This window comes from Maniola hyperantus, chromosome 10 (assembly GCF_902806685.2).
Source record: "Maniola hyperantus chromosome 10, iAphHyp1.2, whole genome shotgun sequence".
Taxonomy (NCBI): domain Eukaryota; kingdom Metazoa; phylum Arthropoda; class Insecta; order Lepidoptera; family Nymphalidae; genus Maniola; species Maniola hyperantus.
This window is the reverse complement of record NC_048545.1, coordinates 8,710,807-8,847,060: the sequence shown is the minus strand read 5'-3', so window position 1 is coordinate 8,847,060 and position 136,254 is coordinate 8,710,807. Positions and strand designations below refer to the sequence as shown.

Below are 136,254 nucleotides of genomic sequence, written 5' to 3'. Positions count from 1 at the left end.
AGTCTTTGAGAACATATTTTTATATAAGCTGATTTAAAGTGCCCATGTTCATTTGCCCGGCAAATAAAGATCAGACAAAATGCTGGCATATTGACTTGACGTTTTTCCACATTTTAAGTAAGAAACAAAGAGGATTAGGAGGATGAGGAGTTAACAAAGAGGATACCCTCTTTGTTACTAACCTAAACTTTTTACCCGTCTATGTACCCATATCCTTAAATACTTATGTTTCTTTGTGGTGCCCTAGAGAGAAAACGCGTCGATTTTAATGATTCTTACAACATCACAACATCTTGAACTTTTGAGTTTTAGTCCACTGCTGGACATTGGTCAAATTCGATAATTATTATTGATGCAAAACTAAAACAATTAAATGAAAGCTAACACCTAAACTTTTTTAACCATACCTTAAAAGTTTGACAAACGATAACAAATTACGAGTTAACAGGGTTTAAACACTGCGTTGGAACGAACGTTTCGACCGCTAGTGACTGGCAGGTTGATTTACTAAAGGGACAGCTAGCATTCTAGTAAACGTTTTTCTTGTTTGAACTTCACATTTTTTATGTGAATAACATTCTAGCAACAGATTTTTGTTTGAAAATTGTTTAGTGTTTGTTTAAAGGACACTACAAGTTAAACACCCGCTTTTAATACAGCTTTATTAAGTACGTTAAATATTAACATTATAATTTATAGTAACTTAATTTCTCTAATATAAACTATTTTCAAAATAACAATACCTACTTTTAGCTAAGGTGGCAGATAGTGAAAAATAGTCGAAAAGATAAAATACATGTAATATACGGTATACACCTACCTTCTGTTGCTAGAAGAGTGAACGAAGAGTGCCAAGTCCAAGTCCGCGACAGGTTGCGATGGCAATCGGGGTATGAGGCGGGGGGCCGCCCCACACACCCGCATGTTACCCACATTATCCCGCACCAGGTTAGCACGGGTGCTGTGCGGGTGTATGGGGCGTTCCCTCCCCGATTGCCATCTCAACCTGTTGCGTAATATACCTACTACGTAGGTAAATGGCCCAACTTTGAAAATTGTGTCTCTCTTATACTTTTGTTCCATCTAAGGAAGGTCATACACGGAGTTGAGACCAACTCAAGTGTAACAACATTTCACTAGAGGTTGGCATATTACACAATATCTTGAATTTCCCTAGAGATATGAAAGTTTTCTCTCGATGGGTTTCCTTCACTGGAGGACGCGTGATGAATTGTACCCACATTACGTCAAAAGCAGATACAGATATGTCATAGATACTTATTGCTAGACCTAGAGACCGGTAGGGAACTAGGTAAGTACCTATACAAGTTTTTAAAGCTCTTGGACCTTTGGACCTGTCAATAATATCGTTATCTGTATCAAATAAGATACTCTTGATAGAGAAAGAGCCAGCGCGTGTCAGACCTTCCTTATTTTATAAAACCTGAAAGTTTCTCTGCGCATTGTCCCCAACACTGGGAGGAACGTTTGTTTGGATCATGGTGGCTTTGGGAAAAAACAGGTAATAAAGGTAAAAAAAAGCTTACGTCAAAGTATAAAGCCTATTTTTTTTATATTTTCTTCGGAGTAGTATTAGAAATCACGTCATGAATTGCCAGACACTTAGTGTCGTGGGAACCCCCGCCTGACACCCTTAAACGTTTATGATTTATTAAAATTTAAAGGTGTCTGGCAGAGAGTTGCCACCATAACGCTCCGCTATCGACGGATCACAAGGGACCGACAACGCCTCGTTGATCCGCCAGCGGATGTCCGCCGCAGCAGGCCTACCACTGGGACACTACGGGCCCCCAAACACCGGTAGAGGCATGCCGGAACCACAGCACGCCAACCAACCCGAGGAGGTGTGAGTGACGGACCGTACATCTAAAGCCTTAGTTTAATACCAAACACAATATCATGTCAGAGAAGACTTGGTGAAATATAAGCAGGTACACGTATAAATAACATTTTAATATTTGAATATGTGTTGCTGAAAACGTAATAATATAAAATTTATGTGGCACTTTAGCTCGTATAAAGCCATTGCCTATGAATAAAAGGCACCGAAGAAACATAAAATATACTCAATAACAGTCACACTGGCTACGCTTAACTAAAATATGTATTAGAAATATAACAAAGAGGCGTGCACTGAAGAGCTTTCCTTGTTCAACTAGCTTGTTTCACTTAAGTCGTAAAACTGAGTAAATTATCGAATTCGATTAGATAGTATGTAATAGTATGTAGTACCTAGAACACTTTTTGTACATAGTTGGCAGGTGAAAAAGTATTAAGAAAATTGCATGCCGGTGGAAAAACTTCTACAGTTTTTCTGAAGTGACTATAAGGATTCCAGAGAAATTAACTGTACTGAGTTATAAATAAATAAATTATTATTTATTTATTTTAGTTCTTTCTTAAAAATATATACTACACAATAGTAACTAAAGTACCACAACGAAATGGCGGCCTATTTACACTTGACCCTTGTGTAGGTTACCGCACGCTACTATCAATGTGAATAGCCGGTGCCACATGTGGCAAACGGCTTCTACGGCTAATAAAAACGGCATAAAAAGAAATGTATTTGGTACGTTAAAGGTACACAAACAAGTATACAAATAAATAATAATGAAGGCTGCTCAATTATCCACATAAAATGTGGAAATACATAAAGGTCCAAAGATTTTCTTTTGTAGCTATAAAAATGTTTTTAGCTTTTAGGTTGATAAAATATATCATAAATCATTTACATTTGAGCTAACCTGATATTTTTAAATTCATACAATACAAATGTAGAAATTATTCAAATGGTTTTCGGATTGTTTTAGCCTTACGGATATTATGATCTACAACTTTAATCTGGTTTCATTTTGCGTTGGCCACCAGTTTTTTTCAGTGCTATTTGTATTTAGTCACCATAGACAACTTCATAAAGGCACAATAGTTGAACAAAATGGTGTTCATATCTCCCCGGGACGGTATCTACATTAATATCAAACTGTCACTGTTACAACTTCTCCTATACAAATATATCATTGGAACAACTCAATAGCAAAGTTTGTTATAAGGTACTGCATTGCATGCATTACTTGTGTTGTTTGCATATGTATAATTTGCAAACTGCGACACTTTTTATAGAATAAATAACGTACTTATTCGAAAGTTTGGAGCATATTTTTTTAGTACGAAAGTTAGTATGTTAATGTTATTGATGCAAATAGGTACCTATATAATAAACACTATAGGTTTGTCATATTATGGTTAGTAGGTAATTAGTTGCTGAGACTAGGTATTCGGGCACAGTTACAGCAGTACCTATACCTACTTAATTTAGGTACTGGAAAACCTGACTATTATCATGGTTTTGATTCGCGAAAGCTTCACCGCAATTAATTCAGTAATTTCTAACAAACAAACAAAATATCAGACGAACAATTTTATGACCGTCAAAAATATATAAAAAATATATAAATAAATTAAAATTGTGTAATCACGATTTTCATTCATTTGGTTCTACTAAATCTTTTTTCTGCCCAAAAAACTTCACTTCTGATTGTTAGCGGGCCATAAAAATTAAAGAAAGGGAAATTTTCTAAGTAACCAATGTATTTAAATTGAGATGTATTACCTTTTTTGCCACTAAAAAGTCGAATTGGGCCCAACGGATTGATTGATGACCGCCCGACGGGTCATTAGGTTCTGGACCCGTTTTTCGAGCAAAGACAATTTGTAACGACCATTTCAACCGTTGTCTAATGACTGGCAGTTTTATTTTACAAATGAATAGTCGGCATTCTGAATCGTTTACTGATTATATAATAAAATAGAAAAATACGCTTTTCACAGTGATGCGTGACTTTCTATTTATGTTTATTTTGAGTTACTAATACAAAAATATATATTGTAGGGCAGCCTAAACAATCACATGGTCTGGACATAAAAATGCCTTTCATATACAAAGATTTATCATAATAATTGTATAATATTGATATCATATTGAGTAGGTAAAATACGACTCTTTATATTCAGTAACTCTATACTTTCAGGACTTAATTTCTACCTTACTTTATAATAATATGTGGAGAGTATGGTCTCAAACAAAACATAATATTGTTGAATAATCAACAATATTATGGTTTTTCACAGAGAAGCTAAGTTATAAGCTGTTTACTTAACTTTATTTGAAAAAGAAAGAGAAAGAAGATTGATTGATGAACGGCGACGGGTCATTAGGTTCCGGACCCGTTTTTTTGAGCTAAGACAATTGGTGTGAACATTTCTACCGCTGTCTAATGACTGGCAGTTTTATTTGCTGAAATATAAAGAGTTCCATTTAACTTGCTTTTTGGTTTAAAACCAGGTATGACAACAGAGAAACAATTATTCAATGCACTATCATTAAGGCGAATTAGCGTAAGACCGTGCTGTACTGTTTAATAAATTAAAATATTATCATAATAATAATTCAATTATTGACAGTAATTGCCAAGTTGTGAGCGGTCTAGCATGAATCCGTCTTTATGCCTACTACGTCACAGAATCCATTACAGATAAAAATTATATATTAAATAAATAAAAATTTGTAATTTGCGGTGTTAAAAGTTCACTCATAATCTGTAAGCTTTTGAAACGCGATTAAATTGCCGCGATGTTGAAAGTATTTAAAATTTAATCTTATCCCCCCAATTAATTGTAATCTTAATAGGTAGTAGAAACAAAGACTTACTTATATGAATAATGAAGAGCACCCATGAATTACGATATAAATTCGCATTTTTACTATAAAATGTACTGTACATTGTAATAATATACTGTACCTACCGTCGATTTTATTGGTGAAGCTTAGTGAAATCAGATGTAAATGATTAATGGATAGAGACCAGCCAAGCGGCCTAAGATGTATTGAATTCAAGTTAATAATATTGTATGTTATAGTACCTAAGTAGATACAGGGTACAAGAATATCCTTTTTAAATATACAAACCAGTTTAGATAAATAAATGAGAAATACTTTATGAAATATATTTGTCGAAATCCAAACTCGAAAAGGCATCTCTTCGCCATTATGATCTTAATTTTTTTTGCAAAGATTACAAGGTTGGGTCTGAAAATTTATATTTCCCTTGAGATCGAAGCTGACCCAATAACATCGAATGGGCCATCGAATTATCATATCATACTCAAGAAGCCCCTTTAGGCTAACAATCCTAAGAAAGGGTACAAATTGCACCATTTTAAGCTACAATTTTGCCAATAATTAAAATTTACGAAAACTTATATTCATTTAATACATACCCACGTGCAATAAGTAGGTATACCTAAAGATTGTATAAGTATATACATATAAGGGTAACAGGTAAACCTTCCTACTTGATGAAATCAAAGAATGCTACTTAGTTAATAAAATATTGCTACCTACCTATTAACCTGAATGCCGGTAGGTAAGGTAAGGTAAGTATTAAAATAGGTAATCGAAATTCTTCAACTTCACCATATTTTTCTCATTTTAGGGTTCCGTACCTCAAAAGGAAAAACGGAACCCTTATAGGATCACTTTGTTGTCTGTCTGTCTGTCTGTCTGTCCGTCTGTCTGTCAAGAAACCTACAGGGTACTTCCCGTTGACCTAAAATCATGAAATTTGGCAGGTAGGTAGATCTTATAGCTGAAATTTGGGGAAAAATCTGAAAATCGTGAATTTAGGGTTAGATCACACAAAAAAAATTTAATTGTGGTCATGAACTAATAATTAGTATTTTCAACTTTCGAAGTGAGTGACTATATCAAGTGGGGTATCATATGTAAGGTCTTCACCTGTACATTCTAAAACAGATTTTTATTTATTTTTATGCATCATAGTTTTTGAATTATCGTGCAAAATGTCGAAAAAATACGACTGTAGTACGGAACCCTCATTGCGCGAGCCTGACTCGCACTTGGCCGGTTTTTTATTTTGGCTTTCGCATGTTCTGAATTTATTTATTTCAAATCCGAGAGTAGGTAGTAAGCTCCCTTGCAAAGAAACTTAGGCCTTTGATGTTTAATCTTTTAAACGGAGCACTATTCTTGAATCTTTAAATAAAAGCTTAAATATGCAAAACTGTGAAAAATGCTGAGTCAATATGCGAACATTTTTCCAGAAGCCTTTATATTTACCGGTCGAATAGACATAAGCAGAGTAACTCAGCTTATATCTATAGGTTTGCACTGTAAAAGCCCGAACTATGGTAAATCCTAGCAATTTGCAGTAAATCTTACGATTTACTAAGTCGTAATGGTAAATTCCGAACTGTTCTGTGATAGTCGTTAATTTTGGACTTTTACAGAACTCTTAAAGATGTCTAAGTTACACAAAAAGATCATAATCTACAAAACGACTAATTCTACAAAGTACCTACATATTAATTTTTTACATTAGGCTTCTCAGCCCACCTTCGTAATTTATATTACAGAGATAAAAATGACAGATGTAAAATAACTAGAGAGAGAACCAGCGCGAGCAAGACATTCGTTATTTTTTTTAAAGCTGAAAGATTCTCTGCGTATTATCATCAGTATACCTACACAGAGACTATATCTAACGTATTAGCGGTATAATTTGATTTTGTTAATAATTGTTAATTGAGTTAGACTATATTGTTATAAGGTACGATAGGGTTGTCATATACATATTGTATACTAGCTGACCCGGCGAACTTCGTTCCGCCTAACAGTCGATTCAAATTTTTTTTTTTTTTAAATATCAATTCACTATCACAAAATCCTAAAATCCCCACGATTTAGGACTTCAGTACTTTGCAGCATCAGGATTGAGGAGTTAGGATCCGAAGTTCAATGATGTAGCCTATGCTTGGTACCTAAAATAATTTTGCATCATCCGCAGTTCATGTTACATTATAGTTTAGGAGTGCTGTACCCTACATCATGAGGGTTGAGGAGTTGAGACTTGAAGTCTGAGAATAAAGTCGTTGCTTGGTACCTACAATATGAATTCACTATGAACACTTCCTGAATCTTGATAACTCAGGCGGGCAGTAACCCTGCAGCATCAGGATTAAGGAATCCAGATTTTTTTATGTGACCAAAACGAAAACTTTTTTTGTTGACTTAAAAAAAAAAATTGCAAATCGGTCCAGAAACCTCGAAAAAATCGATGTAGAAAAAAGAACCACCTCCTTTTTGACAGTCGGTTAAAAACCAATGACCTTGAAATATTTACGGAACAATTTTTAAAATATCCCCTTTCTAACAAAAAAAGAATGAATGAAATCGGACTACGCGTTAATGAATTACAACTCAGTATACATTTTATAAACACTCTCACTCGTAAATTTAAGCCGAAGAGCTGGGCAATTGAGAACGCAGCTGGCACCACGGTTACCGAAATAAAGCTGATTGTGAAGGTATGGGAAGAATACTGTACATCTTTGTTTGCAAACCAAACCGCGACGGCCAATGTAGTTCCACCTCTCACAATTAACGACAGAGAACCTTCCATCCTTAAAGATGAGGTACGAGCCGCTATAAAACATCTTAAATGTGGCAAAGCATTGGGAATAGATGAGATCCCCATTGAAATCATTAAAGCAATGGGTGAAGTTGGAGTGGATATATTGCATACCATTTGCACTCGAATCTGGCACTCTGGTGACTGGCCAAGCGACTGGACACAAACTGTGTTTATACCTCTTCATAAAAAAGGATCAACCAAAAAGTGCAATAACTACAGATTGATCTCACTTATATCTCATGCGAGTAAAGTACTTCTCCACATTCTGAATACCAGACTACAAGCATACTTGAATCGTGAAATTGCACCAGAACAAGCTGGATTTGTCAAAGGAAAAGGGACTCGGTAGCAAATACTGGTATTAAGGCAACTCATAGAAAAAGCCAGGGAGTTCAACTCACCACTCTTCATTTGCTTCGTTGATTTCCGTAAGGCCTTTGACACGGTTAAGTGGTGCAAGCTATGGCCAGTACTGCTGGAAATGGGCGTTCCTGAACACCTCGTATACCTAATAAGGAGACTATATGAAGATGGAACTGCGATTGTTCGGGTAGATGGAATGGATTCGGCAATTTTAAAGACGCAAGCTGGAGTTCGGCAAGGCTGTATTCTATCACCACTACTCTTTAACATCTATACTGAATATATAATGCGGATTGTGCTCGATAAATGGACGAAAGGTGTTTCAATAGGGGGACAAGTTATTACAAACCTTCGATACGCTGATGATACCACTCTTCTCGCATCATCTAAGAAGGATATAGGGGAATTCCTCAAACGCCTTGAGGATGCTAGCCTTGATTTTGGACTTGCAATCAATCGTGACAAAACAAAGTTTATGATAGTCGATAGGAAAACTAATAACCGACCTGAGATAACTCAAATCAATAACTGTGAGGTGGTTCCTAACTACATCTACCTTGGTTCCACTATCACTAATAACGGGAATTGTGAGACCGAAATCAAAAGACGCTGTGCCGTGACTAGAGCGGCTGCTCTAGTCACGGCACAGCGTCGAGAAGTTGTCGAAGATCTGGAGAGACAAAAGAATTACAAAAAGTACCAAAGTTCGCCTAATGAAATGTCTTGTCTTTCCGATCTTTCTATACGCGGCTGAGACGTGGACCCTAAGACAAACCGACCGGCGGAAGATTGACGCTCTGGAAATGTGGTGCTGGAGACGCCTCTTAAGAATAAAATGGACCGCACATCGTACAAACGTCTCCATCCTCAAAGAACTAAAAATAAATCAGAGGCTTTCGTCACTTGTACAATTGCGAATCCTCAAGTTCTTTGGGCACATTACAAGGAAGAGTGGTACCATCGAACACCTCGTGGTACAAGGTCGAGTGGAGGGCACACGTCCGCGTGGGCGTTCCCCAACTAGGTGGACGGACTTAATCCGCTCTGCAACAAGCACACCTGTCTCCGTGTGTGCACATAATGCCACCAATAGAAGTCGCTGGAGGGAGATCGCACGAGCAGCAGTGAAGAATTCATAGCCACGACCACTCTGTCAAGAGTGAACGATTGAGAAGAAGAAGAATACATTTTAACTTTCGTCCCCTCTCCTACGGGAACCATGCTGAATTTCGGGATAAAAAGTATCCTATATTCTTCCTCATAGTATGACCTCAAATCGTACCAAGTTTCATTGGAATCCATTCAGTAGTTTCAGCGTGATGCGCGGCCGTGATACAGACAGACAGACAGACAGACAGACAGACAGATAGACAGACAGACAGACAGACAAAAATGAAAAAAATTACAGTTTTGGGTTCAGTATCGATTATAGAGTGCCCTCGAAAAAAAATTTTCAAAATATCTTCAATGTACAGAATTTGACCTGTTACAGTTTTATTATAAGTATTGAAAAGCTCTGTAAAAAATAAATAAAGATAATAAAAAAAAACCAGCAGTGATATAAATGTTTCTCTAGATGCGCGCTTCGTAAGTAGTAACAACATGTTTCCACGAACATCGTCGGTTTCCGAACTCCTGTCAATCATTACTCTCTCTAGACTCAGTCCGTTTGTCAAAATGAAACTTGCGTGATAACTCTGAACAATTATTATTCACTAGCTGATGCCCGCGACTTCGTCCGTGTTGAATTAGGTTTTTAAAAATCCCGTGGGAACTCTTTGATTTTCCAGTTAGGCTAACATGCGTACCACGAGAAAATTTTCCAACCAACAAACGAACAAACAAACACACTTTCGCATTTATAATGAGGGTAGGTACTGATGATAACATAATATTTGAGTAAAGATAGCTTTAGGCTTTAGTACCTATAATCAGTTCTAACTTTTCTATGTTCGTAGAAACGGACTGCGTCTAAAGCGGATTACGATTGAATAGGAGTGCGATGTTCGTTGGAAAATGTTTTTAATCTTAGGCGCCTCTATCGAGTAAAACATTTACATCACTCATAAAAAGATTCTCTATTTTACTGATTTGTAAAGATAATAGATATATAACAATATATAACATAATATGCAAATTTTGCCATTACGATTTGCGTAGTTGGGAAAAAGCCCGCAAATATAGGCTTTTTCTCAAGCCTATAAAGATATGATAATTCGATTGCCCATTGTGTATCATTGGATCGGTTTCGATGTTGCCCCCGAGGGAAATATAAATTTTCCACGGTAAATGCGCAAAGGTAACACCTTGAATCTTTTATAGCGACTGTACAAAACCTATAACAGCGCATTTTTTTAATAATAACATTGTTTTTGACATACATTGATCTCGATATTATGGCACGTTCCCCAAGCAATTAAAAATTGGTACCAATTAAAAATGTTTCAAACGTTTGGAAAATTAAGGCAGGTTTTTTTATCAATACCGCAATGCCTGAAGATGAAAGTCTTCAATCAGTGTCCTCCCCGTCCTCACTTATGGCACTGACACGTGGACACTGACAAAAGGCTTGATCCACTAATTTAAAATCGCTCAGCAAGCTATGGAGAGAGCTAGGAGAGGGCTATATTAGTAGCTTCTTTGAAGTTTAAGATTTGAAACGAATAGATCTCCAGGAAAACCAAGGTCACTGACCTACCCCATGGTGTCCGTAGGCGCGAGGCCACTGAACTCAGAAAGTTCTAGAGGGTAACGTGAACAAGTAAGCGTAGTGTGGGGTAGCCTCCAGCAAGTTGGACTGACGATATACTTAATAAAGAGGGGTGGCGGGAAGTGGCTAGATGAGGGAGGCTGAGGACCGGGTGTGGTGATGCTCTTTGGGTACAGACCAATACGGCAGTGAACTCCGAAGGCTAAAATGATGATGATCATCATCATCATCATCATCAACAGATAGACGTCCACTGCTGGACATAGGTCTCTTGTAGGGACTTCCACATGCCACAGTCTTGCGCCGCCTGAAACCGCGGCTCCCTGCGACGCGTCTGATGTCGTCCGTCCACCTAGTGGGGGTCTTCCAACACTGCGTCTTCCGGTGCGAGGTTACCATTCCAGCACCTTGGGACCCCAACGTCTATCGAAATGATGATGATGAAATTAAAAAAACCTCGACACACAAATTCCTGAAAGGTTCCTTGTGTTGCCATGAAACCCTGAAAAGACATAAATAATGTGAATCTTGATAAAAAAAATGTCGTTAATTTCAATTCATACATCCTGTGACCTGTCCAATTAATCCATTAATCATTTACATCTGATTTCGCTCAGGCCCAGACAATAAATGCGATGGATCATTTTGATCCACGAGCCGTGTAAAAGCTGCAAGAATAATACGAGGTAGGTAGGTAGGTATGAGGGACGTGTGCCCTAGTTATGACAACGATTGCGATAGTTAAGCAACGTTGACCCAAGTCGGTAACTGAATGAGTGACCGACTTTGGAGGCCCAAATTTGGCCTTTTCGTTTCCCCCGTGCCTCGGAGAACACGTTAAGTCGTCGTCCTGGTTATTATCACTAACATCTGATAATAACTGTAAAAATCTAGAAATGTCGTTATTAGTGATTTGTATCCGAAAGGATCTGGGAACCCACCGCATTATTATCCCAAGAGAATTCCTACCATTATGTGATTAATGGAAAGTAGTCGCGACCCTCAGTAATGAGTACCCACATTATAAATGGAAAAGTGTTTTTGTTTGTTTGGTTTGTTGGTTTATTGGTTTGTCCTTCAATCACGTTGCAACCAACGTGATTTTTTGCATGGGTATAGTTTAAGACCTGGAGAGTGACATAGGCTACTTTATATTCCAGGAAATCTACGAGCTAGTACGACTTTAAGAAGAGGTAGGTATCGGTAGTTCATAAACATTTCGCTACGACTGGTGTAGGTAGTAAGCGATAGGTCGAGATGGCAATCGGGGTATAAGGCGGGGGAACGCCCCGCACACCCGCACGTCACCCGCGCTCACCCGTACCAGGTTGCCGCGGAGGCTGTGCGGGTGTGTGGGGCGTACCCTCCCCGATTGCCATTTCGACCTGTCGCGTACGCGTCGCGTCGCTTCGCTTGCCGCTCTGCTCGTCGCATTGCTCGTGCATTTTTCAAGCAGATATTTATCCTCTTTTTCTGGAAAATTAACCAGGGACCTTCTTTTCATAAGACCATGTCACAGCACTCACCACTGCGCGAGGAAGGTCGTCCAAATGTTATGCTTATTATCGTTTGAGGTATAAGTCCCGCAAATTGATAATGCGCTTGGTCGCCATTTTAGTGACGTCAGCACTAGACTGAAGTTTCGAGCTGATGGTATATTTTAACTTAAATATACGTCAAATGACGTCATTTTGATGTTAATGAGACATGGTTCCAGCGCAATAGCAATTTGCGGGACTTATATTTAACCTTAACTGCAAACATTGTTGAAAAACAAAGGTCGCAACAATAGAGATCAGTTTTTGGAACGAAACGTTTTTGCTAAAGAGGGATTACATTAGTGTACCCTCCTCGGACTCGATTTTCCACAGATGCTTTATCTTTGGGGCTTCCGGCTAACATGAGGTTAACTTGTAATCTTGGCTTTATTTAGACAGCAACCAAAGCTCTTTAATCAAGAGATCATTATGCTAGCCTTTTAGAAAGCCATTTTAAATTTAATACATGAAAATTTATTCTAAGCTTCTCTGTCAATCACTACCCCTATTATAAATGCGAAAGTGTGTTTGTTTGTTGGTTTGTCCTTCAATCACGTCGAAACGGAGCAACGGATCGACGTGATTTTTTGCATGGGTACTTATAGTTTTGACTTTTTGACATAGGCTACTTTTTATCCCGGAAAATTAAAGAGTTCTCACGGAATTTTCAAAAACATAAATCCACGCGGACGAAGTCGCGGGCATCAGCTAGTAAGTAATAGAATGATAAGTTGAGAATGATCTATTGGGGTTTTAATGCGACTGCATCCGCATGGATTTTATCATCATCATCGTCAACCGATAGACATCAACTGCTAAATATTCTTGTAAAAATTTCCACACATCACGGTCTTTTGCCGCATGAATCCAGCGGCTCTTTGCTACTCGTTTGATGCCGTCTATCTACCTAATAGACAACGCTGCGTTTTCCGTGCGTGGATTATTCCTTGTTTTGAATTGATGTTCCGTGTCGCGACTCGCGATACAGTAGCGCTGCGTCGCTGGCCCTGTACATTTGCCCACAATTCTGTGGTACTCTCGCGAGTCGTTTTCGTAAAACCTGCATCAATCATTATTAAGTACAATCTCAATTGTTGTGATTGGCTGAATTTGTGCGATTCTTGGTGCAACAATGCATTGTAGCCATTGATAGTGAACGAACGTCAACCAATCAGAGGTGATTGCGATCGTGACATTGTAGCTGTCATTCTACCGCAATCGCGCAGCAGAATTTCGTTCGAGATATTTACGACGCGACTGTATTGCTAAAAAGTCCCTAATTACTTATAATTTAAATTGGAATTTCTTTGTTCTCATATAAAAAATCTCAAACAAAAATAATGGTAAAGTAGGTAGGTACTGTGGATAACGTGGAGTCAATTTGCGAACATTTGTCTGGTCGCCTTTATTTGCCGGCCGAGTGGGCCGGGGCACGGTAAATCAGCTTACATTTTTTCAAAGGTTTTCTGTGTTTGACCATCCGCGCATCACTGGTACGGTTACAGGGTATAAAACTGTTTCACTGTAATCCTACTTGTTTACCAATACGTACCTACGTAAGTACTTCTATTATTACTTGTTTCTTTATTAAATATATAAGAAGAAAAGATGACTGACTAACTGACTGACTGATCTATCAACGCACAGCTCAAACTACTGGAAAAATTAGACTAAAATTTTGCATGCAGATAGCTATTATGACGTAGGCATACGCTAAGAAAGGATTTTTAAAAATTCAACCCCTAAGGGGGTCGCGGCGAAGTCGTGAGCATAAGCTAGTCTAAATATATAAAAGGAAAATGTGACTGACTGACTGACTGACTGACTGACTGACTGACTGATCTATCAACGCACAGCTCAAACTGCTGGACGGATCGGGCTGAAATTTGGCATTCAGATAGCTATTATGATGTAGGCATCCGCTAAGAAAGGATTTTTGAAAATTCAACCCCTAAGAGGGTGAAATAGAGGTTTGAAATTTGTGTAGTCTACGCGGACGAAGTCGCGAGCATAAGCTAGTATAACATAAAAATGTAAACTAATAATGTAAAAAATAATTACACTTTGACCTGAAATCCGTAATATAATATAGCTACTTAACTTATTTACAAAGCAATGTTTGCACATCACGACTGCAGAGTGCAGACAGAATCTGAGAAACTGACTGTACCTACCTGCACTTCGGTTGTGGTTTCAAAATCAACATGCACACGTACACGCACGCGCAAGTACGCAGTACGCACACATGCACGCACGGACACATTCACGCACACACACTACACGACAAACACTCACATAGGTACACACACGCACCCGCACTTCACAGATACGTATAGGAAAATCTTACAAAATTGCAGCTTTTGTCTAGCGCTTACTCGAATCTTTTTACAGGCTTTTTTGGTTCACTAAAATACCTACCTTACTATTATAAAATTAGGTATGAATACTTTTTTCAATTTCAATCTCAAAATTAAGGCATTCGGTGCATCCACCTCAAAAGATTGTATTTTAACTCGTTTCTAATAATAAAATATTAGATACTAGCTTATGCCTGCGACTTCGCCCGCGTGGACTACACAAATTTCAAACCCCTATTTCCCCCTTCCAAAAATCCTTTCTTAGCGGATGCCTACGTCATAATAGCTATCTGCATGCCAAATTTCAGACCAATCCGTCCAGTAGTTTCAGCTGTGCGTTGATAGAACAGTCAGTCAGTGAGTCAGTCAGTCAGTCAGTCACCTTTTCCTTTTATATATTATTTAGATTTACGTTTAAATATGTAATTAAAAGTTATTACTAATAATAATACTTAAGTTCATTGGCACCGAAGTCCGATTATGAAATTGAATGCATTCATTGAGCAATTATTAGATTTGTCTCGGTCGACTGAACACGCTAATCACATCAATTTAGATAGCAGACAGGGCGGATTGCATTGATAGAAATAGGAACGACGGATAAGCATAGACCTATAAGTACTTTACATACTTACCTTTAATATTTTTTAAATTCCAATTACAGTTCAATTTATTTCTATTTTGTCTTCTTATTCACATTAAAAACGCACAAGGTTTAAACGTATAAGATAATGATGGTGGTGATGATACCTAATTTTTTATATAAAATAAAAATAGCGAGCAAACAACACGCCACGCAGGAACATTTGCAGCACCAAAGGAACTGCCAATGCGTTGCCGGCATTACACGAAGTTGTTGGTCATTATATTTTATTTTGAAGTCCAAATGCTTTAGCAATGCTTATATAGAAAACTGGTTATAGTTTTCTTTAGCGTAATTAAACAGATTTAGGTCGTAATAATAATTTTAATATACCTACTGTCTGGTCTGAAGTCTGAAAATCATTTTTCAATCTTCGTGTCCAATGGTGACGATCAATCGCAAAACTAAATGACCAACTACGTGCAATATGATCTACGAGGTCTTCGATCACCATCCATCAAACCGAGTAGGTTTTCGCCTTAACCTAAGTGTGAGATCACAATAAGAACATGTCGCACGACTAAAAGTTGTTTGCCACAGTTTGACTGGAATAAAATATCAGTTTCTAACCATCAATCTGATGTCGTATTGATAAGGTTAATAGATAATAGAGAACATCGATGTGTTGAAAAGTTACGTATAAATGTGTTTAGTACCCAGTGCAGTACCTACTTATGTGATCTTAAGATGACATACAACAACTTCTGTAATACAACATGCAACTATAAGAAGTTTTTACACTTTGTTAATTTTTCTATGTGATTATGACGTATTTAGTGATGTCGTCATCACGCTATGCATTTATTTAGCTTTTAAAATATACGTAATATAATATATCATAAGGTTTAAGATTACCAACAAAATAAAACTTTATTTAACAGTGCGTACTCATAGTTCACTTGCAGTAGTATTACAATGTTTTTATACAAAAAGTCTCCTGTGTGATATTACGATATATTCACATGAACCCCAGGAAAAGCTTCGTAAAGTAGCAAAATTTACGTTTACTCCATAACAATAGGGAAAAACTTAAAGGAAAGAATAAGTCGTCAGAGTACCCAACCCTACACAAAGGTTCTTTCTTTGAAAGCCACTCAAGGTGACACTTCACTCCGATTAAAGTTATCGTAGTCTACCAAACTGAATACAAAATGCAGGATCTCGTGACTTACATATTATTTTGTTTTGCGCTTCTTATGTTTGTGTAGGAATGTGTTTATGATAATACATACTTCTAAGCCTAATATTTTGTATCATAAATATTTATTTTAGATGAAAGTGACTAACGTTTCGCTGAAATGCTTAACAGCACATTTTATGGGTAGGTAGGAATCTACCAGACCACAAAATAGTCAATTTAAAAATTATAAATTGCCCTTTTTTATTCAGATACAAGTTAGCCCTTGACTGCAATCTTACCTGGTGGTGAGTGTGTATTGAGTGAATTTCAAGTTTTAATTTAATGTACAACCTCAGATGAATTCATCTGAGTGTACAACATGTGCAATGGAATCCCAATAGCATTGATTTGAACAGTCAAAGCCAATAAATTGAGTTCAGGTACTAGGTATATACAACGAAGTCGTTTGTAGTTCCTTTGTGAATCAAGCTTCAATCAAATTTAGGCACTCTCATTCGATATCTCTTAAGTCTGTCAAGTAAAACAGCCTAATGAAGATGACCACATATTACCATTTCTATTACAGCCGCAGCGCACGTCCGCAAAGGATGACGTCCGACATAATGTACACTTCGATCATATTGGGCATACCTACTAAAGAAATACGAAGAACGCTCGCGTCAGCTGGAACTTCCAACATCATTTTAACCCATCTCCGGCCCAGTACTGAGTGCGGGTCTTCTTTGGAATTAAAAAGGGTTTAGGCCATAGTCCACCACGCGGGTCAATTGCGGATTGGTGGACTTCACATACCTTTAAAAACTTTAGAAAGAACTGTCAGATATGCAGATTTTCTCTCAATATTTTCCTTCACCGTTAAAGCACATAACTCCTCAAAGTTAGAATGCGTGCACAGGATCAAACCTTGGATGCGCTGAATAGGAGGCCGCGGTCTTATACTACTAGGCTCCCACTGCTTAACGCAAATTAGCGAGCCACACGGCTCTTGCAGTTCGCTAATAATATGCAGTCATCTTAAATAATTATCCCTTTGTGAATGAGGAAACCTCAACTAAATATGGAAACTCTCATTCGATATTTCTTTGCCGTTTGTCAAATAGACAACCACAATAAATGTTTATTGTCCTCGAATTACTCAAGTGAGAAACGGTATAAAGAGAAAGAATGGGGCGCGCGGAAGGGACCACGACAAAGGCGATCCTTCTCGGGACCGCCAGCCGTGACGGCGCTTACATTAAGGTTATCGTCATCCGCCAAACTGAATACAAACCCCCGCCTGCGAAGAGCCCACTGATTCATGAAACTGACTCAGTATATCACAATGTTGTTTCCAAGTACCGATAACTTTAGTATGGCCACTTTTATTTTAGTGCTACCGAATAAAATTACGACGACCAAAAAATTACGATGGCAAAAGTTAAGCTGCTGTCCCTACTCCTATTCTCTATCCACGGAGTTTTCTGTCTTTGTCATACAAATGACATTTTGAGTGGCCAAACAATCACAAATAATTATGTTCTCGAAAAACATTCGAAATTCTCTTCAAAAATGTTTCCAAAACATTCGAATTCAACTCGATCAATTTCATGAAGTCAAGCCAGTATCATAACTCTATGAGTCAAGCACAAGCTAAGTTGGAGGGGAAAGGGGAGTGTTAGTCATGATAAACGTGGCTGATATTCTTTTTTTTTTAAAGAATATTTGCCATACGGTTGGCTGCAATCATACCTGCTGGCAAGTGATGATGCAGCTTAAGAGAGGCCTAGAAGATACCTATTCACTCATGATCTCTTACAATTAAAAGAAAAGTCCGGACTCACCGACCAACTCATTATAATATCTCCGAAAAGTAAGAGGGGCGTGTCCGAGATCGAACCCCTGACTCCCCGAATTGGAGCTGACTGACGTCTTAACTTAGGCTATATCCTGGCTTAGGTGCAATAGTACCTACTTTGAATAAATTATTTGACTTTGACTTTGACTTTACAAGAGTGGTTTTTGTTAAAAGACGTGTAGAATGCTTGAAATTACTGATGAATAAGGTCATATTATAGATATTTTATTTCGTATATGTGTAGACACACTTAATATTTGAATAGAAATTCAAATTCTGTGAAGTAACTTTAATGTGAATAGAACATACAGCAAAGAGATTAAATTCCAGTTTTAGTTAATGAATTCATAGTTCCGTTTGCCAGTATTTGAGCGGAAAACAAATGCTAGAGGACGAAGTCTAAACAACTCCAACGTTAAGACTAAGCTTTGAGGCAAAGGAATAGCGATGTTATTTATGTTTTCCAGATTATTTTATTAATGTTTCCTGTTTCTGGCATTTTGAAAAAACAAATACCATAGGGGTCTTTGTTTTTTTACAATTCTTTTTCTGTTTGAAGTATTTTTGGGTTCCATAGTAAACAAAGAACCCTAATAGTTTCGCCATGTCCGTCCGTCTGTCCGTCCGTCCGTCCGTTCGTCCGTCCGTTCGTCCTCGGTTAATCTCAGAGACTATTAGTGCTAGAAATCTGTAATTTGGCAGGGGGTATAAATATAATATATTAATCACGCCGACAAAGTGGTGAAATAAAATAATTGTGATAAATATTTTTTAGGGTTCCCCTACATGTAAAGTGGGGATGAATTTTTTTTCTCGTCTCCCCTATAGTGTGGGGTTTCGTTGAGAGGCAACCTGTTCTCAGTAGTAGGCCGGCCATGGGTTATGATCATAATGATTATGAATTATGATGATACAGTATAGGAACTAGCAAGGTATCATGGCAGTATTTTGCTCTGCATTATCAAAGAGCCACCAGGGTATTAAAGTGAAACCCGCTTTACCCAACTGCGGCGAAGCCCAAAGGAGGGGTTATGTGTTTGATGAGATCCTTTTCTCAAATAATGTAGTTCTTTGTTATAGCCTATCCATATTTACATGTCCATATATTTTTTTCATCGTATTTATAGAAAACTTACAAAACTGCGTTCGCTTGCGTTCATCCTATGAGTCCGCGCTCAATTCGAAGGGTCTTTATAAGTTTATACCAAGTGATACATTATGAGATACGAACTGAGGTCGGGGAAGAGTAATCTGAATACGGGATTACATCCCGAAGCTAAATTGTCTAGCGCCGATAATTCTACTTCATATCAGATTTAATTCTAAGTAGGTACATAATATCGTTACAATATTTTTTCTTACATAAGCTTTACAAATTATAATCATCAATTAATGTCCTAAACTGCTTATTTTTAAAAACGATTTCTTAAATATTTATACAATGTCCTTTTTTAGGGTTCCGTACCTCAAAAGGAAAAACGGAACCCTTATAGGATCACTTTGTTATCTGCCTGTTTGTCGGTCTGTCAAGAAACCTACAGGGTACTTCCCGTTGACCTAGACCGCACCTACGCGCCCTACTAGTTATGTATACATCTGCGATATTATTTTATTTCGAAGCATGGTGTGAAAAAAATTGAGATACACTGTGCCTTATTGATACTAGTTTATTTTGTACACCTTATCTATTATACAAGGTGTAACCAGAACGCTAGCAAAAACTTAGGGCTATTATATTATACTACCTAAATATAATCCAATGCCAATAACCATTTGCCTTATCTTGTAGTTTTTAGTTTTAGTGATTTAGAATTTTTCAAACCCGCAATGTATAGCGTGCAAAACTCAGGTCAATGCCCCACCTACGACGCAGCATTGACTCTGAATGGCCTATTTACGTACCGTTCGTTGACCTCTAGCGAAAGTCAGATGTTTTAATTGGAATATATTGTGAACTTTTAAAAATACAGGTTTTTTATTTATTTTTCGTGTTTTTTTTTGTGGTACCTTATCAGTACTACCTATCACCTGTATTCGTTTTTGCTTGTGTTCTGGTTACACCTTGTATGTATCTGAGACTTTATTGTAATATGTAAATGGATATAGCCCGTGCTACTAATCTTATCTCGTACATAAGTGGAGCCTGCAATTCCTTCTTGGAACATATTTCACCTGGGCGCTTACGTTCTTAGAGGAGACTCGAAGATATCCGATGAAAATTCACTATTAAGTTATTCACAGTGTGTACCTCTATCTTCTGTAGTATTTCTTAGTAAGGATCTTATTTTAATACTCATTTTAACCTTGAATGTTTATAAGCTACGTTTAAGTTACAGGATGACGCAAGGTGAAGATAATACTTCATCATCATCATCATCATCATCAGCCTGCGGACGTCCACTGTTGGACATAGGCCTTCCCGAAAGAGCGCCACCACACCCGGTCCTCAGCCTTCCTCATCCAGCCACTTCCCGCCAGCCTCTTTATGTCGTCGGTCCATCGTGCTGGAGGGCGTCCCACACTACGCTTGCTTAAACGCGGAAGATAATACTTGCTATTCTAATATTATTTCTAATACATACATTAGACATGATTTTTGTCTTACTCATGTTCATTTTTAAGCTGCTCTGTTGAGAAACTCTACTAAGGTCATTTCAGCAATGCATTAAGGTCTTCCAAAAGCAAAAAGGTGTAAATGTTTATATGAAAGTCCGTAATAATATATTTTAAGTTAGGTGGAGCTTTCAGTTAAAAATGTGGAAATTCTTGTTTCAGAATTTTCAGAAATTCCACCCTCTCACAGATTTTCACAATTTTCTGCCTCTCGCCAATTTTCACTTCCGCTCGAGTGAAGCCAAGGTGGGTTAGCTAGTATCACAGTAAGTACCTACCTAGTCATTTGTCTAAATTAACCGCCTACTAGCCTAACATTGCAATAAATTTTCATATAACAAAAGCAACACAATATTACGAGGTAAAGTGTGATATTTCATGTCTACGAACATAAGCGTCTACTTGATAATGCCCCCGGCATTGTATTATAGTCTAGAAGACAGCTGCAAAAAGAAATTTTATAAATACTTATAAGAACTTTTTTTAATTCATGACAAATAATTATCCCTTGACTGTGATCTCCAGATCTGTAAAATTGAACTCTTACCGGTTTCTACATGACTTATACCGGAGTGCAACATCGCTTGACATGGCTTTGCTTATAGTGTGGTAACTAGCTATAGACGAAGCCTCCCATCAGACCTCTGATCTAGTGGGTGATCTGTTCAGTTTTCATAAACTTCAAATTACTCAAGTCAGGAACCGAATTCTGAGAGGAGGCCCATGTTCAGTAGTCAGTACTGAGCTGGTGATGGGTTGATAATGATGATGATTTTTTTTACAGAAAACCATGTTAATCATGATAATTATTCACCTTTCCTCTCGTACTTAGCGTAAAGCTTTTACTAGGAGTAGGTACGACAATAGTATGCAATGGGTGAGGTTTGAACCTTCGATCTTTCGGTATAATTCAGTCCGCTCCTTAGCTGTTGAGCTATTGCGGCTTCATCAGTCATGATGATAGCTAAATGAACATCACAGAGAGAGAGAGAGAGTCCGAGAAGGTTGAGAATATTTTGCGTACAATGAACAAACAACACCGTCCTTTATTATAAAGTAGGAGAGTTTTCCGCCAATGGGAAATTAACAAGCTTTACTTGCTTACTTTTCACTTTTAAACGACCCCATATCAAAGGGCACTGACATTTTTTGCAATCTCTTTGTAACAGTAAATAAAGGAGGCCATAAATTTTCATAGCTCGATCTCGGAATTTATTTATTTCAGACAAGGGTCGCGGCGAGGTCTTATTAAAGATAATTCGATAAGAATCCGTTTGATTCGGCTAACAAACCAGTTTTTATACTTGAAAAGCTAATGATAAGGTATTTAAAATCCTTTTTCATCATACCTATTCGAAAATTGGCATTAGGGGATACCAGGAACAAAATTTAACATTGTTTTCATGGGAATTTGAGCTTTTTCTCTTCAGATTGGTCCGTTTTCGTACTTTAGTATGTGTTTTATTTTTTTCTTACAGGCAGTGATGAAAAATATCTGTACAAAATATTTTTTTCCTCGTGCGAGGTAGATTAAAGTCCTCGCTATGCTCAGGAGTCAGGATTCTACTTTAGAATCCTTCGCTTCCCCTATTGCCATCTAAACATGTTGCGGTCTTACTACTACCTACCGTGATTGAACACCAACATTATTATGTCTTGGTAGCCAAATGTACCTAATATGGTACGTATATACACATATTTTTATGTAAGTTGTCTATCATGAAAATAGCAAAACATAGACTTATGGAACAATGTGACTTATATTTTCTCGTAATAATACTAAGAAGAAGTAGACTTATGGAATAATATGATTTATATTCGCTCCTAATGTTGTCTACCTTATACGTAAAATATTGACTTGGAAAATTTTCAGATTTCCTTAAAAATGCAGTCCATATCCCTCGGATTGAGTAAGAGACTGACATATTTCACAGTTCTTCGAGTCTCGGAATATTGATCAGCCGAATCTCTCATACCGCAACGCCAGATGCTCACCGAAAATTACTTTCGAATAAATCCGCTGAGCGCCACATAAGTGATATACTCGTACTCACGAGAAACGTGCCGCGACAATGAGAGTAATCATTTATTTATGAGATACTTGGATCAGGTGATTTATTTCTCAATTTTCTAAAGCAGCATAATATACTTTTTCATTATTTATGCCTAACCAGCTGTTTGTTTCAGAACGTAGGGCGCAGGCTCACTAAAAGTACAGCTTTCTGGAGCTACGCGTACAGTGTGCTTAGTATGAGATTTTACATCTCACCAACGTTGATAGTAATAACGTCAGACTAAAAATTTAATTGTTTTTGTTTTAATGTCAAAAATTCAGTGTCACCGATTTTCATTTCGCAACGTTACCACTTGGAGTGGTTGTAAATGTGTGGACGAACTTGAACTTAAAAAGATCTATTTTACTTTAACGTTAAAGTGTTCTAACCATCGATATAAATGACAAGATACGGTCAAGCGAACAAAATTTTTCACGGTTTAGAAACCAAATAAATCAGCGCCACCTCTAAGATACTAATGAATGAGGTTGTATTGGTATGCACCAATAAGTCGGTGCCATTTTATTTGTTCAATAACTCTGTCCATACGAAGTAATATATAAGTCAATGGGTCTGACGTTCGAATTCTAACGATGTTGGTGGGATATAAAATCTGTGGAAAGCGTTACGCAGCTTACTGATTTTACACAGTATTTTTTCATATAACTGTATAGTATACCTGTATTGTATATGTAATTATGTATCTATTTAACTTATCGTTCATACCACCCTGAAAATATGCTACAGGTAACAGCTATCTAAGTAATTATAACGTAGTAAGTATAAAATATTTTTTTTTTTTTCAAAAGAAAAAGAATTAAACTTTTACCAGTACTTTTGAATCGTACTACTAGTACAAGACGTTTACTATTAATACTTAATACAATATTATATATTACGTATGCTATACGTACGTAGCCGCTGACTTTCGTCGCAGCTTTCGGCGTCCGATTATTATAGCACGCCGTTTCACGTCACGGACAGACTGGCTACATAGCTGGGTACAGCGTATTATCGTATTACCTATGCTACGTTTTATTTAATACGTGGGGGCCTTTCGTAAAACGCTGCGCCTTTCAGTGCGAAGTCGAAATTCCAGCACCTTGAGAGCCCAATGTCGAACTATGTGCCCTGCCCATTGCCACTTCAGCTTCGCAACCCGTTGAGCTATGTCGGTTACTCTAGTTCTCTTACGGATCTCCTCATTTCAGATTTGATCACGCAGAGAAACTCCGAGCATAGTTCTCTCCATCGCCCGCAGAGTGACCCTGAGATTTCTTATAAGGCCCATAGTTAATCTTTTATTTACGTTCCAGAACTTCCATATATTTAAAAAGTGTCTTCAGCAACCTGCAACACTAAAGCAAAAGAATCCATCCAAATGATGAAAGCTACTACTCTACTCTACTACTCTACCCTATTCTATCATTATGTGTCACTCAGGTATTGTCATCATAGAGATTACAAGCTTTGGCAAAAGCGAACATTCGATCAATACCTAGTTAATTCGACTTCGATTTACAAAGGATCGAAGTCGCGTCGTTGGTTTTAAAATTATTTTGCTCTAAGTACATGGTGTGAACTGGCGACAGACAGCTACCGCAAATGCAAGTCATGCGAGCTCTCTTGTCCAGAATATTTTCAAATACAATACTACAAGTAGGTAGGTATACGCATAGTTGTTATTTTCCTAAGAATTTTTAAATAGGTATGTTGTGCATATGTGAGTGGCCAGCATAATGATTCATTCTTAGTCTTCATCATCATCTTTTTGAATGAATGAATATGCTTTTATTGTACAACACAAAATCAGTACTGAGAATAACACACACAAAAGTATCATCATCATCATCATCATGATCAAATCATCGCCGGCTCACTACAGAGCTCGAGTCTCCTCTCTGAGTGAGAAGGCTTTTGACCATAGTCTACCACGCTGGCCAAGTGCGGATTGGCAGACACACACAACACACCTTTGAGAACATGATGGAGAATTCTCAGGCATACAGGTCTCCTCAAAATGATTTCCTTCACCGTTAAAACGAGTGATATTTAATTACTTAACACGCATATTACTCCGAAAAGTTAGAGGTGCGTGCCCGGGATCGAACCCCCGACCTCCGACTAGGACTCGGAAATCCTAAACATTAAGGTATCAAAGTATAGGTACAATTGTACCGCTGTATTATTACCTAGTGATCTCTTCAAGGCAATGACAAATGTCATTGCGTCAAGGCAACAAATGCGTTTTTCTCCTGAAAATCAAAAAGTTGATATATTAAAAATGCACCCAATAGAATATAATATCTTTTATTTTAAAATATCATAAAATGATATCAACATCTTAATTTTAACATTGATAAATATAGAATTACGTTCATACTAGAAATGTGTTAACTTGATATTAAAAATATTTACACAAAGTTTCTAAAATTGTCAGATATTATTGTCATAACTTATTTTTATTACGATTATTACATTTCCGTTTTTATGTCAGTTACATTCCAGCCAAGACTTATAATATTTCATAATGGCCGCATAAAATATCATACATGATCTAAATAAAATTATCAAAAATCGCTACATAATATTTATCATAAATGCATACATATTAGTACCCAGTGCATATAATATAGGGAAATATTTTTATTATATTCTGAAATATATTTTTATGAAATATATTTATATTTTTATTTATGTAGGGTGACATGGTAAACAGTGAACCACTAAAATTTCAAACATTTATAGATCCACCGTACGTGAATGTAGTTAAGAACTATTGGCATTAGACGAAAGGTAATTTATTAAACTTGTGTTTTGCATATCAATTTCAGCACTAATTGTAATAGTTTATAGGTAATATTGTTTTATTTAAAAGATGGCGAATGGTTCAGTGTGTACCAGTATATGTACACAGTGAATCAGGGGGTGAGTCGACAGTGAACCAATGTGTACACAGTGAATCATCATTTTAATTACCTACATTTGTCACATATTTAAAAATATTTATTGATATAAATGTCGTTAAATAAAACTACAGTAAAGTAATATTTAATCATTTCTTTATATATTTGTATTCTTTAGCAAAAATCACATAAAATCAGTACAAAAAACAAACTAGTAGATATTAGATACTAATTTAACTTACAAATCTAATTAGGAATACTGACTATATAAATTAAAGCCTGGATTTTCACATAAATCTTCTTATAGTTGAATATTTTAAATTACATTCATGTGCTGCTTTGTGTATACTCATTCCGTTCTTTATAAGATCTACAGCTTTTTTCATGTCTTTTGCATCATGTCCGCCAATTTTTCGATTTTTTACTGTAGTTCGACACATTCTAAAACAAAAAGATTACTATTATTATATTAAGTATTAGATCTTCTATTAACGCCTTTTTTTGTTCATAACAATCACAGTTGAAAGTTAATGCATAAATTGTATCGGACATAATGAACAAAGTGATTGGTACACAGTGAACCATGGTTCACTGTGTACCCTACGATTTTGAGCCACTGTGTGCAGACACCACTTTCTAACCTATAAGGTTACATAACTATTAAACATACCAAATTCAAAGGATATTTATATATCTAAGTTATTAAGGAACAATTACTTTACACATGGAAACAGTGCAATATAATGTTACTAAATATACAACGATTCTAGAAAGAAAATAAATGAAAACACGTGTACTTACTTTTTTTGGCTCCAAGGACAAAACCATACACTGTGCCACTGTTACGGGCGGGAGAGCGCCGTCGACTGGGGAGTGCGGGAGGTGGTAGAAGGCAAATTGTTTCGCGTTTGCAGTACGGTTTAGAAACGTCGCGTTTTTGAGATATGAGTGGTGGTGCACTGTGTACTACTGGGCCACTGTTTACCACCTGACCCTAATACTTACTGTTGTTTTTATTGTCATTGGTTTTAATGGTTTCATTCACAATACATTATTAAATAGCAAACCATAGGAAATAACATAAAACTAAATAATCAAATATTGTTAAAAAATAAATCCCACTTTGATGTTACTTAGAATAGAAAAGTCAATTTATAATCAAAATAACTTAAAGAAGTACTTAGATATGTTATAATACAATGCGTAGATATCTGTATTATACAATACTAGCAATACATAGTATAGTTTCTACAGTAAAATTACTTGTACTAAACAAAAAAGGTTTAAATAAAACTGGTGAGATTTCGTTCCATTTAATATCCGTCTGCTTAGTTAGCAACATTCAATTTAACTGCTCACTTGTCAGTTGTAACAAAATGTAGAGAAAATGATAGATTTATTTGTATATAAAAAGGTATTCCATACAGTAATGTATTTCTAACATCCTTAATCCTATGTTTCTGTAAAATAATAGGTACTTATATTTGTAAATCTAATCAATGTATTGTCATCATAACATAACAGAACTGTTATACAAAATCGTTATGCTAAATCTACAATAAATTCTTTCTTTTTACTTACTCGTACATACGTTTTACGAACAATAAATTACAAACTACGTGTTTTGAAGTTCAAAAGAAACTTCAATTGCTAATAATTATTTTGGCTCGCCTATAACGCTATGAGCCGAAACATTTTATAGCTACACGGAAGACAAATTTATTTGGTATCGTAATTATTATCCAATTGTCGAATTTTATAATTAAGTTATAAATATAAATGAATGATTATAATTTAAATGTTAGATAGAAATCAGTCCAAAGGCTTACAGAATTTATAAGTTATTGTCATACCATATGGAATGAAAATGGGCCTCTTTGATATGATACAATTATTATAGTAGCTGTTTGTGAAAAAAACCTTTTCTTTAACTTCTCCAACCATTTTTCTTGCTAGGATTTTGACAATTTTTCTCATCAACATTTGTGTTAATTACTTTTTCTAAGGGTTTGTTTATCAAGCCAATACTCGGTATTGTTCTACACGCAAAGTATGTATTACCAACAACGTTATAACGACAAACGATTTTGCATTGCGGTGTAGTGCCGTGAATTAACTAAAAATATTTGTGTTTTTAACAGTTTTGTATTTTTATCTGCAAATTAACTCTGTAACATTGTTAACAACCCCACATTCTGTTCTTTGTAAGATGCTAACCTTTTGACTGGAACCCCTTTGGGTAAAACAACTAACATCACTAAAATATTATGACGAATAATATTATCATGTCCATAGTCATTAGTCAATGGTTATTATTAGTATCGTTCGTATTTTATTGTACCGTCAAGGATACCATATATTCTAGAGATACGAGTACCTTGTTGGTCGTGTATTTTTATAATATGTCTAACAAAGTACATGAATACGTCACGTAACAACAATAGCAAGAAATCAGATTATGAACCTGGATAACATATAAACTATTTAAATAACAAACGGTTTAAATAATTTACATTGCAAATGTTTTGTAACTATACATTTATATATGTTACACAAATATACTTGCCCTCGTTTTTAGGTTGGTCTCTATTATTGTCTTTACATTCTTATTGTAATGTACAAAATACCACTACGTTCTTAATTTCTATATTTACGAATACACATTTTTTCAATATAATTACGACTAAATGTCATATCAACATGATATTTTAAAAATATTACATTACGCATGGTTAATTTATTTATTTATTCATCTCTCATGATTTTGTTTTTAATCTACTTAGACCCTACTAATATTAAAATAATTATTTGTGTCAATATTCATTTTATTATGGTTGCAATTGCAGACAAAATTTCGATTAAATATTTGTCAAATTCTTGAATTAAAAACAATAGATATTTTGCAAATTGTTACTTTTATAATTTGCTGAAATACAAAATGATATGGTATTTTTGATATTTTCAAGATAATTTTGATACAACTTTTCAAAGGACTAACAGTAACATTTGTTTGTAAGTAGGTATATTTGTCCCATTTATTGTCATTATTTACTTATATTATTACACTTACGTTAAAGCTGATATTTACTTTTTAATAATTTACTGACTGACATAAATCTACGATTTATATAACAATCTCAACTTCGTAATTTACAGGCTAAATCGTTTACAACAACCTCCAAATTAGATTACTCTTAAAAAATTCAACAGCCATGTTTTATCACCTAATTCGAAAAACATAAAAATCGTAATTTTGTTTACAATATTGATACATAAATTATGAGAGAGATGATAACATGCGAATACGAGCGTGTTCCTTTGTTGTAAACGACGGTGTGTCGCGGCGGGCCCGACGGCCGTACTTTCTGCCTCTCAGTTCGCTGAGCGTATTCATTGTACGTACTATTTAAGGGTCCGTACGCATTCACGTTGTACAGATTAAGTGCGTTGTTGATCCCGTGGAGTTCCACGTCGAGAGTGTTCTGGTTCCTGTCCTGTTGTTTCTTGTAATGTCGTTTCGGTGGCCGAGTCGTTGCTACGGCAGTCGTTGTCGTACGCTCGGTTGTCGTTGTCGTGGTCGTCGTGGTTGTTGTCGTAGTTTTCTGTGGCGTTTCTGGTGAAAATGAAAATATATCTCTATTATAAAAGTCTAATAACAAACGGTGATGGCCTAGACGTCGGCCTCCTATTAGAGGGGTTGAGGGTTCGATTCCGGGCACGCACCTTTAACTTTTTGGAGCTAAGTGCGTTTTAAGAAAATAAAAATTACTTGATTCATCGGCGAAGGACAATCGTGAGGAAACCTGAGAGTTCTCCATAATGTTCTCAAAGGTGTGTGAAATCTTGCCAATCCTTACTTGGCCAGCGTGGTGGACTATGGTAGGTAAGTATCTGAATAGGCACCTATGTATTATATTTGCTAGAAAGTAGAAACAAGTCAAATTTTGTCAAGACAATATGATGATATTACTATCAAAACTTAGTAAGTAGGTAATGACAAAATCAGTAAACTATATTATAATAAAATATGTAAACTAACCTTTTAGCGTTATAGTTGCATTGGCTTTCCCATAGGCATTGCCAGCTAAGCAAGTGTACTCTCCAAAGTCGCTCTTCTTGAGGCGATTGACCGTCAAGTTCATGCGCATTGCGTACTCGTTCAAGTAATTTTCGGATATGACGTACTTTGAGCTGTTTAGCAGCTTGGCACCTATGAAATAACAAAGAAAATGAATTATTATCATTAAGTACTACTACGACACTTTCATAAATCTTCAAAGTTTTTGTAATTTTAAGAAAGAAAGGAATCTTTTTAGATGAACCACAAACAATTTCATTCTGAACTCCGAATTACAAGAAGTCTATTTAATTTTTACTGTAGGTATATTTAATTTTTACTGTATTTTTACCAGCAATCGCAGCGTTAGAAGACCCCCCACTAGACAGACGTCATTAAACGAGTCGCAGGGAGCCGCTGGATTTAGGCGGCGCAAGACCGTGTCGTGTGGAAGTCAAGTAGTACAAGAGACCTATGTCCCACAGTGGAGGTCTATCGGTTGATAGTAATGATGATGTTTACCATTTTGTGATTTTCCTCGCTGCCACATAGTCAGTGCCTTAGGAGAGGCTTCGACGTAGCACTGAAGAGACACTTGCAAGTCCGCCGAACGCCATACGACCATGCTCGCTGCTCGCACAATGGGCTCAACTAAAGTAAACATGATACAAAAATCATTAAGGGCGTCTGTGCAATCATTCGTATTCATATTCAAATACGATTCGAAGAGGCCGTCATACAAAATGTACGTACTTGTGCACAGACTTGATTCGTATATATACGGATTTGTAAAAATACGAATCGAATGAGTGCACAAGCGAACGTACATTTTATATGACGGCCACTTAGAATCGCATTTTTACGAAAACGAATAGAAATCAAATACAAATACAAATACAAATCTCATGAGTGCGCAAATGCCCTAAGAGGGATTTATTCTTAGTGCGATCCATACAGACATATTGTGACGCTTATATTTTGAACTAGCCAATCAATTAACTCAATGCAATTTTAATTGAATTGAATTGAAATATGTGGTTTTCCAGATTTCCTTTTCAAATATTCAGTTTCAAAGTTACACGGTCTCATGGATTTACATATTGTAATTTTAAAACTACTTATTTTAACAGAAAACTGGCAAACCACAGACGTAGGTACTACGTATTATGAAAGTAAGTATTCATAGTATTACCTAATAGTACTTAGTACGAGTAGATATTAGTTTATTCATAGCAGATTGTAGAACCTTAAATCGCCTCCAACCTTTTGATCCTATTATTTTTCTGGTACGACCTTCCTTTAAAACTAGAAGGGAAGGGAAACTAGACCACATCAATGCCTTCCAAAAATCTTGACTGTACTTAGTGAAGTACAAACCTTCTTGCTTAAAACAGTCGGTCATATTATAAGTAGTACATGGGAACGCCCCGCACGCCCGCACATCACCCGCGCTCGCCCGCACCGGGGTAGCGCGGGAGCTGCGCGGGTGTGCGGGACGTTCCCTCCCCGATTGCAATCTCGACCTATCGCGGACTATAATATTATGAAGTAAAGTATACTTACATAGCACGGAAACCTCGTAACGTCGACTCTTGGTTGGTGGAATGCCGTTTGCAGCGATGCAAAGGTATGTGCCCATATCACTCCGCTTCAATCCTTTTAATGACAACGTCTCTCCTACATAGCTGTCCACCACTGGGTGACAAAGAAAAATATAAATTACAATCGTTAAAATAAATAACTGACTATTTTTTTTTATTTTTTATTCAGATACAAGTTAGCCCTTGACTGCAATCTCACCTGGTGGTAAGTGATGATGCAGTCTAAGATGATAGCGGGCTAACCTGGAAGGGGTATGACTGACTATAAGACTCATGGGCTAAGAGCCCGCGAGGGCTAGACCTTCGTTATTTTATAAAAGCTGAAAGTTTCTATGCGAATTGTCCCCAACACAGGGAGGAACGATCAACGACTATGAAGTTTGAATCATGGTAGCTTTGGCAGATAGCAGGTAACAACGACGTATCTTTCGTCAGAGTGTATATTATGTCTAATTTTTTTATTTTCTTCGGAATAGTATTAGAAATCACGTCATGTATTGCCAGACAAGTAGTATCGTGACAATCCCCTACCAGACATGAATGTGTGTTGGGGACCATGCGTAGAGAAACTTTCAGCTTTTATAAAATAACAAAGGTCTGGCCCTCACAGGCTTTTTTCTATTAAAATAAATAACGGACTATGAATATGACAGACTATATGACTCATACGTCATGCCTAACTGTTTTTATGCGACGTTGCACCTACTGGAATACTAAATCACCTCGTAGAACAGCTTTGGTTGCCTGCGGCATGATACCGAACCGGACCGCGAGCAAAACCAATAGCTTTCGTCTCAAATAATGATGAAGTTGCCCATTAAAATTATAAATTTCAAGCGATCGTAACCGCAAGCGTATTTCGTGGGTCATAGTTCATTCATTTATAGCCGAGCCATAAATGAAAAACCGCTTGAGCGAAGTGCCAACTACGGGGTAGCGTTGCCAAAACGTTGTTCACCAGATGTACCTACCATCCGAGAGTAACTCACTTTTACTAGTTCATTTTGAAAGTTGATATGTTCTAGAGTTTATTTTTATTGAAAAATCCCGTGGTAACTCTTTGATAATCCGGAATAGAAAGTAGCTTATATTATCTCTCCAATTCCTTAACGTCACGTCGTAAAGTCTGAGCAACGGATTGACGTGATTGTTTGCATAGATATACTTAGTTCAAGACCTGGGATATGACAGACTTAACTCAGAAAATCAGTATCCACGGGATCTTCAAAAATCCACGAAGACGAAATCACCCGATAATAATAAAATGAACCTTATAAAACCTAAGGTCCAAGTTGCATATCAGATCGAAGGTTTTATCGCAATAAATAGCTACAAAAAAAACGTAGGCGCAGAAAAACTACGTGGGACGGTATATAAGTAGGTACCTACAGAATAATACATTTCATAGTCAAGCCATAAAGGAAAACCCGCGGGAAGTAGCGCTACGGTGAAGCGTTGCCAAACCGACGCTCACCGGATGTCAACTATCCGGGACTAACTCACTTATACGAGCCTTTTGATACACGATATTGTTCAGATCGCGTCGAAACAATATCAATTCCACTTTAAAATTATATCTATAAAAGTATCCATTATACCTGCTCGTGTATTGTTGTAGGCAATAAAGTTGTTTTAATTAAATCACTACCTCACTAATACCAATCAGTAGTTACCCATATTATCACTGCCCACTACCCATTTTATAAAATATGAAAGTGCGTTTGTTTGTTGGTTTATTGGTTCATGATGAAATGCAACGGAGCCACCGATTGGCGTGATAATATGTTATTAAAATCTTATTTACTTACTTATCTGTGTACAAAGGACGCCATTTATGATCACTCTATATTACATACTTAGTTTTTCTGTAAAAGTAAGGCACACGATAAATGGACAAAGAGCTTTATAGTTACTCATTTGACAATCAATTTAATTCAATTCAATTGGTTGATACCCCAAAGCGTAAAGACGAAAGTCTTTAGTGAGTGTGTCCTACCTGTGATGACGTATGGCGCTGAAACGTGGACAGTGACTGTTGGTCTTGTCCACAAGTTCAAAGTCGCTCAGTGTGCTATGGAGCCGGTTATTTTGGGTAGGTATCTCTCAGAGGGACAAAATCCTTAATGAGGAAATCCATAGGAGAACCAGAGCGACCGACATAGCTCAACGAATTAGTTAGCTGAAATGGCAGTGGGCAGGCCACGTCTGCCGCAGAACCGATGGCCACTAGGGCAGACGTGTTCTGGAGTGGAGACCGCGACTTTATAAAAAAATTAATTTATGTACATACATCCCACGGTCGCCGCAAAACCTAACGTTGAAGAGTAATTCAGTTACATCACTACCTCTAGGTATATGATGCCACGATGCAGTATCGACACTAAACCGATTAAGTACCCTTAACGACGTTAAAAATTGTGTACACGAAAGCGAATCTTAAACTATCAACCTATTTACCTTGTTACCGTAGAGAAAAGTGTACATGAAAGAACGATTTAGGGAGAAAATGCAACCAGCATTCTTGTTATAGTAAGGTAATTCTTGCGCATTTTCGGGGCGACATTCAAATATGGCCGAAATATCAACTGGCTAAGTAAGTTTCTAGTATGAAATACTCGTAAGATATTTCGAAGTGCAAAAAGATGGGAAAGTTTATTTAATATATAAAAGGAAAAGGTGCTGTACTGTACTTTATATTTTGTACCACCACAAGATGGAAAATAATAATACAAGAACAGATAACACATACAGAAGTAGGATACAAAAGGCGGTCTTATCGCTCAGGTATTAGCCATCTCTACCAGGAAAACTTTAGTTTTAGTCATGTCGAACTCAAAGTTCGTCATGAAACTAAAAGATAAAATCGGAATAAACAAACTCACCCTAATTGCTAAGCATGATTTAAGTATGTTTGAAATATTTACATACCTATTAACAACCAGAAAGCAAACGCGACATTATTACAACCAGCCCAAATAGACGTGCAATTACCATGGAAGCAAAACTGCACTGTTAACGTTATTAGCATTTCAGAACGAATTTCACAAATTTCTCTTAATTAAGCATCGCTAATCAGGCGTGCTTTAATCAAAACATTACCCCGGCAATTCGCCGTTTAGCGGAGACTGTCAAATTAAATTTAAATGGAAACAATTTATAACTTTATTATGGCATACGACCCCGATCCTAAATCTCGGGCGCAAACATAAAATACTGCGTTACGTACAGAGCAGCCAATTTTGAAATGTTGTCGCAGGAATATAATCCTTATTATTAACTCGATAAGGATCAAAGGTCTTACTATATTATATTATGAACGTATTTAGGTTACGTGTATAATATCAAAAGCGCCTGCATGAAATTGTGTTTTATTAACGGGTTATAAAGTCGGAACGCTACACCGTACACGTCGTTGGCAACTTGTTACTCGATTCGCCTGCGATTTAGCCGTTCGCCTTAGTTATTACTTACTGGCTAATTGTTTTCCGATTCAATTATAACGCAGCGTTTTCTTGAGAATAGGTACTTTTTTTATTGAAATAAGCGGGATAAGGATAAAGTACAACTTTATTTAACATAGCTACAGTGAACGACAAATTATTTATCATTGACTTAATTATAATATATTACTTAAGCATAGAAATATTTTGTTTGTTCCACGAACGTATGCGTTGTATTGCGTTTGGGTTGATGAGTTAGTGAGTGAGTAAGGACTTTCATTTCAGCCTACTTCAAAAAAAGTTCTCAATGTTCTAAATTCAAAGTGCTTTTTATGTAATACTAGCTGATGCCTGCGACTTCGTCCGCGTGGAATTAGGTTTTTAAAAATCCTATGGGAACTCTTTGATTTTCGGGACAAAAAGTAGCCTTTGTCCTTACCCGGGATGCAAGCTATCTCTGTACCAAATTTCGTCAAAATCGGTTGAACGGATGGGCCGTGAAAAGCTAGCAGACAGACAGACAGACACACTTTCACATTTATAATATTAGTACCTATGAATGTATTTAGTATAGATATTTAAACTCAGTAGGAATCTGGGAGCCTACCGTACCGCAAGAAATTTACTGCCATCATTATTACTAGCTGAACCTTGCTATTTAGGTATTATGTATGTGACAAGGAGTCAACACCCTCAGCGTGAGGAATAAGACAGAGATTTTTTTTCTAGTAAGTATTCAATAATAATAACGATTCACATGAACGTTTCGTGGTATTTTGTAAGGAGTAAGTTAATTAACTGTCGCACGACCGCCGCGCTGTCGCAAGCTCGGCACCAAAGATAACTAATTGTAATTAACTAATCAGACTCGGTGTGTGTGTTTGATCAATAATACGATATACGGCTACACGAGGATATTGTATAAATAGCTACTTGCTTATAATATGTGACATTATCAGCTGCACACAACGGGCTCTACGGGCAGCGGCACGCGCGTCCCGCAGTCAAAACCGCGGCACGTGCGCGAACGGACTCCCTTGAAAAAGGACCCCGTATGGGTTCGAAACTAGTCGGGCTAACGTCGACTACACACGTGAGTAAAGCCGGGACAGATATTATTTAGAATGGAAATCAGTCACGGTAGTTTAAACGCTAAAATTATCAGCTGCAGTGAATATTGAGTAGATAGAACTAACAAAAGCAACTAACTAACATGATTACTTACTCACAATACTTAGTTTTTTTTTAGGAAATCCCCTGATATTTCCTATATTTCAGAGTCCTTGAATAAGTCGCGGGCATCAGCTAGTAATATATAGGTACAAGTAAGAGGTAGTTCTAGCTGTTAAGAATTAGGTAGCTACTTATAGCAAATTAAGCTTGTTGTTCCTTGTAAGTTGTACCTACATGAAAAGCTATGATGTTTACTTATGATAAACAAGGTGGTCATAAAAATTGTAGGTACTATTATAAAATATAACGCGTAAAATTTAACTCCTCACGCGCTATTTTAACTTTTTGTGTCACATGTCAAAAGTACGATTTTAGTCCTTATTTTAAAGGTGAACAGTACTTTTGACATGACAGTAATTGACCCCATAGAGTTAAAATGGCGCGTGAGGAGTCATTTTCTACGAACTTTACAAACACTGACAATACACGCTGATAAGTAATATACCTAACATCTACGCTATAACATCGCTGATTATAAACGACTTGAACTTTCTTTGCAACTGGCAAGTAATAATAACGAAATGAAAAATAGTAGGAAATAACTGCCCAAATGTGCCAAATGGCAATTCTTATTTGTTGAAGCGTATATAACATGTCCAATTAATACTAAGGCAGACTCCCCCACTCTAACTATTACATCCACCCTCTGTTTACCCACGACCGCAAGTCTTTTGTTTACGCTTAATGGCTTAAATAAAACGGGTCAAATACGTAAAACAGACTCCTGAAAAGGTTTAAAATACTTAACTCTATCCACCCTAATTTACACCTTAAAACAAAGGTTTAGGGTATAAATTATACCACCAAGTAAAAGCTTTTAAAACAATTTCACATAAGTTCGTATTTTACTTGCAGAACACCCCGTAATCGCGTCAACCTGCTGTCTTTTTACCTTAGTCTATGTAGTAGGTATTACAACTACAAAGATAACAGCTCAGTCGGGCCGATTTCCACTTAGGCATCCATTTAATTTCCTGACCAAAACCCCGATTGTAACATCACTTTGTTTAAGCAGTAATTGAGTTCTTTGAGAACGTTCTTTTTCGAGGAAATGAAATCATGCCGTTAGAGAACTCTTACTTTCGTAAATTAAATTTTTTTGACAAATAAGTCTGTACTAAAGGTATAAAGATGACTTTAATGAAGTGCCGTAGTCTGAACATAAATTTCGTGCCATACATAAAATGTAAGTACTTATATGGTACCCTGCAAAACATTAACCAATGAGAAATGCTGAGTAACCTCCGCTATACATTCATTTTCCTCTGTTTTACATTATTCAGACGTTCCACAAGGTTGATGGCACATTTATTATATATTTTGTGAGTTCTTTCCAATATCCTGAGGCGATATCTTAATAAATCCCATAAAACTCCAATGTTTCAACCACGCAAGCACCTGCGCCCGCTACGGGCGGGCTTTGAATGTAATATTACTTATTAGCCTTGTTTCTTTTTTACCACTTAACAGAATCCGCCGATATTAATAGAATTGGGAAAATTGACGTTTTATATTCCATTTTCCTAAACTTATCGAGTAAAAGGAAGGGAACATTATAAAAAACCTGCGGCAGCTCTCAAATATTATCACGTTCAGTACAAGCACGAAAGTGATATTCCGCGTGTGTGGCATATTTTCATAAAAAGTTTTTCTGTATCACAAATTGAATAATACAGATTGAATAACAAGGATAAATATTTTATCTTACGAGAATATTCCCTTTGTTTGCATACTAAACAAAATTATTTTAATTTTGAAAAATATAAAATGTTGTAAACATTTCATCTGACATATCTGGTGTACCTACTAGCATAGAAATCGTCATCAAGAAATTTATCAATAAACACTTTATTCTACAACTTATAAGAAAACTTTAAATTCACTTCCATCTTCATCGTGGTTGGCTATGGTATAGGTACCAGTAGTTATACAACGTAGCTCTACGGATCCTCCTTCTGGTTTGCTGGCTTCGTAGACATTGTCATCAAGAAATTAAACAAAAACCGGCCAAGTGTGAGTCAGATTCGCACACTGTGGGTTCCGTACTACAGTCGTATTTTTTCGACATTTTGCACGATAATTCAAAAACTATGATGCAAATAAAAATCTGTTTTAGAATGTACAGGTAAAATACAGACCTTTCATAATATGATACCCCACTTGATATAGTTATCTTACTTCGAATATTGAAAATACTAATTATTAGTTCATCACCACAATTTAATTTTTTATTGTGTGATCTGACCCTAAATTCACAGTTTTCAGATTTTTCCCCTAAAGCCAGCTATAAGACCCACCTACCTGCCAAATTTCATGATTCTAGGTCAACGGGAAGTACCCTGTAGGTTTCTTGACAGACAGACAGACAACAAAGTGATCCTATAAGGGTTCCGTTTTTCCTTTTAAGGTACGGAACCCTAAAACACCTTATACTAAAATTTAAAAGGTTTACCTTTCACTTCACTTCCACCTTCGTCCCGAAATATAATATTTCGTCCACCGGATCTCTTCCAGGACACAGTAGGCTCTGGTACGCCAGTAGCTGTACAACGCAGCTCTACTGACCCGCCTTCTGGCGCGCTAGCTTCGGAGCCGTTGTCGTCGGCGATGTCAGGAGGTATCACGACCGACAGATGACCCATCTAAAACAATGTTTACAATATTATTTAGAAGTTTTTAGTGTATGTTTTTAGCACAGTTAAGATTAAAAATTACAGTTGCATCGCATGAACACAACGTATTTTTCAATACTCGTCTCTAATAAATAATATGCGATCATCTTACAAACAAAACAAATACTTAAATTTAAATTATAATAATTATTTGCAGGTATAGTAAAGGTGTCACAGTCAACAAACAAACAATCTATATGTAGTATGACAGGTTGAAATGGCTGAATGAATGAATGAAATGAATCAGGGTTGGGACGCCCCGCACACCCCGCACAGCCCCTTTTTTCCGTGGGGAAATCCTAATAGATACCACCGCACCCGGGGAGGCTCGGAGGTTATGTCGGACTCTTACCGACTAAAACCCCACGTTGTTCCACGCATCGCCTGGTGGCTGGGCTACGGGATCAACACGTTCGTGCAACCCAGCCAGCGGCGCCTGTTGAGCACCCACCTCAGGGGACCAATATAGTCCCTACCTACACACCGTCTGAGGGGCACCAGGAACACGAAGGTGCGCGCGCCTCCCTACTCGAGGACTGGTTTCTTTCCGGACGATAGACTCCCCGTGTCTATTGCCCGCAAGTCCTTCTCATGGGGGTAGGCGGCGGCGGTCGTGGGCGACTCGCCTACGCTCGACCCTCTTACGACGGATGGCATGAGAGCTGAAATCAGCTTCTCTCATACGCTCCGCCGACTCCTTCTGCGACATTACCTCCTCACAGAAGGACTCTGCGCTAACTCGGTGCAGGCGAGCGCGGGTGACGTGCGGGTGTTCCAGGCGTCCCCCCGCCTCATACCCTGATTGCTATCTCGACCTGTTGCGTACTATAGGTACAATCTGCACGATGTGCACGCAATTTAGAAGGCCCACTCTTTACTAAACTCAGCAAAACTGTCTTGTTGGTGACCACGTGGCAAATTTGATTCATACTATGTTCTTCAGAGGCTACGCTCATCACGAGGATGAGAAAATTAAGTCTGTAACTAAAATTAGTTATGCAGGTACTGAGATAGATAATATGTTAGAATAAGAAGTATGAATATCATACCCATTTACAATATCCACATTGTTTATCGGTAGTTACCTAATCGATTCATAAATAAAATGGATAATAGAGAAACATAAACCACAATAATTGGGTATGTTATTACAAACCAATTTATTGTTACTTGCCAATCTTTCAAGGTGCCTGTGGTATCTTTTGTTTACTGCTAACATCATAACATGGTAAAATAATATGTTTACTGATAGATATATTGAGCTAAAATATCTGACAATTAATAATATTGTATTATGTTTATAATTATCAAGAAATGAGTCAAACTAATAACTTTATTTTTTGCTATAATATTGTTAAAAATTGTAGGATTAATTGATGCACTTTAATTCAGCCCTTTTTATTGAAACACATAATTTTACCGTTTAAACTATCGTCAGTGACATCAATGAATGAATTTTGTTTTGATATAAAAATAAAGACAGTTTTGTTTAAATTGTTAAGTTTACAAGAACCATTTATTAGACGATATGTGCAAGCTGATTTGTTTTCATTATAATTTTTTTAGAAAAAGTTAGAAAATAAAAGTATCTAAATAAATCTTCATAATACAGAGAAAAATTGAATTAACAAATGGATTGAGATGAGATAACTAGGAGCTAGGATATTATTATCAACCCCGCATCTGGGAGGCTGGGTATTACGCTCAAACTATTAGTTTCCTATTTCACAACATTGTTGTTATAACTGGGACAAGATAGTTATTGGTATTAAACTATCGACTTGATATCGAGTCTGGAGCTGTTTGACGTGAATAAATGGATTGTCGCAAACTGTTTTAAATGGAATAATGCCATAAGTAATTTATAGTAAACTGTGCATTATTATCCAGCTTAACATACATATAAAACACTAGCTTATGCTCGCGACTTCGTCCGCGTGGACTACACAAATTTCAAACCCCTATTTCACCCCCTTAGGGGTTGAGTTTTCAAAAATCTTTTTTTAGCGGATGTCTACGTCGTAAGCTATCTGCATGCCAAATTTCAGCCCGATCCGTCCAGTAGTTTGAGCTGTGCGTTGATAGATCAGTCAGTCAGTCATTCAGTCACCTTTTCCTTTTATATATTTAGATGTAGTGTGAAAACGATAGATTAAAAAAACTTTATAAATTGTGCCTGTGAAAGACTTAACCATTAGTCTACACTAATATTATAAAGAGGAAAACTTTGTTTGTTTGTTTGTTTGTTTGTTTGTTTGTTTGTTTGTACTGAATAGGCTCAAAAACTACTGGACCGATTTTAAAAATTCTTTCACCATTCGAAAGCTACATTATCCACGAGTAACATAGGCTATATTTTATTTTGGAAAAAAATAGGGTTCCGTAAGATATTTGGGTTTTTCGGACACAAGGTGTAAAAAATCAACCAGAAAAGTTACTTATTTTGCGTACGCTGCCTAAACTATAAAAGATAGAATGTTCTAATTAATTGTAGATCTTATAAATATCTACAAAAAAGTCCGCGACACACTATACCCATCTATGTCGAGTGAGGCACAGCAACCATTTTTTTATTTAAAAATCTTGAATTTTTTTGGACTACATTTAAACGCGTTTATTTTACTCATGCTATTAATCCTTATCAAAATAAATGATTTCATCACTAAGAACAGTTTATGGAGATAATATTTGGTCTTTGAATGATTAAAATTGGACGTTTGGTTTTGAAGTTATGGCGAAATTAAAATATTACGATTTCTGCTGCACGGCCCGTTGTATTATATAAAGAGGTAATGTCGTTAAGTTTGTTTGTTTGTTTGTTTGTTTGTTTGTTTGTTTGTTTGTTTGTTTGTACTGAATAGGCTCAAAAACTACTGGACCGATTTTAAAAATTCTTTCACCATTCGAAAGCTACATTATCCACGAGTAACATAGGCTATATTTTATTTTGGAAAAAAATAGGGTTCCGTAAGATATTTGGGTTTTTCGGACACAAGGTGTAAAAAATCAACCAGAAAAGTTACTTATTTTGCGTACGCTGCCTAAACTATAAAAGATAGAACCATAAAATGTTCTAATTAATTGTAGATCTTATAAATATCTACAAAAAAGTCCGCGACACACTATACCCATCTATGTCGAGTGAGGCACAGTAACCATTTTTTTATTTAAAAATCTTGAATTTTTTTTGGACTACATTTAAACGCGTTTATTTTACTCATGCTATTAATCCTTATCAAAATAAATGATTTCATCACTAAGAACAGTTTATGGAGATAATATTTGGTCTTTGAATGATTAAAATTGGACGTTTGGTTTTGAAGTTATGGCGAAATTAAAATATTACGATTTCTGCTGCACGGCCCGTTGTATTATATAAAGAGGTAATGTCGTTAAGTTTGTTTGTAGGGGGTAATCTTTAGAACTACTGAACCGATTTTATATTATATAAAGAGGTAATGTCGTTAAGTTTGTTTGTAGGGGGTAATCTTTAGAACTACTGAACCGATTTTATATTATACTAGCTGATCCCCGCGGCTTCGCCCGCGTAGATTTAGGTTTTTAAAGATCCCGTATAGCCTATGTCACTCAGGAATAATGTAGCTTTCTACTGGTGAAAGAATTTTTAAAATCGGTTCAGTAGTTCTAAAGATTACCCCCTACAAACAAACTTAACGACATTACCTCTTTATATAATATAAAATCGGTTCAGTAGTTCTAAAGATTACCCCCTACAAACAAACTTAACGACATTACCTCTTTATATAATACAACGGGCCGTGCAGCAGAAATCGTAATATTTTAATTTCGCCATAACTTCAAAACCAAACGTCCAATTTTAATCATTCAAAGACCAAATATTATCTCCATAAACTGTTCTTAGTGATGAAATCATTATTTTGATAAGGATTAATAGCATGAGTAAAATAAACGCGTTTAAATGTAGTCCAAAAAAAATTCAAGATTTTTAAATAAAAAAATGGTTGCTGTGCCTCACTCGACATAGATGGTATAGTGTGTCGCGGACTTTTTTGTAGATATTTATAAGATCTACAATTAATTAGAACATTTTATGGTTCTATCTTTTATAGTTTAGGCAGCGTACGCAAAATAAGTAACTTTTCTGGTTGATTTTTTACACCTTGTGTCCGAAAAACCCAATATCTTACGGAACCCTATTTTTTTCCAAAATAAATATAGCCTATGTTACTCGTGGATAATGTAGCTTTCGAATGGTGAAAGAATTTTTAAAATCGGTCCAGTAGTTTTTGAGCCTATTCAGTACAAACAAACAAACAAACAAACAAACAAACAAACAAACAAACAAACAAACAAAGTTTTCCTCTTTATAATATTAGTGTAGATAAAGAGGTAATGTCGTTAAGTTTGTTTGTAGGGGGTAATCTTTAGAACTACTGAACCGATTTTAAAAATTCTTTCACCAGTAGAAAGCTACATTATTCCTGAGTGACATAGGCTATACGGGATCTTTAAAAACCTAAATCTACGCGGGCGAAGCCGCGGGGATCAGCTAGTTCATTATATAAAGACTTTGATTTTCCGGGATAAAAAACTACCTATACCTATCGTCTATGGATATCTCTGTACTAAATAGATGATGAATGAGATGACTACTTCATCCGTATGGTTTTGAGTTTTAAAATCCAGTTAGGAACTCTTTGATTTACCGCGATAAAAAGTAGCTTATAGTTTTTCCGGGATGTATGCTACCTTTGTAATTTGGCATGAAATTTCGGGGCCATGAAGAAGTAACAGACCGACAAACAGTTTTATTAGTTTATCAAATAACTATAAAACTAAAGCATCCTCGGGATAGAAACTATTTTGCAACGAAATTTTCTATTACAGTGTAAAGGATTTTTGTATCTGATAGTTCAGTCCCCCAATACATTTTCCCCGCCGTCTATGTACGTGATCGAATTTTGTCAACAGAATCGAATTCACTCTATACAATGCAGTGAATAACATAAGGAGTACTGTGAATACCTTAAACCCTTTCTATCTTCGTACGCTGAGACACGTGAGCAATTCTAAACACTCGTATATGCGAAAGGAAGTAAAAGCACACTGTTGGAAATTGATTTGATAACCTCGCTGTTTCAATTCTCAGTTTAGTCTGTTTGAAATGTTAATCTGAATAGATTCTGTCTAAAAAAATATTATGTACCTACTGTAAATAAATCTGTAATACGCGTTTCGTTTTAGAACGCTACGATACCACGTTAAAACTGATTATAGTTGTATGGTATGGACTAAGAGACAATAACGTAGCTCAAAAGAATCAAAAACTTGGTATACGAGAAGAGACGTAGAGTTCTCCTCTACGTTCTAACAACATGGGCTCGTTTACGAATATTACCTATACAAAAGAAAATTGGAAAAAAGTAACGTGCAAAAGCTTAGTCTGAATCTAATGATGAGTCTGATCGTCATACATCTTCTAAATATTCTCTAATTTCACACCAAAAGCAAATTCAGCCTGACTACCTGTAGGGCGATTGTCTAAAACCTGCATCAATCATATTACAATCTCAATTGTTCTGATTGGCTGAATTTGTGCGATTCTTGTTGTTGTGGCCAATAGTGAGCGAGCATTAACCAATCAGAGATGATTGCGATCGTGACATTGTAGCTGTCAAACAACCGCGGTAGGGCCACGGGGTACCTAGTGTTTTTTGACCACCTATTGTGCCTGATCTTTTTCCACGCTTATGAAAATTGTTTAACCATCTTCCTTCGGCTGTGTTCCCACTGGATTTCAACATGGGGTATAATTTAAGGCGCATCAACAATTAATACCTGAAAAGCCAAGTGACACGCCTGCTTGTTTGCTCGCTATTTAAACATAAAAAAACGGACAGGTACCTTTCACAGCTGTAGCATACCGCTTTAGGCTTTACCATATTAGGATATTATAATCTTTACCGTATTAGGATATTATAATCTTGTTAAAATATAACTTTCGCATATTTTCACAGGGAATGTGGCCATTCAGTTCGGCCGCGCACGTTGCGCTTACAAGGAATGTTGTCAAAGTATGCCCCGCGATAAATATCCGATGACTTTCTACAAGACGGTAGTGAATGTAGCTTCTGTCGTGTTTGTGATAATATTTTCTAAAAATTTTATTTTGCATAGTTATAGAAGAATTTTGTCAAAATATTTTTACGGTTCTCGACGACATAGATTATCTAGTGTGGACAACCAGCGGCAAAAATTACTAATGATTGCTCATTCTTATGTGGATTTTTTTTATCTGACTAGTAGCTTATGCCCGGAGTAAGTTACAATGCACTTATTACGTCACTTTTTTTTTATACATCCCAACAACAACTGTTCAATGTTTCAACCGATACGCGAAAGCTTAGATAACGAGCAGACAGATAGACAGATAAATATTAATGTTTACATTCAACTCATATACTTGACAATCGTAATGTTACATTTTTATCTCTCTGTATAGAATACTTAACTTAGTTAGGAAAAATTAAAACAGTACGTAATACATAATAATCATATTATAATAATAAAATTTTAGAACACCGAAAATTGACGGATTAAAGACGCTAAAACATAATTTTACACTTTAGTCTTTGCCGAAGAAACTTGATAAGTGGCATTTATTTTTCGCCGCAGTGTAGGTCCATTTTGTATCTTGAAAGTCGAAACACCTTGAGCATGAATTATGCTAATATCAGGGGCGAAGCGGCACTGTATTGTAGCATATTCCTTTGAAAGTGCGGGAAGTACTTAGGTGTATATCAGCGATATAAATTCTTAGGTTAAGAGTTTGGTGACACGAAAATGTGGTTATCTGATACTAACTTACGACTTCTTCGTGGGTGGTACAAAATTTATTCCATGTTGGTGAAATTGGCCCTTAATAGACAATTCTCAGTTAACAGAGAGATTTCTTTGTGAGCTATAATTACCTATATTAAAAGGTAATCTCTGAAGCTAAACAAAACACTAAAATAGCAATGATGGAAATTCTATTATAGTTTAAAAAAATTATAGTAGATTAATAAAACACCTTATAGGTATTACCTCAGTGTTACACCCATGTAGCCAATCCCGATTGTGTAACTCCATATTCGAGAACTCGCTTAGTAAAATGCCTACGCAGCCTACCACGATCTTCAAACTAATGATGCAGGGCAACAGGCTTGTGAATGTAGCATGGAGACATACGACTCCTTCAGCGAGACACGCTCAAGACAGACTTTGACAAAATTCCAATAGATTTGGAGAGACGGAGCGCATCAGAGATTTATCAAGTCCCAGGTACAATCATCAATATAACTTTATATATATAACCCCACAAGCTTTTTTGGTCTGTATGTTGTTAAGTTTAAGGACGGTTTTCAAACGAAATATTATTTTCCTTGTACGTAGAAGGATTTCCGTACGGGTTAGTTTTGTTCCGCAATAAATTTTCTCCAACGTCTACGTACGTGATCGAATTTCGTCATTACAATCTGATCCACTCGATACAATGTAGAGAAAATCGTGAAGAAGTCTGTAAGTAATAGGTACCTACCAGCCCTGAGACCTGATTTTTGAATTTGACCTAAAACTGTCTGTTAAAAAGTTGAACTCAGTGTTAAAAAGGTCGATTAAAATCAAATTTGTGCGCAGAACGCGTATGAAACTCTATGAAAATCGACGCTTTAGTTGACAAAATAGTAATTAACCGCACAACAATGAAATGTTTTAGGTATTTTTAACAATAAAAAGACATTGCAAAATCCAAATTAAGTAACTATTATTACTCTTTTGACTTTAAAAAAGTTCCTACGATATAAGTAAGGTATATTTTTTAACAAAATTATTAAAAAAAATAGTTATTTTTAACCAACTCCTTAGCCTAAAAAAACTTTTAAAAACCTATCCTATACCTATTTTTGTATTATATATCAAATACAATACAAGAAAATAAAAGTAAAAAAAATGTACAGATAGTAAGGATTTTCTTGCTTTTCTATTTAAAAACTGTGACTTGCATACTGTACATACACGTTAACATTTTATTAGCGATTGAACGTCTGCAGTTCTTGGCTATTTTAGCTTAGCTCTGAACTACGATTTCATGAATTTATAATACGAAATAATATATTCTGCGTTGCAAACTTCGTTCCAATCTGGAATACCAATGAGTACCTATACTAAAGATTTCTCTTTCTCTTTATAGTATTTTCATCGCTTGAGAGTCACGATCACTTCCATTATTCACATAGTGTCCCTTTTCTAAGTAAAATGAGATGGTGAGTGCCCAGTAACTTTCACGTAATATGAGTATTGCCTATTGACCCGCCTGCTCTTGTTGTACCTAATTGCTGTGTTTTTTTTCTATACATAAAAATGAACAGCTGAACCGATTTCGCTAATTTTTTTTATAATATTCCTTGAAGTACGAGGATGGTTCTTACGGAGAGATTTTTTTTTTTAAAAATCCTGAAAAAGAATAGACTTTTAAGCGGTACGAAGTTCGCCGGGGCAGCTAGTTCCTAAAATAGAAATAAAAATAGAAACTCTTTATTTGCATAATGTGTATTACAAAAGATGATAATTATTATAAAAGTTCAACACATTAGCCTATTAGGATTCTGTTTACTGATTTGGCTGAACGTTAGGTCTTCATTTATACCTACATATTATTTTATATCCTATTGCATGTTTTCCGTTCAAACTCGCAGCTGAACTTTTCGCTTCGGCTCGTAAAAGGAAAAAGGTTAACAAAAAAGATACGTTAATGCTAAGAGTAGCTAACAAAGTTGTTCAGGAGCCCAGTCGGGTATGAAATGTTGCTCAAATATAACTTTTGCATATTTGAGAAGGGAATGTGACCCATTCAGTTGTGCCCGGGTCGCTGGCTAGGAATTCTGTCAAAGTCCACGTAGTAGTAACGTAGAACGTCCAGCGCGAAATATTCAGATTTTCTACAAGATGATGGTGCATGCGGGTCGCGCAATTACAGCATTATAATAATATGAAAATCCTGCACAAATTCTATGAAAATTTGTTAGATAATTTTATGAATAACCACGTTTTTTTTTAAATTAAAGATTATACATTTGAGTACATTGTGCTACCAATTCTGTTGTACACAATCAGACCTGTCAAATTAGTTTAAACTAATAAGTACTATCCTTTTCAAGAAAGAGCATAGTGAAAAAGGTAGCTGTAGCACTATTTAAATCTGTGAATTTAGTACCTATGGTTTGTGTACTCTAGAACTGATACCATTAAAAACATTTCTAAGGGTAACTAATTGGTTGTCAACAATAACTACAGGTGCTTTAATGTAACTTTTTATAATGTGACGTTTCTGTCCTTTTGCCATCCATACAGTCATGTGGTCATACTAACAATCAGTACCATAATATTAGGAAGTTAAAAAAAAAACTTTGTTACATTTTAAACTTTGTCCTTTGAACGTCAATAAAAGCAAAATAGATTGCACAAGCTAGGATTTCTGAACTTTACACCGTACCTTTAACTTTCATGGAGGTATATTTTTTTTAAAGAATATTAGCCATGTTAAATGACTAATATTCCCCTTTCCTCTCCAACTAAGCCTCAGGCTTGTGCGAGGAGTAGGTACGACAATAGTGCAACGGGCGGGGTTTGAACCGTCGACCTTTCGGTTTTCAGTCCACTCCTTTACCGGTTGAGCTATTGAGGCTCTAAATACTGACTTGCGCATTCCACTTTGCTTTTTATTAGTGGCAGAGTGAACTATTGGAGGTCAAAGTTTAACCTATGCCTAAAATAATTTTAAATTTACATTTAAGACTCAGGTTCCCAAACTGAGATTTAAATGTAACTTATGCTATTATTTTCACAATGTTATCGAACCAAAATGACAGCACATTGATTGCGCTAATATCGATTATCGAATACAACAAACACAAACAAAATAAACAAAAATCATGATTTACTTCTATTGGTCAAGGCTACGAAAAATATTATCATGAGGTAGATTCCCAGGGAAGCTCGATCACTCAAACATTATTTTATTATTTGGTCATTCCCGAAAATAGAGAACCATATCGAAATGTAAAGTTTCAGTGCAAAATAAATGGAACCTTACTCACTTAGAATAACACACAATTTCAGGTGGCATTTAAACCGCGTTATGTTAGACCAATTATTCGGAGGGTGAGCTGACATACGCTATGATGGATGGCCGGCTGTTTATTACTTTTTTGCCATTGACCTGTTTATGTGAGGAAGACCCAGCGTATTTTGGTTTTCGGTATCATTTGCTTTGAGTCCTCATCAAAGCACTATTATTTTATAGCATATTATTTATATTAGCACATTACTATTTTTTAAATAAAATTTAAAATAATTTATTTTTGGTTATACCTATACTACATTAATCATTAAGTACCTACCTACAATTAAAATACACCTTTATAAGCTAATACCTAATGGTTTTACTTCAATTCACTATCAATGGAACAGTCTATCCGAAAAATGAAATCCGAAATGAAGAGAACCAAGGTTATTGACATAGCCAAACCTAGCCAGTAGAAGTAGAGTAGACAGGCCATTAATGACAAACTCCTTTATCTGTGCTATAAAACCTACCTACCTACCAAATTTCATGATTCTAGGTCAACGGGAAGTACCCTAAAGGTTTTCTTGACAGACACGGCCGACCCCACTTGATTTATAGTTCTCTTACTTCAAAAATTGAAAATACTAATTATTAATTTATGACCACAAATTATTATTTTTTGTGTGATGCAACCACAAATTCACGGTTTTCAGATTTTTTCCCCTAATGCCAGCTATAAGACCCACCTTCCTGCCGAATTTCATGATTCTAGGTCAACGGGAAGTACCCTATAGGTTTCTTGACAGACAGACGGACAGACAGACAGACAACTAAGTGATCCTATAAGGGTTCCGTTTTTACTTTTGAGGTACGGAACCCTAAAAAGAAAAAATATGTTAACGATTTATAGTATTTTATTTTTATGTTACTATTGAAGTAAAAATATGAAACGTACTTATTCATAATATCTTTCATACAATGCTGATTGTAGAGAGATACTTATATTCTTAATTCTGGAGAAGCAAAATTCTTACATTTGTTGTAAGTGGTTTAATTTATGTATGGATAATGATGTTCGTATAAAATGTAGAGAACCCAATTAGTAGAGCATTTTACGTTTAGATACGAAACGATTGTCCAATTATTTTCAAAAGGGCTTACATTTTCTTCGACGAACGATCGACGGACATAATAATTGTGTTTAGTATATTTTTAGGGTTCCGTACTTCAAAAGGAACAAAGAAGCCCTTATAGGATCACTTTATTGTCTGTCTGGCTGTCGTGCCTGTCAAGAAACCTATAGGGTACTTCCGGTTGACCTAGAATCATGAAAGGCAGGTAGGTCTTATAGCACACTGTCAAAAAGTATAGTCCAAAAACCGAGCACTGTGAATTTGTGGTCACACCCCAAAAAAATGAGTTCATGAACAAATAATTAGTAAGTATTTTTAACTTTCAGAGTAAGATCAATATACCAGGTATCATAATATGAAGGGGCTTTACCTTTACATTCTGAAAGTTATTTAATTTATTTTTATGCATATTTTGATTTAAAGTGCAAAATGTCCAAAAAATACTATTGTAGTACGGAACCTCGGTGCACGAATCTGACTTGGAAGGTTTTTTTTTAATCGACTTAATCCTTTTAAAAGTGATGTTTGCGATCGAAATCAAAGGCTTCGGTACCAATTTTAATGATACAGTTTATAGTCCATTTTATATTAACTAAGACAAAAGTACAATAAATCGTAGGTAAGTACTTAATTTCTTGTAGAATACGAACGCATACCTTAACAAGGATTTATGAAGAAATTTATAAAAACAATTTAATTTTGAATTGTGAAAATGAAAAAAAATTTTGATAGAGATGAAAAGCAGACCAATTTTTTTTTGATTAATTTAATATACTTACCTAGTTCCTGTTTTAACACACTTTTTCTACTACTTTTGTTCGATATCGGCTGCTCGATTGCGGTAGAATGACAGCTACAACGTCACGATCACAATCACCTCTGATTGGTCGACGCTCGCTCACTATTGGCTACAATGCATTGTAACAAGAATCGCACAAATTCAGCCAATCAGAACAATTGAGATTGTAATAATGATTGATGCAGGTTTTACAAAATCGACCTACAGGTACAAACCATAATCACTTTCGATGACATTAAAGTTCCAAACAAACATGCTTTATGAACAGTGTTTAACAGTTACATACGCAGTTATATTTTCAATTCTATACCGAAAAAGCCTTGTTCAAATAAATATCATTTTACCCTCACCATAATATCTATTGTGCAACGTTTTATCCAAAAGACGAGACCCTTATGAAAAAGCAAATACGTCGTGAGGACGCACCTGTGGCACATAACAAAGGAACGCTGACTAATGCCTCTCGATTTTTCGGCTAAGAAATAACTCACTTGTTGATTCTCTTCGCAGCCCTCGACCTTCCTCGTTTCCTTACAATATTTCACTTTTCTAAAAGGTTTCACCTGATTAATGCTTTAAAGCCTAATTAATAATTTGAAGCAAAATGATTAATAGCTTAGCTTTCTAGAAAGATTCCGATAATACGGCCAGCTGTTGAAGAGTGGTAGAAACGGTTGTAATGCAAAAGAAATACGCGTCGTTCAAGATAATAATTTGATAAGACTATAATATTATTAATACATTATTTACATCAAAACATCCATCCATGCCTCTAATCTACTTATTATTATAATTGCGACAGTGTGTCGGTCTGTCTGCTACGTTTTCATAGCTCATCCGCAAAACCGTTTTTGGCGAAAGGTACAGAGAGGCATTCTGGTAATGGACGTAGGCTATTTTTTGTTCCAGAAAATCAAAGAGCTCACACGGGATTTTTAAAAACTTAAATCCTCGTGGACAAAGTCGCGAGCATCATACTACTTAGTCCAAAAAATACTAGTCCCACTGTTCTATTCTAGAGTGTTTACATTTTCTACAAAGGTGCAAGCATACCTAAGCAAGTTACGGTGCTATATTCAGGATAAGGCTAAAGTAAATTATAAGATAATGCCGTACGAGCTTAACCAAAATAATCCTATAAATCGCAAATCCCATATAGGATATAAGAGCTTCCACAATTTAGAAGCGACAAAATTTTAGCCGCATTGTTTGGCTTCGTGTTATTATATAAAATTGTAAACAGGATCTTTTAAAAAGAGCAACCGCCGAGTTTCTTGCTGGGTCTTCTCGGTAGAAAAGGTATTCCGTACCAGTGGTAGATGTATTTGACAAATCAACAGTACCTATAGATCGCGACAGGTCGAGATAGCAATCAGGGTATGTGGCGTGGGGACGTCCCGTAAACCCGCACGTCACCCATGCTATCCCGCACCGGGATAGCGCTAGGGATGCCACTCCGTTTGCCATCTCGACCTGTCGCGTACTATACTTGTATATACAAAGTTTATTTGAGTAAAAATATTTTTACTTATTTCTACTTCTTTTTCTAAAACATCGAGCATAACATCTCATACAAGTATTGCTCAAAATGATTAATATGCTTCTAGCAGTTATGTCGTAGACGCCGCTTGATGCTGATTGGCCTGTATAATAGTCATAGGTAAAAGTAAATGAACTTACCTAGGTAATTGATATTCATCATCATCATGATCAACCCATCGTCGGCTAGGTACAGAGCACGGGTCTCCTCTCAGAGTGAGAAGGGTTTTGGCCATAGTGTACCACACTGGCAAAATGCGGATTGGCAAACTCCACATACCTTTGAGAACATTATGGAGAACTCCCAGGCATGCAGGTTTACTCATGATGCTCCCTTGATTTAATTTCTTAAAATGCACATAACTCCGAAAGTTAGAGGTGCGTACCCGGGGTCAAACCCCCGATCTCCAATTAGGAGGCGGACGTCTTAACCAATAGGCTACCACAGCTTACAATTGGTATTAACATGCGCTAAATTTTACAGCATGTTAGATTGTAAGAAAGAAATGTGGGTTTAAAGTAAAACTTCGTGTTCGCGTCGATATAAGTTAGTGCTAAGAAATTGAGTTGTTGACAGAAAGTTTCTAAGTAGTATGAGTACGGCGGTTCTAATGGTACATTTACATATTCGCAAAAAGGGCACAACGAGTGGCGCGCCGGGACGTGAGTTGCCTGGGGCTCTAGTGCTAGTTTTCAACTTAAGATAAACAGAACTGTACATAAATCTGTCAATTTTATTTAGTATGTAATAGATAGAAAAAAAAATGATTATACCTAAATGCCAGATTTAAATACTTATACTAGGAAGTACTAGGGCGCCTGTTGACGTCACGTTTCGTCTATGGTATTGTCTCGCAGCCACGCAATGGCCAAATTATGCATGGCAGGTATCGATGACATTCGCGACGCATCGGCCATTCGCGAACGGTGAATATGTAAATGCAGGGTAATAGATGCTCGATGCGGCAAAATAATTGAGTGATAACCGCAGGGTTCACATTTCTCAGGCTGGATTCCTCAAAGCAGTCTGATAAGTTCCTAAGCTTCAAACTAAATGCTTACAAGGTTAGTTGCGACAACGCAACTATGTGTCGAAGAATGTGTTTATGGGGCCAAGTGCGGAGCTCTTTAGCGGGGATTCCTTAGGCTATACCTACTTACAATTTACTGTTTATGGCTCACTCTGTGATATAGATTAGTTTATTTTAAACGTCTTTAAGACATTCCAGCTTTGAAGTTAATTTGAAGCCACTCCACTTAGGAATGCTTGCCTCGAATTTAAAATAAGTAGGTATTTTTTTAATTTTTTTTTAAATATATAATAGGCCAAATTAATAACTATTTTAAGCGGTGGTAGTAAGGCCTCTAGTAGCCCACCGTATTACTATCCCAAGAAAGTCCTGTGCCAGATTAATGAGGGGGTCATGACGCTCAGAAATTAAGAATACGATGCATAGAGAGAGAAAGAGGGAAGAGCTTAAGTAAAATACCATAAATCGTCAAACCCACATAGGAAGCCAAGGTCCCACAATACTGAACGGCAAAATTTTGGCCGCATTGTTCTGCTTTGTTATTATGTTATTACGAAATAATTGTGTACCTCAGAGTTCATGTCTTGCGAGGTGAATTCCTCAAGCAGTCTGATAAATTCCGTAGCTTCCTACTAAATTCTTAGCTAGTTGCGACAATACGGCAAGTATGTGTCGAACAATGTGTTTATAGTGCCGTGTACCCAGGCTCTTTAGCGGAGATTCCTCAGGTCATACCTCGTGTACGGCTTACTTTGTAGATGCAATATTATGTTATTACAAACACTTCCGAAAATTCCTGTGTAGTAGAGACACTCCAGTATAAAGACTTAAGTTTCAGATTTTGGTATCTCTTAGTAACTTTATGTCGTGGCCCGTGAGTGACCGACTTTTGATATTATCTACTCTCTAATGTCTGATGATAGAATTGGACTTTGGAGTCTCAAGGTACTAGAATGGAAACCTTGTACAAAGCGCAGCGGAAGATCTCCGCATTAGGTGGATAGACAACATCAAACAAATCTAAAGGAACCGCTGGGTTCAAGCGGCGCAAGTGGAAGCTTCTACAAGAGATCCATGTCTAGTATGGGACTTCTTTTGGTTGATAATGATGATTATTATGATTATGATGATGATAATTGGTAAATATGAACATTCAATTAGATACAATCTTAAATTGCTCGCAGATATCAGATTACAAACGTTCTGACTTCTGAGTAAAAACCATCATGCAGTATTCTAAGCGATCTTGATTCAATACCGTAAACAAGCTAGGTTAACGATAAAGACAATAAACTTCACTTTTTAAAGCGCTCTTAGCAATAAGAAACGAAATAAACTCTTAATCATATTAAATCGGGCATCTATCGCAGATGGGCCCGATTTCGGCAGTAAACATTCGCAAACGGACGCTAATCCTGGTCATAAAAGTAATCCCCACATAAAGTTACGCGACGATGGACAACATAAGGGTAGGGATTTGCTCGCACGAAGATTTCGAAGTAATTAAGATAAAATGCCAGGAGTTTTATACGTAACTGGAGCTACTCGTTTTTCAACGCTCATACCGAGTTAATCCTCGAGTATGCAATAAAGCTGCTAAAGTATTTGTGTTCCAGGCGAAATTACCCATATTGAAAATACCCTTCGGCGCTAACAGCCGGCTGAAGGCTTATTTAAACACTAGCAGATCCCTCCCAACTCCGTTCGTGCACTTAAACTCTACGATTATGGTTATCATCAACTTTAGTAACAGAAGTGTTACTAGTGTTTTGAAAGTGATCTAAAACATGAAATAATCTTTGTTTTTGTAAGTATTTGAAAGGAATTTGGACATTCTACAGAGTCTGAAACACATGAAGTGTTTCAGACTCTGTAGAATGCATGTCACGTTCGTAATTAACTAACTACTATTACCACTATTATCATAATATGCTAGCAGAGATATTTCAAATTAGGCTAGAGCATGCAGTCTCGTAAATCAATGACTTTAAACTGACTGATGGTGTACCACCAGTCGTGCTTTTTTATTTAGTGTTTTGGTAATGAACCTGTGAATTTACTCTGTCTGTGAATATCTTTATTATAAGACAGACATATCTTACGTAAGGTGTGAGGGCTTTTTATGCCTGTTGTAATCGGTCTATTGCTCCATAGGTATATCGATACCTACATGGGATACGGAAACTAGACAAATAAGTAAATAAAATATAATGTTACTCGCTAATGCCCGCGAGGATTTAGGTTTTTCAAAAATCCCGCGGAAATTCTTTATTTTCCGTCATAAAAAGTAACCCATGTGTATCTTCGAGATGCAAGCTATCTCTGTATCGAATCCGGTAAAAATCGGTTTAAAAGATGGACCGTGAAAAGGTGACAGACAGACAGACATACTTTTGCACTTATAATATAATATTAATATGGATTGAAAATACAAACGTATAACCTGATAAATAAAACAGGCCAAGTGCGAGTGCGAGAAAACTATGATACATTAAAAAAAATCTGTTTTAGAATGCACATGTGAAGATCTTTCATAGGATAGATACCCCAATTGATATAGTTATCTAACTTAGAAAATTGAAAATACTTATTATTATTAGTGACCACAATTTAATTTTTTTGTGTGATGTAACCACAAATTCACGGTTTTCAGATTTTTCCCCAAATGTCAGCTATAAGATCTACCTACCTGCCAAATTTCATGATTCTAGGTCAACGGGAAGTACCTTGTAGGTTTCTTGACAGACCGACAGACAGACAGACAGACAGACAACAAAGTGATACTATAGGGGTTCCGTTTTTCCTTTTGAGGTACGGAACCTTAAAAATATTCAAGAATATCCGTATACAGACGTGCTCTCGCGAACCTTATTCTACAAAGCTAAGTAACTGCTTACATTAAATTCCGAAGTATTTTCGAGCTACTCCTACTCCGACTCGATACAGTTTCAATAGACTTACGGACTCGATATCGATTTGCAATTTTAATATCGCTTTTGTTTAGATTGACTGCGCATATTTAGAGTAAATCTTAACAGCTGTTTATTGAGTAAGTACCTATTTAATATTAAGTATAGGTTTTACCATCCTACTAAGAAACCAAATCGGGACAAAAACTACAAGAACTAGAGGAAAAAATTGCATGTACCTACCTAATACTTTACTGATGACTATATGATATAGAAAAACAGAGGACTTTATATGGAGCATTGGAAAACTGTTAACTAAAATGCTTTAATCAATAAATAACAATTTCTCAGTTATACTTCATAACAATATTAAAAATTTGTCTGTGTGTGTCAGTCTGTCTTCAGTCTGCTAGCTTTTCACGGCCGGCCTATCCGTTAAGCCAATTTTAACGAAATATGGTAAGTATTGAGATAGCTAGCATTTTGAGGATGGATATAGGCTAGTTACGGACCCGGATAAAGTATTTTACGAAAAGACGAAGTGTAAATCTTATTTCGTAGCTGGTTACGAAACATTGGTTGCCAACGTGGATGGAACCGGTACTTTTCGTCCCGGAAAATCAAGAAAAACAACAGATCACAGATTTTGTTTTAGCAAATAATTACTTACTTGATATTCAATTCGAATAACGGGATAATCCGGAGAAACCGAGAAAAATGGCAATCGTATTCATAGTCAGCTTGGGGATAATTGAATTCGTAAACATTTTGTTGACTGGCTTTCTGTTTGTGTTTGTTCTTAACACAAGAGTAATCGCGGTAATGACCTTCCGAACTGTACGTAGATACCTTTTATTTTTAACCGACTTCAGAAAAAGGAGGAGGTTATCAATTCGACTGTATGTTTTTTTTTTTTTGTAAGTTTGTTACGCGATTACTCCGTCAATTATGAACCGATTTTGATGATTCTTTTTTTGTTTTGTAGGACATACTTCCGAGGTGGTCTCATTTTAATTTGGTAAAGATCTGATGAATATCTTCGGAGATGGAGAACGGAACTCCTCAATTAATAGAAGTAAATTGCTCGCGATCAGTGTAATAGCTTTGTAAACAGTAGGGTTTTAACCAGGCATAGCATATTTTTAACCGACTTGAAAAAAGGAGGAGTTTCTCAATTCGAATGTATGTCTTTTTGTATGTTTGTTACGCGATTTCTACGCCAAATATGAACCGATTTATAATGATTCTTTGAAACAGTAGGTTTTTAACCAGGCATATCATATTTTAGTACGATGGGGCCACTAAAAAATGTGAAATAAAAAAATTTCAAAAAAAATTAAAAACCGACTTCAATAATCACCAAACCTAAAAAGTAAAAAATAATTTATTTTATTACCCAATATATTATGTATACAAGAGTTATTTGTAGTTCTATAGTAATATTTTTTGGAGTCGGTGCTAATGTGGAGTCGCAAAACACTATGAAGAGTAGATAGACGGTTCGTGCGGCTAATTGGCACCGGCTCCAAAAAATATTACTAAAGAACTACAATAACTCTTGTATACATAATATATTGAGTAATAAATTAAATTATTTTTTACTTTTTAGTGTTGGTGGTTATTGAAGTCGGTTTTAATTTATTTTTTCATTTTTTTTTATTAGAAACAGTTTTTAATCAATTATCTACACTATCTATATATCCATACAATCCATACTAATATTATAAATACGAAAGTGTGTCTGTTTGTCTTTTCACGATCCAACGGTTTAACCGATTTTGATGAAATTTGGTACAGAGGTAGCTTACATCCCGGGGAAGGCTACTTTTATCCCGTAAAATCAATGAGTACCCACGGGGTTTTTAAAAAACCTAAATTCACGCGGACGAAGTCGCGGGCATCATCTAGTAATATATAATAGGAAAAGCTGACTGTCTAACTGGCTGGTCTATCAACGCCCAGATCAAACTAATCGACGGATCGGGCTGAAATTTGGCATGCAGATAGCTATTAATATGACGTAGACATCCGCTAAGTTAGGAGTTTTGAAAGTTCAACCCCTAAAGGGGTAAAAAAGGGGTTTGAAGTTTGTGTAGTCCACGCGGACGAAGTCGCGGTATGCTTGCGCAAGACCTCTTTGATTTTCCTGAATAGAAAGCAGACTATGCCACTCTCCAGGTCTTTAACTATATTCATGTAAAAATAAGTAAAAATCAGATCAATCCGTTGCTTCGTTCTCGCATGATTGAAGAACAAACCAACAAACAAACACACTTTCTCCTTTATTATGGTTAGTGATTCACAAAGGAAAACCGAGAGACTATTATTTTTAAAAAGCTCCCCTGCTTTTAATACACTGGAGCCATGAATCCTGCCATAGTTGCAGGCAAACTACGCAAAACCCAGAAAGATAAAAGTGAACAGAAAATTTATATATCCCATGCACCAGATACGAGGGCTTAGTCTATTTGCTGAAACGGACTGTTCAAAACAAAAGTTTAGTTTCCCTTCAATGGTTGAACGACAATAAAACTCACGCCATGCTCACGGCAAAGCAAATTCATAAAAAAAGTATAAAGTACTATTTTAGCTCTGTGCCCTTTACTAGCTAATATTATAGTGAATTCTGAATTTTAAAACTTGAAACGCCAACGATTTCGTCTGTTATGAAAGCAACATTTAGAAATACAAATACTTTTTAGATGCGAAGTGAAAAGTTTCGTTTAATATTAAGAAAAATAAAAGCAAGTATTTCTCGATTAAGGGATGATTTATGCTAGTCCGAGTCACCAGGTTCGGAATTTGTATGAGTACATCAGACCGTACCGTGTTCGAGTCATCCGATCATCGTCAGTGTTACGTTTCTTCATACAAAATTGCAATCCGTGGATCCGGACGTGCCTCGGACGTGGCACGGCTCGGGCCCGCCACGGTCTAGCATAAATCATCCCTTAGAAGTAAACACATTTTTAGGGTTTCGTAACCGAATAGCAAAAACGGAACCCTTATAGATTCGTCATGTCTGTCTGTGCGTCTGTCTGTCCGTCTGTCTGTCCGTCTGTCTGTCCGTCCGTATGTCACAGCCACTTTTTTCCGAAACTATAAAAGCAATACTGTTGAAACTTGGTAAGTAGATGTATTCTGTGAACCGCATTAAGATTTTTACACAAAAATAGAAAAAAAAACAAATTTTGGGGCTCCCTGTTCCCCATACTTAGAACTGAAACTTAAATTTTTTTGCATCAAACCCATACGTGTAGGGTATCTATGGATAGGTCTTTAAAAATGATATTGAGGTTTCTAATATCATTTTATTCTAAACTGAATAGTTTGCGCGAGAAACACTTCCAAAATGGTAAAATGTGTGTCCCCCTCCTGTAACTTCTCAAATAAGAGAATGATAAAACTAAAAAAATATATGACGTACATTACCATGTAAACTTCCACCGAAAATTGGTTTGAACGAGATCTAGTAAGTAGTTTTTGATTTATCGTGCAAAATGACGATAAAATACGATTGTACTACGGAAACCTCAGTGCGCGAGTCCGATTCGCACTTGGCCGGTTTTAGTTTTAAATAAAAGATTGTGGAGACATAATCGTAGGGTTCTTTGCCAAAAGGATTTGCTATCGAGTGGTAATCTCGAGATTCATTGAAATCGAGATTGAGTAAAATAGTTTGTTGTACTCACGTACTACAAACTATTTTACTTTCATTATAATCACCGTTTGATTTCGATCTGTTTTTAACTGCCTTTTGTTTGAGTGATCCAAAAAGCATTTAAACTGTCTTTTTGTTAACAGAACGCTTGTATTATATTTGATATATCGACATTTTAACAATGGGCCTACTGAAACGAGAGAAAAAGGTTTGAAAAAGGTCATCGATCACAACTTTGTCAACATGCTTGCCATCAACGCCGCAAAAACAATTAGTAGGTCAATATTTATTTCATACCCTTGATCTTCTAATATACTAGCGACCAATCCTGGCTTTAATTATTTTTCCAACCCACACAATTAGGTACGTATATATCAGTAGATTGTTAATCAACGTCCACTTTCAAAGCAGCAGTTAGAAAGAATATTATAAATGCAAAAGTGTGTGTTGTTTGTTGGATTATTGGTTTGTTGGATTGTCCTATACAATCACGTCGCAACGGTGCAACGGATTGACGGGATTTTTTGCATGGGTATAGATAAAGACCTGAAGAGTGACATAGGCTACTTTTTATCCCGGAAAATCAAACCTAATTCAACGCGGATGAAGTCGCGGGCATCAGGTAGTAAAATATAATAATGTTTATTCAAGGTATCATGTACATGGTGTGGGCAATATGATCTTGTACAGCAGTGCAACAACTCGAACAGTTAGGCCACTCAGCTTGTGTTGAAACGTCGCGCGTCGGGCCCCTCAGACACAAACCTCTATACTATGGCGAATATCTGAGGTACCAGACGCCCCAACGCGGATTTTCAGTGACCGCCTTTTATACTACTCAAACGTCACTGGCATAGAATATATAAAATTATAAGTAGATAAAATTGTATGAAAGCATGCTCTTTACAAATAATCAAATGAAAATGTACAAGAAAAAAAAGCTCCTGAGGCATTTTTGTTTAACTCGCTTACTTGCAGAAGTAAAAACTCTGTAAACAATTCCACTTGTGTGGAAGGAATGTTAATTGTGCTCTTTCACTTAAAAACTCCACCGCCCCATGTTGGAGTTAGCAAATAAGTTCGGAAAATATAAAAGGCAACAATGCGCATCCTTAAGTGTTCAGAGTAACATCTTTTTACTTTGAAAATATTTGTGTAATTGTGCGGGCTCTCTCAAATTTACTTTTACACTTAACAAATGTTACATCCCTGCTGTGCAAATATAAAAGAACCTTTTTCTGCGTTGTTGTACCGAACCTAAGCAAATACGATGCGGCTGAGTGAGATGAGCAATCTAATCTGTCTCCGAGGCTTAGTCAATACAGATACAGTCTGCGACAAATCCAGATGGCAATCAGGATATGAGACGGGCAGACGCCCCGCACACCCGCACGTCACCCGCGCTCGCCTGCACTGGGATAGCGCGGGGGCTATACGGGTGTGCGGGGCGTTCCCTACCTGATTGCCCTCGCAACCTGTCGCGTACTATACATACATTCTGACGTAGTAGGTATTCAGTCATATTTCATATAAAAAATATGTTTTATGTTAACTCAGATGAAAGTAGGCTTTTCGATGTGGAAGAGCAAAGAGATTTTGCTCGAAGTAGTCCACGTTAACAGTAAAGTATGGCCTAGATTGAAAAATATGTTTGTTACACATAAAATTTCAAATATTATACACATTTTTGTCCGAATATTTTCTACGTGATAATTAGCAACAGATGCGGTATAAAAAAGAAATTCTAATTCTAATTCGAAATGCCTTTCCTATCTGTGCCTAAGGCGAGAAGAACCAGCAATAAACTCTCTTCAAAAATTCAATTTATACTTAACTAGCTTATGCTCGCAACATCATCCGCGTGGATTACACATATTTCAAACGCCTATTTTACCCCCTTAGGGATTGAATTTTCAAAAATCCTTTATAAGCGGACGTCTACGTCATAATAGCTATCTTAAGCTATCTGCGTGCCAAATTTCAGCCCGATCCATCTACTAGTTTGAGCTGTGAGTTGATAGATCAGTTAGTCAGTCAGCTTGTGCTGATTTTCCTTACATAATATATAGATAATAATATTATTTTGCCATGTATAAAAATAATTGATGCTGTCCCCACGTCTGGGGTGAGCTGCAAATCATATCTAAGCTCTTTTATCATCTTTAGAATTATAAACCAACACTGAATCTTCCAATTAAGCGAGCTATATTATAAACATTATTTTCCATCAGGTGCAGTTGTTACAACCAAGAAACATAATAAGTATAAATAAAACAGAAACCGTTTTTAGCTGTAACTATAAAAGCAAGCTTCTCGCACAACCTCCGAACGAGAATGGGGGCATTACAGCTGTGTAGTGAACATTTCAAAAGTTGTTTCGCATGAAGATGTCGCGGGCACATTCCAGCCTTTGCGTTTGCATTCCCAAACGAAATTCCACGTCCCGCCTGCCATTGTCAACTTTGCAAAGGTAAATAACTTAATAAGTGTCAATGTCCAGGCCCTTGTCTGGTATTTCCAGCCACTATTAAGGGGGGTATCTCCGTCATTTGCTCCATCCAAACGTAGTTAAGGCTATTTTAGCGTTTAAACTACCGTGAGAGATTTCCATTATAAATTATATCTATCCCGGCTGTACTCACGTGTCTAGTCGACGTTTGCCCGACTAGTTTCGAACCCATCCTCGACCTCGACCCATCCTCCATCCACCCTCGCAGCGGGCTCTACGGGAGGCGGCGCGCGCGGCCCGCACTCCGCAGTCACAGCTGCGGCGCATGCGCGAACTGACTCCCTTGAAAAAGGACCCCGGATGGGTTCGAAACTAGTCGGGCTAACGTCGACTAGACACGTGAGTACAGCCGGGATAGATATTATTTATAGTAGTTTAGGCTATCATTTGAAAATAAAATAAAATGTTAACGTTTATTATCGCTTATCCTAGTGAAGACAAGAAATAGAGCTTTTTAATGACATAAAGCACTTACTCGATGATAGACTAGTGGAAAAAATGTCAACCTCCTATTCGGAGGGTCCTAGGGTTCGATTTAATAAGCACCTTTAAATTTTCGGAGTTATGAGTACTGTACTGGCCAGCGTGGTAGACCTTATAGCCCTTTTCATTTTGAAACTTCGCCCGTGCCCAGTAGTAGGCGGCTGGCGATGGATTGAAACTATGATGATGAAAGTAAGTACTCATATTTAGTATATAGTAGTCTCGGGGTGAGGTACGGTTAGTGGAAAAGAGTGACAACCGATAACGTGTTTTTCCATCGTCTAAGGAAACAACACTATTTAATATAGGCTCCTCTCGCCAACGAGTTGTCGCTTCGATGAAGTAACAAAAAGCTTCCACAAGGAGTTGCATTACCTTTTTATTTGCTTTGCCTAGAGTGCCTTTTGTAGACATTTTATGTACTTAGTCAAGGAGAGTGCAATACTACAAGAAGCGAGGGACTTCTTGTTTATTTGAGTCACTTTGAGACAATTAGTGACAAAGCTTTACCGGTAGGGTGATAACTACCGGTAAACTTGCGATAATCGCGCATTCGCGTTGTATTAGAACGATGACGCCTTAGATACCGACACTATCGCTAAAAAGTGCACTTTCTATGTTTTTTTTTTATAAAAATGGCGAGCAAATGAGCGGACGGGTCACTTAATGTTAAATGATTACCGCCGCCCATGAACATTTGCAGTACCAAAGAAACCACCAATGCGTTGCCGACTTTTCAGGAATTTGTTGGTCCGACCCTTGAATAACCCCATGTTGTAATCGAATGAGAACACCGCCGAAGGTAGTTGATTCCACAGTTTGCATATGCGGGGAAAAAAGGATATAAGGATCACTGAACTTCAACACTTATGATTTACCAAAATATAAATATGAAATCGAAATTATAAAATCCAGTACCTATAGATAAATATCTCCAGAACAATCTTCTTTTAAATCTGGGTCTTACATGATTGCAGGCGTTTTTGTTATCATCAGCTATCAGTTATGAAATATCTTTCAAGGAATATTGGCATGACCCATGATCCAACCGCAGGTTTTTGCAGCATTTCTGCGCACAAAGCGACCTGCCCCTACGGTTGAAGGGTGAAAATTGAATAATTATAGCAAAATACGAAGCTATAGCAATTTGCTGATCCCTTATAATGACATCAATTTAATAAATACATGGCAGAAGTTACATGAAACTTTTGTACATAATTAGATGATCCGTCCGGCTTTGCTTAGATATAATTTTTGAAAATTATTTCTAGGTACTTTCTATATTGCAGAGAGAATATACATGGAAAATCTGGGAAAATCTCTTTTTTCACAAACTCATACACATCTGTATTTTTAAAATGTATTTTCCGTTTTAACTTTTTAATGTGCCTACCTCCTTTTTGCTCTATGTGTGACATGTATAGGTACCTATGAGAGTAGTATGTTATTCCTTGGTACCTATAGAATAGGTCCTAGGAGTCTAATTTTGGACAATTTCAGTAGGTATAGTCCGTACAAAATGACTTCTCACACGCCATTTTAGCTCTATGGGTCAAATGCCATATTAAAAGTTTATTTTTTATTATAGAGTTAGCAAGAAAACGAGCAGGTGGGTCACCTGATGTTAAGTGATTACCGCCGCCCATGAACATTTGCAGCTCTAGAGGAACCAGCCTTTCAGGAATTTTTTGGTCCGCCCCTTGAATAACCCTTGAATAATAAGAATGGATGTTGTAATCTAGTAGGAACACCGCCAATGGGATTTGATTCACACCACACACAGTACGGTTCACCTTTAAAATAAGGGCTAAAATCGTACTTTTATATACAGACATAAAGATCGGTAAGACATTGGCACGAATCTAAAAATATAAAAGGAAGAGGTGACTGACTGACTGACTGATCTATCAACGCACAGTTTAAACTACTGGACGGATCGGGCTGAAATTTGGCATACATATAGCTATTATGACGTAGACATCCGCTACGAAAGGATTTTTGAAAATTCAAACTCTAAGGGGGCTAAATAGGGGTTTGAAGTTTGTATAGTTCACGCCAACGAAGTCGCGAACATAAGCTAGTTATAAAATAAAACTGGGGCACCGAACGATCTGGGAAGTCTCGACAATTAATTTAAAGAAATCAGCTGTTGTATCTAGTTACATGATCTATTCCCAAGTCTTAGCCTGGGATACTACGATAAACAATGACACTGAATTGGTCAGCACCAAGCTGTAAGTAATTAACTAAAGTGCTCGTGAGCTCGACTCCTGGATCCCTTGGGAAATTCTAAAATTACTAACCCATATTCCTAAAAGCCCATACCGTACCTACTCTAGAATATTAAATTTAAAAAGGAATGTAATATTGAGATGAGTTTATCATAAAATGCATTTAATTACTGAAAATGTGTGTCAGATTTGGCTGGTACGGGCGGATCGAAAAAATCGGTCAAGTGCGAGTCGGACTCGCACACGAAGGGTTCCGTACCATCATACGTATAACAACACTTTTAATTTTTTTTTTATGACGTTCACTTTGAAGTTTTTATTATTTTTTGTTATAGCGGCAATAGAAATACACATTCTGTGAAAATTTCACCTCTCTACCTATTACAGTTTACGAGATATAGCCCGCTGACAGCGGAGTTTTAGTACTAGGGTCCCGTTGGCACCCTTCAGAATTGGTTACGGAACCCTAAAAATGGTGATCATCAGCAGAGGTCGGCGATGACTTAAACTCAGCTCATGCACTCTTTGATTTGCCTAGGATGTCCGTCTCTGAGATCCAAGCTATTTCTGTATCCAATTTTGTCGAAATAGGTTACACGAATGGGCCGTGAAAAGCTACCCGACAGACAGACACACAGTTAGGCATTTATAATATTAATATTGATTTAAACTCAAATAAAAAAGAGTTAAAGCAAATATATGATATGTTTAAACAATTTTAAATCGTCGAACCTTTTATCTGGTAATGGTCTTTGTATTTATTTGAGTGGCTAATGGATACTCGAAGCTTAATATAAGATTTTGTATTAAAAAAAATTAAGTGGGATTATTTTTCGATGTTCTACTATATTTAGATAGGCATGCTACAATCTCATCATTGCTTCTCATTAGGCATGTTTGTCGTCAAGCATCTGCATAAGCATTTAATATCTCGCAATAAAATAAAAAAAATTTACAAAAAAAATAAAAACCGACTTCGTTACACAAACACTAAAAATTGAAAAATAATTTAATTTATTACCGAATATATTATGCATACAAGAGTTAATATAGTTCCATTATAATACTTTTTGGTGCCGGTGCCAATTAGCTTTAGCTGCGCGAATCGTCTAGACTTCATATTTTTATGGGACTCCACAATGGCACCTCATTGGCACCGACCCCAAAAAATATTATTATGGAACTATATTAACTCTTGTATACATAATATATTCGGTAATAAATTAAATTATTTTTCAATTTTTAGTGTTTGTGTAACGAAGTGGGTTTTTATTTTTTTTGTAAAAAATTTTTATTCCACAATTTTTAGTGGCTCCATGGAATTATGCTATGACTGGTTAAAAATCTACTGTTTACTAAGCTATTACACTGATCGCGAGCAATTTACTCTTATTCGTTGACTGATCGCGAGCAATTTACTCTTATTCGTTGAGGAGTTCCAGTATCTATCTTCGAAGATGTTCATCAGATCTTCACCAAATTGAAATGGGACCAACTTTGAAGTATACCCTTTCAAACAAAAAAAGAATTTTCAAAATCGGTCCAGGCGTTTTCGAGTAATCGGGGAACATACATAAAAAAAAAAAAAAAAAAAAAAAAAAGATTCCGACGAATTGAGAACCTCCTCCTTTTTTTGAAGTCGGTTAATACCCAAGTAAAACAAAACTGCATTATAAGATGTCACATGAGGTCCACATCGGTACTTTAAGCGTTTATGAAGAGTTATTAGAGTCCACCGTCACTGCAAAAGCCTAATATTACGCTTTCGCCTGTATATTGACTTTATTAAGTACCACGAAGGCACCGCTGTAATGCTGCGAGCGTTACTAGCAGGTGCACAGGTCATGTTATTCAGCTATTAGCAATTTTTAGCACTGTCAGCTATAATAAAGTACATTTGTGGACTCTAACGCAGCTATTTTCTGAATAAAAGGTCACAAGTGTATATTTCAAATGTTTGCATTTTAACAGAGCACATGTGAGTTATTATAATGCTATTAGTTATTCTGTGAATTCAATTAACGCTTTATGCTGCATATAGTGGAACTTTCACAGTTTTAATCAGCTGTTATACGCACTCCTATAACTGCACTTATCGAGGTCACATGATGAGGTTAAGTAAGCCATGAAAGAGTGCAAATTTTATAAGACGAGGGTTCCGTATTTTTTTTAATACCCAGAGATATCTCCTTAAAAAAATCATTTTTTAATGGAATCATGGAATATTAATTCCTGTGAAAAATATTGCTTTGTTGGAAAGAGGCTCCAGATACAATTTCTTTAAATATAAACATTGACGGTAATCTTTAAGAGTTCTAAAAACGAGTTTTGGTCTATACTTTGCTACATTGTATCAGTACTTCGTTCCATTGTTACGTAGTATGTGTAATATTTAGGTCCTATTTAAGAAATATAAACTGCATTTGTGGTTATATTCAGGCTTTAATTTCCATTCATTTTTACATAAACAATAGACAGAACAGAACATAAAAGTTTCATCTACAATAATATTGAAAGTTAATTATTATTAGTAATTAATTAAAAACTCCTAAAAAAAATAGAAAACTCAAAAAAACTGGTTATTGGTATTTTTCTATTTTAGCTTTCTCTTTCTTCCGCTGCAGCAGATTAACATTTACTGGCTGCTCATAGTGCTGAGTAATTGAGGTATTTGTTTCATCCAATTGTACCGACAAGGAGGGCGATTTTTGTTTGATTTTCTATGGCTGTATTGAGTTTATCCAAAATTAAAGCTTGATCATCAGAGTGTTCATGTTCTCCGAACTAATCACTTGTACCAGCTGCTGCGTCCAGTTGTGAATTACCCTGTGAAATAAAGTTATAATAAGTATTACAAACTAATGACGAATTGGCCCCGCATCTTAAATAGTGTGCACGGCAGACGTGTTGTATCTATTTTATCCACGAATTTTTAATAGGTGCAATAAAATTATAACTTTTATAGACTACGAGTACCTACTTATAAATAATTATAACCGACTTATTATCTCATGTCCAAGCGTTCACCACGGACCCCTAAAAGTTAATCCTTGACAGGTTATTTAGCTGTTCATTGGGTAGGGCTTTGTCGTATATGTTACCGACTATCAAGCTCTACATCGATCTAGGGCTGACTTGTTAGACACAGGAGCTACTCATATCAGCTTGTTGCTGATTAATATGCCCTTAGCACCTTAATATAGCTCTTAAAGCATTATAACGGTTCACATTGCTTGTCCACCATTTTACATGTTCTAAACTATAATATTTTATGATATTTACTATTTATTTTTATTTTGTCTGCGAAAATATTTACTGGTTTTGGAAAAGATTTTTAATAATTTATAAGTAAAAAGCTTATCGTCAAATTCAATGTTCCGTAACTAAGAAATTGCTGGCATTTTTATAATATTACAATCCATTTTATAATAGAATTTCCAAGAAAACAGTTATATTTCGAGGGCGCGTGAAAATTTTGGTCTAAAAGTATATGATATTTGACGATAAACTTGCTTTCCCTATCAAATTTCAGACACTAATAAACAAATACAAGTTTCACTTACCGAAAATGAATTAACTTTTCACTTCAAAAATAGATATGTCACTTAGTGTAGTAAACACTGCATGCAGAATATCGAAATAATATAGCATTGGAGTAATATTTATTCACAATTTCTCTTTTAGCTGCATAAAAGCGTAAAAAGGGTGCTGGTTTGTAGTTTTAGCTGCATAATGGGTAACATACACTCTCTTTATCAGCCAATGTTCAGCTCTTGGGGCGGCTGTTACCTTTAATAATGCTTATATAATGCTGATATAACGCAGTTGTGGGCAGTTAATCAGCTAGTTGCTGAATAATTTGTGCCCAAATCAGAGTTATATCTTCTGAGGATGCTATTATTCAGCTATTATTCAGCTATTATATAGCACGTTTATGCAGCTAAAGTTTCCAATGTGGACGGTAAATCAGTTGATATGCAGCACTTTTGTGTTAATTGGGTAATATGTATATTACGTACTCGATCGTACATCAATTTATAAATTGTCTAACTAATGTATTCGTTCAGTCCATCCGAGACCCTGTCTGAAAAATGAAATATTTCGCACGCATAACCTTTTTTTAATGGTCGAAAGTTTAACTGAAATGTAACATATTATCCTTTTCATTTCATCTACTATTGAAGTTAATCATGTTTCAAAAATAAAGTTGCTAAGTATACTTATGTGCTTAAATTACTGAAAGGTAGATGGCAGATGTTGTTTTAAAATCAACTTAGATGTGGCTAATTCCATTGTACACAATTTCTAAACTGAAACGCATTGTATGGTCTCATTCTGACGTCTATAACATTGCACTTACTTGACTCTTCATCGGGTCCGTGTTGATCTGACACATGTACGTGCCAGAGTCCTTAGGTTGCACATTGCTGATGTACAGCTTCCAAGTGTTGTGACCATTGTGTGTGACCGACAGGCGCGGGTTGATGTTCACCATGTGTGTGTGCATCGCCAAAATCATCTTCGTGTCAGATTTTAACCAGGCCACCTGCAAAGGAGGCTACATCGTTTTAAATGGAAAAAAAGTGATAGAGGTTGTTTGCCTATTCTTTAGATGCACCTACTTGTATCAGTATCACACTACCGATATTGTAGTAAATGCGTTTGTTGGTTTGTCCTTCTATCACGTCGCAACAGAGCAACGGATTGACATGATTTTTTGTATGGGTATAGTTAAAGACCTGAAGAGTGGATAAGTAACTATTTATTTCGGAAAATCAAACAGTTCAGCTTCCATCTTATACTGCATCATCACTTACCACCACGTAAGATTACAGACAAGTGCTAACTTGTATCGGAATAAAATAAAAAATAAACCAAAAACTACAAACATTGAATATTTTAGAAAAAAATATCTCCTAACTTTACCTTAAAGGTGCCGAGATGATTGACGGTGCATGTGAAATGAATGTCACGTCCCTGAGCGACGGTTATGTTCTCCAATGGGGACAGGAATTCCGGCTCCGGATCGCCGTAGCCCGAGCCCTGGAGCTGACCTGCAAAATAACCGGGTGAGTGTTCACCTTAACTGGCTACAACTAAACAAAGATAACACACTAATATTCTAGGAAACATAAGAATGATATAAGAAGTTTGTTTGTTTTGGTAATAGAAAAGTTGCCGCCTAAAATCGATCTCGTCTGTAGACTGTGAAAGATACTATATAGCTTTATCATTATCTCAACCATCTCTCATGAGAAGAGTTTAGACCACAGTCCATCACGCTAAGCCAAGTGCAACTTAATAGACTTCATACATCTTTACAAACATTATGGAAAACTTCTTATTTTGAAATTAGTACTCGTAAGCTTTTGGCCATTTGGCTTGATATATCTTCTCTATATATAGAAATCGTAATTTCGTAATTTGTAATGTTTATCTCTATATATAAAAATGAATAGCTAAATGTGTTGCTGATCGCAAATCTCGAGAACAGCTGAACCGGTTTCGCTAATTCTTTTTTTATAATATTCCTTGGAGTACGAGGATGGTTCTTACAGAGAGATTTTTTTTAGAAAATTCCTGAAAAATAATCGACTGTTAGGCGGTACGAAGTTCGCCGGGGCAGCTAGTTATTTTAAATTATGTATTTTCAACTTGATTTACGTGTGTTATAAAATAACTTGATTTGGAATTCATCTAGATATTTATCAAAGCTAACATTTTTGTAAACCTTGTAAACCAGAACATCTGTTGCAGCCGTAAGCTGGCCAGCTAAGTTATCACTTTAATATCAGAAATGCGTTCCATTGTGCTCTGCTTCTTAGAAGCCATTTGTGGTCAAGTGGAATTAAAAATTAACAAGAAATATAGCTCTACACTTTTTAATTAGGAGGATCTAAACCGTAGGAGGACCAGAGTAACCAACACAGATCAACGGGTTAAGAAGAAGGATAACGGACTTAGATCTATCGTGGTCCGATTTTGTAAGCCCCTTTAAAAGTTTTCAGAACGCATAATACTTATAATGAACTATAGTTTTTGTAATACTGGCTTATGCTCGCGACTTCGTTCGCGTGGACTACATAAATTTCAAATGCCTATTTCACCCCCTTAGGGGTTCAATTTTCAAAAATCCTTTCTTAGCGGATGCCTACGTCTTAATAGCTATCTGCATGCAAAGTTCAAGCCCGATCCGTCCAGTAGTTTGAGCTGTGAGTTGATAGATCAGTAAGTCAGTCAGTCAGTCATTCAGTCAGTCAGTCAGTCAGTCAGTCACCTTTGCCTTTAATATATTATAAGAAGAAGATTATGTTGCAGTCTCCATACCTTTTGAAACTAATTACAATTCCGAACATTTTGCTCTACCTCGACCCTTAGCACTTGACCGTTAAGTTATCACTTTAATATCAGAGCCTGCGTTAAAATTGCTAATGGTGCCTACATTCCGTTGTTTTGTCGAGTCCCGCCATGGTTCCGCAATTGGTGTTAATTTAGCGGCGTTCTAAAACGGATTTAAATTTCGATATTGATAATCGATTTGGCGCTATTCCTAATTTTATTGGTTTGCGATTTATGTGACTAAACGATTTGCTAGTGTGAATTTGTATTCGATTGCAAAAGGCTATTTTAGACTAAAAACTAAAAACTAACTTTACACTATACTTTTCGGACAAAAAACTAATCAACAAAAAATACTGTTTATAGTCTCCGGCAGGAAATATTGTACATCGAGCTTTGGAAAGGGATAGCGGTTTCTTCAAGCGTTGTCTCTGTTGTTGAGACTGACAAAATGTCACATAGGTATGAGCGACAGAGACAACGCTCTACGAAGCCGAAATCCCTTTCTAAAGCTCGATGTACAATATTTTCTGCCGGCTACTGTACTTTAGTGATTGTCAGTTTAAGTTATGCCCTTTATAATAATATAATCTCAGAGGGGGCACGTTTCATAAGAAAAAAAACCGGCCAAGTGCGAGTCAGGCTCGCGCAATGAGGGTTCCGTACTTCAGTCGTATTTTTTCGACATTTTGCACGACAATTCAAAAACTATGATGCATAAAAATAAATAAAAATCTGTTTTAGAATGTACTGGTGATATGATACCCCACTTGATATAGTTATCTCACTTCGAAATTTGAAAATACTAATTATTAGTTCATGACCACAATTTAATTTTTTTGTGTGATCTAACCCTAAATTTACGGTTTTCAGATTTTCCCCAAATGTCAGCTATAAGATCTACCTACCTGCCAAATTTCATGATTCTAGGTCAACAGGAAGTACCCTGTAGGTTTCTTGACAGACAGACGGACAGACAGACAGACAGACAGACAACAAAGTGATCCTATAAGGGTTCCGTTTTTCCTTTTGAGGTACGGAACCCTAAAAATTGTGATTTATATTCTTAGACTTATCTATAGTTTAAAAGTTTACTAAGTAATATAAGATGTTGGGATTTGAACAACTGATTACGACCTGTAAATTATTTAAAACTTTAAATCCGAGTAGACCTTCAAGGACTTCCATTATAATAAGACAAATCAGGTGAAAACCTTCAGGGGCACAACAAATTATTATTAACAGATGAATAAATCATCTTTATTTTCCACGCAGCCAAATCCAAACAAAAGTCAAATTGGCCTTTCAAAACGGTTAAAATCGGGCCAAGCTTGCACAAACAAAAGTATAATTGCCGATGTTATTGAATTCAATCACAAATATGTATTATGATTCATTTATTTTTGCTCATTTTAACTGTATGCACATACTCTTAATATATTTTGTTCATTTTTTTAATAAAAGTTTACTTTTGAAAGCATGTTATCTTCTATGTTATACATATAAAAGGCAAAGCTGACTGACTGATCTATCAACGCACTGCTGGACGGATCGGGCCGAAATTTGGGCATGCATATACCTAGCTATTATGACGTAGACATCCGTTAAGAAAGGATTTTTGAAAATTCCATCCCTAAGGGGGTATAATAGGGAAAGTCGCGGGCATAGGCTAGTTAGGTACATATATCATATGATAAGAGTTTTTTGATACATAATTAAGAGGAGTTTATTCAAACTGCGCTCCAAACAAAATATGTACCTAGTTTGGCTTTCTCTTGAATACCTACTAACCCATTGAATTCAATGAAATTTGGTAAGCTAGAGAAGGCTACCCTTTTTGAGCACCAACCAAATTACTGTAAGTTACTATTGATATAAAATATGTTGAGCGAATTCGGGATACCTAAGCGCGTAATATTTCGGCCTAACAACATATCTGGGTCCGAGCGTCTCTATCAATTTATTATTAATTACCAAGGCATGTGCTACATCGCATTTATAATTTTATCAATCATTGTTTTTCGTTCATTCACATGCATATTTTCAGATATTAATACCACGTTATCAAGTGCAGATTTAAATATAAGTAAGTTGTGATTGCCGTTATTCGCGTAATGTGGAAATGTTGGGTCCTCGCCACTCAGGCACCTCTACAATGAACAGATCGCGATTAGTACTAGCTATTAGAATTCGGCGAACCGTTGTAGGTACACCCGTGATTTGGTTTTCGGCGTTCGGCCTTCGGTGATTAGGGACGGGCTCGCTTTAAAAGGGTCACACTAAATGTCCCATACTGTGACATCAAAACGATTAATGGCTTCGTGCGGGTTTCGGAACTCCGAATATATTTTCGTTCAATTCGGCTAATGCGGAGCTCGGATTTTTACTTTTTATATTTTTTTTACTGACCTGAATTCTAAGCCTGGATGATTTAAAGAATGATATATAACGTAATTCGTTGGACGTTTCTAGGTAGTGGCATTTACTTTACTTTATAAGATACGTACAAGCTGATGCCTACGACTTTGTCCGCGTGGATATCGGCTTTCAAATCGTGATTTTCCGAAATCAAAAGTAACCTGTCACTCTGCAGATCTTTAACTGTATCCGTGTAAAGAAATCACATCGATCCTTTGCTCTGTTTTGGCGTGATTGAAGGACAAACTAACAAACACACATTGGCATTTAAAAAATGGGTATAATGATACATAAGGGGCCAGATTGATGCTGATGCTGCTGACGATTTTATATCCTACAGGGTGCCGCCTACCTTGCATTCTGAATAATGTACCCACTCATAAATCTCAGTACAGTACTCAGCAGGAAATATTGTACATTGAAAGAGACAGCGGTTTCTTAGAGCGTTGTCTTTGTCGTTGAGACCGACAAAACGTCATATAGGTATGAGTGACAGAGACAACGCTCTACGAAGCCGAAATCTCTTTCTAAAGGTCGATGTACAATATTTTCTGCCAGCTTCTGTAAATAACAGGACGACAAATAGGTACACAGACATGTTATAGATACCTACTTTATATAAACCATCAAACACAATTTTTAGGGATTTTTATTGATGCTAATAATATAGTTATAGACTTTGTATGCGGTAAACCAATATAAATATCAACGTCAGTATAAATATAAATCAAGTTTCGTTTAAATAATTGCCCCACTCAAATTGTTTTTTGAACACAATTTGATGTAAACCACAATTAAATTAGTTCATTAAGTCATGGAATATATCGAGTAACTAATGGTATACGCATATAATGTAATGGTAAAAGCACACATTTTGGAAAAACCGGCCTTTTCATTTATGACACCCCACTTAATATAGTTATCTTACAATGAAAATTGAAAATACTAATTATTATTAGTTCATGATTTTATGAACACGTTTTAATTATTTTTTTTGCGATGTAACCACAAATTCACGGTCTTCGGATTTTTTCCTTTACCTGCTTGTGCTATAAGACCTAGCTACCTGGTACATTTCATGTCAACGGGAAGTACCTATCGTACAGGTTTTCTTAACAGACACGATAGACAGACGGACAGGCGGCCAGACGGTCAGACAGACAGATAGACATACAGACAACAAAGTGTTCCTATAAGAATTTATTTTTCCTTTTCTGATATGGAACCCTAAAAAAGGTGAATAAAGTGTAGCTTCCTTTAATCGCTTCACAAATTATGTCGGAAACCTTGACGTAACGAAAAACGTGTATCTTAGGGTCACTGCTCTTTCTCCTCCATCACAAACATGAATATTTTTGACTAACATAACAGCTACAAATAGCTTGCAATGTGTTGTGTATGTGCATAATAATATTATGTTCGTGTGTTAGATATAAGAAGCTAATAAAATGTTATTTAGGTTGTATTCAGTATTCGTCTATCTTCGGGAAATAAAAATATTTAAACATACTCGTAGTGATAATAAAACAAGCTATGCACACAAAGGTTGAAATAAGCTTAAAATTAAATAAAACAAGCTCGTTAATTTGGGGGGAAATTGTTTCATTACGCAATGAAATATGAAATCATTATCGCCGCATCGGAATTTTTACAGCGTTTTAATCACAATTTTATATACGGACCGATTCAATAACAACTGAGATTGCGGAGGTGAATGACATCATGTTCGATACAAGAATTTATCCCTTTTTTTATTGCGTGATAGGTTTGCGCTTGACGACAATCATGCTTAAAAAGCAATGATGAGATCTAGGTTGGAGCACGTTTGTCTAGAAAATACCTATTTCACTCTTGTTTGGAAGATTATTAGGTTACGCGTGACAAAAAACACGGCCGCCGGAAGGGCATTCCACATCTTCATCATCATGAGATGATGAAGATGTGGAATGATGTGGATCAACCCATCGCCGGCTCAGTGCAGAGTACGGGTCTCCACCTCGAGTGAGAAGGGTTTTGGCCATAGTCTACCACGCTGGCCTTGTCCGGATAGGTGGACTTCACAAACCTTTGAGAACATTATGGAGAACTCTCAGGCATGCAGGTTTTCTCACGATGTTTTCCATCACCATTAAAGCAAGTGATATTTTATTAATTAAAACGCACATAACTCCGAAAAGCTAGAGGTGCGTGCCCGGGATCGAACCCCCAACCGAAGCATGGCCGTCCGTCGGACGACAACTAAGCTATCACAGCTTAGCGGTTCGTATAAGAACGTTAAACAAAAACGTTTCGTGTGAATAAATTGGATGTCGACCACATAAGGATGCCAACATTCACGGTTTATCGCTACTCTGTCGTAGAATGGTGAAGAGAGAACAAGGTTGTAAAGTTCCTGAGCACACTTTCCAAAATATATCCGATGAAAGACGGACAAGCAGACGACAATGCGCTGGTGCTGTAAGTTGTGCAATTTTGCTTGCGATTAATCGCCAATTATGTATATTAAAAAAAACTACCTACGCGACTAGCGGGCATCAGCTCTTTTTATCAACGACTTCTATACAGTAGCTGGCAGGAAATATTGAAAGGGATTTCGGCTTCATAGACCGTTGTCTGCGTCACTCAACTTTTTTTCAGTCTCAACGACAGAGACAATGCTCTACTAAATCGCTATAGGCCGCCATATTTCAAAATATGCTCGCAGGCATCGTTTTATCCGAAGATGAGTAAACACCGTGCCGGTGTCTATGTAGTCTGTATTACTACGCGCATGAGTGTCACACACATAAGCATATGAATTTGTCCTCACTTTTGCAAGATACTCATTTATGAGCTTTTTATATAAAAGACACTAATGTAAGTAGGTATATCTATCGCTACGTGGGTATACTAAAATAGTTTCAGTTAAAATGGCGAGAGCAAAGGACATGTAGGTATGAATTATGAATGTCACAATTAATTGATAACAATAATTTCAAATTGATAGAATTCGCTCGAGTTTAATTAATCCGATACGGAACTGCGGTGTGATCAATATATTATTATCTACCCGCATATCGATGATATGGAGTAATCAGCGATGTACTCAATCCATATCCTATTTCCGTCCATATTATTTATTTATATGAAATATGAATCGAACGACCTCTATGTAGTGCAACCAAAGGATGGATCAGTCTGAAGAATATTTATGCCTACAATCAATGATATTAGAAGAAACCTACAATAGTTTATTTCTAGAAACATGAGAATTCATATATTCAAGGCTTCTTTAGAGGACGATTCGGGGTATACACAACCTTAAGGCATTGTATAAAGGTTGAATAATAATATGCTACAATATGTCGTTTGAATCATCCTCTTAAGAAGCCCCTATCTTGGCTATGAATTCCAGTGTACATGTCCAGTGTAATTATGTATAGTCCGCAACCACGCAAGAGATCGAGATGGCAATCGGGGTATGAGGTGGCAATCGGGATGGCAATCGGGGTTAGCGCGGGGCTTTGCGGGTGTGCGTGCCGTTCTTTCCTCGATTGCCATTTCAACTTGTCGCATACTAGGTATAGGTACTAATTGACAGCTTCATAAACCACAATTTTTGTTTGAAATAATTGTATAGGTATTCAATGATCTAATAGTTATAAAAACAATTTAAATGTGTCTGTTCAACCTCAAATTAATATTAAAATTGGTATTTATGTCTTGATGGTGTAAACTTTTGAACATCTTAGAACCGAGAGTAATCAAGATTATCACCTTTGACTTACCCGTATCAATTAACACCTCAAGCTGTGGATCTGTTATCTTGTGAATTGATGAATGTCACCGCCAACGTAGAATATTAATAGAGTTATAACATAATATTTTATAGCAATGTTAATTAATAATTTTAATATTTAAAGCTGTTTTAATATAAATAAGTATTATTAGCAACCAGAAGTGAATTCGTTTACACAAAATTGAATTTAATAAATTGATTAATATTTAAAATGCCTGTCTTTCTATCTGCTACGTATTCGCGGCCCATCTGTTTTGATGTTTGGTACAGATTAGCTGACATCCCGGCTACTCTACTAAGGCTACTCTGTCCTGGAAATTCAAAGAAGTCCCACGGGATTTTTAAAAATCTAAAGTCGAAGTCAAGGACACTATTAAGTACAGCGATAGCAAGCATATTTTTTTTATTTTTTTTTATTACCAACATAAAGAATGTTTAACAAATCCAATTTAGACACAGCAAAAAACCACGAGGAAGGCGGAGGACCGTGTTTGGTGGCGCGCTCTTGGAAAGGCCTATGTCCAGCAGTGGACGGAAACAGGCTGATGGATTGGATTGGATTGGAAAAAACCACGAAGGTTTGAAAAGTGTGGTAATTCCGTCTACTTCTTAATACATAATAATAGTGAGATTAGAGATGAACATCCCGGTAAACTAGAGAATTCCCGCGGGTTTTTGTCTGTACGGACAAGGTCGCGGGCGTCATCTAGTCTTATTTTAAATATTAATAAATTCAATAAATAAAATTAATAAACAAACTATTCATAGTAATGTAATAGCAAAAGCAAACGACAAACAAACAAGGTTAATTTTCTTGCAAGTGTACCCTAATGTTTCAGTTCAGTATGCAGAATATAACCAATGCGTGAATCTCTGACTAAACATCATAGTCATCTCACAAAATGCTCCCTTTTGCAACTGCGAATGCATATGAAGTGAGTCCCTTCACATGCATTATGCAGTTTTTGATTCTGTACATGTTAAAGCTGCATTACTAGTCATTAATCAGTATTTTACCCTGCCTATTTGCCATTCAAATGACAATTTAATCTGGCGAGTGGCGACGGTTCCAAAACCGATATTTAATATGTGACTTGTGCATATTAAAGAGTTATGGATGCGTAAAATTAATTCAATTTACTTGCAGCGTACCGTTTCGAGAATATAAAACGGGCAGAAAATTAAAACTGTGTCAACTCACTGGCAGTTAATGGGTTTCCGGATCAACTACTGATATGCAGTTATGAGCGTTAATTAAATCACTTTATGTAGAGGAAGAATTTCATAACTCGTGACCGGAGATATTATGTAGGTAGGTACACTTATATTACTAACTAGGTGATGATTTAGGCTTTTGAAAATCCTGTGTAAACTCTTTTCTTTTCCCCAGGCACGCCATGCTTGGCAGGATATGTGATTGCCTAATTTTTAAGACCCCATGTAGTTAATATACATGTACCATATTTAAGCAAATTAAATGATTATGATTATGCTCAGACGTAAAAACTGTGTCTCCCGAAAGCTGATATCCCCAAGTGCAACAGCCATTACAAGATTAGTTTGCTCAGCAATCCGACAAGGTAGGTAGGTTCTAAAGTTTGGAGTCGTTAAAAGTTATTTTAAAGTTTGAAACTTCAAAACACCTATCCGAGATAAAAATGCATCTTTTACCAAAAAAGTGTGAAAATACACAGTATTTTATTTTGATTAATATTCACTACATATACATACATACCTACTCGAATTATTATGTTCCAAAATGTTAAATGTTATCTCAAAAACTGTACGAATTTTTTACCATTTTCTAATAATATCTAAGTAGATAGGTAGGTAGGCCACTAGGCGCAAAAAATGAGTCAGCCCTTCTGTCACCAGATGAGACTATTAATCGCGGTGAAATGTCTCGTAATTTTTTTTTGCACTATGACTCCATGGCCCCAGGGTCTCCACGGCAAACGGAACAAAAATGTAACTCTCAATAAGAGAGGCATACTTGCGCCGCTTGCCGTTTTCAGCTGTTTCTGCTGCGGCTCCCGGTCTTGATGCTGTCTCCCTGATATGACACGGGGCCAATGTGTCAACGCAAGTTGCGTCCCACATTAGCGCCCGTCTCCGTTCCCAGGGAACCAACTAGCTGCTCCAGACTATTAGGAACACAATTCACCCGACAATCCCGGTATATTATGGAGACAATGGAACTAAATAGCCCAAAATGTTTTAGCCAAAATGCTTGAATTTGTCGCTCTGTAGTGTGAGTAATTATTTACTACCTTGCAGTAATGAACAATAATATTATTAGCTAAATATACTTATTAGCTACAATAAATTTATTAGCTAAATAAACTTCTATTGTACTTACTTATTTAGATAGTTAACTACGATATTACTATCCCAAGAAAACTTTGTTTTTGATTGTTTGATTAATGCAAACGGGTCACGACCCTCAGTAATGAGGAATGCGATCAGAGATAAAGAGATGTCGTTTTCGGTTGCTTCGTTGTCGCACGAAGAAGAAAATTTGTCGCTTTCTTGATAATACAGGTAGATTTTTTTCCGAAAATTATAACGCGTTGGTATGGTTATCAGTACCTTTAGTATAAATGCGAAAGTGTGTTTGTTTGTTGGTTTGTACTTCAATCAAGTCGCAACGGATTGGCGTGATTTTTGCATGGGTATAGATAAAGTCCTGGAGATCGACATAGGCTACTTTTTGTCCCGAAAAATCAAAGAATTCCTACGGGATTTATTAAAAACCTAATTCCACGCGGACGAAGTCGGGAGCATCAGCTAGTAACTACAATACCAATACTGTAACTTACCTAGAATTGAAGCCTGCCAGTTGCCACGACCCACTAATGTAAATAAAGATTGTTGCTCCCGATCTACCACCAGACTATAGTTACTTTAAGTTATATATTATTACTGATAACTTTATTAATTCATATTATAATCACCCTTTAATTGTTGTTACTTTCCTGACTACGGAAAGTTTATGAGTCTAACAGTCTGTACCTACGTCTAAGCGGGCGTGTTTGCAAGAAAATTAAACCGAGGCAAATGTATGGAATTTTGTGGCGTTGGGAAAATTTCAAAAAATAATATTATGTAATTATATGAAACTTTCTTCCGTGTTGAGTACCTAAATCAAATTCAATTTGTCACTATACATAGGAAAAAAAAAATTACATGAAAAAAACATTATTTATATTATTTTACAGGAAAAGTAGGTTTTAGTTTTGATCTTAATCTTATTAAGTTTTAAAACCATTTCTTTACACATTAAAGTAACATGAACCATAATATGTCTTCTGAAATCTAGGAAGCATTTCGAGAGAACTTTTTATCACCATCGAATGAAAATTAATAACCCTAGGCAATGGCTGGCCCAGTAACTTTAACGAGCGACGACCCCGTTTGTCTTGATCTACGACTAAGAGAGATAAAATAACGTTTACTTATATACTGAGTTAAAAGTTGAAATATAATAAAACTTACTTACATTTTTAAAATGTCCGCTTAAATTCGTCAACGTAATATTTTATTAACACACACCTACCTATTAAGTTTTCTTTACTTGCAAAGCCATACTTCATAAATAATATTTACATTACATATATATATATATATATATTAATACAGTTATTTTCTGCTGAATATAATTCAACTCGATTTATTCAACAATTTGTATCTACTTAGGCATTATAATTTCGTTATCAATAATTTTATCTGTGTGAAAAAGAAATAACATTTGATATAACGCGAAGGTATCCAATATCACATAATCACACCTATTCACACCTATTGTCATAAGGGCCGACACGTTTAATCAAAATATATCATTGAACGCGTTTCGTATTTGGTTGGAACTGTATCCGATTACGCATTCCAATTATTCAGTATTTCACGCCCATCGACGCCTATAATTACATTCTGATAGAATTGCATTAAATCCAACGCGTTCGTTTACTAATTTCCATTCAATTTATCCAATGATTAGCCTTAATTCAGTGCGGTTTTTAATGTCTATCAATTACAAACCGATTTATTTGCGTATTAAAGCCGTTTCAATTTCGGTGCGGTAACAAAACATTGCGGGATTTCCACGATGCAGTGATGAGTTGAACTACAATCTTAGCAAGGTCGAGAACGAGGAGCTGGACTGGTGTTCTGGTGTCATCATCATCGTCATGATCAACCCATCGTCAGCCCACTAAGTACTGACCACAAGTTTTCTCGTAGAATGAGAAGGATTTTAGGCCATAGTCTGCCACGCTAGCCTAGTGCGGATTGGCAGACTTTACATACATTTGAGAACATAACGAAGAAGTCTCAGTTATGCAGGAACTAAATGAACAGACAGTGACAGATTTTCTGGTCTAGCACATGTAAACCACTTGACAACATTTACTATCATAACATATGTATGGTATCAAATGAATTCAAATTGGGTACACTCGTAGTTTTTTTTTTTATAGCCCCTACTAAATATACTTACATATCTGAAAAAACTTATACTTGAACTACAGACTAAAATATAATGTGCGTTTTAAAGCCGTTTCTATTTTGGTGCGATAATGAAACAATGTGGAGTTTTCACGGTACAGAAATGAGTTGAGGGCCTTAAACAATTAAAAGAAAAGGCTATATAAAGTGTTTTCAATTAAACTTGGAATCCGGTATGGCAACGGTTCCGTGCGGGTTTCTAACGTCGGGCGTGCCGGCAACGTGAGAGAATCTGGGGTATTGCTTTAAACTGCAATGTTTCCGTCCGTGTACTCGTAGCAGTCATTAAAGTGCAACAATTTGCTCGATCATGTAGAGTGGAGTTAGTTTTATTGGTACATTTGTGGAACTAGTGTAAATCTACGTTGCGTGGTGATTAAGAGAACGTATTTCTCGACACAAAATCGACTAAATAGAAACCGTCATATATTCGTCGCATACGTCGCATAATTAATAATAATTAATTATAAATGCGGAAGTGTGTCTGTCTGTCTGCTAGCCTTTCACGGCCCATCAGTTCAACCGATTTTGACGAAATTTCGTACAGAGATAGTTTGGATCCCGGGGAAGGGCATAGGCTTCTTATTTATCCTGGAAAATCAAAGAGTTTCATGGTATTTTTAAAAACCTAAATCCACGTGGACGAAGTCACGGGCATCATCTAGTAAACTATAAGTTAAATCGCTATGCACAAAGTACAGAAATCCTTTGTCGCTTTTGTAATATAATTATTTTTCCAGAATAATTTTTAGATGTACTAAATCAATGTGAAAAGCGCACTTATTATGTCGATACAATTGATCAATTATTTATTTATTAACTGATTAGATAATACCCGCGGCTTCTTCCACGTTAGTTTTTTGAAAATCACGTGTAAACTTGGATATTCCGGCATAAAAAGTAGGCCATTTTATGAAGGAATATCAAAGTTTGATAGATGATGCCAGGGATTTCTTCGTTGGGGATTTATGTTTATAAAAATCCAGTGGAAGCTGTTTGATTTTCCGGGATAAGAAGTAGCCTACATCCTTCCCTGGGATTCAACATTCAAGCTATCTTTGTACCTTTCGTCCAAAACCTTGGACCGTGAAAAGCTAGCAGATAAAAAGACAATTTTCACATATTAGTGTAAGTAGATAGTACTTATGGATTTAGGCATAACCGTTTTATTTACGTATCTATCTTAGGTACATAATGTACCTAAAGGAAACGGTTTATATCACCGATATTCTGTTTAAGCCTTGAAACGAATATTATTGGGAATTCGTGTACAGCTTCAAAATACCCGCATTAATTTATTCTGCGTTAGGAAGAGGTAAGGGTGTTTTCAAAGAGGCGCCAAGACGTACCGGTTGGAGTATTAAGATTTTCATCGTACTGGCTATTAATAAGCAACGTCTTAGTCCCTTTACTCCTCTAAATATTTAAAAAGGAACGCTAAGTTAAGAAAACGAGTGAAGTATATACCTACTCTATCTATTAAAAAAAATTCAGAAGAATACCTAACGATATATAGCAGTGATAGTAGTTAGGATGCCGGCCTCCTATTCGGGGGTCCGGGATTCGAACCTAGACACACACCTCTAACTTTTTAGAGTTAGTGCATTTTAAACAATTAAATATCAATTGTTTAACGGTGAAGGAAAATATCGTGAGGAAACGAGTTCTCCATAAATTTGTTAAAGGCGTGTGAAGTCTGCCAATCCGCACTTGGCCAGCGTCGTAGACCGTGGGCAGACCCTTTTCGTTCTGAGAGGAGATCAGAGACCAGTAGTGAACCGGCGATGGGTTAGTCATGATAATGATGATAACTTAACGATAATATGCTTGAGTATCTAAGAACCCAATGTTTAAATTTTTACCCTATTGCAGAGTTCATGTTGAAGGTAGTCCAAACAAGTCCTCAAAGCAATTGCGTTTATTAAAACAAACTTGTAAAGTAAAACAACAGTTTTAATTTTGAAACTAAAATATATATTTCAATGAAGCCCAAAGGCGAATCCAAGAAAAAACATGTTGCACTTTTATTAAAAAATCTTGTGTAATCTAAATTTTATATATATAAAAAGAAAAGGTGACTGACTGACTGATCTATCAATGCACAGCTGAAACTACTGGACGGGTCGGGCTGAAATTTGGCATAGCTATTATGATGTAGGCATCCGCTAAGAAAGGATTTTTGAAAATTCAACCCCTGAGGCGGTAAAATATCGGTTTATGTCGTGGAATCCATTATGAGGAAATTCAGTCCAGTAGTCATCAGGGGAAATACATACAAACATAAATCAAACAAACACACATAATATGTACATTCTCTCCGTATCCGTTCCGCCGTAAGTAAAAATAGTTCGCAAAATTTTACTCGTAACTACGTACCTACTTGTTTATGAAACTTTCTTAAATAAAAACGTGAATTTTTAACATTTTAAATCCAATAATTTCTCAACTCACAAAAGCCGTCTGCAGCAGCTTCAGTACAATCCGCAAAAGAATTTCGAAAATAAAATAATATTATTAGAAAGAAGGCTGTCTGATACGATATTGCAATTCATGCATTCGCGAGAAGCAGTGAGTTTCGGTATTATGTTCACAGACCGTCAAATTCATGCGATTGGAATAAGCATTAAAGCTTTTTAAATAGATCGTAACATAACGACGTAGGACATAATAATTGGTACTGCGTATTGGTATTGGTATTGCGTAGCATCCTATAAGTGACAGATAAAAATGTGAATAATACAATTAATGAAAGTAAACTTTATTTATTCGTGCCTCTGGCACTACCCGTAGCATTATGTACACGCTGAGTCATCATACAGTACACATTTTTATTATTATTATATTTTTTTTGTTTTTTTTGTTTTACAGACTTAACTTTTTTATTAGCAACTAACGTTGTTTGAACAAAGTGTTCTGTCATGTTAAATTAAAGCAGTAATGTTTGTAAATAAAATATTGGTCTCAACGACAGAGACAACGCTCTACGAAACTGCTATCTCTTTCTAAAGGTCGATGTACAGTACGTGGCAGGAAATAAAGTACATCGACCTATAGAATGAGATTTCGGCTTTGTAGAGCGTTGTCTCTGTCACTCACACCTATGTGACGTTTTGTCGGTCTCAACGACAGAGATAATGCTCTACAAAACCGCTATCTCTTTCTAAAGGTCGATGTACATTATTTTTTGTCGCGTACTGTACAATATTTCTTGCCGGCTACTGTAATGATGAAATCATTAGAGTACAAAAAAATTCTCACTTAAAAATAAGAAAGAATTTACCTATTAAAAATTTGTGCCTCAAAATATATCCATAATTTTTGTTACTACTCATTTTCTGTATTTTATTTACAAAAATATAAAACCGATTTCTCCTGGTTTAAATTGGTAAAATTATATTGAACGGCGGGATGTGATAAAATAAAATAAATTAATAGCAGTTACTGGAATTCCTTTGATTTATTAAAGAACATAATTGAGACGCAATATCCTGAACAATGTTTAGGAAAATAACATTTTTTCTTAATTTAATTCCTTCGACTCCTTTATAATGTTAAAGTACAACAATGTACAATGTACAAGTTTAGACACACTGTAGTGTGTCAAGCCAAGTTTGAAGAAAAGGGCGATCACTAGTTAACGTTAACTTGAAACGTTACACCAAAGCCTGTTAGTAATTATTATTCGAATCAAATATCACCTAAAGATCCGATAGCGTTTCCAACCACAAAGGGAACAACTTTTCTCCAACTACGAACTTACTCACCTGCAACTATAGTGAGAAGTGCGAACGTGGAAACCAGCGGTAGTCCCCCAGTTTCCATGGCAACGGCTCTCGTTCGTCTCCGTGATTCCCCAGCCATAATGTCAACAGACATTTGATATTTCGAAATCCAGCCGAATCTTACATTTCGCTCGTTAAGACTCCTTTTATATTATTAAAAACATTGTATCTTCTTCCATACATATTTGTTGAAATTCTTTGAGATCTCTACTTAGTGGTAAGCTCCACCCGTCGGTTGTTTCTATGTAGTCTCACATGTATTTGTTTTTGTTTTTGACATTTTTATCAAATTATTTATCGTATCTCAAAGTATAGTGAAGACTTATTATTGTCATATTTCAGTTGTTTTTTCTTCGTTTGATCTGAAACAATAAGACAAAATAAGGAAATTGTTTTTAAAATATTATGAACATTAAGATCAAACCTCTCAATCAAGCCGCTAAACTTTTTTTTACAATAAAATAAGTCAATAGCACATGAGAATTTTAAAGTGTGGCCTCTGAATACATTCAGAAGACTCACTCCGCAAAATCATTTAAATAAATGGCAACTCTTGCCACGAAACAATACAGTGCAATTCAGGACGCACAGCTCTTTATAACCTACCGCTATATTTACCTAGATGTTACCTCTCTTTCTATCGCTAGCTCTTTTCTGACTACGTTTGGGTTGTCTTTTAAAGAATACGCCCGTGACTTTGTCAGCGTGGATTACACAAATTTCAAACCCCAATTTTACCCACTTAGCGGTTGAATTTTCAAAAATCCTTTTTTAGCCTTTTTCTACGTCATAATAGCTATTTGCATGCCGAATTTATTATTAAGTACTTACTTACGTAATTGGGCAAATAAAAAAATAAAAATAAATCTTACAACATAAATTATTTAGTTATAGTTAGTCCTTGTTATTCAAATAATGTACCTATATAATAGAGTACCCACCAAACAAAAATACCTACAGGCGTTGAAGACATTTTTATTGTCACATTGTAGAACTTGCTCTTTGTTTGATTTGAAACAATAAAACAAGTTTTTCTTATCAAGAAAACCAGTACACTCCAATCCAAATATTCTTTCTTCATTTTACATCTATTGTTTTTTGAATAGTTGTTGTTCTCATTCATTACTGAGACTTTTTTATTGACCCATAGAGCAATTATTATAATCTTGACCTACAGATATAATAATTTAGATTGTAATATTATTATTTGACGACCCAGGTAACGGGTACCTAGCTTTTCTCGTAGCACGCCGTAGGCGTCAATAGGTGCGTAGACCTCGCCCTAATATCTACACGCTGCGCTATATTTAGTCGCTACACGTAGATATTATAATATTATGTCACACAAACAAGAATACAAAGTCTTCACTTTTTATTAGCTAGCTATAGCTATAGCTTTAGCTTAGCTATTCCAGCCAATCTTAATACCTAGTCCTAAAATTATCTTTGATTATTTACTAGGTACATATACATCCCTCTATTGTTATAGTAGTCCATAACCAACCTTGCGTATAATATTGTGCATAAATATTTCATTATTTCTACAAGCATTTCGTATCACATCTTATTTTACTATCATTGTATTTATAAGTATTTCACGTGCATAATCGCTTTAAGCACTAAGAAATTGTAATGTAAATTTGGAATATAATATGTTACTTAAGTGATCATCGTAGAAAGACAAAGGAATTGCACTTTGACAGAAAAATCCAACATTTTTACTCTCGGTAGACGGTACCCGCCTTCTCAATTTAATGACTAGAGCGAGATAAACTTTTACTAACGCCATCTATTTTACGGTAGGGAAACTACATTTGACTTTTTTTAACATTTAACAATTTTTAACAATTCATTTGAACTAGATCAGTATACGAAATTAAAATAGCACCTAAAGATAGTCCGCGCGACAGATAGAGATGGCAATCGGGATAAGCAGCCACCCACACGTCACCCGCAGGCCGCACTCAACCGCACCGGGTTAGCACGGGGGTCATGCAGATGTGCGGGGCGTTCCCTCCCCGATTGCCATCTCGACCTGTCGCGTAGTATACCTACTCAACTTCGCAGCATTTAAAAATGAAATATTAAATCTCTCTGTAGGACTTAAAAGGTCGATAAAGGGAACAGACAATATAAGAGGTTTAGCGATGAAATAAGGAGTCTTCGTTTTTGGGAGATGTTCAAATTAATTTGAGTGCCGAGTAATAGAATAGGTAAATAAATATTTAACAAATTATCTAAACATAAAATATTTCAGAAAGATATTTTGGGCCATTTTAATTAACAAGGAGCTTCTGTGAGTTCTTCTGATTGTTGTATTGAAGCAGGCGTTATTTTTCGGAAATCCATGATATACATACAATGAACTAGAAGCAAGCAATATAGCACGAAAATGTAGTGGTAGTTTGGTGGCTGGCTTTTCCTGCATGTTTAGCTGTGGGAGGACGGGCGATACATATTGCTTGCTGCATTTTGCACCATACAGGTATGATCAGTTTCAGCGGATTATAGCAAATTAAGCTTCTAGTTCATTATACATCTGATTGTTTTTGTTTCTGAAAATTGTCCGTATTTTCGAACTAGATGATGCCCGTGACTTTGTCCGCGTGGATTTAGGTTTTTAAAAATCACGTGCGTGCTCTTTATTTTTCTGCATAAAAAGTAGTTAATATTATATCCGTCTCCCGATTTAGGTTTTTAAAAATCCCGCGGGAACTGTGATTTTCTGGGATAAAATATGTCCTTCCCCGGGATGCAAGCTATACTGTACCAAATTTTATCAGAATCGAACGGATGGACCGTGAAAAGCTAGCACACAGACAGACCAACAAACTTTCTCATTTTTTTTATAAATGAATATTAACCATACTAGTCATGACTAATATCAGATTTCCCCTCCAACTAAGCGTAAAGCTTGTGCTAGGAGTGGGTACGACAATAGCGCAACGGGTGTGATTTGAACCGCCGATCTTTCGGATTAACCGTTGCGCTATTGAGGCTCTACTCTCTGATAATTATTTTATAATCTTAAATGGAAACCTATGGAATTGACAGTTGCCATACACAGATTTTATTAATATATGATTTTTTAAATATTTATTAGTATTGTGAACTAGCTGATGCCCGCGACTTCGTCCGCGTGGAATTAGGTTTTTTAAAATCCCGTGGGAACTCTTTGATTTCCCGGGATAAAACGTAGCCTATGTCACTCTCCGGGTCTTTATCTATACCCATGCAAAAAATCACGTCAATCCGTTGCACCGTTGCGACGTGATTAAGGACAAACCAACAAACCAACAAACCAACAAACCAACAAACCAACAAACAAACACACTTTCGCATTTATATAAGGGTACTGATTTCATTCCAATATAATAATTACTTGTATGACGTACGTTATAATAACATTCAACCCCATACAAGGATACAAGGGACATTTTAAATACGTACGTCTACGCGCACACAGTAGTTTTTATTACACCCAGTTTCCGCGGCGTAGCGTGAGCAAACTGAGATAAAACAGAAATGATTGCCGCTCTGTCGGTATATTGTTTTAAGTGTTTTGTTCCAGTGCAGCTCTTCTGTGCCGATGTGTTCGTATAAATGCCGATCCGTTGAACGTAACGTACGCCCGCGTATATACGCGTATCTGCAATATGAATAACGAATGCACGACCCAGTAGGTTGCTTAATTAATATCAGGTTCCTAGCGTTACAGATTAGTTATTAAAACATTTCTTATTTGTACACATTGCAGTTTTAACTCAACGGTAAAAGGAACTAACTAGATATACCTACTTCAAATCTAAGGCTGAGATGTGTAGAGCATGATTTGCTAAGACTTAACACTGTTGAAATGAGTTAACATTGTATCGCTGGCATAAATCTTTTTTTTAAATCAGATACAAGTTTGCCCTTGATTGCAATCTTACCTGGTGGTAAGTGAGGTGATGATGCAGTCTAAGAGGGAAACGGGCTTTACTCGTTTTAACTAAAACTCCAATCTGGCAAAATCAAAATAGGTAGGTATGCTCCATAGATTTCAGCCTAAGATCGGGAATCCGGGAATCGATCATATTATTTCAAGCAATATTGAACCACTTGACTCAACAGCAACAGTGATGGAATAATGTTAATTCACATACCTAATATTATGTATATTTAATTCTGTATCCTGGACTAAGGGTGGTTACGCACTCATCCGATCCGAGTCCATGAAAATACGTTCCAAAGTCGTCACTATTTGTATGGTAGGTAGCTTATGACATTATGACGTAAATATTTTTTATATCCTTATTTTCACGGATTCGGATGGGAGCGTGATCGCTCTAAAAGTAGGTATATATCCAGCTAAGATTATTCACACGAAACACACACAAGTTTCAATTTAATAATATTCTCATAGTCCATACTTTCATATAGGTACGAGTATTAAGAACTATATAATGCCCGCAACTTCGTCCGCGTGGTTTTCGGTTTTTAAAAATCCCGTGGGAACTCTTTGATTTTCCGGAATACCTATGTAGCCTAGGTCCTTCCCCGGGATGCAAGCTATCTCCGTACTGAATTTCATCCATCGACATTTAGAATGAGATTTCGGCTTTGTAGAGCGTTGTATCTGTCACTCATACCTACAAACCTGTGAAGATCGATGTACAATATTTTCTGCCGCGTACTGTAAATAGATGTTACCCGCAACTTTAGCGATGGACTTAAGTTTTTAAAAATCCCGAAGGAACTCTGATTTTCCGACATCCTGCACCCGTTCCAGGTATGTTAGCTATTTATGTACAAAATAAATTCTGTATAAAGCTCTGTAGTAGGTGTGCGAAGGCGTAAAGCGTTGACACACTCGTAAAGTGTGGATAAGTATCGTTTGCGGCGAGGCATATAATAGTTTACAGTGGGCGGTCGGTCGGGTCTATCAATTGGAACACGCTCTCGTGGCGGCGACGTCTTTGGCTTACGGCATCGCGACAATAAACAATACAAACAACCCTGCCCTGCGTTTGACACCAGCCCGTTCGAAGTGGATTAGAGCGCTCTACAGGGAGTTCGGCAGCATTTAGGGAGCGTAATAGCCTGCCGCCGTGACCTGTTTTAGTTGCGACAAATAGAGATTTACGGGATTGCCTCCCGGGGATTTTCGAAGGGAGCCCGTTCTTTCCTAATAAAATTGAATGGCGTTTACTTTGCGGTTACTTTATACGAAACCGATCGCCGTTCTCGCAGAAGTAGATACGAGTAATTCAATTTATAAACTTTTATATTATTCGAATTCGTATTGTCAGCCGATCGTGCACTCATTCTACAAAAGTGTCCAACAAAGTTTCGAACGATTTAATTTCCCTTGAATTATGTGGGGAAAAATTCTCGCATGGAAAGGGAAGGGAAATCTCATCACGAATTTTAATGAAAACGACGAGTCGAAATATTTTCATTCGGACAAAGTTGCATGGTAACGAAATGGTACCTATGAGACAATAAAATTCCAATATGTGAGGCAAAATTATACTGAAATCTCAAAACCAACTAGATACTTATTCGATAGTTCTTGAATTAAAACATAAATGTTAAACTTGTCCTTCAATCCCGCCGCAACGTAGCAACGGATCGATTCCCTACTACAGGTGTATTTTTTCAATATAATAAATAATCAAAATAAAAATGCATAAAATTAAATAAAAATCTGTTTTAGAATGTACAGGTAAAAGCCCTTTCATATGATATCCCACTTGGTATGTTAATCTTACTTTGAAAGTTGAAAACACTAATTATTTGTTCATGAACAACTATATATTTTTTGTGACAAATTCACGGCTTTCGGATTTTCCCCTTATGTGTGCTATAAGACCTACATACCTGCCAAATTCCATGATTCTAAGTCAACGGGAATTACCCTGTAGGGTTCTTGATAGACACAAGTCACAACAGGCAGACAGATAGACAACGAAGCGACTCTATCCTATGATGAGGGTTCCTTTTTTCGGTTTGAAGTACGGAACCCTGAAAAATATTATAGTACAACGTAGCAACGTGGTAGCAACGACGTCTCCCCATTCGAAACCGAATCCGAGATTACGTCCAACCTACTCATCTCTTGGATCGTTATATTCATAAAATGAGTATTAACCCTTAATATTAGGGACGGTATCTCCTTTAAGACACTTCGTCGCTTAATAATTTTACATTTGTATACAAAGACGCCGTGTTCAGTTATCTCACGAGTGCCATACACCGATACCAGGCTAACCAGCCCCGCTCCTCATTCCATTGTCATATTTACATTGAATATGTTCAAAGCAGAATTAAGATTAAGTTAGGAATGGAACTATTTGAAATGCCATTTATACAAAGTTCGCCAAGGGATCACATTTATACTCCCACACATATTATTTTGATTGCATTATTATTTTGCAATTTCATACGACTGTTAAGTTTGTTGGTCACACTATTCTACCACACACCTATTCATAATGTTTCTTAATATTTAAGTAAAGTGTTAAATTTTTCTTAATTAAGTTTTAAAAGGTACAAATCCAAGTCTTTAATAAACAAATTAATTCTTATTAAATTATCAGAATTAATAATTTAAATTATAAATAAAGAAACACTTCATTGATGATAGATTTGCACCAACACATTGATTTTGCGTTTTTGCATACTTAATTTAATGAAAATAGCTACATCGAGTCACTGATAACAGTGGCAGTTAATTTCCTTAACAATTTGAGTAACCGAGCTTTGAGAAATTTTCTTTATTTAAATATTCACTGTATTTATCTTCTTAGATCACTTTGATTGAAGAAATAGTATAATATACTACATAATAATATGGTATTTTCACAGTAAATCTAAAAACATAAAAAACCGGCCGAGTGCGAGTCAGACTCGCTTACCGAGGGTTCCGTCGGATATTTTTTCGACATTTTGCACGATAAATCTAGTAGGTACTATAAAAATAAATTGGTTTTAAAATGTACAGGTACAGCCCTTTCATATGATATCCCACTTGGTATAGTTATCTTACTTTGAAAATTGAAAATACAAATTATTTTTTCTTAATTTTTTGTGATGTAACCACAAATTCACGCTTTTCGGATTTATTCCTTTACTTGTGCTATTAGACCTGCCTTTTTTTATTCTAGGTCAAAGGGAAGTACCCTATAGGTTTTCATGACAGACACGACGGACGGAAAGACAGACAGACAACGAAGTGATCCTATAAGGGTTTTTTCTTTTGAGGTACGTAACCCTAAAAGTCAATAAAGCTCACTGAGATTAAGGTTCAAGTAGCTTGTACATGTGCTAACATCATCAAGTCAGACATTGATATCCCTGCAAAGTAATAAAGCCTCCACCCGGAAATTAAAAAATATCCATAGAAATAACGATTGGGACATAAATCCTGCCCTGGCAGGAGGCCAAAGTAACGTAATAGTCAAAAGAAGTATTCTACACACTTTATTTGGCTTAAAAAAAGTCCCCACTAGTTCAGTTCTCCGAGTTCCCCTAACTTGAAATGAGATAGAGCTCTCTCAAGCTTAAAACTCGAAACTTGTCTTACGAGCAAATGCTAGTTTCATAGAAAGACATGTTATTAAACGACCGCAATAAAATCTTTACTAGTTACTTCGGACTGAAACTTCCTTAGTGCTTTACTTCTATTTATTTATACGTGAAATCAATTCCCTGGATATAAAATAGTAAAATAAAATTCGAACCGACAATCTAAATTATGAAAAGAAAAGTCCCGACTCACTCACTGACTTGCTTGTAATAAATATTTATAATCCAAAGCATATCAGGGAGACAGCATCAAGACCGGGAGCCGCCGCAGCAGAAACGGCAAGCGGCGTAAGTATGCCTCTCTTATCGAGAGTTCCATATTTTTTGTTTCGTTTGCCGTGGAGACCCTGGGGCCATGGAGTCTTAGTGCAAAAAAAATATTTACGAGAAATTTCGCCGCGATTAATAGTCTCATCTGGTGACAGAAGGGCTGGCTCATTTTTTGCGCAACGGATCAGCCTGGCTGTCCAGCGTGGAAATGTAATTTTGGCACCATTCCACGCGAGCATGATATGTATAGTAATTAAATAAGGCTAGCTTTAAGTTTTATTGTAATATTGTCATTTAGAAAAAACCATACCAATATTATAAATGTGTCTGTCCTTCTGCTAGCTTTAAATTGGGTACAAAAATAGCTTTCACCCCGGGGAAGGGCATAGGTTAGGTACCTTTTCTACCAGAAAATCTAAAATACCTACGGGATTTTGCATAACCTAAGTCGACGCGGACATAGCCGATGGGCATGATGTAATACGAAATAACTTCGTCTTTTACTTATGAAGAAAATATAACAAATCATTTGTAGAAAGAGTCATTTGACGCAGTGTTAATTAAGCTAATCTAAAAGCATAGAGAAAAACACTTCATAATAAACAATTTCATTTAAACTCTTCAAGCTATTATCCTGAAACATCAAAAACCTTTTCATAGAATTAATTGCGATGCCGTGTCCAACCTTTGCACCCTGCGGCCCACTTTATCTTAATTCGCAATTAAAAAGTTAAATTGTCCAGTTAATAGCACAATGGTGTTGTGGTGGATGACGTCTACGGATTATATCTCTTCTAAACAGGTACTAGGCATTGAAGCGGTGGTGGTAACCTTACGAGCATGCTTCAAAAGATAGTGTCTCCTTACCAATAGAAGTCATTGGATAGTATATGAAATGCAGCTGCTAAAATTACCTACTGAGAGTTCAGCCAGTTTCAGGTCAAAGAATAGGGCTAACTAACTTAAAAGCTAAAGTCGCTCAACTTAAAGGCACTGTACAAAAATCCAGCTATAATTCAGCAACTGTTTTTAAGAAACGGTACTTATTCATAATTGCCAAGAAAAAACAGGTTGTTCCACGAACCTAGTAAATCACAATAAGTAATTAGCTTATCTTTTTCCGTCACGCGGGTTGAATAAAAAAGGAAGGAAGTTCACGTTTTTCCTTAAGACGGTAGTAATCTTGAATTAATTTGATAGATAAAGTGAGGAACTTGGGATCAAAGGACTTACTGACTAAGCAGTCTAGACCTTAGTAACAAGTACATTTCATACATATTCAACCCATACAGTGGATAAGTGATTTCAATAGTGCTATTACTATGTAGATAGCATTAGCTATACTGGGTTAAAAATTTTAAAAATGTGCTCATATAAAAAAGATTGTTTAAAAATACATCTAGTTTCTCAATAGCTTTATGGTTATTTGAACTGTACCATAACTGAATCACACGTTTTTAAAATTTTTGTCTGTCTGTCTGTTTGAACGGGCTACTATTCGAAACGGTTGAATCTATTTGGCGGGACTTTCATTGGCAAGTAGAGGATGAGCCAAACAGTAACATAGGCTACTTTTTAACCGACTTTCCAAAAAGGAGATTTTAAACCAATTTGAGTAATTTTTTTAATCGATAGATAAACAGCTTTGCGACAGTCCCATAAAAATTTAGATTCCAACGCCTCAATTCTGATGCAGGAGACATGTCCACCAGAACTAATGGGATTTACAAACTGTCGGTTATAAATTGATATTGGAGGTTCCTATACCAAGTGAAACCCTTATCGTTGAACTCGAAGATCCAAATCCTCAACTCTGATGCTGTAAGGAGTTGTATTCCTAAATCGCGGTGATCCCACGGGGTTTTTAAAGAATCATGCGTTTGAATGTTTTTACGTTTGGTACAGAGATACCTTACTAGTTGCATCCAGGAGAAGCTACTACGGGTAGGTTACTTTTTATGCTGGAAAATCAAAAGTTCCCGCGGGATTTTTAAAAACCTAAATTCACGCGGGCGGCGAAGCCGCAGGTATCAGCTTGTAATAATATATTTTCATAAACTATGACTATCTTCTTATGTTATTTTTTATCCGCCATATTAGATTTATTCTGACGTCTATCTATAACGCGTATAACACAGACAACTTATCCAATACTAAAATCTAAAGACTTAGTTTGGCAAAATAGTGAGAGATGATATTAAGTTCAACTCAACTCTTCTGTAATAGGACAAAATAGTAGACTAGCTTTGAATAGGATTATTACAAGTTACAACATTCAAGTTTTCAAATAAATATAATATTATCATCGTTCAAAATTTTAACCACTATCAGCTATCACAAACAGTGACGAACTTAAAAAGTTCTCAATTAATTAGATTCATTTCGGCCAGAAGTTCGCTCGTTAACCAACAATTCCCTTAAATTCTCATTCAATTAACTGATGAATCCCTTTGCCAAAGTTTTATAAAGAGCCGCCCTGTCACTTGCATACGAAAATTTATTTTAAAAAATAGAACATCTTTTTTTCACAAAATTAATTTTCTTCAGCTTTTTAAAGCATATTTTATACAGAAATGGAAAGTGGCAGGGACGTGATGGAGACTTAGATTAAGGATTGGTCTCCGCTGCGGTCGACGTGGCGTGAACACAATATTTTGTCGGTACCTATCTATAGTCTTGGCCTTGGTTCATAATAACATTAACATAGTTTAGTCAGTAGACATTTTGTAGTTTGTACACTAGGGGACGTAGCGCAGGCACCCAGCAAACGTACTGATCAGGGGCAATGTTACAATTTGGCATTCGATTTTGAGTATTACACTATGACAGTGCAATACTAGCTGGTTTCCACTAGGTAGTATTATTACACTCAGGCTGAGATACTTAGGGTAAAATCTATAGAGCGCACTCTGACTTTGCTTAGACTTAAGACAGAGATAAAACGAGACAGATGTATATCTCTCACATAAATCTGTCTCGTATTAACTCAATCTTAAGTCTGAGCAAAGACAAAGTGCGCTCTATAGATCTCAGCCTTAGACTTTGTTTAGACTTAAGCTTGAGTTTAAACATTTATAAAATTTGAAAATATTATGTCTCTTCTGTATTTATTATCTTGTGGTCGAGTCCAGTTTTAGTTTTCTTATGATTTTGTAGGCTTTCCTGACGTCGGCAAAAAAGCTTTTGTTGTGTTGACGGTGTCACATGTTCAGATTCGACTACTTGTTTTGGGAGCACTATAGTATAGGTGCGTTGCAAGTGTACGCAGTACTCCTTTTCAGTACACACCCTAACGGGAAAGTGATTGTGCCACGTCTCCGCCACTTGCCATTTCTGTATAAACCATACCTAAAACGTTAAGCAATGAATAACAGAATTAACTATTTGACAGAATTTACAAATCTACTCTCACTTATTACCTACTAATAGGTTTAATTATAGTACAAACTTGAAACGTACGTTGAAAAACTGAATGAAAAACACAAAATGTAAAGCTAATGAAAAGGATAACAGTCTTTAAAAAATTTTTACTTAAAGTATAGGATACGTTTGTATAAGGGTTCGTCTAGACGACCACAATAGCTCTTTTAGAGCCTAAACAAAGGACACAATGCCAATCGTAAAGTCTATTATGTACAGCAATACACAATGAGGCGGTTTTAATCATACGGAATAATGAATTTTAATCAAGGTAAAAGTTCACAATGACAACGTTATGACCTTTTTTACAATAATATAGCTTTTATGATTGCGTATTTCACAGCATAATATGAGTACTGATCTGCTTCTTGTCTGTGTAAACTTAAAAAGCATTTTTATTATTATGCTTTTGGGTAGTCTCTACTTACAAAAATTAATATGGTACTTAATTTTTTAATCTACTTGTGATCTAAGTTATCTAAAGAAGTCTTTAACCTAGTAAAAAATAAAAACATATATTTTATTAACGATCAAACATAATCTTCATGTACTGATTTTAATCTGTCAACACATATAATAATAATATAGGTGTACATATAGGTCTTAGCAGCTTATTAAACAACTAGATGTCCGCAACTTCGTTCGCGTTGATTTAGGTTAAGTTTAGTTACAATTAAAGACCTGCAAGTTGATTCGCTTACTCAGTGTCCAACATTGAATGATAGCCACCGAGCTCATTTGACATTGATCTACATTGCTGCTTCACTGAGTGACATTAAAATAATTTTCCATAGAAAAGCTTCAATGGAATAAAAATAAATGTCAAATGAGATCGGTGGTTATCATTCAGCATCTTGTTCTGCGTTGAATACTGAATCACCCCTCTGGAAGTGACATAAAAGAGACAGCGCTATACTGCTGGCATAACGAGACAGATTTATGCCAGCAGTATAGCGCTGTCTCTTTTTCACAGGAGTGTTATAATGAAATTCAGTACAACATTATAACACTTGTTTGGATGCTTTAATGGTTATTAAGATATTGGGTGTTTTAATGTTGGCAATAAGCTAACTGTTTCAGAATCTTTTATAGAGGATTCATAATATTATGGGTGTAGATAAAGTCTTGTATGCAACTGGTGATAATTAGATATTAAAACACTCAAGTCATACTAAAGATAAACCCGACTTTCGTGTTTTAATGCCCCTCTTTATACAACAGTTGCATAAATAACTATTATATCCACAGTAATCAAAGAGTTCCCACGCAATTATAAAAAACTTAAATCCACATGGACGTAGTCGCAAACATCGTCTAGTACCTCGGTGTCTAGTATTAATATGTTTCAAGCTTGCATACAAAGTTCATTTTTAGCGCTTAGGTATTCAACTTTAATTAAAATTACATGGCGAGATAGAATAAAAGATTCAAGATAACTTTTCTTTGTAGCTGCTTACCTTTTGTGTAACTTAAATGAAAAAAATATTGAAGCATTTTGTTATGTTAGTAAAAGATGAAAGTACAATAAGTACCCTATGTCATGCCAATCCGCAGTTGGCCAGCGTGGTTCATTACCTATGACTAAACCCTCCTCATTATGAGAGGCGCCCCGTTCTCAGTAGTGAGCCGACGATGGGTTGGTGATGATGATAGGTGATAATAAGTATAATAAATAATATTTTCACATCAACATGAAACACACAGTTACCTATTTAAAACCCTTGATGAGGGTTAAGTAACAACTACAAGAAGACACTAAACAAATGATTAGTTTTCATTCCCATACACTTAAATGTTGCTAGACCTTAACTTACATAAACTAATATATTATAATCATCATCATGATTGTCAACTAATAGACGTCCACTGCTGGACATAGATCTCTTATAGGGACTTCCACACGACACAGACTTGCGCCGCCTGAATCCAGCGGCTTCCTGCTATTCTTAGATGTCGCCTGTCCACCTTGTGAGGGGTCTTCCTACGCTGCGCTTTCCGGCGCGAGGTCACCATTCTAGCACCTTGAGACACCACCGTCTGTCGGTTTTTCGAACTATGTGCCCTGCCCATTGCCATTTCAGCTTTGCAACCCGTTGAGCTATGTCAGTTACTCTGGATCTCCTACGAAGCTCCTCATTTCTGATTTGATCACGTTGAGAAACTGCAAGCATAGCTCCAGCCTCCAAGCATACGAGTATATAGGTACTATTATAAGTTATGTAATTTGGCTGCCTGTCTTTAACATGTACAGAAAATTTATTGTTTTCCGCCATCCGACGTCGCCGTTGTTTTTCCACAATTTTCCTATCGACAATTTCAGAAAATACATTCTAATCGGTCCTCTGTGGAGCAATATACTTGAGGGACACATTCTTTTATGTAAATGGGTCGAGTTATAAAAACATGCAAAAAAGTTAAAGCATGCCGACTCCATATAATGTCCAATTTCAAATTATTTAAATAGGTATTTTCATATCCAGCCTACTAATTCACTAACTCAGTGTCTAACACTGAATGATAGCCACCGAGCACATTTGACGTTTATTTTTAATCCATTGAAGGTTTTCTACAAAAAAATATTATAATAGTAGCTGATGCCCGCGACTTCGTCCGCGTGGATTTACATTTTTCAAAATCTCGCGGGAACTCTTTGACCCGGGACAAAAAGTAGCCTATGTGTTAATCAAGGGTATAATCTATTTCCAATCCAAATTTCATCCAAATCCGTTCAGCCGTTCAATTTTTTTTAAGCCGATTTAAGAAATCTTTCAAAGATAATATTTGCACCCCCTTAGTAATACGCTTCTCGTTTTTCCAGTTGTAGATACATAGTACTATTATAATGGTAGTATTTTTTTTTTTTTTTTTTTTTTTTTTTTTTTTTTTTTTTTTTTTTTTTTTTTTTGTTTTAAAAGGTCTTTTTAAAATTGTGCCAGGGACCCTGAAGTAAGTTTGCAAAACCTGTATCTCAGGGTCCCCGCTCTCCCTCCTCCAACATTAACAAATAAACACTTATACAAAACTAAATTTAGTGATATGACATGAATATGAAACTTAAAAATATGTGTGTGTGTGTGTGTGTGTGTATGAGTGTGTGTGTGTACATATGTGTATCAGTGTGTATTGTATGTGAGTGTGAGTGAGTGTGTGTGAGTGTGTACCTACATGTGTATATTTTTAATAACAAATAACAAATTTCAAATTTAACCTACCTATTTATATTCCTACAAGTAATTCTGTTTCGTCGTACGTTTTTTCTTGTAACCACTTAGACAATGTTTTTTTAATATCAAACTGTTTACTGGTGTGGAAATTGAGAATTTTGTTGATTTTATTGTAGAGATGTGCAGATTTTCTGGTGTACTGATTGCGAGAAAAAGACGTTTTTGCTGCAGCTATATTAATGACATTAAGTTTCCTTCTCCTTCGTACAATTAAAGGTTCAAATTTTGTGGATTTATGTACTTTCAGAATCGTTTGCAAAATATATAACTGTCTCACAGTTAATACCTGACTGGTTGAGTAAAGCTTGTGTGTAGGAAATCTATAAGGTTTCTGATACATGACCTTTAGTAAAGATCTTTGTGCTCTCTCTATATCGATGAATTTAGTTTTAACTGCACCACCCCAAACGGGGATGCAATAACCTAGTATAGATTGAGCTAAAGCTATGTAAATTTTATTTAACAGGACTTTAGAGGCTATATGCCTAAGCATTTTAAAAATCCAAATTAGTTTTCGTATTCTACCACTAATTACTTCTATTTGTCTCTGCCATGATAGTCTATGATCTATTACAACGCCCAAATATTTAGTGGAGTTTACCCTGTTGATACTGGAGCAATTATTACAGTTACTATTACAGTTAGGAGCGTGCAATATCATGCTATAATCGGCCTCCGGCTGAGTTTTATTGGAGATGGAGAAACATATAAAATTAGTTTTTTCAGTATAACGCTATATTTAGGAGCTTAATAATAGGTCTGCGGTGAAACCCAGGCTCGTCCTTTATTTCTGTTGACACTGTTTGTTCCGAACACAATGGACCTAATCATTGTTCTTACGTTTTGAGAAATCCCGTATCACGTTTTCGTACGCCTTATACCATTTTCATTCCAGACTTTTCTTATTTCATACCTACCTTGAAGACTAAAAATACTAGCTGTTTATCACTTAATCATTATTATTAGTTATTATTGGCAGTTTCATCTGGAAAACAGCACCCTGCATTCTAGGCGCATACTATTATGATGCATAGCATTTTATGCTGAACTGGACAATGATTAATTGTTTACAATTATTCATTATCACACAACATTCCTGACATGGACCCCCAGCACTCATTTCAAGGACCCCTCCGAACCTTGCTCCATACGTAGATTGTTAATAGACACATTTTACTCCGAAATTAGCTTACCCACCACGCTTCGCACCGGTAGAATTTCTGAAAAGTATTTCTTACTAAAATCTAAATTATGGAGAAAATTTACTTTAAAAAAATCATGTTTTTGAGCCCAGGGGCTCAAGCTATACGTGATGATGTCAGTCAGTCAGTTTATCTAAATATAGAAGAGGAAAAGGTGACTGACTTATCTATCAACGCACAGCTCAAACTACTGGACGGATCGGGCTGAAATTTAGCATGCATGTAGCTATTATGACGTAGACATAGGTTAAGAAAGGATTTTTGAAAATTCAACCCATAAGGGGGTATAATGGGGGTTGGCAATTTTTGTAGTCCACACGGATGAAGTCGCGAGCATAAGCTAGTTCTTTTATATGGGAGCTTGTGAAAATATGTTGCGTTGTAGAGAAGAAGCTACGCCGTAGGGGCCTCTTATAGGGGCATGTATTGGAAAATGTCTGAGTTATTATTAACACAAGGAGGAAAATTCACAGCGCTAATACCCGTCCCGTGTACACTTATTGAAGTTTTATTAGTAAATACCATCTTCACTTGAGCCCGGAAGGAATTCCTCCTATTATTTTTATGTCTTTAACTTAATAATAATCTTTTTAATGAAGAAATACAATTTCAGTCCAAGCCGAAGAATACATGCATTATGCTTGTATCCTTAATACATGCATCATGCATTGATTTGTAGATTAGGTAAGTATACTTTGTGCGCTTGTCCAACTAGACATTGAATCCAAGACTTAGGTATACTTATTATGGACGTTTTCGCACCACTTGGCCACAGAGTCGTCAAATTTTAATTAAGTACAGCAAATGGGCTTTTAGGCAGTATTTGCGTATGTAGGACGCAATAGTCCACAGCTTGTTACATAGTACCTACACAATACACACAGGCCAACCAAGTTCAACATTGAACATCCGAAACATTCCGGGCAAATGCTATACTCCTGCTTTCAGGCGGGATTTCAAGATTAAATCGTGTTTCCACATTGTATAGATGTTCGGTAGTGCTATTTCATGTTAGCGGAATTTTTTTGAAACAAACTCTTATTCACTGTTCCTTTTCATGTTTCGGACCTAAATTGGCAATTCAAACATTTTATGAAATCATCCTCAGGCTGTGAATTCTTTTACGAGTATCTTTCCTCATAAAAATTTAAATAATGCTAAATTTTCTTTCAATGCTTTTAATAATAACTGTAATTTTGACTTTGAAAGTATCTTTACGATTAAATATGCCGGTTTTACATAATTGGCTATTGATTTTGTTGGCTTAATAATTGAAAGAGGATAATACCTGTTGAAGTGATGTCTAAAATAAGCACTATCCATTCCGCAATGTTGTATGGAGAAAAATATGGCACTTTATTTATTCCTTAGAGGTTTATGTGCAACCGAATAAGTTTGGCTTCAGAACTGTTCCGAGGGCATACAAATCTTTACCTACGCGCTTCGTCCATCCAGCAAATCCGACAAAAAGACCACAGCAAGCTGACTGACTGACTGATCTATCAAAGCACAGCTCGAACTATTGAACGGATCGGCCTGGAATTTGCCATGCCGATAGCTATTATGACGAAGGAATCCGCTAAGAAAGAATTTTTAAAAGTAGGAAGGAAAAGGGGTGGTAAAATAGGGATTTGAAGTTTGTGTAGCCAACGCAACGAAGTCGCGAGCAAGTCTCGCTTGTTGTCTATCAGTTGAAAATTCATCCTTTCAGAAAAGGCGCGTCGAAGCGGAATTTTAAAGTTTTACTTATATCTCCATCACATAAAGCCAAAACTTCTGAGGAAAAAAATTCGAATTTATAAAATTTTTCTTCGATTCACAATCTTTTCGATTCGCTGCCAATGTGAATTGACCCTAAAGGAGGTCAAATAGGAGATGATAGGAAATACCATCGAGTAAACGGCTAGAGTTCTTCACAAAATAATTAAAAATATACTTAAGTATTGGATCTTAAATACTGCTTAGTTCCAATTTATTCTTTATCACCGATCAACATCTAAAACCAGTCCAAAGTAAATTCATGTTAATTTCAGCTTAGTCGGAAATGATCGCTGAATTTGTAAGCCTTAAATACTGTTTTATCAGCTTTTAATACTTATCTTAAACCGGATTCCTGATAACGGTTTTCATTAACAAATTGCGCTTCTTACTATTAAGTTAATGGATGCTGTAAATGGAAACGTAAAATTACAGAAAACCTTTTACACAGATATAAAATATAAGTAACAGCTTTAGGAATTATGGAACTACAATTGATAGGCAACAGTTTTTGAAGTGAAGCTTCTCAGCCATTGATTTAGCCATAATATACCAATGTCAGATGTTTGAAAGACATAGTTCGCAAAGAGTGAAACGAGTAAAGGCACATATTGGCAGCGCCATGCCTGTATGAGTGAGTGAGACAGAAAAAATAGATTTCATTTTTCTTCCGTCAGGTGTCCCAAGACACCTCACGGCTTTTTGAAATCACGAGAATGGTAACCTGAAAACAATTATTCTACAAACTATATATACCTATTACCTATACGGTACGGCCCATAACGGCTCGAACTTATCACCTCTCGCAGCACTGCAGTCCCGTCGTAACCACGGCTCATGCAACTGAGTCGAAATATCGGCAGTTAAATATCGCCTAATTAATCGTGGTGTGTACCTGTTTTATACAATACAATAAAACAATCATTGTTGAATTCGAAGCTGAAATCTAACCTACTAACATTCTTCAAAAATAAAGGAAAGACCGCAAAAAGAAGAGAAAGAAGCAAACCTTGTAATTATAATTTAGATCATAATAATCAATCAACAATCACTCTACTACTACTGACTAGGAATATAAAAGTTCTTTATTCAAATAAACTTTGATTGCTGAATACAAAGTGATACAAAGAAGTAAAGTCCGTACAAAATGACTTCTCACTTTTAACTGTATAGGTCAACTGTCATGTTAAAAGTGGTCATCATTAAAATAAGGAGTAAAATCGTACATTTGACATGAAATTTGACACAAAAAGTTAAAATGGCGCGTGAGAAATAATTTTTTACACATTATATGACAACGTCTGACTGAACGACTACCTACTTATACGTCTTGCAAAAGGTACGAGAAACATGAAGAAAGATACATTGCGGAGCTCGACAGCAGCAGATCCTACCCATGCTTGTTCTACAGTTAATCTTACCACCTTCGTATACTCAGTTCCTTCTTCTCCTTTTGTTAACGATATCAGTATTGTCCTCTTGTCAATTTGGCCACGAGGCATTTTACTATAATCTACAAAAATGAGTACAACGTTTATCTTTAAAATTCTCCATAATTAAAATGCCTGCTCTTGTAGACAAAGAGACGTTACTGGAGCTTAAAAGCGGCTGCAGTCCAAACAAATTACTTACTGCAATTCTGAACTTGTACATTGCACAAACTCTGATGAGCTAGATTTTGAGGATGCACGTTATATAACACAAATATAATATACTTACACAACTTTGATACACTTTCGTATAATATATACGACATGCTCTAGAAAAAATTAATTAGGTACAAATTTTAAAATACCGCATGAATATTTTAATAACTTTAATATAAACATAAAAGCTCCTACTATGAATACTTTTCCGTATTCAAAATGCTCTAGAAAAAAAAAGCTAATTAGGTACACAGAAGTACCGCAAATATATTATAGTAAAGTATATTATAGCTCTGAGTTATAAATTTTAACTGTAGAGCTCTTAAATTACCTTTTCAGCCAAGAGATTTTTTACGCTCAGGCTCAGGCTGAGCTAGAATTAGATAGGTAGGTCCTTTTATAGCGCATGTACTACGTCATAATAGCTATCCGTCCGTAGTTTGAGCTGTGCGTTGATAGATCAGTCAGCTTCTCCTGTTACATATTTAGATAATATCCCACCCAGACTTGGTCAATTTACAAGGGCATTGTATCATACTTAGGTATATTATAATTATCTAAACACGCGTAACGCTTTTCTGTGTGACTTAAGTAGTACACTTTTACACCGTGCAATAATAATGTATCAGTGTGAGTTAGAAATAAACTCATGCAATATAATACCTACAGTTTTACATGGTGTAAAATATGAACTACTTAAGTCGCGGATATAAGCATTACCGAAGTACAAGTATGGGTCACAAATACCTATAAGAAACTAAACATCATTACCCTTATTATAAATGTGTTTGTTTATTGGTTGGTCCTTCAATCACGTCGCAACGATGACGTGATTTCTTGCATGGGTATAGATAAAGGCCTGGAAGTGGAGAGTAACATAGGCTTCTTTTATCCCGAAAAATCAAAGAGTTCCCACGGGATTTTTAAAAAACCTAATTCCACGCGGACGAAGTCGCGGGCATCAGCTAGTACATAATATTAGGAAGCACGGCATCCTGCGGGGGATACGTACCTACTTACGTGATATACCAAATAGCCAGCCAATCGTCTTTGTCGACGATATGAGTCGTACTCCAAATTATATCGACTTAGTTTAAACTTTAAAGGCCATAAAGGCACACAAAGACAAGCTTTATTATTTTTCGATCAGGCTATTGCGCGTTGCGATTACAAACCATCACCACTAAGAACGGTTAGCACTACTAAAACTCAATGTCGCGTGAACAAACCTATCGTAAGTATAAAACCATTCGCAAGTGTTAAGTCTATCCCAGTCAGCAGGCAGGCGCTCTGGATACTGACAAATGTTCACAAAATTTACATAACATTAAATATCTGACGTCTGTTGGTGTTGATATAACTTACAACTGATACTTATATTAAGTATATCACCAGCTTAAAGCTACATAAACAATGGAATTATTCAAATAAATTTTACATTCGCCTCAATAAAAACCTCCTGCGAACAGTGCGAATATAAAAGTTGCCATTATTAATTTCAGTTTTTCGCATATTCATGTTTACTGCCCGCTTGAAAATGGTAATATTTATATTAAGTTTACTTTTATTACAAACAAAAGGGCGTGCTATTCATACCTACTTCACTATTACATTAACAATATTTTAAATTACACTGTGAAAAATTCACCTTTAGTTTTATCAGATTGAACAGTTAATCTCTACATAGCTTTCTTTGAACATTGAAGCTGATCAAGAAAGCTTTCTCTAAGATTTTGTTTAATAGCTAATAAGACGGGACGAAATTTCATTTATATCTAAAATATCTAAAGTAGGTAATAGAATGAAGAAATTTTCAGATGGCTGGAATGATCCAAAAATACATTTTCAAAATATCGCTGTAGCAAATATAAACTCGGGAGACTTAAGGAATTTTCAAAGACATTCCTATCAAAATAAGTACATTCAAATGGCACAGAGGAAGTTTTGTGTTGTGCCCGATTTAAAATTAAAACTATTATTAACTAGCTGACCTGCCCCGGCTTCGCTAGGGTGGAGTTTACAAAATTGAGTGGGAGGTTGAATTAAATTTTTCTCTCCGTAAGAACCATCCTCGTACTTCAAGGAATATTATAAAAAAAGAATTAGCGAAATCGGTTTAGCGGTTCTCGAGATTTGCGATGAGCAACACATTTTATGATTCATTTTTATATTATAGAGATAATATAGTTTCATTGTAGTTCAAAAAGTAGCCAACTTATTCTTTATGTAAAGCAGAAGATCGATACATCTCTCCACCGCTAAAGAGTTTAGTTAGTAACCTAAAAGGCTTAAAATTGCAGCTTCTATTCAAGTAGATGAACTTTAAATATCAGAGTAAAATAAAAACAAATATTTTGATGAAAAATGTTTTTAAAAATATAATACCATTTTATAGCTACTAATACATTATTCAGCTAAGTTATTAATAAGATGGACTACAACAAAGATATTTTGTCAGTCAAATCTTGTCAGCATTACAGAGTAAACCATAGTTGTAGGAAAATTAGTTTTAAATTTAGTTTCTTGAAAAATCTTTCGAAAGAATTAGGTAATAGGTACGCTTTTGTCATCGCTATCTTAATTAAATAGTCTAGCGATAGAGATGGTATTGTTATAAAAATCAAAAGCAGTGATGTATCTCAAGGCAAACCCCGTTTTCATAGTTTCTACCAAGCAAAGTTCTCTTTTATTATGAACTAGCTGATGCCCGCGTCTTCATTCGCTTGGATTAAGTTTTAAAAATTCCTTTTTATCCCGGAAAATCAAACTCTTTGATTTTCCGGGATAAAAAGTAACCTTTGTCACTCTCTATATCTTATAATACCCCATTTTTTACCCCCATTTTTTACCCCATTTTTCCAAAAGTAATCTAGGAAAATTTGCCCCTTCAAATCGGTTAATGAACTCTTATAATAACTTAACATACACTGACATTGATATCTTCCACGATTCTCTAATTAAATTTAAGAAAAAATTGTACTCCATGAATGAGCTGACATTATCGTAATCTTTAATCTTTAAATTGTTATCCTTATCTGACTCTTATCTAATTTAATTAATTTTTATGTAATGAGCAACTAATTTTATGAATTAAGCAATTGTATCTATTAATTTAGCTGTAGATTATATTTATTAATTAGTGGTTAATGTTAAAAGTTTGTAATGTAGGTAGCTTATTGTTAACACAATCGGAGACTTACGTAATGCTGTATATACCTATAATTGATGATTGTAGTAGGACTGGAATTGTTTGTGACATGTTTTTAATATTTGTGAATGTTGTTACAATTTATCGTTGGCATATCTAATAAAAATAAAATAAAATAAAATAAAATAAAAATACTAACATATGCCTGCGACTTCGTCCCCTTGGACCATACATATTTCGAACCCCTGAATTTTCGAAAATCCTTTCTTAGCGGATGTCTACGTCATAATAATAATAGCTATCTGCATACCTTTCAACCCGATCCGTCCAGTAGGTACATAGTTTGAGTGTGCGATAATAGGTCAGGTTTGGTATGGAAGTATGGATGATAGAATAGAATAGAAGATATTTTTATTCAATTAAACTCTTTATTTTTATTTTTGACGATTCAAAAGTCCTCGTAAAGTGCTTTTGTATCGTCAAAATATTTTACCACTGGTTCGGTGGTGGTTGGTACCAATGCTGTTCCTACCGAAAAGAACCAGCAAGAAACTCGGCGATTGCTGTCTTCAAATGTTAAATTTACAATACCTAATATTTTACCATATTATGTTTATGTACAAACAAATTGTGGCCGTCAAATCTATGTTTTATATCATTTACATAATATAAGTATACGGTTCTAATTTCTAAACATTTATAAAATTCTCTTGTTTAGTTCAAGAGTATCATGTAGAAACTACCTACTCGTACATTTAGCCTGAGGTTGGCTCAACGGTTATTGCATTAAGTACTGTAGTTCCGGTCATTGGTATCACAGCGAAAAGCCTCCAGGCTTTTGCCTGGCTATTGAATCTTGATTCAATTGACCAGATACAGAATATAGGATTATTTTAGTTTGCCTTAAAAAAGAAATCTGATCACCCTGACTCCACGCAATCTAGTCTAACCTACCCCTAGATTCGCAAAGCGCAAAGCCTGCAGCTCACAAAGAAGGTCCTAAATGAAGCAAACCTACGAGGCCGAGGGGAGTGAACAGTTAAAGTTGCGAGCGAAGCGAGCTGCTTACACATGTTTATGATGTCACATCTATTGTATTTCATACAAGCTCCTTTACTAAGCGAGCGTTTTGACGTTTGACAAAAAGTCATTGATTTTACATCATCCCTATTGAGTAGGTGAAGCTGAATGAAGGGGGGAAAACGGGAGTTATTAGGTGTCTGAGTCAAGTCTTAATTTATGACGTGTAGATACAGCAAAGTAGGTAAATAAAATAAAGGCTTACTACAGAGCACAATTCCCTGAAGATGAACAGATTCTTTAGACCAACTTTAAATATCCATAAGTCATGACTTGTAGAAATTTTAGGGCTCCTTCCAAGAAAACAAACAATACTAATACGCAGCCGTATAAACGTAAAATTGTAGTAACATTGCTCGTGAAATACCATTTCATTTGAAAACCCATTTCATGGAAATTTATCGGCAAAGGTGGATCGGTGGAAGGCGGGAACGTAACTAGGCCACCGACAGGACCCAGGCTAATGTTAATTAAGAATTTTTCGAACCACAAAATGAACCTGAATTCATCTTTGTATTCGCATCGCTATGCTGTAGTAGGTAGGTAGGATTCAAATACAAAATATCGCAAAGGCTGAAGCCTGAAAGTGTACATTTGCCAAATATACTAAGCAAGTCTAAGGCCGTGCTTACACCAGCTCTAGCTCCAGCTCTAGCCGACGATGCATAAGAGACATTTTGATTTTCTATTAGATAAGTATTCTATGGTACGTGTGGTTTACAATAACAGGCACCCTTCCTGCATTCAAATGCTTATCGAAATCGTAAAACCAAAAAAACGGGCCGAATTGAGAACCACCTCCTTTTTGGAAGTCGGTTAAATATAAATAAAATGAATCGATGACGAATGCGCTCAACTTTAGAAAAGTTCGAATTAACCCTATTCGGGTCGGTTATGATGTCTACCAGTTCAAAGAATGCCCGAATTTGGGCAGTCATTTGGGTGAATTCGTACCAGTTTAGAACAAAGTTTCTGGACCCGAGCGTAAAATTATAAAACGAAATGTCACTTGTCGCTTATTTTTTTGCATAAAACTGTCGCACGGCTGAGTGGAGGGTTTTTGTTGCTCATCGACACTTCATTCATCTCAACTGAAGCATTGACAGATCTATTGTGACCACGAACAATAACAACCACACGAATTTGTTACAATCATTCTGTGAAGCCTTCTGAAAGAACCTTTTAACTACCCTGTAACGTTCTGAGGCTGAGATGAATGACAATCCAATTTGCTTTTATAATAAGTATATAAGTATCTGTATTGGAAAACTAGCTTATTCCCGCGACTTCATCCGCGTGGACTACACTTTCAAACTTCTATTTTATCCCTTTGGGGTTTGACTTTTCAAAAATCTTTTAAGCGGATGTCCACATCATAATAGCTATCTTCATGTCAAATATCAGCTTGATCCGTCCAGTAGTTTGAGCTGTGCGTTGATAGATGAGTCAGTCAGTTTTTGTTTATTTATATATATATATATATATATATAAAGATTCTCACTTCTACTGTTATTTGGTACGAATACAAAAATGTAGATTACGCTTTGTAAATTAATTTAACAACGATTAATTTAAAAAATTAAGAAAGACGACTGCCCTGTCATATTGAATTTTTGTACCAAAAAATTTATAGCCTGTGTCACTCAACGATGCCCCATACATCTAAATCTGTTCAGGCATTTAGAAGTTATGGTGGAATAAAGAAACTCACATACACACACATGAACCCTGAAATCATTTCACTTCTTTTTTTGGGCAGTTGTGTAAAAACTGTCTCAATGTCTTATAATATAATGAAAACTTAAACAAAACAAAGTTAGTCTATATGTACATACTAGGTAAGTAATCAAAATGAAAAAAAAAATGAAGACGATTGTTTACAAACAAAGCAAGTTAATCTCAACTCTCGATGGTGCCCACTCGAGGGTTATGGGGGTGAATCGAATAGCAATTCTTACCTTCGAATCGACGGCGCCTGCAACACCCGCGGTCGTAGCTCGTGGCTCGAGGCGTGAGAGAGACAGCGGTTCTCAACTTTTTGCCAGCGCTTATAGTTCGCTTGGAACACAGCGCGACCCGCGGGTACCGGCGATTCATTACCAACGAGCGTGGAGGCTGCACGCCGCCCGCGCCCCGCGCCCCGCTTTCCGCATGCGCCGCGGCCTTCTGCCGTCCTGTTGCATCTGACGTCGCGCCGTCAAAACGTAAAGGCTATGAATACGGTTAATCTGCGGAATCTGGCGACAATCGGCCATCGCGAGATTTCGCAGCCTTGAATATTATGGAGAGCGCACTTGAGTTTGAATTTGATTAATTTTCTCGCTGCTATACCTATACTTCTCTGACGATTACCGAAATATTTTAATAATCCTGATTTTACCTCTTATCTTCTCTCCCTACTATTATTATATTGTAATGATTGTCTGTTTATATTATGCCAGTGCGTGTGTCTAACAAGTAGTGATTGAGATTAAACCATACTACAATATAACTTATCTCCATTCACATTTATACAGGATGTAACCAAAACGCTAGCAAAACCTTAGCGTTATTGTTATACTATCTAAACAAAATCCAACACACATAACCATTTGCCTCATTTTGTAGTTTTAGTATTTTTAAACCCACAATGTATAGTGTGCAAAACTCGGGTCAATGCCCCACCTACGACGTGGCATTGACCCCGAGGGGCCTACTTCCGCAACGTTCGTTGACCTCTAGCGTAAGTCAGATGTTTTATTTGTAATTTATTGTGAATTCTTACAATACAAAATTAAAGTTTTTAATCACAGTTTTTTGTCGCGTTTCTCTTTGTGGTATCATGTCAGTAATCATCAGTACTATCACCTCTCTTTGTTTTTGCCAGCGTTCTGGTTACACCCTGTATAATGTTGTAACTTGTTTGTAATATGTAAATAAATAGCTGATGCCCGTGACTTCATCCGCGTGGACTTAGGTTTTTTGAAAACACCGTGGGAACTCTTTGATTTTCCGGGATAAAAGTCTACCATTGTCAACTTCCGGGACACGAGCTACTTTTGCACCAAATTTCATATAAATCGGTTAAGAGGATGGGCCTTTAAGAATCCCGTGGGAATCCTCTGAGATTTCGGGATAAAAAGTAGCCTATGCCCGTTCCAGGCTAACCTTTCATCAAAATTTCATCAATTCGGTTAAACTGTTGCGCCTTGAAAAGCTAGTAGACAGACAGACAGACACACTTTCGCATTTATAATAATATTAAGTATAGTATGGATAGTATAGATATGGATAAGATGATAACGACTGATTTAAATGTCTATTACTATATTATTTTATGAATGCATTATTTTGTTATTCTATTCCTACAGCCTTAATTAGCAGCTTTCGATACAAAGTTAGATCGAATTCCAAATCAGTTGTATTCAGACTATGCATCCGACAGCAACAGCATAATATTCCGAATTCTGTTAACTAGATCTGATAATCGAGGCCGACAATCGATTAGCTTTCGAGCTTTCGTATTCGGGTTATGGTATCCGATTGTAGAAAATATACGGCGGGTCTTTGGTATGATTTACTTACTTATACGTGTACAGTGGGAAGCATGCAACGAAGAGATGAGATAGAAAAGTAGACTATTACCTACTACTATAAATGCAAAAGTGTGTTTGTTTGTTGGTTTATTGGTTTAATGGTTTGTTGGTTCGTGCTTCATTCATGCCGCAACGGAGCACTGCATCGACGTAATTTTTTGCATAGCCATCGTTGAAGACCTGGAGAGTGACATAGGATACTTTTTACCGCCGAAAAACAAAAAAAAATTCATCAGTCATCAGTCCATCAGCTAGTATATAATATAAGATTGAAAAATCTTCATTTATTTCTACCATTAAATACTGATATTTAAACAATTTTAACAAAGGCCTCCTGAAAATAAAATCTACGCTTAATCGCCATGAACCTTCATCAGAGCAGTACAAGCTAATACTTAATCCTTTGAAACATGTAAGACCTTATTTATAGCTGGGCTAATAGCATCTAACCCAAGACCGAGCTTTGCCGAAAATTGAACAGAAAACCATTATGCCAGAAAGATACAAAATACGGGCAGAAAATGTGTTTAAAAAATATTTTCTGCTCTTTATTGTCCCTCAGGCTGTGCCCTCAGGCAATTCGCGTTTTAAATATTAAGAACAAAGTTTTATTTTATTCAAAGTTCTTTAAAGGGTCTATATTTAAAAAAAAACTAAAGACGGTATATAACATTATACACACAAAGTAATGGTAAAAGGTTAATTCTGTTGTACACACTTTCTAAACCAAACTAAAACGACAAGACTAAATATATTGTTATCCCTTTCATAATGCTCCCTGAGGAAAAGATTTAGACTTGATTTAGTCTAGATTTAGACTTGTCACTTTAGTTTACAGGTTGTGTACAGCAGAATTGATAACAGTACAACAATGAATACCAAATAGGAACTCCGTCCTTAAAGGCACATTATTTTTAATTTGAATAAAACATAGCCCATAAGTAGTTACTAGAAGTAAAATGGAAAAGTTTAATAAACTTGTACAATATAATAGAACGAATCATTTTCATCCACAGCTAGACACAACAAACTTTAAAAATGTGACCCAATTACAAAAGCGCAGATGCGTAGAAATACAGACTACAGTTTTTTTTTTTCGTTTTTTTCTGGAATAATAAATAGCTTACGCCCGTCATGCAAGCTATTATGCACCAAATAGATGTCGTCATCATCATCATCATCATGATTAACCAGGTCATCGTCATCATGATTAACCCATCACTTGCCAAGTAGGTACTGAGTATGGATCTCCTCTCAGAATGAGAGGCCCACGCTGCTGGCCTAGGCTGAATTGTTAGACTTCTCACACCTTTGAGAAAAATTATGGAAAACTCTCAGACATGCCTACACCCAGAAAACAATTTGCCAGTCGTGTAATAAAAATATTATGAGGAAAAAAATACGAATTTCGAATCTTAATGATAAGCTCCAACTGACTTTCTGGAAAAGAAATAATAGGATAAATAAATGCCCTTGAGCATTTGAGGTCCTTTGAGAGGAGATTGGAAGATAACGAAAAATGTGGACAGCAGGCGCGCGTTGAAGAATGATATACCGCCAAAACCTACGCTTCGAAGGAATCCCTTTGAAATGTTTTATAATATTGTTATGAATATTAAGTAAATCTTATTAAACGATGAAAAGGCAGCAAAAAAGCACATAAGTATAAATTGTGAAATGCCTTTTAGACTTTTCTACTTTGCTGTCCGCTTTACTCGCACGAGAATCAAAAGGCTACTTGCGTTGAATATTTACAAAGGAGGCCTGTCTTTTTCAAAATGTTGGCAAATCAACAAAAAATATATAGGGTGTAATCAGAACAGCGGCAAAAACGAAAACAGGTGATAGTACTTACTGATGATTACTGATATGATTCCACAAAAAAATATATAAAGATCCTACAACTTTGTAAAAGTTTACGATGTATTGCAAATAAAACATCTGACTGACGCTAGAGGTCAATGAACGTTGCGTAAGTAGGCCACTCGCAGGCGATGCCGCGTCGTAGGCGGGGCATTGACCCGAGTTTTGCACGCTATGAATTTAAAAAATACTAAATAATTAAAACTACAAAATGAGGCAAATGGTTATTGGTATTGAATTGCGTTTAGGTAGTATAACAATAACGCTAAGTTTTTGTTAGCGTTCTGTTTACACCCTGTATAATGTATATAGAATAGAATAGAATAGAATAATGTTTATTCGAGGGTATATAGGTGGTACATGGTGTAGGCAATATCGTCCTGTACAGCAGTGCAACACCTCGAACAGGTAGGCCACTCAGCTTGTGTTGAGACGTCGGGCCCCTCAGACACAAACCTCTAGAGCAAACATCTGAGGTACCAGACGCCCCAACGCTGATTTTCAGTGACCGCCTTTTAAATATTACCTAAACGTCAGTGGCATAGAATATATAAAGTTGGCGAGTAAATGGATAAATAAAATGAAATAAAGTGTTTAAAGTTTTTAAATTTAAAGTGATTTAGGACATAAAAGAAGAAATAAGAAATAATACATTGAAATAGATGTTGTAAATTGTAAGAATAGGAAAATTGTACGATAGTTTTTTTTTTGTATAATAAAGAAAATAAAATAAAATAAAATAGGATAGCTCGCAAGGTGTGGATGAGAAAGTGAAATTTGGTAAGATAAATAAATTAAATAAATTTTGACTAAATCTGTAACTTTTGAATATTTAAAAGATGTTTTTTGAATTTTACTTTAAAAGCGCCGGAAGTCTGAAGGTTTCTATAAGGTGGAGGAAGGTTATTCCAACATTTCGTTGCATTATACTTAAAACTACCTCTGAAAGCCGCAGATGCATGACGCGGCATAAGGATTAAATATGCAGCTGCCCTGGTATGGTGAGTGGTATGAACATCACTTGCCCACTGCAGTTTATGGTATAGATACTGAGGAACTTTGTATTTTATAACCCCAAATAATAAAACAGCAAAGTGTAACTGTCTCCGGTACTCCATTTTCATAACTCCAGCATTATTTAAGAATGGCGTGACGTGAGTACGGGGTGGTATTTGAAAACAGTAACGAGCGCAAGTATATTGTATATGAATAACTAGATGACGTACGCGCATCGTCGTGGATTTTGGTTTTTTAACATCTTCAAATTTCCTAAATAAAAAGCAGCCAATACCCATCGTCAAGATGCAAGATATCTCTGTACCTACCCAATAAGTAGATGCTGCTCGCGACTTCGTCCACTTGGATTCCGATTTTTCCTTTTTTCGATTTTCGAATTTCGTGGGAATTTCTTTTCCGGCATAAAAAGTACTCTAAGTATTATATAGCCTCCTCAAAATTGGTTTAACGGGTGAGCCGTGAAAAGTTAGCAGACAAACAGACAGACAGACATACATTCGCATTTATAATATTATTGCATGGATTAGGCATGAAAGTATGGATTTTAAAAGCACTCACCCTTTTGTAGGTATTATGCTGAATTTTACTAAGATACGAGCTTTCTGGTTTTGAAATCGTATTGTATTTTAATTGATATATTATATAAAGACTTGATTGTATGAAATACTGATTTAATTAAATGCGGCAAAGGGTACAATCTGTTGAAATGAGAGTAAAACCTATAAACCACGTCACATTATTCATTAAGCCACATTTGAATGGTCCATTTATTTTCGTTTTGGCTCCCGAATTAGATTAACGTTAACGCGACAAGTTAGTCCAGCGATTAAACAGGTAACCCTTCAACCAAATTAGGTCGGCTCTGAACCTTCGTCAAAGTCAAGTTAAAAGTCAATCGAATAACAACTTTGAAGTCCTTGGCCTTTTCAAGTTTAAAAGTATCATTAAAGCGGATTCAGTACATGTTTAAAGGTGTGGGCACAGCTTTTGTGGGTGGGTACTATTAAAATTATAGTTATAAATAGGTATAGGTACCTACATAAAACTACAGCACAGCTCAAACTACTTTACGTAGTTTTAGCTGTGCTTTGATAGATCGGGCTGAAATTTGGCATACAGACAGCTATTATGACGTAGATATCCGCTAAGAATGGATTTTTGAAAATTCAACCCCTAAGGGGGTAAAATAGGAGTTTAAGATTTTTGTAGTCCACGCGAATGAAGTCGCGGGCTTATGCTGGTATTCTATTAAATGAAAAATATAAACATCATGGCAGATGTAGAGATTAAGATAGGCCAAAAGAAAAAATCTGATAATATACCTAATCATGCAAATTGTGAGATACATTTTGAAGCCTCACATTTTTTCAGAAGCTATACTAACGAATCCATATATTACTAGTATAATATAGACCTATACCTACATATACCTTTGAAGTGAATTACTCGTAAAATCTAACTACATTGAAAGGGTCCAGGGAGGCACAGGTCGGTGAAATCAAACGTAAATAAACAAATAGATCCCAATTACATTTGTACTATTGGGCAAACCGATTTCAATGTTAATTACTTTCAGCAACGTGAATTTGTAAATTATTGTTGTTAGCCGTAAATAACATAACAATAATATAATTTAGAAATTCCATACGAAGCATACAGTGAGTGATAGAAGCCTCAATAGCTCAACCGGTAAAGGAGTGGACTGAAAACCGAAAGGTCGACGGTTAAACCCCGCCCGTTGCACTATTGTCGTACCTACTCCTAGCACAAGCCTGACGCTTAGTTGGAGAGAAAAGGGGAATATTAGTCATTTAACATGGCTATTATTCTTTAAAAAAAAAAAGTGTGTGAATAATAGTCAAAAGGACACGGGTTCGAATTCTAATACAGACAATTTGGGGAACCATAGTTGGTTTATTTTCTCAGGTTCCGAATGATAATATTACCTACTGACATATTACTTATATTTATTTTTAAGTAAAAAAAATATTTTATTGATTTTATTTTATTAATCTCCTCCATAGATAATAATATTGGCTCAGGTCTGATCTAATTGGGGTACCATGCCAGGTAACCTCCCCGTGTGCCTGAGTGTTGCGAGTCCTTTCCGGAATATCCGGGGGAAAGAGCAGCGCTTGGGCTGGCGTACCCTGGTAACATGGTTAACAATTTCTCTTCATTGGCCTTCTTCCTTGGCTTCATTGTTAACCATGGCTAATTCACCTGGCTGGTAGGGGGTGTTGTCCACGCGTGCCTCTGAGTGTCCCGAGCAGAGGGCGCAGTAAGCGCACCCATGGGGCATAGCCCAGGGTCGGAGAGCGTGGCTGTGATGAGTGGCTGGTGCTGAGTGTTCCAACACTCACTGGCTGCTCCACTGGTTTCTCGCCTGTCCAGTTTGGTGACGGGCGAGAAAGAAGTTACAGAAGGGGAACGTGGAGAGGGAATGGCCCTCCCAGCGAGCTCTAGCCCTCGGAAGAACCTATGGTCGATGATGGACACGCAGCGGTTTGTCGCTCACAGCATGGTCCTCAGGTTGGTTCATGGTTGGCGTGCTGTGGTTCCGGCATGCCTGTAACGGTTTTTGAAGCACGTAGTGCCCCAGTGATGGGTTTGCTGCAGCGGACATCATTCGTGAGGTTTTTAGTTGGTAGGAGTCCGGCATAACCACTGTACTCCCCCGTGGCCGGTGGTATCCATGATAGATTTTCCTCACGATTAAAAGAAAAAGAAAAAGACAATTCATACTAAGTTTAATCTTTAGTAGCTGCACTTAGGTACATATAGATCAGAACAAACTGCTTTATGTCGAGTAATAAGGTAGTTCGTTGACCGTTCGTCTCTTAATTATAACTGACTATATTAAGGTTTGAGTATGGTAAGATAATTATTATGGTTATACCATTGAACTAAATGTTAGAACAACTATTCTGAACAAAATCGTATCTGTGATACTGGACATCAATTAATAATTGTAAACAAAAAAGAGTTACAGCCTGCAAAAAATTGTTTCTGAATGACATATCTACACTGCCTGTCTTGTACAACACGGAAGTCGTTGGGCAGGCTATACCAACAAATACTTTCATCATTATAACTATATATTAATACAATGGTAATAAACAAAAATGTAATATAAACGCAAACACATAATTTCACGGGGTTGCGTCTCACAGACTGCCATCGCGTCCTTTGAACGGTGATAGGAATAAAGGATACGACGAAGGGACCAATAAAATATGTAGATTTGACTGCGGCCGTATTTTTCTCAGTGTAATCTGCATTATTCAGGCTTTGTCACGAACTTCGACAGTTTAACAGCGTTTATCTCTCGCCTTGCAAATTGAGCTACGACTTTAAGACAAACGGGAGTCACTTTCATTACCATAATGGGGCTGCCCGATTCTTTGTTGGTGAACCGACGATAGATTGGAGCTAACGTTTAAGTATAGACAGATGTTTATTTTAAGCTGACGGCACCCACTTTTTAGGAGCGCCCTACTTTCATCCAGGTGGGTGCTTAGAGCTTTCTAACGGAAGCATTTTCTTTCACTATACATAAAAAGAAATTGGATCTTAGAACCTTTGAACCCACGACACTGATGTAGAAGGCAAACGCGTGGTGCGTAAACATTGATTGCTAAAATAAGTATTATAATTATTGTTTATTAACTTTATTACAGTGATACTTCCCTACATTTAAATGGTGTCGCAATTTCTGATATTGTACCTAGTTATGGTTCGCCCATCTGTGTTAGATTAAGACGTACCTATAGTGTTCCACGAATGTAAATTGCGTGGTCAGCGTCTAGACGCGGTGGCGATCTGCGCGTCGCGTCGCCCGATTATTATTTCATTATTAAAGCAGCCTCAATATCGGCTTTACGTGTTTTAATTAATCATTTTCCCTGATGAAAATCTCAGGGAAAACCCTAAAAGCTCCCGTAATCAAAAGTGGCGCAGCCCGGGACGGATTTTCCGACTTAAAATCGTGAAGGAAAATTCGTAGAACCAAAACAAATAAATTTTCTTTTGTGACGAGTGCGAAAAAGGGGCCAAGTATGGAAATAGCGAAGCGGTGAGTTATCCTTTCGCCAATCCTTTGTCCTACAAATATAGAGACTATTAAAATAAAATATATTTTTTAATTGTTGCAAAGATATTAAGTATAAATTATAAATTAAAATGAATTTATTTTAATTTAAGTTTTATTATAATCAAAAAAAAAAAATTTGCAAATAAATTAATATTAGAAATTAAAATGAAATTATTTTAATTTCAAGTTGCTTTACCTACCTATTTACAAAAATATATAAGTTTTAACGGTAATGTACTTTTTACTTTATTAATTTATAACTTATACAAATCTTATTTCTAATTCCAATTTTTTATTTTTACATTACGCTTTTATTGTGTTAAGGGCCCATGTGTGTCTATTTTATTAAGGGCGTATGTGTCTATTGTGTTAAGTTAAAGTTTTTTTTTTTAAAAGAAAGCCAGTTGCATCCTCATTTCATTACTATTATCATGGCAACCACGTCGGTCTTGTCTGTACCGAAGGAAATCGTGCAATTAATTCCTTTGTATGGTGGTGATAAAAGACAGTTAAATCTTTATTTGCGAAAATGTCAGTACGTGATTGATCGGTTTAAAGGAAATGATGAACAAAATTTTTACATTTTTAATGTTTTAACGAGTAGATTAAAAGACGATGCAGCTGTGCTCCTGTCCGAACGAGAAGACATCGTTACATGGTCCGCATTAAAAGCTTTGTTAATCCAACATTTTGGAGACCCTCGCAGTGAAGCGTGCATTAATATCGAGTTAGAATCTTTAAAAATTAATCCAGGTGAAAGTTTTCTTGATTTTTGCAATAGAATCCAAAGTGTTCGTTCGTTATTAATGTCGAAGGTAAATTCGAGCGATAATTTGGAATTAAAACATTCTAAGGCAGTTATATATAATAACACAGCTCTTAACGTGTTTCTGTATAATCTTCCCGAAAATATGGTGCGTATTGTTAGGCTGAAGGCCCCCACTACTTTAGAGGCGGCATTAAGTATCGTACTCGAAGAAGTAAACTTTTTAGAGCAATATAAGACGCGTAATCGTGTGCATGGTAATAACCCAATAATGAGTTCGAGTTCAAGGCCAATTAATTTTAATAACCCACAAATGAAGATGCCTCAATTTCAGGGTCAAGGTCAACCACCAAACCCAGCGTTCGGTCATAGACCTCATTTAGGTTTTCAGCCACAACAGTTAGGGATTAGGTCCTCACAACAATTTGGGTACATGTCCCCACAACAATTTGGGTACATGCCCCCACAACAATTTGGGTACAGGCCTCCACCACAATTTGGGTACAGGCCTCCACAACAATTTGGGTACAAGCCTCCACAACAATATGGGTACAAAGCCCCACAGCAATTTGGGTATAAACCACCACAACTTCAACAACAATTAGCGTACAACCCCACACAACAAATTGAATACAACCCCACACAACAAATTGAATACAAACCCCCGCAACAATTTGGGTACAAACCCGTGCAACAATTTGGGTATAAAACACCACAATCCCAAAAACCAACTAATGACGTATCTATGAGAACAGCACAGCCGAAAATGCAACAAAATTTTCAGTTGAACGAATTAACTTTGACTAACGATGAGGACAGCTTTCCGAGCTATGGCGATCATTATAAGTATGACAATGACTCTTCAAATGACATTAACTACGGTTATAACGTTGACATAAATCAAACAGAGAATTCTAACTCTAACGTATCTTATCATAAATCAGTACCACTAAATGATATTGAAACCCCAATTCCGGATTTTCAGAAAACAGCCTCTGCAAATAAACAAGAAGTCATAGAATTAAATTGTGACCCCAATTTAAAACTTCCCTATATTTATTTGGAAGAAATAGACGCAAAAATGATGATTGATACAGGCAGTATGAGATCTTTTCTCAGTCCTCGAAAAGCTCATGAGTATTTTAGTGACTCTATTAGAAAAGAACAATTTCAGGTAGTTAGCACTCATGCTTCTAGTAGGCATGACGAAGTGATAGAAATTCCTCTCTTACCTAGTTTCAGAAATGAAAATTGGCATAAGTTCTACTTATATGACGTAGACAACCGTTATGACGGACTTATTGGTAATGATCTTTTACAACAATTAGGCGCAATCATAGATTTGAAAGACCAGTTATTGAAAACTAGCACTACTTGTATTCCAATTATAAACGACAATTTAAATTATACGATTAATATACCTGCAAGGTCAGAACAGCAAGATAAGTTACCCATCGATCAAAAATCAAGCGATGCTGATGCTCTGTCTACAATTAAAATTATTGCTCTAAATTCAAGCGAAGAAAATTTGTCACTAAAAGTTAACGTAGATCAAAATTTGAGTAGCAAAGATTCATCTACAGTAACTATGTTAGATTTGAACCGAACAGCAACCGCTAGTTCCATAGAATTTAATGGTAAAAACGTAAATGATTTTCCAGTACGACCAGAATCTAGTAAAACAGATACAATTAATTTAGCTATAAATCCAGATTTAACTGGGATACCGATTTTGATTGAGGTCATAAACAGAAAACCTGTTTTACAGCTAACAAAAACCCAGAATGCCCCGTTTCAGGAATTATTCATTGATCTTTTTAGCATTGAGGGAATAAAGAAAAAGGTTAGGAAAAAGAAACGTGGCGAAGCTAATATTGAGTTTTCTGAAGGAAACATTGTTTTTGCAAAGGATGTTAATAGGCGTAAAAGTAAAGATAAACCTAGATATATCAAAGCAAAAGTTATATGTCGTTCTGAAGGAAATATTTTACCAATAAAAGTAGGAGAAAGGAAATCCAAAACCTCCATTAAAAACATTAAACGTCCTCCGCAGGTTCTGCTATGTCCTGCTAGTGGTGATGCAGTCACAGACTTTTCATAAAAAAAAACTTAATGTAAAAGAAACTGACTTGATTGTCTCTAAAATGTTTGATCGTTTTACTAATGTAATTAGCTGCTAAGCAAAACAATTGGATTTTTGTAACTTTTTACAGGATTATTTAGTATATTTAGAAGTAGTTCTCGTACTATCTTTGTTAGATTAAGTGAAATTGAAACAGCATTAGCGTTAAGCAAAATCTCTATTTTACATTAATCAATTGTGAACTCTACTGAATTACTCTATGTATCATTTAAATGTAATTTCTAACTCTAGAACCCTAGCTATCATTCCCAAATATCCTTACCTTTTGGCGAAAGGAATAAAGTATGTACTTACCGCTTGCTAAATCATGTCAAGAATTTTCTACCGGCAATCAGTTCCTATGCACTGCAGATAATCGAGCGTTATATCATTATGGACTCTCCCTGGTCACAATCGACGAACCGTGTGAGCTGAAAATTTATGGAATTCACCTCCACCACCGCATTATCGTAGAATCAGATAATATGAAGATGATTCTAATTATTACACTACCTCAATTAAACGCAAATGAGACTCTATCTGGTGCAAGTGTAGTTAACATGGAAGCAATTAGTTTAGACGAAGTGAAATACATGGCCTTTTCAGTGAAACATAGTGCTGTTGTTGAAAGTGTTTTAAACGATCAAAAGGACAGTAAATTCAGTGTAATTTTAGGATACCTGACATCAGGTTTTGTAGTTTTAAGTATTTTTGTCTTCTTATGTTACTCCTGGCTAAAATCGCCAAACTGTTCATTATTTAAGAAAAATCATCGGAATGAATCTAGAAACGATCCTTCCGATAATTTTCCTCTTAGGGATGGAGGAGTTATGGTTCGCCCATCTGTGTTAGATTAAGACGTACCTATAGTGTTCCACGAATGTAAATTGCGTGGTCAGCGTCTAGACGCGGTGGCGATCTGCGCGTCGCCCGATTATTATTTCATTATTAAAGCAGCCTCAATATCGGCTTTACGTGTTTTAATTAATCATTTTCCCTGATGAAAATCTCAGGGAAAACCCTAAAAGCTCCCGTAATCAAAAGTACCTACTTATTTATTTTAAAAAAATTGGATAATATTATTGCTCAGCCTAAACATTAGAACGCTCTTTTAAGCTGAACACTCTTCTCATATAATTATGTATAAGAGATTGTCTTAATTATTACTAACTTCAGGTGAAATTTATAGCTTGGTTATCCCATTTTATTAGAAAAGTTAAATTGGTTTTTGTGGAAAGTTTGAAAAGCAAAAACATTAGGTAACAGCAACAGCAAACAGTAACAATGTTGCGTGACTGAGATCTTAGATAAGAACATCATCTGAAGCATGCTTTGTACTTTATGCTTAGTATACAGGAAGTGCTGATCAATAGACATGTCGTGAAAACGATTTTATTCTCTCCATCTTTTAGGACGTCTTCTGTAAATGCTTGAACTCGCAAGCATACCAACTATTGTGATGAAAAATAAATAGATTTGATAACTAATCATTATATATTTTATGTATTTGGAAATAGAAGTCACGTGGATCATAACTATTTTAATACAAACTATACCAAAAGCCTTACATAAAATATTTAATCTTCAAAATACATAATCTTTAAATACATACTCGTTTTAGAGATTAGTAGATATTACATTATTTTCTTCCATATTCCTGCATGAAAGGCCTTGAAACGAATCAATATAGTTCACTCGGTGGCTACCGCTTACCCACTCTATCAGCGATTAGTTATGGTCTGGTGGACACTTGGCCTTTTCCAACATCTGACAACTTACATTTCACGTTTCCTTACTTATATACGTATTGGTATATAAATAAACATAAAATTATAACACACGAATGAACCGGTAGTCTCCCGATTTGATGAGACCATTGCATTGGTGTAGGAGGAATGATGAAACAAATCAAATTAGTTAAGTTATTTTTATTTTTTATATGTAAATTTTTACAGCTTTTGCAATGCTTTATTGATGCTACTAATGCTACGAGAAAACATTGATGCACTGATTGTGCTTGGGCTGCTGAATCACACCTCCTCACAAATTTCAAACCCCTTTTTTACCCCCTCAGGGGTCGAATTTTCAAAAATTCTTTTTTAGCGGATGCCTACGTCATAATAGCTATCTGCATGCCAAATTTCAGCCCGATCCTTCCAGTAGTTTGAGCTGTGCGTTGATAGATCAGTCAGTCAGTCACCTTTTCTTTTTATATATTTAAGATTATTAGGATTCTATGCAGCTGCTGACATTTGCACAATAACAGAAACTCATTACCAAGTTCTTAATAAAAGAAAAGGCAGCACTGGTAAAGTGGTAAAAACATTGAATCTGAGATTTGTCGCAAAAAATGTGACAAGTCATCAAATCTACATATTTTATTAGTCTCTCCCTCCAAGTTCGACCCTCTGCTGTCGGTTGGGTCCGACCGTTCGAAGGGGTGTTCCTTATTATTATTAAAAACAATATCGACATCGACATAATATTTTTATGGCACTGAACAGTTCTATAGAATAAAACGATGCCTTTCATTATTTTTTACTAGCTGATGCCCGCGGCTTTGCTCGCGTGGATTTAGGTTTTTAATAATCCCGTGGGAACTCTTTGGTTAAAAGTCTAACTAAAAGTCACTCTCAATGTCTTCGACTATACTCATGCAAAAAATCACGTCAATCCGTTGCTCCGTTGCGACGTGATTGAAGGGCAAACCAACAAACCAACAATCCAACAAACTAACAAACCAATAAACCAACAAACAAACACACTTTCGCATTTAAAATAAGGGTACTGATTACGACAGATGTTGATACCAGAGTCGCAAGTTAACGTAAAAAGTCTCAAATTAACGTAAACTGTGCGTAAATCTGTCGTTTAGAATGGACGGAAAAGAAACGGAAAGTTTTCTTTTCCTTTGCCGTCCATAATAAGTGACAGGTTTAAGCACCATTCACTTGAAAAGTTACACTCAGAAGCCACTGTGTAGTAGGTAATAGTTCACTGTAGTACATAAGTCTGGAAATGTCAAACACAACATAATGACAAGTTTCCATCCCATCCATACTAAAAGACACATAGCTACTTATTAAAATTTTACCGCCGGCCGCCTATGCAACACAGCACCAGAAGAACCGCCAATACGCAATATTATCCCATGATTTCTCCTAAAAATCCACCTCATGAAAAATCTGTCTAGGTATCCACATATTTTTGACTCAGTTCAAAACAAAATAGATAAGGTACTTATCGATAGTTGTCGATAGTCCGCAAGTGCAGCACCATACAATATTACAGGACTTTCAAATAGGTATCAACGACAGGCGGCGGTGGCCTCTGCCGACTACGGCGACACTTCATAAAGAATACTTTTATACCCAAGCCTTTTATTTATGGTGTCCTTTCATATCTTTGGCTTCGTTTTATTGTCTGATATAGGAGATGCATTATTGAATTTCCATATTGGATTCTTACTTCCAGAAAAAGTCTACTCTTTAGAAAAAAAATCTCAAGTGCGAGTCGGACTCGCAACACGAAGAGTACAAGAAATAAGACTTTTTAATATTTTAAATTTTCATGGCGGCCATTCTGAAATGTTTATTGTTGTTATAGCAGCAATAGAAATACACATTCTTTGGAAGTTGCAGCTCTCTACCTATTATGGTTCACGAGATACAGCCCGCTCACAGATAGACGGGCGAAAGGACAGACGGACACCGGGTCCTGGACAACAAATGATAAAAATTTCAAAACACCACGAACAAAATTAAAAGTTTATAATGTTGTACAATGGTAGTTACGGAACCCTTTCTTGTGCGAGTCCGTTTTTTTGCAATAATCTTCAAACATAATAACTGCAACGCACTTTCGTACGTAGATGGCTATAATAGGTTATAGGTAGGTTCTGCAAGGAATTAAAGAGTTGCTGTATATTATTCAAATCAGAATGGCGGAGGTCTTTTTACAGTGGAATGGTGGTTGCGCGGTACATCGCTCCGCACTTCGGGACGTGACCGAGTAGCCCGGAATCACTGAACATTCGCTACACACTAGAAGAGACATTCCTTATAACCACTAATCAAATAGGAAACTATTAAAGTAGTAACGGAAGAAGGTTAGGCAATCGAGGAGGATACCTGCTCGTATATCACCTCACTATAATAATTTTTCTTTACATAATCTTCTTAATTATATAAAAGGAAAAGGTGACTGACTGACTTATCTATCAACGCACAACTCAAACTACTGGACGGATTGAGCTGAAATTTGGAACGCAGATTGCTATTATGACGTGGACATGCGTTTAGAAAGGATTTTTGAAAATTCAACCCCTTAAGGGCTAAAACAGGGGTTTGAAATGTGGACAAAGTCACGGGAATAAGTTAGTGAATAAATGAAAGGAGAAACTGATGGACTTATACACGTGGAACTTATAAACGTGTTTGTAAGGTAGCTCGGTCCAGAGACTTGAGATTTTGAATGTGGGTTCTTTTCAAAATCCTTTCTTAGTGGCTGTCAATGTCATAATAGCTATCTGCATGCCAAGCAGCCCGATCCGTCCAGTAGTTTGAGCTGTGCGTTGTTAGACCAGTCAGTCAGCTTTTTTTTTAATATACATGTATGTATATAGATATAATTTAGATAGATAAAATAATGTTATGAGTTATGACTGAACACAATCAACAACTGTTTGCGATAACAGTGAATTCATATCACCGACGCGTGTAACATTGCATCGCGCATTCGGAATTAGGTCGAACAATGTATTAAGTCCATTAGTGTATCTAGTTGTTAACGCTTCGCTTTGTGTTCCCAAATTGTGGCATTGCATACAAAATCACGGCTCTATCCTCACTCTCTCGATATCTCAGCAATTCGGTTAGTCATACATATTAGGTGAAACGATGTGCTCGTCATCGAGATCGCCATCTACTTAAATAGTTTTTTTTACATAATATGAGGTAGGTAGTGTTTGCTTCAATCAGTCATGCCGACCCACTACTAGAGCTAGGATCTGCTCTCAAGTCTCAGAATACGTATAGTCTAGGTCACCACAATAGCCAATTACGGATTGGCAGATTTCACACACCTTTGAGAACAATATGGAGAACTCTTACTCACGCAAGTTTCCTCACGATGTTTTCTTTTCCTAGCCAGCTTTACTCGGGAGTAATTTCTAAACGTATTTTTAACGTACGAGGTACGATTCGAGGATACTAAGGTACTGCGATTTCAGCTAAAACAACGACAGCTGATGAGAAAATATTAATAAACGGGAAAGTATTCTAATAGGAATATTATAATACTAATTTGTATTTTATGTCTTTTTTCTTGTACCTTTATATTTTGTATTTAAATTTATTATTAATCATCTAGTTAGTGTAAGTGGCACTGCCGTTCTAATAAGATATAAAATAAATAAAATAAATAAAATAGCTATTTTATAGAGCCACAACCCTAATAGTTGTACAATTTCAATGCAAGATCGTTCCATTTGTTCAGATGTCTATGATCAAATGTTTTATTCCAACCAGTGAAATGCCGCGAATGGGTCGGGACCGAATTACTTGGTCGCAAAAATTGTACGGTTAGATTGTTGGAAATAATGGACATCTGATCCGGAGGGGGGAAAACCAAAATTCGTAAGAGTTGTAAGTATATACCTACATAATAAGTAATAACGCACATGAAAAATAATAGAACAGACTAACAACCCGTTTCCACTTGTCGGCAGTCGGGCCCGGATTTTAATCGGATGTTCCAGTAGCAGAACATTTTATATGAAACTATTCACATGTCTGAAACCGATTTTGTGTCTGCCACTGGAACATCCGATTAAAATCCGGGGCCGACAGCCGACAAGTGGAACGGGCTGTAAGTTACTTGACAATTATTAAAAATTGACCCTTGATAAAATAATAGAATATCTAAGTAGGTAACCTCTACGAATTTATGACACTAATTAATTATCACTAGCTGAGGCTCAAACTTCGTCCGCGTGGAATTATGAAATGACTTACAAACCGGAAATTTTGGTACCTATTTATAATTTAGGTTTAAAATAGGGTAATAGTTTCCCTAATTTACTTGTGAATATAAAATATATTTTTTATATTGCTTCTAATACAATATATAAAATTATATTATATCAGTCACAACAGTATATACTATCTATCATAATAACATTACTATCTAATAAAATACCTACTTCTAATACCTACCTATAAAATTATGCCTTAGAAATCATTTTCATAGTGCTCTGTCAGACACGCAGACAAACAGTTGGACTGAAAGTTCACTCTGAGGTCACTTTCTTTTAGTTTCCTATTTAAATTCTACGGTTTTTCATTACCCGTTTGCAAAAATATTTAGACCAAATATTGCACACTAGTCAAAATAAGCTCTATGCAGCTTACGGAACAAATAAATGGGCACCTCGGATAATGAAAATAGTTGCACCGTTGCGTTGCATGGCTTCTAGTAAATATAAAGTGGATAGAGTGGACACAGGTACCTAGTATACTGGAACCGTTGTCTCCAAATATTTACTATGAGCCAGGACTAGTTCATTGTGTGAGTAACTGCCTTCTTTGTTCTTTAGAATTAAAAATTTGCAATCAAAGACGTGCCAATCGCCTATTGTTTTTGGTCCTTTTTTGTTATTTGGTCCTACCTTTTTTTATACACAGGAAATGCCTGACGCATACCCCTCCGTCAGGGGAAACAGAGGGGTTATGTGGGGCTTCACTTAGTAGTATTACTACCGCGATCCCGCCAGGTTTGACCCGCCACGAACTGGCAGGCGGGTCCCATCGCTAGCCTGGTTACTACCAACCCGCTAGTAAATTAAAAAATTAAAATACATAAAATATTTTCATTTTCAGATTGTTATTATGACCAAGGAATTAGCTTTTTTTCCATAGGTACCAATAATGTTGACTTTGTAAGCCTCATTTATTAGAGACGCGTCATCATCATCATTATGAATCGATAGACGTCCACTGCTGGACATATTGTGTCTCTCTTTCCACAAGCCTGCCTGGATCCAGCTGCTCAATGCGACTCGTTTAATGTCGTCTGTCCATCTATTAGACACACACTAATAAGTTTTAATCTCTGCTACTAAAGTCGCCCCTTATTCTCGTAACTCATAAGCTATGTATTTCAAACAACTTACTTTTCACCTAAGTTTCCCTCAAAATACAAATATCTAGAATGACAAACACACAACAGTGGTCCCACAGCCTCTAAATGTGGTCATGTGAGATATTGGCAAAAAGCAAACAGTCTTTGAAGAAGTTCCGTTTAAGTTACAAGTTTGAACCATATAACGAATGAGATTATTAAGCCTTTGGCGATACAAGTTTCGGAAATGTTTCGGAAGTTTGGGACAAGAATAGTTATTTGAATACGAAGTGCTTGTCGTACTGTTCGAATAGATAAAACAAAAATTTTGTACTAGAAGAATACGTATAGTACGCGACAGGTCGAGATGGCAATCGGGGTATGAAGCGGGGGGACGCCTGACACACCCACGCAACACCCGCACTATCCCGCACCGGGTTAGCGCGGGGGATGAGCGGGTGTGCGGGGCTTCCCCACCCCGATTGCCATCTCGACCTTTCGCGTACTATAGGTATCACCTTTTTATGTACACGAATACGTCCTCATCGTATCTACTCATTTTTGTTTCAAGCAAAGGACGTTAACAGCTAGACGCAGGTCTCTTGAAAGGATTTCCACACTCCAGGGTCTTTTTCCGCTTGGAAGCTGTAACTCTACCGAGGCCTACCTAATGAATTTACCCTACCTCATATACTGATCTACCTAAAGAATACGCTTCCTATTTCATATCTTTTAGTGGCACGCGTATCATCTAACAGTAGAAACCTTTTAACATGTTGTGAACGCAATAACCCAAGGACGTTTAGAGTATCAGAAATAGTGAGTTCATCAGACCTAACGGACCTTACGGGGTATGAGCTGAGGAAGTGGGCATTCACGTATTGAATGCTCAAATGACTGTAGGTGTTCGGCTTTGAAGGTATGTATTCACGCATAGAAACTAACACATTATTTTGGAACGTGCGTTCGTGTATAGGAGTTGTCTGGTCGATCATTCAGTTGTTCGCGTATTGAATACCAAATGTCTACCGTGTTCGGGTATAGAATTTAAACCATTGGGGTTTAAGATGTGGGTTCAGCAATTGAGACGTATTAAAAGAAGTGTAATAATATTAGTACCCATACTCAACGTGTGTAAACCTAAATGTAAGCTCTTCCTCCTACTGTAGGAAGAAGAAGCCCTGTGTAATGGCACCATTCACTCCAGTTCGTGTAAAAGGGGTTAGGAGTGAATGATGGTTGAAAGCTCCGCCGCGCCTTCAACGGTGAGCTTCTGCCTTCCCTTGGTATCCTATCACATTAAGAACATAAAATACCAACGAACACGAGCTCCCCCCCCACTACGCGTCATCATTCAAGGGATAGCGCAATGTATGCAAGCATACTGTTAGGAGAGGTGCGTTCCTCTCATGAGATAGCACGGCGCATGCAAGCATACTTTATAGTGGCGTGTTCCACTGTAAATGGTTTGTGTAGTGTGGTGTGGTGTAGGTATATAGATCTCTTAGAGATCTAAAGGATGAGTGGCTTACTCTACGATACCGCCGAAGCAAGCTATAAACGCAGGCCTAACCTCAATCCTTTGTGTGTGAATGAGTGTAATGATCTTAGAGATCTCAAGGATGAGCGGCTTGCACTACGATACCGCCGAAGCAAGTTATAATCGCAGGCCTGACCTCAATCCATTGTGTGAAGGTATGTTGCATTTTATTATTTTTACTTGTAAGTGATAAAGTAGTCCATGCTAGAAATCACTCTAGCAAAAGATTCACAAGCACTGGGGCGCTAGGCTCTCCTTTAGGCAGGATGCACAAACACCAGAGTGCTATGGTCCTCTTTCGCTTAAGTGCTCTCGAACGCTAAAGTTGCTTATGTATTATTTATAAATATCCATCAGAAGAATGCAACGCTCCAAGCAATATTAGGGTAACATAGAGATCAACAGACCTATCTGGTGTCTCTAGTCAATTCAATTCAATGTTTAGACACATGCGTAGCCCAATAGGTAAGGAACGTGTCCCTTTACACACATACCCTTGTAATTTAGCACTCAGAGTGCTCGGTCTCAAGTGATAAGTCATCACTTATTTGTGTACGCTAAAAATCACTATAGTAAAAGATTCACAAGCACTGGGCGCTAGGCTCTCCTTTAGGTAGGATGCACAAACACCAGAGTGCTATGTTCCTCTCTCGCTAAAGTGCTCTCGAACGCTAAAGTTGCTTTATGTATTATGCGTGTATTCACTAACCACCATAAGGCGGTTAAGTATTCCAACGAATGTCAGAGTACAAACAGAACAGCAGTATTACCTGCCCTCTGTGATCGGTAGTTATTAAAGTATGCTAGAACCAGCTCAGCAAAGGATTCACAAAGCGCCAAGTGGCGCCATTAATGGCACTAGGGTTCTCCTTCGCATAATCATCTTCCAACGCACTCCAACGTATACCAGCAAATAGATCGAAAGTAAACACAGAGTACAACTCCGTCTGCCAGCTCAAGCAAGGATTTACCGAGTATCCTAAAGGACGCGCGGTTCACCTCGCCTAAGCAGCCACATTACCAGATCAATCATGAATCGCTTTTAGACTTTAGAAGTATCGCCCCTATAACATAAGAAAAGTATCCTTGTACTTAAAGTGGTCCCATTCTCAAATTTTCTTACTTGAGTATAAATCTTATGTGTCGTCCAGCACATAAGTTTAATTAGATAGATTATATTATCTATTTTTTATAACGTCGGTTGAGTTATTACTCAATCCACAATCCGGACGTTATTACGTAACAATTTGCGAGCACACACACCGTTCCGACCGATGGGGTCGAAGCGATGCCGCACGCGCCTTCCAACGAAATATTGATATTTGGATAATATTTATAATTGCACCATCTATTTAAACTGGCTTGTAAGTAATAAGAGCTATGCTCTCAAGTTATAATATTCCAAACTTGGTTTACAATAGAGCCATGCTCCCATGTTTCCACCTACCTTAGTGGTGTTCTAATAGACAGCACGTACGATCATGTGCATGCCTGCCCGCTCTTGCGTTCATTTTATAGCACCCTGCTTTGAGACTTTGTATTTACATAAGTGTATAACCTCTGGCTATGCCAGTAAATCCCTGTATTTTACCCCTTTTTTCCACTTAGTGGTAGCATTCAATGTATGGCGCAGCGGACCCAACACGCGCAACACTGATTCGGCATTAGGACATTGACCGCTTGGTCGTTCCTTTCTTCCAATTATTCTCCTTTAGTGAAACAGCGATAGACATAGTGCAAGGTGTCACCGACAAGCACGTCTACCGTCTTAGACAACCTCACCTCCATATCATTCAACTAGTTGCACCTTAGGGAAAAAATAGCGATAGACATAGTGCAAAGTGCCACCGACAAGCACGTCTACCGTCTTAGACAACCTCACCTCCATATCATTCAACTATTTTATAATTCCACAGACCTGTTTAAATGAAGACTATGTCCTCTATAAGAACACTTAATGCAAGCACCCATTTCCACAAATATTTCCACCACACGAGCGCTAGACTGCACGCACCTTAGTGCGCGCATGTCCCGCCTCGCCTCTACTCATTATAGTTTCACAGACCTGTTTAATTGAAGACTATGTCTTCCTCCATAAGAGCACTTAATGCAAGCACCCATTTCCACAAATATTTCCACCACACGAGCGCTAGGCTGCACGCACCTTAGTGCGCGCATGTCCCGCCTCGCCTCTACTCATTATAGGTGTCTACCACTATGGTCCTCGTCAGCGTGTTAGAGTCTACGAACGTTAAGTGCTCGCACTTCCATTACACTCACACACAAGAAGCCATATGGTCGACCACCAGTTAATTGCTCAGCCCTCGCGGACCACCCCTTGCAATGATAAGGGAATTTGTTCTTTCACATAAGTGTTCGAACTGTGGCCCAACGCAGTAGAGAAAACTAATGTCAAGTGTTTGATTTTGATTCTAACTCCCGCGACCGTCTGGTCCGCAGGCTCCAACCGACTAGAGACAGTTTTCCTCGATAGACTACATTGACTGGCGGCCGTATGGAAACCTAAATAAAAACCGAATTTCTCATGCACCGACTAGACTGACTGACTTACATTGATAAAAAAAAAAATTATATACATAATTTTTTTTTTTTTTTTTTTTTTTTTTTTTTTTTTTTTTTTTTTTTTTTTTTTTTCAAATTTTTTTTTTTTTTTTTTTTTTTTTTAAGGTCCCTATGTTGTATGTAGGCTATGTTCGTTACATCCAACCCCCTAAATTTTTATGAAGCATTGCACCTCGCGGCATGCTGAATAAAATTTACCATATGACAATTTACCTTTTCTTCTCAATTTTTAAGCGGGAAAAAAAAAATCGGTTCGTGTTTTGATAGAACTAAACAAATTACTAACTAAACAATTGGCTTTACATGACAACTACAAAATTCATTGCTACAGTGGACTCCCGGCAATCCGACAAATTACGATTAAGGCGGTCTTAAATATCCATGTAATATCTTTGTCTTTAATTGTCGGTGTTTTGTGTAAACAGTACAAAATTAACACACGCTAGACCGCATCGCTATCTTCTTTAACTTTAATTTAACCTAAGCAATAAGAATCAAAACTACAACGAGTCGAGCACAATTATAGTGATGGTGCGTAAAAGTTATAACTCGTCCAATCTTGCATTAGCGAACATTGTCAAGTCGGTTTACTGGGCGTCCACCGTATTTTATTTTACAATATGAATATACATAGATATCTGTCTAGAAAATCAACTACTGTTACACCCACCCAATAATACAATACACACATAGTTGATTACACAACATTAATTATTAGTTATTACACATTGAATGACTTCTTAAATTGGAATTAACATTATCACTTAGTTCGAATTATAGCATTCATGGATTCCTTCCCTTTGATTACAATACATTTAACATCGAAGTTTCTAACAACCTACTTGTTACTACTTACAGAAAGTAATTTGAAAATTAAAATTGTTAATCAGTTTTAATCATATCTTCTCCTTTAATTTCAACACATTTTAACAATAGTGTTCCTAACTAAATATACTAAATATACTAATTCAGTCACTACTAACATTAAATAATTAAAAAAAAAAATTATTAATTAGTTTTAATTTTTACATTCATGAATTGCTTCCCTTTAACTACAATACATTTAACAATCAATAATAAAAATAATAATTCAGTAATAGAACTTCACTTATCTCAATTATTAAATAGCTAATTTCACATAACTTTGTTGTCTTTACAGCTGAAATGCATAGACTTTACTTCTTATCGATTCAAGAATAATATTTTGATAAATGTATAGCATTGAATTTTCCCCGAATAATTGCCGTGTTTGGATACATCAAAACATATACATTTTTATATGGCACTGCTGCAACTACATACGGACCCTCATACAATAGGTCAAATTTACTTATTTCTTTCTTTTGAGCGCTAGATCGATTACATTTCTTTAGTTTGACTAAATCACCTATTTGAAATTCAATCAGATTATGACGTCTATCATATTTTCCGTTCCTTATTTTACTTGTTTCTTTTAACTTCTCTTTAACCCTCTTGCGTATATCCTCTACATTTAGCCTCTCATGTCCTTGATGGATTAAAGCATCAATTGTTAATCTAGTTCTTTCCCCATTCAAAACCTCGTATGGAGTATATCCTATACTATCGTGAATCGTGTTATTATACAACTCTTCAATTTTAGGCAAAAACCCTACCCAAGTTTTATGATTCTTATGACAATATGCTCTAAATAATCTACCTAGTTCTTTATTGACTCTTTCAGTGGTATCTGGTCGAGGATTCCGAATGGTAGTGTATATAGCTTTAATTCCGAGGGTTTTTAGACATTCCTTGTATTTTTTTACTGATAAATTGAGAACCATTGTCGGTCATAATAGCTTTTATTTTTATAATATCATTAAACTGTTTTATTTTTGTTAAACAAGTTTGACTCGTAGCCTTCCGTAAAGCAAATAATTTAATAAATTTACTGAATGAATCCTGCACTACAAGTATGTAAGTATCTCATTATTCTTTATCCAATCAAACCCTAATATCACTGAATGAGTCAATCCAGGCACAATTAAATAACCAATATCTAAAGTTAAACTACCTATTTTGGTTGGCACTATAACCATTTGTTGGATTTTTATACTTTTTTTTGCCCTATAGCCCCTTTCAATTGTATAGTACGTGTAGGCATTAAAGGTAATTTCACAGCACATTGTTTTAATTGCAAATACATTGATTCTGATATACAAGTAATATCGCTACCGGTATCAAGTAAACAGTCAACTTCAAAATCTAATAACTTAATATGTATCTCAGATTTTATCTGATATAATGTCTCTAAAATTTCTTGTTCTTCATAAACATTTAAAATTTCACCGTCTAATACGTAAGTTTCTGCGTGGTGTGTCCGAAATTGTAGTAACTTAATTATTTCTTTACAATTTAATTCA

General features: G+C 36.3%; 1 protein-coding gene across 1 annotated transcript; it reads right to left on the bottom strand.

Moving 5' to 3' along the window:
• Window positions 1-26,674: 26,674 nt before the first annotated feature.
• Window positions 26,675-111,291, bottom strand: LOC117985916 (lachesin-like). Its single transcript, XM_034972713.2, has 9 exons — window positions 111,154-111,291; window positions 85,861-86,240; window positions 69,985-70,112; window positions 69,419-69,604; window positions 38,457-38,646; window positions 31,294-31,425; window positions 30,253-30,381; window positions 29,713-29,883; window positions 26,675-29,286 (listed from the first exon to the last, which is right to left on the bottom strand). The coding sequence occupies exons 2-9, from the start codon at window positions 85,970-85,972 to the stop codon at window positions 28,931-28,933; spliced, it is 1,404 nt and encodes a 467-aa protein (XP_034828604.1). The 5' UTR covers window positions 85,973-86,240; window positions 111,154-111,291; the 3' UTR covers window positions 26,675-28,930.
• Window positions 111,292-136,254: the final 24,963 nt, after the last annotated feature.

Coding starts and splice junctions, on each gene's coding strand:
- LOC117985916 (XM_034972713.2), bottom strand. CDS start 85,972: ATGTCTGTTGACATTATGGCTGGGGAATCACGGAGACGAACGAGAGCC. Junction 31,426..38,456: donor AGGTGGAAGTGAAGTGAAAG/GTAAACCTTTTA, acceptor TTTGTCACCCAG/TGGTGGACAGCTATGTAGGA. Junction 29,884..30,252: donor GCGAGGAAAATCACAAAATG/GTAAACATCATC, acceptor GTTATTTCATAG/GTGCCAAGCTGCTAAACAGC.